This window comes from Odocoileus virginianus, chromosome 1, assembly GCF_023699985.2.
Source record: "Odocoileus virginianus isolate 20LAN1187 ecotype Illinois chromosome 1, Ovbor_1.2, whole genome shotgun sequence".
NCBI lineage: Eukaryota > Metazoa > Chordata > Mammalia > Artiodactyla > Cervidae > Odocoileus > Odocoileus virginianus.
The window spans coordinates 54,206,934-54,324,252 of record NC_069674.1 but is presented as its reverse complement, the minus strand read 5'-3'; the positions used below and the strand labels follow the sequence as shown (position 1 = coordinate 54,324,252).

Below are 117,319 nucleotides of genomic sequence, written 5' to 3'. Positions count from 1 at the left end.
AATGTATAAAGTCAACATGTATAGGTTTTCTTTCCAGTTTCCACAGGTTAAAAGAATCTTCAGAGGCAATACTGTATAACACACTGACCATGATGCATAATGACTAACTTAAGTCCATTCTGTCTGTGGAAATGAGAGCCAATAGAGAAATATTTATAGTGCTGTAGCTCAAGCATGTTTAGTTTTCCTTTGTGTTAGTTTGCTGGAGAAGGAGCTAAGATAATAATGCTAATGCATCCTATTTTGTGGATGAATAGGTGGTAATGACTTCACAAAGTTCTTTCTATAATATTGAAGGGCCAGTACCTGACAAGTTCTTTTTCACAGTCTTGTCTTTCTTCCTAATTCTGTTTCTTGCAATTATTTGCCATTTATGTAGGAAAAATTTTCCATATACAATTGTGAAATAAGAGGCTCTATATGTTACATTGTAAAACTGAGGTTTTCTTTTTCTAGATTGCATTGTAAATATACCGCTTACTTATTCACTGAGGGACACTCTAAAGTCTCTACACCTTGACATGTGAGACCTTCTTTCACTTAACAGCTATAATAAAAAGATGGTTGCCCTATTCTGAAAGGAATTTTTCTGCCATGAGTACTAAAGTCCCCTTCATTTTTACTTCAGCTTTGAGAGACCTTTGTTGTTGTTTAGTCACTAAGTTGTATCCGACTCTTTTGTGACCCCATAGGCTGTACCCTGCCAGGCTCCTCTGTCCATGGGATTTTCCGGGCAAGAATACTGGAGTGGGTTGTCATTTCCTTCTCCAGGGCATCTTCCCAACCCAGGGATCGAACCCGCATCTCCTGCATTGCAGGCAGATTCTTTTCCACTGAGCCACGAGGGAAGCCCCTTGGAAGACCTTATGGATGTTAAAATGCACCAGATAAAATTCTCATTTTCAGTAAATCTGCTTTGTGGTTTGATCAGCCACTGCCACTGAATGACAAGTTTTATGAATGACCATTCTCAATGCCCATATAGCCACTACTTAATCACTTAACCCATGGTCATGAATAGTTATATGTTCATATATCTGATTGGTTCTTTTTTCTCACTGTGTTACATTCAGTGACTCAATCATTCTTCTAGGTCCATAATATGAAATTGCATGCTAACACAATGATACCCTGACTGAAACGTTAAAAGTGCTTATAAGTAAATCTAAAGAATTTATTCACTTTATTTTCAACTCTTGCTATCTTAAGCCTTATTTTGATATTTATAATAGTTTAACTATATCATAGTTATGTTTGTATTATTTTGGAGCCATATATATGTAGGCATTTACAATCAGGGTAGTATATTTGGCATTTTGCAACAGCTCATTTCCCTAATAACAGAGGTTTAATGAAGTTTGTAGTCCTTCAACTGTAGATATAATGCACTCTAGATACAGTATTTAACCTGTCTTCTTCACAAAGCTCCCCAATACTCTTTTTTTAATGTAATATCCATTCTACTTTGTTCTAACTATGAAAGTACTGAATCTGTTCAAAGAGATGGGAAATCTTGCTGCTGAGAGTAGAGGTGTATTTGGAAGTAAAATGTAATATATTTATCATATCAAACTCAAGTGGGGTTTTATTTGGTTGTTTTAATGTTAGGCTTTTCCATATTAAATGCCTTTATTGGGCATTTCCAGCCTATGAAACAAGGTATAATTGGCACAGCCTGTCTAACTGATGCTACTGTTGGACCTTGCAATTGCCTTTCTCCACTGTATCCCAAGGTTTACAAGAAGCTACATTAACTAAACATCTCAAAGCCCTATGGCAGACACTGTAAGCTTGTTTCTAACTTCTTGCATGTTATGCCCTAGTATCCACAGGTAGTTTGCTTTCAAACATAGCTCAGATGTGCATTTCTTTAAAAAGTTAGTTATGCATAATGTTTAAAGTAAATATCCACAGAGCTTAGGATAAGGATTTACTATTTAATAGTTGGCCTGTTTGTCAGTGCTTTTAATATAGAGTACTACTACTTAAAGCAGGAATAACAAAAGTAAATACTATTTTATATGATGCTACTTAATACTCTAATAAATGACTGGTCTACTAAAGTGAACCCATATCTGAATTTTCTTTTCAAGGAGAATGAAAGGATCATTTTAATACTATTTTGAAATTTTTTCCCAATTGGTGTGTCTCAAAGTAGATTTGTATATTTTTGTTAAATATTGTTTTATGATAGTAAGTCCTGAATTCATACTTTATTTTGTAATTAATCAATATAAGACTAAAAATAAGTAGCATACTTACAAAAAAGCAGAGACAAAGACACCAAAGCATGCTCTTGGAAAATCACACCTGAAATTCTAAATCAGATACTTTTTTAAAAAGTACTTAGCATTATTTGAACAAGAAAGTCAAAGCACAAGTGAAATGGAGCTTAACCTGATCAGTCACTAGTCGTGGGAACTAGAGATAGATGTTTGCCCCACAAGGGTCCTTCTGAGCTATTCTGTTTATTATTTAACTCTTTGGGTATTTAACATTTAAAACTCTATAAAGTCTGTTTTATCAAAAGCAATTGCAAGAACTAGATAATTAGTGAGAAAGGCAATTGAATGATAAAAAGCATGATTTACGGTGTATTTGGAATAAATTCAGGGTTCCCCCAGCTATATTACAGTATCAAAAAGCTTGGGTAATGTGTAGCGCTGCTAAAGAGCAGCTCTGCCTGAATGGCTTTATCTAACCCAAAAGAATTAATTCATAACTTAGTAGATTCTACATATGTAATATGTTTTTAAAACATTTATCAATAATTCTGAGTAAGCTCTTTATTTCTTTTACTTAGTAAATCTACACCCCACCCCTTGCCCACCCTTGGCAGTATAAAGGTAAGCCTATCCAGCTTGTGTCTAACATATTGCAAATTATTAGGTAACAAGGTCTACATTAATGAACTTGTATTACACTGCGGATTTATAGGGATGGTATATTGTCTGAAAGGTCAACCATCATTTCTAGTAGGTGGGCACAGAGTAGGAGATGTTAAGTTTCCTGATGATGATGTATCATCTAGTAAATACCCTGTGCAGGAGTCACACTGACTTGTGAGATATTCCAAAACCGTCTCCCTCCACTATTATCCGTATCTTTGTCATTGCACTTCTCAAGTCACAGTGCCTATCCTGGGGGGTAAAATGGAAACCTCAAAAGCCCAACAATAAGTATCCTTAGCAGCAAAGCATCTGCCTATTCATACAGACTAAAAATTTTTCACAGAGATATTAGGATATTTATCCCAGTTCTGAATTTCACATTAGCTTTTCAGGCTGTCCTGCTTATATTTAAGCTGAATAATATTGAGAAAAATGAACTTCAAATAAAATAAACATTGACTTGACCACCCCATTGAAAACATGGTCAAACTCAAACCATGACTTAGTAACTAAAGTTCAAAATGTCAGTTGTATAATGTGCAGAATCAAATATGACAAGAAAAATATTTTTACTCAATTTTGCATTGACTAAGGAAAACTTTTCATTATTAAATGTGTATGGAATTGATATTACTACAAACAAAACAATATCATACTCTACATCTAGACTGGACAGAAATAAAGCACCGGACAGAAAAGAGTTTCAGCTACTTCCCTTAGGGAGCTGGGCTTGGGTGGAGGATGCATTTTTATAAATTTTTAAATTATTTTGGAATAATGATTTTTATGTAAACAAGCAAAGGGAAGGTTAAAACATTTAAAATTTTAGGAAATCATAAGATCCTTTTGTCACTACTATCCCATGTCAGTTATAAAATATTCCAGTACTTAGCTTTCTTCATCATGCTTAAATATGTTCATTTATTAATGTTTGATAGACCATTAAGTATTTTTTGGTCTTTATTTCTCTGTTTCTCCCTTAGATAATTCTAATCCCCCCTCCCCATAATAAGAAAATAAAAACATTTTGGTGAATAGTACATCTGGACAAAAAATACAACTTGTATTTTACTTCTGGTACTTTAAAATACTATATTTAGTTGTTGCTTTTCTTAGTTTAAGAAACCTAAAAGAAAATCTTTCATTTCCTAAAGGATAAAATTTGATCTAGCCTCTTTAGTAGACTCTATCATAGTTTTATTGTTTGCTGTGTTTATTTGCTTAATGAATTGCGTGAGAACAGTCACTGTAATGAAGTGTGTGTGTTGGGGGTGGGGGAAGGGCATGGGAAATGTTTTATGAAAAAAGAAGTTATAAGCCTAATACTATGAAGTAACATCTAATGAAGTTCTTTTTAAGTGCAATATATTTATTTCTGCTAGAAATGTATTATCAACATTATGTAATATTTGAAAGCATTACATGCTATTTGTAAACAGCTTAAAATTATATATTACTCAAAATTGTACAGAAGTACAAATGTGTGAATATTAATTTCTTTCATTAAATATGGTGTGTTTTTGATATATATGCACACACTTACACCTTTCATTATCTCACACACTTTGCTTTGTGACTTTTGGTACCCTTTCCTCACCTGGAATAAAAAGAGGAAGATTAGGTAAGATTAGGGGTCCCCACTAGTCACTCCCAGAACAGACACAACCCACAGCAATACTACACAGGGTTTTTTGATTTTGTCTTTTTGTCCTTGAAAGTCTTCAGAGAAGACACTGCTCTCAAGTTGCCACCAGTTCCCATTTTTCTACACCGTTCTTTTCATTCATTCATTCACTCTACCCGATGAGCCAGTCTTTGCACTTCTCTGTACTGAATGATACTGAAGACTCCATAAAACTCAAAGAACTCCTACCTCTCATTCCAGTCATGAGCTCTTGGATGTGCTATAATGATATTACACAAAGCATACTGACACAAAATAAGATTAGCCAAATTCAAAGTCTTAATACTTTTCCATGTAACAGTCTCACAAAATGCCTGACGTTATCAAACCTTGTGCTTTCAGAAGTCTGTTCTATTAACCTTAATATTCTGTGCCTGTCAAACACCAGCCTTTAAAAACAAAATCTTCTATTTGGAATAATTCCAAACTTGCATAAAAGTTACAAGAATAGTACAAAGAAACTCTGTATCCTCTCTACCCAGATTCACCAATTGTTAACTTTTTGCTCCATTTATCATTTGGATTCATACTGAGTAGTCAGTGCATATACACATACATATAAGTTGGTTTTCTGGACATCTGACGGTAAGCTTCATGTATCATGCCCCATTATCCCTATAGTAAGCTCATATATCATGCCCCGTTATCTCCTAAGTAACTCAAAGTATACTTCCTAAAATTGAGATGATTCCATTAAATATCAATAGCAGAATTAGCAACTTCAGGAGTTTTGACCATGGTATGATACTGTGATCTACCATATTATTCCTGTTTTGTCAAATGACACCAGTGATGTCCTCTGTAGCATATTTTTTCTTTCAGTAAGGATCAGATCTGGTTCAGAATCACATTTTGCACTTAGTTATTATCTTTCTTTAGTCTCCTTTAATCTGGTACTTATAGTTTCTCAGTCTTTCTTTAACAGAAAAATAATTCCTATTTTTCAATGGCTTATAGTTTATTACTACCCTTAGTTATTTTGATGCTCAAAACATCCCAGATTTGGTCATCGGGAGCCCCTTAAGTTGGCTTCTGTGTCCTCTTGACCTGTCCTAATTTGCTTTTTTTTAAAGTACTTCTTCAGTTTCTGGCATAACACATTGTTCCAGGTTCATCTTGTACCTTTCCTGCCTTAGGCTTGGAATTAACAATTCCTACCGGAGCCTAGATTCCTTTGTTAGTTGGGGAACTGTATTAGGAACCAATTATCTGGGTGCCAGATGTACTCACTCTGGTGTGTTTCTAGGCCTTTGCAGCTGACAAAGTTAGGAACACACAAGTGTATGTAAGCATACACATTCAAATATATGTATGTGTGTGAATGTGTGTATTAGAAATGTATTAGAAGTCATGAGTTTATGCTGTTATCTCCAACTCCAATGTACTGCCATAGGGTATTTTTTTCCAGGCTTTGCCCCATTTCATATCTGTATCTGCCTTCTTCCACAGTGAGAATCCTGGCTCTCAACAACATCATCATATTTATTCACTCAATTCTACTATACACTCCAAGTAATTTCATATTACTTATTTCTTACAACTACAATAAATTTCCTAAAAAGTTTAGGATTTGTTTGTAGACATTCCCTCCTCATTCAACTAAGGGTATTCATTCAGTCAAATGACATGTTTAGTAGTTAATTAGACTAGTTTTTCTTCCTATATAGTTATGCTATTTATTTGCAACTGGGTTCATTTTTTCAGTTTGCTTACAGTTTTAAGGATGTTTTTCTCTCTCATTATTACTCAATATATATATAATATTAACATGCTACCAACAAAAAACTTAAAGAACAAAGAATAAGCAATTATAACAAGGTAACAGGATGCAAAGTCAATAAAAATAATCAAATACTTTCTAATCTACCAGCAATGAACAATTGTAATTTGAAATTAAAAATACAACACCGTTTATATCAGCAGCAAAATGTAAGAGAAGAAATACTTAGGTATAAATATAATAAAATATGGACAAGATCTATAAGAAGAAAATGATGAAACTGATGAAAGAAATCAAAGAAAATCTAAATAAGTGGAGATATATTCTATGTGTGCATACAGATACTCAAGAGTGAAAACCAATTGGATTTACAGACTCAGCACAATTCCAGTCAAAATTCCAGCAAGTTTTGTGCCCATCACCAGACTGATTCTAAAGTTTATATGCAAAAGTCCCAGAACAGCCAACCAAAATATTGAAAAAGAACAAAGCTGGAGGACTGACAGTACTCAACTTAAAAATTTACTATAAAGCTACATGAATAAAGACAGTATGGTATTGGTAAAAGAAGGGACAAGTAGATCCACAAAACACAATGGAGAGCCCAGAAAATAAACCCATATGAATACAGTCAACTGATCCCTGACAATGAAGCAAAGGCAATTCAGTGGAGAAACTGTAACTTAAAAAAAAAAAAAATTATGCCAGGACAACTGAATATCCACATGTAAAATAATGAACCTAGACAAAGACTTTTCACCCTTCACAAAAATTAACCACAGATGGATCATGGATCTCAATGTAAAATGCAAAACTATAAAACTCCTAGAACATAACAGGAGAGAATTTAGGTGATTTTGGATTTTTGGATACAACATCAAAAGCATGATCCACTGAAGACAAAGTTAATATGGTGGACTATATTAAAATTAAAAAAAAAATTTTCTGTGAAAGACATTATTAAGAGAATGAAAAGATTGGCCACAACTGGGAGAATATATTTGCAAAACACATATCTGATAATGGGCTTGTATTAATATACAAAGACCTATTCAAACTCATCAATCAGAAAACAAACCATATTTTTAATAGGCAAGAGATCTATCTGAATAGACAACATAACCAAGAAAATATATAAAGGTGGCAAATAAACATTAAAATATGCTCAACATCACATGTCACTTGGGAAATGCAAATTCAAGCAACAATGAGATACCATTACACACCTGTTAGAATGGCTAAAATCCAAAACACCAACAATGCCAAATGCTGACAAGGGCAAATAACAGTTATTGCTGGTGAGAATGCAAAATGGTACAGCCACTGTGTATGACATTCTGGAAAATGCGAAACTATGGGGATAGTGGACTGCCCTAGTGGCTCAGATAGTAAAGAAACCGCCTGCAGAGGGAGGAGCCAAGATGGCGGAGGAATAGGACGGGGAGGCCACTTTCTCTCCTACAAATTCATCGAAAGAACATTTGAATGCTGAGCAAATTTCACAAAACAACTTCTGATCGCTAGCAGAGGACATCAGGCGCCCAGAAAAGCAGCCCATTGTCTTCGAAGGGAGGTAGGACAAAATAGAAAAGATAAAAAGGGAGTCAAAAGAGCTACGGACGGAGACCCGTCCCGGGAAGGGAGTCTTAATAGAGGAAGTTTCCAATCACCAGGAAACCCTCTCACTGGCGGGACTGGGGGAAGTTTTCGGCATTCTAACTGGGAGGAAAAATTAAACAAGGCCCACAGATTACGTGCCTAAAAGCAACTCCCAGCAGAAAAGTACCCCAGACGCCCGTACCCGCCAGCAACAAGCGGGGCGGAACGGAGAGGAGCGGGCGGCATTGCTTAGGGTAAGGACCGGCCCGAAGACCCTGAGAGCAATCGGAGGGAGCTTTTTTAAACTGTGGGATAGCAAGGGACAAAATTAACTGGCCCGAACACACTGCCGGCGATACGCAAAACAAAGGGACTGAGAATCTCCAGAGAAGAGCCAGCCCATCCCCGCTGGAGGTAGGAGGCAGGGGGGAGGGGAAAAGGGCAAACTCAGCCCCTGAGAAGCCACCACCCCCCACACTGCAAACAGGCCTCCAGGTTCTAGCTAAAGATTTCCTGAGACCCGACTGGCGGTGCGTGCTGGGGCCGCGGAGGGAAAAAGCGCGCCGTACCCGGGGAGATTGCGCCCAAGCCTCTCGCTGCCTGAGCCGCTCGCCGCGGAGGGAAAAGGCGTGCTGCACCCGGGAGAGTGCGCCCAAGCCTCTGGCTGCCTGAACCGCTCAGGCCGGGGAAGGCACAAAACGCAGGAGCAACCGAATCTGCGCTTTTGTGGAGTACCCGAAAACTATAACCGCACTCAACGCAGGGCCCGCTCCATATAGAGCAGCCGGGAGCCTGAGCAGTGTAGACGGGGAAAGCACTGACACCCGTGAGCGGGGCAAACCCAGTGTGACCGGAACACGGTGAGTGCTATCCACACAGAGCGGTATCTGTCTGCAGCGCCCCGCCCTCCCCATAGCAGGACTGAACTGAACTAGAGAACCTAAATAAGAGATCACCTCCGCCCGCCTGTGTCAGGGCGGAAATTAGACACCAAAGAGACGGCAAACAGAAGCCAAATAAACAAAGGGAACCACTTCAGAAAGGACCGGTGCAACAGATTAAAATCCCTGAAGGTAACACCGACTACACCGGAAGGGGCCTACAGATATCGAGAAGTGTAAGCTGGAAAGAGGAGCTATCTGAAATTGAACTGAACCTACACTGACCGCAACAACTCCAGAGAAATTCCTAGATATATATGTATATATATTTTTTAATTAAAAAAATTTTTTTCTTTCTTTTTTTTTTTTATTTTTTATTTTTTCTCTTTTATTTTCTTTTAAAATTCCCTATTACTCCCCCATTACTCCTCAACTTTCATTTTCATATATTTTTACGATTTTTTTAATTAGGGAAAAAAAATTTTTTTTTCTTTTTTTTTCTTGTTTTTCTCTCCTATTTCGTTTTAAAGTCCTCTAATACTCCTCTATTATTCCTTAATTTTCATTTCATTTCACTATAAGCTTGCCAAAAAAAAAAAGAGAGAGAAACCCTATTTTTAAACCAAACTTCATATACAGTTCTAAATTTTTTTCGTGTTTTTGTTTTTGTTTTTAAATATTGTATTTCAAAGAGCCTAACCTCTACACTAGATTTTTAATCTTTGTTTTTCAGTAGTATGTGATATAAATTTTGGTCATTTAAGAATCCAGTATTCAGTTCCCATTTCTATTCAGGAGTGTGGTGATACTCTCCCGCTTTTGACTCTCTGTTTTCTACCTCAGAACACCTCTATTTCCTCCTTTCCCCTTCTCTTCCCAATCCAACTCTGTGAATCTTTGTGGGTGTCTGGGCTACGGAGAACACTTTGGGAACAGATAACTGCGTAGATCTGTCTCTCTCCTCTTAAGTCCCCTTTTTCTCCTCCTGCTCACCTCTATCTCCTTCCTCCCTCTCCTATTCTTCATGTAACTCTGTGAACCTCTCTGGTTGTCTCTCACGGTGGAGAATCTTTTCACCATTAACCTAGAAGTTTTATTATCAGTGTTGTATAGTTGGAGAAGTCTTGAGACTATTGGAAGAATAAAACTGAAATCCAGAGGCAGGAGACTTAAGCCCAAATCCTGAGAAAACCAGAAAACTCCTGACTACACGGAACATTAAGGAATAAGAAACCATCCAAAAGCTTCCATACCTACACCAAAACCAACCACTACCCAAGAGCCAATAAGCTCCAGTACAAGATATACCATGCAAATTCTTTAGCAACTCAGGAACATAGACCTGAGTGTCAACATACAGGCTCTCCAAAGTCACACCTAACACAGAGACCCATCGCAAAACTCATTACTGGACACTCCATTGCACTCCAGAGAGAAGAAATCCAATTGCACGCACCAGAACGCTGACACAAGCTTCCCTAACCAGGAAACCTTGACAAACCAATCGTCCAACCCCACCCACTGGGTGAAACCTCCACAATAAAAAGGAACCACAGTCCACAAGAATACAGAAAGCCCACTCCAGACACAGCAATCTAAACAAGATGAAAAGGCAGAGAAATACCCAACAGGTAAAGGAACATGAAAAAAGCCCACCAAGTCAAACAAAAGAGGAGGAAATAGGGAATCTACCTGAAAAAGAATTTAGAATAATGATAATAAAAATGATCCAAAATCTTGAAAACAACATGGAGTTACAAATAAATAGCCTGGAGACAAAGATTGAGAAGATGCAAGAAATGTTTAACAAGGACCTAGAAGAAATAAAAAAAGTCAATTAAAAATGAATAATGAAATAAATGAGATTAAAAACACTCTGGAGGGAACCATGAGTAGAATAACAGAGACAGAAGATAGGATAAGTGAGTTAGAAGATAAAATGGTGGAAAGAAATGAAGCAGAGAGGAAAACAGAAAAAAGAATCAAAAGAAATGAGGACAACCTCAGGGACCTCTGGGACAATGTGAAACACCCCAACATTCGAATCATAGGAGTCCCAGAAGAAGAAGACAAAAAGAAAGGCCATGAGAAGATACTCGAGGAGATAATAGCTGAAAACTTCCCTAAAATGGGGAAGGAAATAGCCACCCATGTCCAAGAAACCCAGAGAGTCCCAAACAGGATAAACCCAAGGCAAAACACCCCAAGACACATAGTAATCAAATTAACAAATATCAAACACAAAGAACAAATATTAAAAGCATCAAGGGAGAAACAACAAATAACACACAAAGGGATTCCCATAAGGATAACAGCTGATCTATCAATAGAAACCCTTCAGGCCAGAAGGGAATGGCAGGACATACTTAAAGTAATGAAAGAGAATAACCTACAACCTAGATTACTCTACCCAGCAAGGATCTCATTCAGATATGAAGGAGAACTCAAAAGCTTTACAGACAAGCAAAAGCTGAGAGAATTCAGCACCACCAAACCAGCTCTTCAACAAATACTAAAGGATCTTCTCTAGACAGGAAACACAGAAAGGTGGTATAAACGTGAACCCCAAACAACAAAATAAATGGCAGCGGGACCATACCTATCAATAATTACCTTAAATGTAAATGGGTTGAATGCCCCAACCAAAAGACAAAGGCTGGCTGAATGGATACAAAAGCAAGACCCCTATATATGCTGTCTACAAGAGACCCACCTCAAAACAAGGGACACATACAGACTAAAAGTGAAGGGCTGGAAAAAAATACTCCATGCAAACGGAGACCAAAAGAAAGCAGGAGTCGCAATAGTCATATCAGATAAAATAGACTTTCAAATAAAGGCTGTGAAAAGAGACAAAGATGGACACTACATAATGATCAAAGGATCAATCCAAGAAGAAGATATAACAATTATAAATATATATGCACCCAACATAGGAGCACCACAATATGTAAGGCAAACGCTAACGAGTATGAAAGAGGAAATTAATAGTAACACAATAATAGTAGGAGACTTTAATACCCCACTCACAACTATGGATAGATCAACTAAACAGAAAATGAACAAGGAAACACAAACTTTAATGGACACAATGGACCAGCTAGACCTAATTGACATCTATAGGACGTTTCACCCCCAATCAATCAACTTCACCTTTTTCTCAAGTGCACACGGAACCTTCTCCAGAATAGATCACATCCTGGGCCATAAATCTAGTCTTGGTAAATTCAAAAAGACTGAAATCATTCCAGTCATCTTTTCTGACCACAGTGCAGTAAGATTAGATCTCAGTTACAGGAAAAAAATTATTAAAAATTCAAACATATGGAGGCTAAACAACACGCTTCTGAATAACCAACAAATCATAGAAGAAATCAAAAAAGAAATCAAAATATGCATAGAAATGAATGAAAATGAAAACACAACAACCCAAAACCTATGGGACACTGTAAAAGCAGTGCTAAGGGGAAGATTCATAGCATTACAGGGCTACGTCAAGAAACAAGAAAAAAGTCAAATAGATAACCTAACTCTACACCTAAAGCAACTAGAGGAGGAAGAAATGAAGAACCCCAGGGTTAGTAGAAGGAAAGAAATCTTAAAAATTAGGGCAGAAATAAATGCAAAAGAAACAAAAGAGATCATAGCAAAAATTAACAAAGCTAAAAGCTGGTTTTTTGAAAAAATAAACAAAATTGACAAACCATTAGCAAGACTCATTAAGAAACGAAGGGAGAAGAACCAAATTAACAAAATTAGAAACGAAAATGGAGAGATCACAACAGACAACACTGAAATACAAAGGATCATAAGAGACTACTACCAGCAGCTCTATGCCAATAAAATGGACAACTTGGAAGAAATGGACAAGTTCTTAGAGAAGTATAACTTTCCAAAACTAAACCAGGAAGAAATAGAAGATCTTAACAAAATGATCACAAGCAAGGAAATCGAAACTGTAATCAGAAATCTTCCAGCAAACAAAAGCCCAGGACCAGATGGCTTCACAGCTGAATTCTACCAAAAATTTAGAGAAGAGCTAACACCTATCTTACTCAAACTCTTCCAGAAAATTGCAGAAGAAGGTAAACTTCCAAACTCATTGTATGAGGCCACCATCACCCTAATTCCAAAACCAGACAAAGATGCCACAAACAAAGAAAACTACAGGCCAATATCACTGATGAACATAGATGCAAAAATCCTTAACAAAATTCTAGCAAACAGAATCCAACAACATATTAAAAAAATCATACATCATGACCAAGTGGGCTTTATCCCAGGAATGCAAGGATTCTTTAATATCTGCAAATCAATCAATGTAATACACCACATTAACAAATTGAAAGATAAAAACCATATGATTATCTCAATAGATGCAGAAAAAGCCTTTGACAAAATTCAACATCCATTTATGATTAAAACTCTCCAGAAAGCAGGAATAGAAGGAACATACCTCAACATAATAAAAGCTATATATGACAAACCCACAGCAAGCATCACCCTCAATGGTGAAAATTTGAAAGCATTTCCCCTGAAATCAGGAACAAGACAAGGGTGCCCACTCTCACCACTACTATTCAACATAGTTTTGGAAGTGTTGGCCACAGCAATCAGGGCAGAAAAAGAAGTAAAAGGAATCCAGATAGGAAAAGAAGAAGTGAAACTCTCTCTGTTTGCAGATGACATGATCCTCTACATAGAAAACCCTAAAGACTCTACCAGAAAATTACTAGAGCTAATCAATGAATATAGTAAAGTTGCAGGATATAAAATTAACACACAGAAATCTCTTGCATTCCTATACACTAACAATGAGAAAACAGAAAGAGAAATTAAGGAAACAATACCATTCACCATTGCAACAAAAAGAATAAAATACTTAGGAGTATATCTACCTAAAGAAACAAAAGACCTATACATAGAAAACTATAAAACACTGATGAAAGAAATCAAAGAGGACACAAACAGATGGAGAAATATACCGTGTTCATGGATTGGAAGAATCAGTATTGTCAAAATGGCTATACTACCCAAAGCAATCTATAGATTCAGTGCAATCCCTATCAAACTAGCAACGGTATTTTTCACAGAACTAGAACAAATAATTTCACAGTTTGTATGGAAATACAAAAAACCTCGAATAGCTAAAGTAATCCTGAGAAAGAAGAATGGAACTGGAGGAATCAATCTGCCTGACTTCAGACTATACTACAAAGCCACAGTCATCAAGACAGTATGGTAGTGGCACAAAGACAGAAATATAGGTCAATGGAACAGAATAGAAAGCCCAGAGATAAATCCACGAACCTATGGTCACCTTATCTTCAACAAAGGAGGCAAGGACATACAATGGAAAAAAGACAACCTCTTTAACAAGTGGTGCTGGGAAAACTGGTCAACCACCTGGAAAAGAATGAAACTAGAACACTTTCTAACACCATACACAAAAATAAACTCAAAATGGATTAAAGATCTAAATGTAAGACCAGAAACTATAAAACTCCTAGAGGAGAACACAGGCAAAACACTCTCTGACATAAATCACAGCAGGATCCTCTATGACCCACATCCCAGAATTTTAGAAACAAAAGCAAAAATAAACAAATGGGACCTAATGAAACTTAAAATCTTTTGCACAACAAAGGAAACTATAAGCAAGGTGAAAAGACAGCCCTCAGATTGGGAGAAAATAATAGCAAACGAACCAACAGACAAAGGATTAATCTCAAAAATATACAAGCAACTCCTCCAGCTCAACTCCAGAAAAATAAATGACCCAATCAAAAAATGGGCCAAAGAACTAAACAGACATTTCTCCAAGGAAGACATACAGATGGCTAACAAACACATGAAAAGATGCTCAACATCACTCATTATCAGAGAAATGCAAATCAAAACCACAATGAGGTACCATTATACGCCAGTCAGGATGGCTGCTATCCAAAAGTCTACAAGCAATAAATGCTGGAGAGGGTGTGGAGAAAAGGGAACCCTCTTACACTGTTGGTAGGAATGCAAACTAGTACAGCCACTATGGAGAACAGTGTGGAGATTTCTTAAAAAGCTGGAAATAGAACTGCCATATGACCCAGCAATCCCACTTCTGGGCATACACACCGAGGAAACCAGATCTGAAAGAGACACGTGCACCCCAATGTTCATCGCAGCACTGTTTATAATAGCCAGGACATGGAAGCAACCTAGATGCCCATCTGCAGACGAATGGATGAGGAAGCTGTGGTACATATACACCATGGAATATTACTCAGCCATTAAAAAGAACTCATTTGAATCAGTTCTAATGAGATGGATGAAACTGGAACCCATTATACAGAGCGAAGTAAGCCAGAAAGATAAAGACCGTTACAGTATACTAACACATATATATGGAATTTAGAAAGATGGTAACGATAACCCTATATGCAAAACAGAAAAAGAGACTCAGATGTATAGAACAGACTTGTGGACTCTGGGAGAAGGCGAGGGTGGGATGTTTCAAGAGAACAGCATCAAAACATGTATATTATCTAGGGTGAAACAGATCACCAGCCCAGGTTGGGTGCATGAGACAAGTGCTCGGGGCTGGTGCACTGGGAAGACCCAGAGGGATCGGGTGGAGAGGGAGGTGGGAGGGGGGACCGGGATGGGGAATACATGTAAATCCATGGCTAATTCATTTCAATGTATGACAAAAACTACTGCAATGATGTAAAGTAATTAGCCTCCAACTAATAAAAATAAATGGAAAAAAAATAACAAAAAAAAAAATAGAGTTAAAAAAAAAAAAAAAAACCGCCTGCAATGTGGGAGACCTGGGTTCGATACCTGGGTTGGGAAGATCCCCTGGAGAAGGTCATGGCAACCCACTCCAGTATTCTTGTCTGGAGAATTCCCCATGGACAAAGGAGCCTGGCAGACTACAGTCCATGGGGTCTCAAACAGTCGGACATGACTGAGTGACTAAGCACATGGAGATAGTAAAAAGATCAGTGGTTTGCAGAGGTTTGAGAAGAGAGAGGGATGAAAAGGTGAAACATATTGACTTTTTAGGGTGATGAAACAATTCTAATGATATTATAATGGTGGATACATGACATGATGCATTTGTCAAAGCCCAAAGAACCATATAGCTCAAAGAGTGAGCCATAATGCAAACTATAATTACATAAGTTAATAAAAATGTATCATTATTAGTTTATCAATTGTAACAAATGTACCAAACTATTGCAAAATGTTACTAACAGGAAAAACTGTGTGCAACAGGAAAAACTGTGTGAAGGGCATATGGGGATATATAGGAATTCCGTACTTTCTGCCCAGTTTTTATGTAATTCTAAAACTATTCTAAGAAATAAAGTATATTAATTTTAAAAAATTAGCCCTTTAACCCAGCTGCCAATGCAAGAGATGCAGGTTCAATCCCTGGGTCAGAAAGATCGCCTAGACAAGGAAATGGCAACCCAAGTACTCTTGCTTGGAAAATCCCACGGACAGGAGGAGCCTGGTAGGCTACAGTTCACAGGGTTGCAAAAGAGTGGAACAGGACTTAATGACTAAACAACAACAATTTAAAAAAGCCAGTGAGCTACCACTTCACACCCACTATGATGGCTATAATCAAAAGATTGAGAGTAACCAGTGTTGGCAAGGATGTAAAGAAACTGGACCCCTTGTACATTGGTGTTGAGAATATAAAACGGTATGGCCACTTTGGAAAACAGCCTGGTTGCTCATTAAAATGTTAAAGGTAAAATTACCACATGACCTAGGAATTCTATGCCCGGTATGTATCTAGGAGAAATGAAAACATATGTTCACATAAAAACTTGTGCATCTATATTCATAGTAGTATTATCCATAATATCCATAAAAGTAGAAACAACCCAAATGTCCATCAACTGGTAAAAAGATAAATTAACTTTGTTATATTTATGTAATTAAATATTATTTAGCTATAAGAAGAAATGAAGTACTGATAATGTGCTACAACATGGAGGAAACTTGAAAACATTATACTAGGTGAATGAAGCCAGACACAAAAGACAACATACTGTGTGATTCCATTTATATGAATGCCCAGTAGAAAGATATTCAGAGAGACAGAAAGCAGACTGCTAGGGGATAGAAGGAAGGAGAAATGGGAATGACAGCTAACTAGTATGATATATTTTGGGGGCGGGGGGTAGTAAAAATGTGGAATTAGCAGTGATTGTTCCACAACACTGTGAATATACTAAAGCCACTGAATCCTACACGTTAAAAGAATATATTTCATGGTATGTGAATTATATATCACTAAAGCTGTTACTTTAACACATAAAAAAAGCTATCCAGAAAATATTTCATTTCCATTTTTTAGGGCCCAACTTGTCAACTTTGAGGACTTCCAGGGGAGTAAATCATGTGTACTTGTGAGTTAGGAGTGAGCAGTCTAAAATCTTCTCCCTGACTCAAAATTCCTTTTTATCTGTAAAAAGAAGATAATTCTGCCTATTAGATAGCATTGTATGGTTTTAGGCTCTCAATTTAAATTGGGTTATTTTTATCTCCTCTTTTTTTTTTTTCCTTAGGAATAACTGTAGCTGTTTCTTTGGACTCCCTGGAAAAGAAAAAGATGATATAAATAATTCCATTTCCATCTTGAGCCTTGATATGGTAATAATTATTTCCTCTTATAAAACATTTACTATATCTATATACTTTATATATATTATCTTACTTAATCTTTACAACAATTCTTTGAGGTATGAGCTATTATTACTCCCCATTTGAGGTATGAGAAAATTGAGGCTTAGAGAAATTAAATGCTCAGAGACCTACAAAGTAAGTGAGATAGCCAGGTTTCAAACCCTGTCTGTATTCATAACTCAGACTCTATGCTAAGCCCTATAACAAATATTTCTAGATTTTAGAAAGAAAAATTAAGGCCTACATTGCCTTTATTTTCTGTTTCTCTGAATATCCTTCTGCTGGGCATTTCATATACAAAGAATTATACAATACATTGTCTTCTGTGTCTCCAGGTACATAATCTTAATTAAGAAATATAAACATATAACTCAACAATTTTTCTCTTACCGAATTTTACGTTGTCACTGATGAGTCTCAAGAAGAGTGTCAGATTGTAGCAATGACAAGGAAATTTTAAACTTCCACATTTACCTTTTAAGGACAGGTCAATATTTATGTGAAAGCAGGATATGTCCAAAGAAAGAGCTTGGTAGTCTTCATAAAAACAATTATTTAGGGATGTTTCCTCTTCCTTTTATACACTAGTTCCCATTTAGGCTTCTAAAGGATGGATGTAATTAGAGAATAGGAACAATGAAGTCAACTGTATTTAAGAGACTGGACAGCATATAGAATCAGGAAAGAACCAGAACAGAGATTAGGTATGCAGTGGAGGCCAGGTTGGGGCTGGGCTGAATAGGTAGAGTGAGATAGGCTTAGTTCATCTGAGTTGGCAGTGAGGTGTAGCAACTGAAGGACAGGATAGGGAACAAACTGTGGGGAAGATTGCAGAGAGTAAGACCATCAAGGTGGAATCTGAACACATAGCTAGAGGCAGGTAAGGAGAGAAGAGAAGCACGGTTGACAAGGGAGTTTGGTACTATGTAACTCACTATAGGGCACTATATAACTCACCATGTATATTTTTCCAGCTACCTAAACATATGCTCAAATACTAACTGGAATCAAGCTTAAAAGACTTAAATAAGGCTGTGTGTGCACGCTAAGTGGCTTCAGTCATGACTGACTCTTTGCAACCCCATGAACTCTAGCCTGCCAGGCTTCTTTGTCCATGGGATTCTCCAGACAAGAATACTGGAGTGGGTTGCCATGCCCTCTTCCAGGGCATCTTCCCAACCCAGGGATTGAACCTGTGTCTCTTAATGTCTCCTGTATTGGCAGGTGGGTTCTTTACCACTAGGGCCAACTAGGAAGTCCTTTAATAAGGCTATGTAGTCCAAAGTCTTTATTTCATAGTTGAAGAAATCAGAGCTGGTGAAGTAAATTGCCAAGACATCCTGGCTAATATCCTACTGTGATATTTCTTTACCACTATGTCATAATCAAAGTTAAATCTTCAGTTCAGTTGCTCAGTCGTATCTGACTCTTTGCGACCCCGTGAATCGCAGCGCGCCAGGCCTCCCTATCCATCACCAAATCCCGGAGTCTACCCAAACCCATGTCTGTTGAGTCGGTGATGCCGTACAGCCATCTCATCCTCTGTCATCCCTTTCTCCTCCTGCCCTCAATCCTTCCCAGCATCAGGGTCTTTTCCAATGAGTCAGCCCTTCGCATGAGGTGGCCAAAGTATTGGACTTTCAGCTTCAGCATCAGTCCTTCCAATGAACACCCAGGACTGATCTCCTTTAGGATGGACTGGTTGGATCTCCTTGCAGTCCAAGGGACTCTCAAGAGTCTTCTGCAACACCACAATTCAAAAGCATCAATTCTTTGGCGCTTAGCTTTCTTCACAGTCCAACTCTCACATCCATACATGACCACTGGAAAAACCATAGCCTTGACTAGACAAACCTTTGTTGGCAAAGTAATGTCTCTGCTTTTTAATATGCTATCTAGGTTGGTCATAACTTTACTTCAGGAGTAAGCATCTTAATTTCATGGCTGCAATCACCATCTGCAGTGATTTTGGAGCTCAAAAAATAGTCTAATGACACTGTTTCCACTGTTTCCTCATCTATTTGCCATGAAATGATGGGACCAGATGCCATGATCTTAGTTTTCTGAATGTTGAGCTTTAAGCCAACTTTTTCACTCTCCTCTTTCACTTTCATCAAGAGACTTTTTAGTTCCCCTTCACTTTCTGCCATAAGGGTGGTGTCATCTGCATATCTGAGGTTATTGATATTTCTCCTGGCAATCTTGATTCCAGCTTGTGCTTCTTCCAGCCCAGCGTTTCTCATGATGTACTCTGCATATAAGTTAAATAAGCAGGATGACAATATACAGCCTTGACGAACTCCTTTTCCTATTTGGAACCAGTCTTGTTCCATGTCCAGTTCTAACTGTTGCTTCCTGACCTGCATATAGGTTTCTCAAGAGGCAGGTCAGGTGGTCTGGTATGCCCATCTCTTTCAGAATTTTCCACAGTTTATTGTGATCCACACAGTCAACTCTTAAGTCAATCTAAAATGAGACATAAAACACAGCACACTTACGTTTCACTTCTCTTTTTGCTGTATTTTGCATCTAACCTGCTCATACATAAACAATAGTCCATTCTTTAACGTGGTCTCAGACTTTCGCTTATTTGTAGTAGTTCCTGTATTAGTCACTTTGATTGTAAATTTTTTTAAATCCATCTGTTGGAAATTATTCAAGGAACTATCACCATTGGGTTCATGGAAAAATGGACTTTGAGGGTATGACATAAATACATGCCCGTGGTTGTGTATGTTATGGTTAAGTCACTTAAAACTGATTACCGAGTATCCTTCTGCTCAAATCAGTGTGCACATATTATGCGGTCAGGTAGTCTCTCTGTGGGGGAGGTGAAGGAATTCTCCCGATTAATTAATGGATTATCTTCCTTCCTCTGAATGAAATATTTCTATATAAGACTGTTTAAGGTCAAGCAGATCTCATTTCATCTAATATAGGCCTGGGGAACTAACCAGTATGGGTGGTTGAAAGAGACAGTTTTAAAAGAATAGGACCCTCATAGACACAGAAGGACTAGAACTTCCAAAAATTTCAACTTATTCCAAGATACCTTTTCTCCTGTGGATGAAAAGGTAGTGTTTACACCAAGTGTCACATACAGATGTATTTATATTCAAGCTGTATGCTTCACTGCAATTTGATGACTTTCCATTTTCTTCTATGAACAAGCACCTGCATAAAACTAGAATTGAGACAGGCTCTATAAAGTAATTCATAGCAGCAAATGAACTATGTAAAAATGAATCAATGTAAGATATGTAACATTTTTAGACTGAAGCAGTTATTTTATAAAACATACATGTGCAAAGACATTTCTTTTAGTGGAAGTAACTTGCTGCAGATGAATTTGAAAGGACCTTTTAACATATATAAAACAGACCAATCAGAAAATAAACAGCCACCAAGAAAACTGAGTCTATGGTTATTCTATTTTTGAAACAAATACAGAGACACATGAATAAACAAATTTTTTCATCTTTGTGAATTTATAGGAAGTCTTGCAAAAATACAGAAAATGAATCCTATTAGTTTATCTTTTAAAAACTTAAATGAATAAAATCACTAAATCAAAATGCTCTGAAAAAATCTTGTGGCTCAATAACAGTTAGCATAATCATGAGAGCCTAAGAATTTTGCTCTCATCTTTGGGACTAGTTAATGATGACAGGCTAGAGGTAAACACTTTGATGCCAATTCCAACTCTTGGTTCCATAAAGAGGAGGAAAAAAGTAATGTATAAGAAACTGTGACATAGTACAAATAAAACCTTATTTTGTATGCATATTATTAAAGTGAAATTAGTATTTTAAATTATCAACTTGTATGTGGAAAATTTAACATTTTCAAAACAATATTCTCTTAATTATCTCAATCTTTCCAGATCCATATAACTAAGCTAGATATAGATGTAACTCATCTATCCACTTAAATTTATATCTATGTATCTGTGCAAAGTTAAAACACTTAAACTTGATTAAAAATATCTGACTCACTGAAAGCAAAATCATTATCATTGTGAAAACTGAACACTGGCCATGATGAATATCTTAATTATTTTGATATATGAAATATACAATGTAATATTTTTATGTTGGATTAATTTGGAATTTCCCTACATTTCCTATTTGGTTAACTGATATATTACAATAACAGTGATTTTTTTCATATTTAAAAAAATGAACTTTGTGCTCGCTGCGGCAGCACATATACTAAAAAAATGAACTTAAAAACTTGTTAATTTTTAAAATCCTGATTTACAAGTCATTACTGCCATCTTCTGGTTTTACAGTTTCACTGCATTTTGGCATAAAGAGAAACAATTGGCTTTTCTAAAAGAAAACTGTGACAAGTTTTAGACATAGATGATGGGAAAATCTCTATGTGAGGGAAACAATTTGCTAAATCACATATTATATTCATTTCAAAGGAAAAAATAATTTAAGAATATATTGCATTATATAAAATTATAATGCACTATCAGTTCAGCAGAAAATAAGTATCAGGAATACTGATTTAAGTCATTGTCATTAACAAGCATGTAGCTAAAATATGACTACAACAACTGTATCCAAAATAACTAGCTCAAAATAAATGAACACTGTTAGAGATGTTATACAAGATGAAAACATGCCAAGATTCTGTTCAACAGAATAAAACTGAGTGTCATGTTTCCCCACACAGACACAATCTATCCCTCCCCTTACTGAAAGAATGCAAAATCATTTAGCCAACTGTTTTCTCAGTTAAGTAGTAAACACAGAACTCTTATTACTGTTTAACAATAGAACTAACATAAAACTAATGACAAAAATATACATGAGCAAAACATTAATTGGAGGTAATATTCATCAGTATTACTCTAAATATGGTCACTCTAGAGCAAGATACAGTAATATCTTTATCTTATTTTTTGGTCACAATGTACAACATGTATGACCTTAGTTCCCTGACCAAGAATCAAAGCCCTGCCCCTTGCAGTGGCAGCTTGGAATCTTAACCACTGGACTACCAGATAAGTCCCCAAGATATAGTAATAATTTTAAAAGTAAGCATGTACTCTTTTAGATGCTTTACTATGTTTTAGGTGCTTCTGCATTTTTCAGATCAAGAGATAAATATTAGAGTGACTAAGTTACTAACTAAAGGTCACACACTGGTAATTTTCCATATATGAGTCTTCTATGTAAAAGATTTAGAGCAGAGTATGGGGAGTCACTCGTGTCTGACTCTGCAACCCCATGGACTGTAGCCTATGGGGTTACTCCTATGTATGGGGTTACTCCTATGTTAAACCTATGTAGGCTCCTCTGTCCATGGGATTTTCCAGGCAAGAGCACTGGAGTGGATTGCCATTTTCTTCTCCAGGGGATCTTCCTCACCCAGGGATCAAAGCCAGATCTCCTGCATTGCAGGCAGACGCCTTACCATCTGAGCCACCAGGGAAGTCCATGCTGCTACTGTTAAGTCGCTTCAGTCGTGTCCAACTCTGTGCGACCCCACAGATGGCAGCCCACTAGGCTCTTCTGTCCCTGGGATTCTGCATGCAAGAGTACTGGAGTGGGCTGTCATTGCCTTCTCTGGGAAGTCCATGGGACACAGTTAATTCTATGTGTTTACTATACACTGAATCATATATACACTGCTTATTTTACCTTTAACACTATAAGCATGCTAAATCACTTCAATCCGTGTCCAACTCTTTATGACGTTATGGACAGTAGTCTGCCAGGCTTCTCTGTCCATGGGATTTTCTAGGTAAGAATACTGGATGCCCTCCTCCAGAGGATCTTTCTGACTCAGGGATCGACCCACATCTCCAGCATCTCCTGCACTGGAAGGCAGGTTCTTTACCATTAGCTCCACCCAGTAAGCCCACCTTTAACACTATAAGTATTTTCCTATACTGTTAAATATTCATTTAAAATTACTTTATTCAATTTAGTAATGCTTCACCATCATCGGTATTCTGTAATTCACTGTTTGACATGGGAGTTCTTCTAATTTTCATTTATGTAAATAATAGTACAATGAACATCATAAAAATTATTTTTTAAATGGAGAACACGACCAGATTTGAACCTTTGAGGGCTAGACCAAGGGGTAAGCGTGTGCTTTATTCTGTTTGCACATGGGGTGATCCAAAAGGCAACAGGAAACTGGAAGAAACAAACTCTCAAAGAGAGAAACATAAGAAACAGACAAAATAGACTGAAGAGAAGACCAAAATCAGAAATTTCAGTTCAGAGTTATACAAGAAAATGTCACTGAAAATGACATGTGGTCAACATCCCAGTAGCAGCCACTCTTTGCTCCCAAAAAACTACCCACTCCTCACAAAAAACAAAGATGTAAAACATAAAATCACTTAAGTAGATAATCTATCAACAGGGACCCTGAATTACCTTTGAAAATATTCAACAAGATATAATTTAAACACATCTAGGAAAAAAATCACAGGGTTGACGAATAAACAGATTAATTGGGAAAACACTGATTTTTAGAAAAGGCACAGATCACCATATTGATTTCAGGTAAAAGTGTATAATTCAGTTGACCTGAAATGTCTGTTGGCAAATATAAATTTCCCAAACTGGTACCAGAAGTAGTAGCCTGTAAATACACCAATAATAATGATAGATCAAAGAGAAATAAAAAGGCTCCAGAACCAGATGCTCTAATACATACATAAAGGTGCAAATACACCCCATTCATGTCTTCAATAATTCTATAATTTCCTTTTCATTAAATGAAAACATAATCTGATTAGAGCACTCCAAAAACAATATTAGAATATTCATATGAAAAAATTAGGTATTTTTTGAGTTTGCATATTTTTTCAATAATGTTTTTATCAACCACCCATAAGTGCCTTGGATTTTAAACTCAGAATTGGACGATTTTTCAGTTGTTAAAACTTGGGTAAATCACTAAATCCTTAGTCCACGGTTTCCTAATTCATACAGTTACTGTGTGAATTAAATTCGAAAACATTTTGTTAATTTTTTTAGCCTCGCGGGGCAGGGGGGGTGGTAGGTGGAGGTCGGGGTGAGGATTGAATCCGAGCCCTCAGCAGTTAAAGAGCGGGGTCCTAACCACTGGATTGTAAGGGAATTCCCTAAATGCGTGAACATTTTAAGCAGCAAACACAGTGCCAGGAATATAGAAAGGTTCCTTGGGGGGAAAAAAATCTTACAAACCAGCAAATTAATAATAACACTTACTGAATTTAAGTGACAAGATGAATAATGCTGTCGGTAACTGGTTTAGACCTGCAAAATAGGGAAATTAACCTGAGCTGGAGAAACCGTATGGGGCTTGGAACGTAACAGAATTTAAAGAGGCAGGCAAAAACGGATGAAAACGCTACAAGAGAGCTTTAGGGTATGAGTAAAGGGGTAGTTACGAGTCACATTGAAGACCTCACTTGGAATGACTGGAGAGGAAGATCTGTGTTGGGGACGTGGGAAATTGAAGTTGAAAAGGTAGACGGGGCAGGCTACTAAAGGTGCCAATAAACAAGCCAAGGAGTTTAACTTTTATTTATGGGCTAATGGGAGTCCTGAGCATTTCTGAGCGGTGTGGTATCCGGGAAATTAACCTAGCCGCAGGGCGTCTAGACCAGATCTGGGGAAAGGGGTTTAGGGAGTTGGATCCGTCGGGAAACAGATGGGACGTGAGGCGGTGTGGGCTCTGGCCTCAGGGCCGGGAGCAGAGGACAAGACAAGCGCCAAGGTCCCTGTGCATCTTTGCCAGTCGCTGTGGCGTCGCGTATGGCTCCGCACAGACTCTGGGTTTCTCCTTTTTAAGTGGCCCCCATGTGGTTTCTGGTTCAGAAAGGTGAGAGTGCTGAGCACAGCTCCGCGCTCACCTGCTGAGGAATTCTGAGCAACCTGATTTGGGACACAATTTCACTTCAGAATAGATGGATAAACTCTGTCCTCAAAGGGGACAACACCGAATTCGCATTCAACCTGAGGCTGTGCCGTTAGACTCACCCGGCTCATGCCAGCTATGCCACCTGTTGCCTGCAGCCTCGGGCCACTGCCTCGGTGTAGGAGATAGACTCTAGGTGTCCCATACCAGCCAAGTGTTCCAAGGAGGCGAGGAGAGACGCTCCTAATAAGTGCCAGGCGCGTCACAGGCTCTGGTTTCCTTCCCTCGCTTTCCACCCCCCCCCCCCCCCCCCCCGCCACGGTTACTTTTTAACATTGAGATCTTCTTTCTTGTTAATAACCTTGAAACAGACAACCTTTTGGCGAAAACAAAGCTAAGGCTAAACTCGAAGAAAGGAATTAAAAGGAAGAAAGTTCTTCAGTCTTGTCCGCTAGCAAGATATGACAGCTGAGCCGCGCACGTGAGAGAATGCGCGGGGAAACGCGCTTGGAGACGTGCGTGGGGCGCTGAGCAGTCCGCTCACTACAGAATGGACACGTGGGGGCGCACGTGGGAGGGCCCGCGAGGGGCGGTGCTAAGGACCTGCGCACGTGGGGCTGCACGCGTGGTAGCGCACGCGGGAGGTTGCGCGTGGTGGTCTGGATAAGCGCACCTAGGGCTGAACGCGTGGGCGGCGCACGTGGCAGGGTGCTCAAGATAAGCGCACGTGGGGCTGCGCGCATGAGCGGCGCACGAGCGGCGCCAGGCAGCCTGGGTTTTGTTTCGCGGTCGCCTTGACGACCGGGCAGCCTGCAACGGCGCTGCGGCGAGTCGTTGAGGCTGTGAGCCGAGCCAGGCCCTCTTGCGGACCTCCCTGACTTGGCCGGGCCTGCGCCGGAGAGAGTACCAGCCCCATCCGAACGGGGACTATGAGAAAATGGTCGGGCAAACGAGGAATAAGCTCAGAGGTGCGGCTTCAGAGCCGTCGCACTCTCTCCGCTCCACGCAGTCTAGGCGGCGGCGCAGCGCCACAGGAGCTGGGGAGCCGGAGTTGGAGGAGGAGCCGAAGGAGGAGGTGAAAAGGCCGGAGCTGCCTTTGCCCACACGCAGGGGGAACCTGCCAGGGGGCGCCCGGGAGTATTCGCCGCGGAGGATCCGAAACCTGAAAACGCAGAATTGCGTGCCAGTGGAGATGGTCACAAGGACCGATCTTCTGAATGGCCGCTTTCAGTTTCTCCGCGCTTTTCTGGAACAGCTCTGGGACAAGGCGCAACTATTGCAAAGACGTCAGGTCTCGGGCAAGGGGGCCTTCGGCATAGGTGAGCGGAAATGACCGAGGAAAACCCCTTGCAGGAGCCCTGACAGCTCCGGGACTAGCACTCCCGTGCGGCTAGGCTCACACTGGAGAGACCCGTGGACCCTCTTGAGCCTAGGGTTGGAAGTTGTTTCCGTGAATCTTGAATATCAGTTTAACAAACAAGCAAGTCTGACAGCAATAATGGCGAGTTCCAATATCCGGAAAATCGCTGACAAGAATTCCGAGCCCCCTTAGTTCTTATTTTATTTTTCTTAGTTCTTATTTTAAAACATTTTCAAGGGTTTGCAGGCACAGTGATAACTTCATGTGTCACCAACAAAATGTCATCTTAAGGTAGCCATTTATCCCTAGTGAAAATGATAGGGTAGCTTAAGGGGAGGGGGATGTCAGACTTTATATTTTTCTGCACCTTGAATGAAGCAAAATAATGTGTTGATTTTAATGAGTTGAGAATCTTTCACAGGAGAAATAGGATCAGATTAGGCAATACATTTCCCCATGTTGGTATCTATTTACTTTCATATTGCTGAGGAGCTTGGTGCCTAAATTGCCTTCTTATTTAAGCTCTTGAAAGATTTTTCTTTATTTGCATTTCTAATTTTTGAAGATGTAAATTTTGCTGTTTCATTAAGATCAGTTTTGAGCCTAGTCCTTGCTCAGACTGGCTGCTGTTATACATTGAAATATAGATAGATGTCTCCTAATGTAAGCTGTGATTTCTTTTCCATCATAAGTTGATTGCTGATATTAAAGTAGAATGGATCTCCACATTTGGAGCATGTAGACAGTACTTGAGAAATAATAGATAGGGGTTCATATTTAGATTTTGTCAGATGTGTAGTTACGGGAAATGTAGGATTTTAATTGTGACCAAAAAAGGGTAATATTTGGATGTGTGGAGCAGAGAACAAGTATTAGAGGCCTATAGAACAGCATAATCAGAGCTATGGAAGTAAGAAAATATGAAATAAAAGTAAGGTTACAAAAAGAGAACGTAGAGTGTTCAAAAGATTGGTTGGGAAGTCTAATTCAAGTCTACATTTAAGGCATTTGAACTTCATTCAGTAGGGTGGCACTGATGAATTTTTTTTTAGGAATATAATTTTGTTTTTTAACAAGGTGAAATGCACATAACATAAAATTAACCATTTTTAAAGTGAACAGTTTTGTGACATTTAGTACGTTCTTGATGTTGACATTGAATGACATAAATAGAGTGACATGATCAGAAGTGTGCTTCAGAGAGATTAATTTGACAGCAGTGTGTAAAATGGACTGGATGTGGACTGAGGTAGAAAAAAACAGTTGAATGCTAAAATCCAGACAATAGCAGTCTTTTAATATTTATTATTTTATTTTTTGGTGGTAATAAGTGTTGCTGCATGTGGACTTTCTCTAGTTGGGGTGCACTGGCTTCTCTTGTTGGGGATCACAGGCTTTAGGCACCAGGGCTTCGGTAGTTGCTACCTGTGTGGGCTCAGTACTTGCAGCTTCCAAGCTCTAGAGCACAGGCTCAATAGTTATGGTGCTCAGGCTTAGTTGCTGTGCAGTGGCATGTGGGATCCTCTGGGACCAAGGATCAAACCGGTGTCCCTGCATCGCAGAGTGGACTCTTAACCATTGGACCAGGGAAGCCCCAGACAGTAGTGGTCTTCATGAAGGGAAGCGAAAGTAGGAATGGAGAAGAGAAGTCAGAGGTGAAAGTTGATGGAAACATATTGAGAGCAACTGGGTAGGAGATGAGGTAGAAGAGGAAAGGAATGTAATGAGAGGAAGAGAGAACATTTGGTCAGGCATGAAGATTGTAGATTTGGGAATTATTCATGTAGAAGTGAGTCGAAACATGAATATTGAGTGAGATTTCCAAGATAGAAAAGAGAGCAAAGTAAAGATACTTGGGAAAACCCCTGCATACTTTAGGAGAGAAAAGAGAAAAACCAGATAGAGAAGCATATAAAAACAAAATGGTCAGGAAATGGAAGAACTGGCAGAGTTGATATGATGGGACTTGATAGAGAAAGAAATCTAAGGATCTGGTGAAATGCTACAGAGAGATTGAAAAGCAGGAGAATTGAAAGAGACTGTTGATGTTGATAACTGAAGGCTCATTAGTCATTTAAAAGAGTTATAGGAACTTTAAAGATGTTGGCTGATCATCTTGTCAGACATGGCAGGGGATGGAGAAGAGAATATTTCGTAGTTGGAAGGTCTACTATATCAAGAGAAGTATTTTAAGGCCTGGGAATATTAAAGGCTAAAGGGGAAGGACCAAGGAGAGAGGGTGAGATTGAGGTTCGAAGAGAGTGAATACTTGATGGTTCAGTCTTGGAATATTGGGAAGGATGGAGCTAAAGGCATGAATTTGAGAAGCTATCAGTAGAAAAGAGAGGAGATGCTTCCTCTTCTGAGATGGTAGAGAACAGAGAAGCAAAGATCACTATATAGAGAAATGTTGAAATGGATATAAGAGATGTTGAGAGTGCTTGTGTCAAATGGTCTTTGTGTCAGTAAGGTATAAGGTTGGGTCACTTTCAGAGGTGAAATTGACAGAGGCAGGATACAGGACACAAGCTTTTAATCACAACTTTAGAAGGAGCTGTGATAAGCCCTCCTTTGCATTTACAGTATTGACAAATTACACCTTACAGTTTTGTTGGGTATGGAATGTGGGTTAAGGGGAGGGAGTGGGAGACACTAATATTTTGAAGATTTTTGAAAGCTAGATGGACTTAGTAGGATATTTGATTTTTTTCTTAAATATTATTTTTAAGAGTAATTGCCTTGAGAATAAGAAAGAGGATACAAATGTAGTTGAGTAGGACATTGTCTGTCTTAAAGTTAATGAAACCTTATCTGAGTTGAGAGGAAAGGTATAGGTTTAATTTTAAAGTGGTTCATAGTATTACATATGTATTAGATGAAAAGTTAACATATGTAGTGAGTATATACTTTTTCTGTAAAGACCCAAGTAGTAAAAATTCTAAACTTCAGGCCACATATAGTCTATGTTATTTATTCTTCCTTCCTATTTTTTACAACCCTTAAAAACATTAATAACCATTTTTAGCTTGCAGGCAAAACAGACCAGGCAGACCATAGACCATAGTTTGCTGATTGTGACATAAATCTAGACATCTGAGAAATATTGAAGAGTGCTAGGACTGAGCTCAGGATGGTGAGAATATGGAAAAAGAGCTGGAGAAGAATGATTGGGAGCTTCCAACATTGCAGTGTTTGTTTTAAAAGTTATTAAGTAATCATTTTAAAGGCATATTATAATAAAGCAACGTTTAATGACTTTTTCCTTTTTTTCTTTTTCCAGCTGTCTTTGTGGCAGTGTTGCACTGGTAAGATTAGTTTCAATTTGATATAAATAAAAACATTTGGATAATAAAAATTAGTATTACTGTTTGTATATGTAAAATAATAACTGCTTGCTATGTGTATAGAATATCTATATGTTTACCAGTTAACATATATGTGTGTGTGTGTATAAAACTTTAAAAACCTCATGTGTGAAACATTTATAAGTGAGTGCATTATGGGAATAATAATTTATGAATTAAAATATTTTTGCTTTACCAAAAAGTTCACCACTGTATTTCCTAAATATTTAGCTTTTGTAGTGTAGTTTTCATGTTTATTTCATGTGAAAAATGTCCTCATTTTATAGTAATTGAGAGTTGTTAGTGACATAACGGAGAAGGAAATGGCAGCCCACTCCAGTATTCTTGTCTGGAGAATCCCGTGGACAGAGGAGCCTGGTGGGCTGCTGTCCATGGGGTCGAACAGAGTCGGACATGACTGAAGCGACTTAGCATGTATGCATGCATTGGAGAAGGAAATGGCAGCCCACTCCAGTGTTCCTGCCTGGAGAATCCCAGGGACGGGGGAGCCTGGTGGGCTGCCATCTCTGGGGTCGCACAGGGTCGGACACAACTGAAGCGACTTAGCAGCAGCAGCAGTGGCAGTGACAGAAACTGAGGGTTTCTGTAAAGTTTTAGTAGCACCTGTCAGTTGTAAATCAGGTAGAAATGAAGATAAACACCCTGAAATGGTAATACAGAATGAAATGAGCCTTTGAGTGTGCATACACATACACATTATTTTACATAACTGATATATTTTTTGTAAAAAAACATATATAAAATAATTTTCCTCTGACGTATCTTCATCCTACCTGAGCTCAAGGATTTCTGCTCTTGGAAAGAATGGGATCTGCCCCGAGTCCTGTTGGGATAGTGCTTTTCTGACCATTATTCTGCAGGGAGATCTTATGTTGTTAATAGGACTAAGACTGTAATGGTAAGAAACATTTTCTACAGCTTGTGATACCCTGGTATATGTCCTAAGTGTAAATGAAGGTGAGTGGAAGACAGGGTTGCTATATGGAATTTTGTTTTATTTTCTACTTCATTGGAAAGCATCTACTGTATAATTTTTTTTTTTCAGATATCCAAGCTGGGTTTATTTTTTTTATTTTTTATTTTTTTATTAGTTGGAGGCTAATTACTTCACAATATTGTAGTGGTTCTTGTCATACATTGACATGAATCAGCCATGGATATACATGTATTCCCCATCCCGGTCCCCCCTCCCACCTCCCTCTCCACCCGATCCCTCTGGGTCTTCCCAGTGCGCCAGCCCCGAGCGCTTGTCTCATGCATCCAACCTGGGCTGGTAATCTGTTTCACCCTAGATAATATACATGTTTCGATGCTGTTCTCTTGAAACATCCCACCCTCGCCTTCTCCCACAGAGTCCAAAAGTCTGTTCTATACATCTGAGTCTCTTTTTCTGTTTTGCATATAGGGTTATCGTTACCATCTTTCTAAATTCCATATATATGTGTTAGTATACTGTAATGGTCTTTATCTTTCTGGCTCACTTCGCTCTGTATAATGGGCTCCAGTTTCATCCATCTCATTAGAACTGATTCAAATGAATTCTTTTTAATGGCTGAGTAATATTCCATGGTGTATATGTACCACAGCTTCCTCATCCATTCGTCTGCAGATGGGCATCTAGGTTGCTTCCATGTCCTGGCTATTATAAACAGTGCTGCGATGAACAATCCCACTTCTGGGCATACACACTGAGGAAGCCAGATCTGAAAGAGACACATGCACCCCAATGTTCATCTACTGTATAATTTAAGGATAGTGAATTGCTGACTACAATTTTATTTGTCACATAAGTTCCTATTTCAGTACCTACAGCTGGGTTTTTTTTTTTTTAAGTTGTACTGATGAAACATTTTTAAGTACAATCCTGTTTTCTTTGGCACTTTATATAGTATTCTACTTATTTAAAAACTGATTTAACCTAAAATAATTTTATTTAAAATTACATTCTAAATCTTTTCAGCAGTTAGAGACATTTCCCAAACCTGGTACATTAGAAACACTTGTAAAACATAACAGATAAACAAAAGCATGCCTCAGTTTTGATTTAGATGCCTGGAATGGGAAGAATGATGGAGAAATCTACAAGAGTTTTAGATCTACAATTGTTGTTCAGTCTCCCAGTCATGTCTGACTCTTTGCGACCCCATGGACTGCAACTTGCCAGGCCTCCCTGCTCCAGTGGATCATGTTTTGTCAGAACTCTCCACTATGATCCATCCATCTTGGATGACCGTACACCACATGGCTTATAGCTTCATTGAGTTATGCAAGCCCCTTCACCATGACAAGGCAGTGATCCATGAAGGGGAGATATACAATTATCTGTGTTATAGTGCCGGATTATAAATGCCTAAAAATATACAAATTGGCAAATTATAAAGTTATCTCAATATTTATTGTGAAAATTTATTCTTTGTTCTTCTTATGGTTTTTATACTTTGTTTATAATAGTTAGTTTAGCCCTGTTTTTGAAACATGTTGTTTTTCTTCTAGGGTACATTTGATAACACTTTTTGAAAATGATCGTCATTTTTCTCACCTCTCAGCCTTAGAACGGGAGATGACTTTTCGCACTGAAATGGTTAGGTTCTTTCTTCTAATGAATTCATTTGTAGTTTAAAAATAGTAAGGTGCAAATTTATTAGGATCTGAAAATGAATTTTGGTGAATTGCACTATTTCTCACACTATTGTAGGTTTATTTTATTTTTGCTGTTTTTAAAAAGAATTTTATTGGGATATAGTTGACTTACAATGTTGTGTTAGTTTCAGGTGTATAGCAGACTGATTCAGTTATACATATACATATTTTCATTCTTTTTCAGATTCTTTGCTTCTGTAGATTATTATAGAATATTGAATAGAGTTCTCTGTGCTGTATAATAGGTCCTTGTTGGTTATCTATTTTATATACAGTAATGTGTGTATGTTAATCCCAAGCTCCTAATTTATCTCTCCCTGTCCTTCACCCACATTTCCCCTTTGGTAACCATAGGTTTGTTTTTGAAATCTGGCCTATAGGTGTATTATTTAAATAAAAAGTGTTTTAGTCCTCACTTTGTAAGCAAGAGTACAGTCAAAATGGATTAAAGACCTAAATGTAAGACCTGAAACCATAAATCTCCCAGAAGAGAACACAGGCAGAATATGGTTTGACATAAATTGTAGCAGTGTTTTTTTTTTGGATCTGTCTCCTAAGGCAAAATGAATAAAAGCAGAAATAAATAAATAGAGCCTAGTTAAACCTGAAAGCTTTTGGGGAGCTGAAGAAACCATTCTCAAAACTAAAGACAACCTACTGAGTGGGAGAAAATATTTGTAAATTCTATGACTGATAAGTGGTTAATATCCAAAATACATAAACAGCTCATACAACTCAATATAAAAAAATTTTGAAAAATTGACAGAAGATGTGAATAAACTTTTTCCAAAGAAGACATACAGATGGCAAACAGGCACAGGAAAAGATGCTCAACATCACAAATTGTTAGAGAAGTGCAAGTCAAAACCTCAATGAGATATCGCCTCACACTGGTCAGAATGGCTACCATTGCAATGTCTACAAATAACAAATGTTGATGAAATTTTGGAAGAAAGGAAACTCTCCTACCCGGTTGATGGGAATGTAAATCGGTACAGCTACTATGGAAAACAGTGTACAGGGTTCTCTAAAAACTAAAAATAGAACTACCATATGATCCAACAATTCCCTTCTATTTTACTACTTATTTTGATATATGGAATCTAAAAAATATATACAACAGAAAAGTGTTTCAGGATTCTATTGTCACATTCTCTTCCTTTTCTAAAGGCAGACTTCTTTATAAGATAGTAAAGATCAATTATAATAGCAGAGAAAAGGAAAACAAAGACAGAGTTTAAGAAGTGTTACAGACCTATCAGAATTATTGGAAATTGCTTTCTTCTCGGGTAGAGTTGGCCAGTTTTAGCTGGCTCTTTAAATTTTTTTTTAAGCTCTCTTGATTTCCAGATAATCTCTTTTAGAGAACTTTTGATATCATTTCTTTAATACTTTTTCTGTTCTTTTGACACCGAATCTGTAAAATGGATAATGTAATCTATATTTTACATAATTGTTGTGGGGATTAACTGGAATAAAGAATGCCTGAATTGCAGAAATTTACAATTAAGAGAATCCAGGACTGTCCAGATGAGCTAGTTAGGGGCCAAGAAAAGAGCTGAAATTGGCTCTTTTATTTGCCTTTAATTGTGACTAAATTAAAAATTTTAATTAAAGAATAAAAATTAGAAAAATTTACCATTTCAATTATTTCTAAGTATATAGTTCTGTGGCATTAAACACACTTATGTTGTGCAACCATTAACCCTCATCCATCTCCAGAGCATTATTATCCCAAATAGACTGTACCTGTTAAGCAGGTAAGTCCCTGCTCCCACTGCTTTCTCACCACATCCGTAGTGACCTCTATTCTACTCCTGTCTATAAATGTGCCTCGCCTAGGTATCTTAGCCATTGCTTTATAAATCTCTCACCATATAGCCACTTAAAGGCTTTGAAGAGTTGGACATGTTAGCATTTGTATGGCATTTGAATTTTTAATATATAGGTGTTATTTCCAAAGAGAGGGTATAAAATATTATTTGATAAAGAGTTGGTGATGGACAGGGAGGCCTGGCATGCTGCGGTTCATGGGGTCGCAAAGAGTCGGACATTACTGAGCGACTGAACTGAACTGAACTGTAGCTTTGTCGGCGTCTGGGCTTCAATGACAGATCACTAGATTCAGATAGCAGTTCTGTGCTTTGTTGTATAATGATGAGTAAGTCATCTGATTCTCAGTCTCATCTGTTAATTAGAAGTAATGCCAGCCTTACAGGATTTTATTGAAAATGAAGAAAGAGGAAGTGAATGAAGCACACAGCACAGTACCATACATAAAAATAATAAGTTAATAATAAAAATGTGTATGTTTTCTCTTTCTGCTAGTACAGACATGCATATTAAATATCTTTTTGTTGTATTGCCTTGTTTCTCATAAGCAAAAAGGAAAGATCCTTATATGAACTTGCTCTATTGATACTAATTAAAATTATGAAGAAGTGCCATTTCAGATATTAGCTAAAACAAGTCTTTAATTTTAATAGTTGCTACTGTTGCTTAATCTGTAAAAAAATAAAGTAATTTATAGTTGTATGAAGCCAGAATGAGTATAGAGTTGAAGGTTACTTTTAATGATTTTGAGAGGAACGTATATTACAAACTATGTGGCCCTTTACTTTTTAGGAAAGAAAGCAGGAAATTGATGAGTAAGTAATATGAAACAGCATACTTTTGTTAATCTTTGAATTTTAGATAGCAATTTTACTAGCCTAATAAAATAATCATTTCACATGCTGTAGTAATGCACTAGAATAACCCCTCTTTGAGGACACATTTCTGTCATGAACAGTAGCTCACATTTAGTTAGCTTTCACTTTGTTCAGAGCCAGTCAGTGGAACTGGAAAGGAAGGGGAAAGCATGAAGTGCCATCTGATGCTCTTGTGACCATCATACATTATTTCTAAAGAGTTGGAGAAATATAAGTAATTATGCAAAGTTATACAATGACACAAAGTCATACCTATGCCAGAATTATCAGATCTCAGCCTCTAGGTGTCTCACAATACGGGGGTAAAATCAGGCTTGGTAGAATTAAAAATGTATTGATTGCTTATTATAAGGTGCTATTAGAAAAATTCCTTAAAACGTTGTATCATCCCTTTAACTCTTTTTCAAATCTATGGAAAATATGAAAGAATAGTATAGTGATGACCTGAAAAGGTATGCATTTGTTTGCATTCAAGAATGCAATAGTAAGTAGAAATTAGGAAGTCTTATTATCAATCTTTTTTCCTTTTTAGAATCAATTGTCTAAAAAGAGTTAGAAAAATAAGTATTTTAAAAATTAACTTACGTTGACAATTTGTACTTTTTAAAAGGGACTTTATTATTCCTACTTCAAGACCATTGTTGAAGCACCTTCATTTTTGCAAGGACTATGGATGATTATGAATGACAGGCTCACTGAATATCCCCTTGTAATTAATACAGTGAAACGCTTCCATCTTTATCCAGAGGTAAGCAATGTTTTGGGTCAAATGTTTGTAGTGGGATTTCTTCTTTTATCAGATAGAAGTTATAAGCACAATGATGATGTTATAGGAAGGAAGGGATCTATAAAGTTTACTGATTGTTGTATGTGTCCTTATAGTTGAGCACTGCATCAAAAGTTCCTTTCCTCAATCAAAAAGCCCAGAAATTATTCTCACATGAACTTAAAGAATAGAACCTTCAGTTAAGTTCAGTTCAGTCGCTCAGTCGTGTCAGACTCTTTGCGACCCCATGAATTGCAGCATACCAGGCCTTCCTGTCCATCACAAACTCCCCGAGTTTACTCAAACACATGTCCATCGAGTTGGTGATGCCATCCAGCCATCTCATCCTCTGTCGTCCCCTTCTCCTCTTGCCCCCAATCCCTCCCAGCATCAGGGTCTTTTCCAATGAGTCAGCCCTTCGCATGAGATGGCCAAAGTATTGGAGTTTCAGCTTCAGCATCAGTCCTTCCAATGAACACCCAGGACTGATCTCCTTTAGGATGGACTGGTTGGATCTGCTTGCAGTCCAAGGGACTCAAGAGTCTTCTCCACCACCATAATTCAAAAGCATCAATTCTTTGGTGCTCAGCTTTCTTCACAGTCCAACTCTCACATCCATACATGACCACTGGAAAAACCATAGCCTTGACTAGATGAACTTTTGTTTGCAAAGTAATGTCTCTGCTTTTTAATATGCTATCTAGGTTGGTCATAACTTTCCTTCCAAGGAGTGAGCGTCTTTTGGTTTCATGGTTGCAATCACCATCTGCAGTGATTTTGGAGTTCAAAAAAATAAAGTCTGACACTGTTTCCACTGTTTCCCCGTCTATTTGCCATGAAATGATGGGACCAGATGCCATGATCTTAGTTTTCTGAATGTTGAGCTTTAAGCCAACTTTTTCGCTCTCTTCTTTCACTTTCATCAAGAGGCTTTTTAGTTCCCCTTTACTTTCTGCCATAAGGGTGGTGTCATCTGCCTACCTGAGATTATTGATATTTCTCCCAGCAATCTTGATTCCAGCTTGTGCTTCATCTAGCCCAGCGTATCTCATTATGTACTCTGCATATAAGTTAAATAAGCAGTGTGACAATATACAGCCTTGACGTACTCCTTTCCCTATTTGGAACCAGTCTGTTGTTCCATGTCCAGTTCTAACTGTAGCTTCCTGACCTGCATATAGGTTTCTCAAGAGGCAGGTCAGATGGTCTGGTATTCCCATCTCTTTCAGAATTTTGCAGTTTATTAGTATGGCAATAATGGCCAGTGTAATAGACAAGCGAGATGGGAAGGAGCCACAGATTCACAGATGGAGATGGTTCATAGGTTATCACATTTGTGGGCATAGGGTTGTTCATTATTCCTTTTGTTGTGTTGGTTGTTTAGTTGCTCAGTCAGGTCCAACTCTTTTGAAACCCCATGGACTATAGCCCGCCAGACTCCTCTGTCCATGAGATTTTCCAAGCCAGAATACCTAAATGGATTGGCATTTCCTTCTCCAGGGAATCTTCCTGACCCAGGGGTCAAACCCATGTTTTCTGCATTGGCAGGTGGATTCTTTACCACTGAGCTACCAGGGAAGCCCCATTATTCCTTTACTATCCTTTTTAATGTTATGAGATCTATAAGGATGACCCCTCTTCCATTTCTGATATTAGTAATTTGTGTTCTTTCTCTTTTTTCTTAGCCTGGCTGTAGGCCTATTGATTTTATTAATGCCCTGTTTTTAGACACAGGCACATTGAGGATTACCATGTCTCCTTTTAGAACTGACCCCTTTATCATTATGTGATACACTTTTTAAGCCCTGGTAACTTTTCATGAAGTTTTGCTCTGTCTGAAATTAGTACAGCTACTCTGACTTTCTTTTAATTAGTTTTTGCATAGTATATCTTACTTTATTCATTTGCTCTTTTTAAAACATATTTATTTTTGGCTGCACTGGATCTTTTTTGCTGTGCAAGGGCTTTCTCCAGTTGGGGCAAGTGGGGCTACTCTTGTTTGTGGTACACAGGCTTCTCATTGCGGTGGCTTCTCTTGTTGCAAAGGATGGGCTCTAGGGTGCATGGGCTTTGGTAGTTTTAGCTCACAGGCTTAGTTGCTCCGTAGCACATGGAATCTTACCCAACCAGGGATGGAACCCGTGTCCCCTCCATTGGCAGGTGGATTCTTAACTACTGGACCACCAGGGAAGTCCTCTTCATTTACTCTTAATCTATATGTGTCTTTATATTTAAAGTTAGTTTAGACAAAGTATGTTTGAGTCTTGATTTTCTGATTTACTCTGATAATCTGTCTTTTGATTGGTGCATTTAGATCATTGATGTTCTAAGTAATTATTGACATAGATTGATATCAACTATGTTTGTTGCTACAATATTTTATATTTGTTGCCCTTGTTTTTTGTTTCTATTTTGAGTCCACTCGGTTCATGCCTTTTGTGGTTCTAACTGAGCATTTTATATTATTTCATTTTCTCTTTCTTACTGTATTAGTTATAATTCTGTTTTTTAAACTTTTCTTGGTGGTTGACCTAGAGATTGCAGTATACATTTAAAATGAATCCAAGATCACTTTCAGGTAATACTAAACCACTTTCAGGGCAGTGTGTGTGTGTGTGTGTGTATGTGTGTGTATATGTATGTGTGAGGACCTTATAATAACAAAATAATTCTAATTCCTCCCTTCCAACCCTGAATCATTGCTGTCATTTATGTTTATTATGCATAAGTTTAAGTACATGCACAACCATGCATAAATTAATACACTGTTGCTGTTATAATTTTGAACAAAGTTATTATACTTTAGATCAATTAAGAGTAAGTAAAAGTTTTTTTTATCTTCACTTATTCTTTCTTTGATGCTTTTTCTGTGGATCCAAGTTTTCTAATCCGTATCTTTCTTATCTCTCTAAAAAATATACAGAGTCTTTCAATTTTTGTTTGTTTGAGAAAGTATTTCTCCTGCACTTTTAAAGGATAATTTCACATGATACAAAATTCTAAGTTGGTTTTTATCCTCTCAACTCTTTAAATATTTCATTTTCTTCTTAAATTGAATAGTTTCTGAGAAGTCAGATGTACTTCTTAACCTTTATTCCTTCTTAAGTAAGGCATGTTTTTCTTCTGACTTCTGTAAGAATTTTTCTTTATCTTTAATTTTTTATAGTTCGAATGTTATATGCATATTCAATATATATGATTTATGAATAGGTATAGATTTTTGGCATTTATCATGGTTGATGTTCTCTAAGCTTTCTGTACCTGTAGTTTGATGTGAGGAAATTCCCAGTCATTGTTTCTATTCATAATATATCTTCTGTTTCTTTATCTTTTCTCCTATGGCATTCCCATTACATGTATGGTGTACCTTCTGTGGTTGTCCCAGTTCTTGGATATTCTGTTCTCTTATTTTTGTCTTTTATATTTTTGATTTTCAGTTTTGGAGGTTTCTTATTGAAGTATGCTGAAACTCAGAGATTCTTTCCTCAGCCAGGTCCAGCATACTAATAAGCACATCAAAGGCATTCTTGATTTCTGTTGTGTATTCTGTTAACAGTGTATAGATAATGTCTCTGCTAACATTGCCAGTCTGTTCTTGCATGCTTTTTTCTTTATCTGTTAGAGCCTTTAGCACATTAATTATTGTTGTTCTGAATTCCTAGTCTTACAATTTCAACATACCTGCCATATATCTAAGTCTAGTTCTGATGCTTGCTGTTTCTTCAAACTGTGTTTTGGTTTTTAGTATACCTTATGATGCCTTTCTTAATAGCTAGCTTGAGGTAGTAGGTACAAAGAGCTGGCATGAATAGGCCTTTACTAGTGTAAGGGAAGCATTCTGTAATTCTGTAATTAGGTCTCAATGTTTTGTGAACCTGTACCTCTGGACTGTGAGCTTTGCAGGTGCTTCTCGGTTTTTTCTTTCCCATTTAGGCACAGCAGGATGACTAGAGTGGGCTGGAGTTGGGTATTTCCCTTCTCTCACATAGAGGGATGGAGTTGGGTATTACTCTGCCACCCTGTAGTTTAAAACCCTAGCTGGTTAGGCCTACTGGTAGAATAGTCTCCTTCAAGGGCAGGCCTTGTTAAGAACAGAGTACTCTGGTGTATTTCAAAATGCTCCTCTTTCCACTTCCCCCTCAGAAACAGATTTTTTTCTGATATCACTGTAAGAAACTAGTGATCTCCTAGAGATAAAATTCATAAATATGTGGGCATTGTCCCTATTACTGGGTCTCCCTGGAGTTTTTGATTCTCAGAATTGTTTACACTGTGCCTCTAGCAAGTCATCACTTACAATTTAGGTTTTCCGTTTCTCCATCTGGTTCCCATGGAGGTTTCTACCCCTGGATTTTTGCTCCAATAAGTTGTGATTCTCTGTACTTGCCTGTCAACCTTTACAGTCTGAGAGCAGCACTTTGCCTAGTGACCTCACTTCTCTTTTGGATCTAAGAAGAGTTGACTTTTCAGCTTGTTTAATTTTTTTCTTATTAGAATGGAGTGGCAAATTATAAGCTTCTTACATGGACTTGGAAACCTTGTACTTTTTAAAAAATTTGATTTAATATATTTTATTTCCCTTGAGGTTTCTTACTTCGTCCATGGACTTTTTCTAGTGGGTTTCTTTTACTTTTCAAGTGTTTGAAGATTTATCTTTGTTATTAATTTGTAGCTTAAATTCATTATGTTTAGAGAATTTAAAAACCTTGATAAAATTTTTATCTACATACTCCATTTGATCTCTGTTGAAGAGAATGGAACTATATGTGTGTGTGTATGTTTTGTTTTTTTGAGTGTTTGGTTGTTTTTATTGTCTAAAAGTTATCTATTTGTAGGCTGCTGCTTTCCTAGTCCGTTGGCTAGAAAGAGTAGGTCTTTTCTGAATGCCGTGTAAGCCCCCAGTGGTGTTTCTGGTTGCCAGACTCTGACTTCAAATCTGAGAAAATAAGGTAAAAGGAAAGGCCAGGGAACTTACCACCATGTCATTCCTTGGGTCCTGAGATTCCTAGCTAGTGTGCCTTTTTTTTTCTACCTTTCTTCTTATGTTTGATTTATATGATTCGCAGAAGTTCTAGTTACACTTGTAGGAACAGAGAAAAATACATCCACTCCATTTCCCAAAAGTGGACATTTACATTATTTAAATATTGCCTTTTAAAAAATCTTCAGTTTAAGTGCTTTTCTAATTTTCCATGTGGTTTCTTCTTTGATCCACTGGATATTTAAATATTGTGTTATTGAATTTCAAAGAACTTAGGGGTTTCTCAGATTTCTTTCTTTCTTTGATTTCTATAAGTGCTTTTCAATATAATTTGTGGTAGTAACAATTGTATAGACCTACATAAGATTTAAGATGAAAGAAGCAGTTTTCTGCATCAGCTTTCTCTATATCCCATCTTACTTTTCAGAAGCACTTTGACCTTATTTCCTCTAATGATTATCTGGATAATTCTAGTGAAAATAGAAAAATCAAAGAGAAAAAAAACTATTTGTTGAATCTTCAACTTTAGTTAATGTTGACTTACTCTATGTAAATAAGATAAAGATTTAGCTTATTGGACTAGGCCAAGTTCTTCCAGTGTTTGATAATTAATATTTTTAGTTTTGAGTTACTTTTGGAATTTTATATCATTAAATCTCTGTTTTTTGTTCTACTAATTTCCATCAGTATGGTCTTTAAAAGATTAGCTAGTTTTTTCTTTTTACTTATCAAAAAATTTATTGAATAATTTGCACAATTTTCAGTTACTTTGATGTTATGAAGAAGTAATCATGATAATGTAGTTGAGTCATTTTTAAAACTTGAAAGCATGTAAATGACAGCCAACAAGGGCTCGTCCAGTCTTATTTTCATATTGCATAGATACAATATGGAGAAGATTTAGCTTTGCTTGCAGCCTTATGTGGTACTTTAGTGTTGAAGTAAATGTCCATACTTTGTGTTCACAAGGAGATTAATTTCTCATCTTAAAATGTGAATTTGAAACAATGTGTTTTAAAAAGGCAAAGGCATTTAATGCTTACTCTATACCAGCACTTATATATGTAAGCTCCAGTCCCCCATCACTCTTGTGAGGGGGTCATTAATGTCATTTTAGAGACGAGGTGGCTGAGGTTCAGAGGCCGAAGGATTGCTTCACACCATAGAAACCGTAACTTGTAGAGTCAGAATTTTTTGTTTATTTTGACTTCAAAGTCATGCTTTCTTCCTGTATTAAATGACATCTCATAAAGGAGTATAATTCTAGATTTTGCACATACATTTAATGTGACAAATTTTTGTACATTTATGAAAAATACACTAGAAGTTAGAAATTTTAGCAGAATGTCAGTTTTACAAAATTAAGTGATACAGTAAATCTATATTATACATGAAAAGTTTTTTATGATATTTACTGATGTGTATTACATTAACTACTTGTATAATATTGTACAATGAAAAACTGCATGTGTGCATGCTAAGTCGCTTCAGTCATGTCCAACCCTGTGTGACCCTATGGATTGCAGCCTGTCAGGCTCCTCTGTCCATGGGATTCTCCAGGCAAGATTATTGGAATGGGTTGCTGTGCCCTCTTCCAGGGGATCTTCCCGACCCAGAGATCGAACCTAGGTCTCTTAGATCTAACCTCCATTGGCAGGCAGGTTCTTTGTCACTAGCGCCACAAGGGAGGCCTCAGTGACACTAGCTACCTGTCTTTTGTGCCTAGGGAGAAACTGGAAGGATGGTCACCAAAATAGTAAAAGTAGTTAGTTCTAGATGATTTTTACTTTCCCTTTGAAGTCTTTATTTTTTAACTTGTCCCCGCCCCTCCCCTGCACAGTGATCTGCATTAGTTTTCTCAAATCTATAAAATTATTTTTAAAAAACAATATCCCAGGAATCAGCATTTTTTTTTGTAATTTTTTGTTGCTAATTTCCTTTGTCTTTAAAATTTTTAAAGCAGATTTCAGATTGGGAAGGATTGGTTAATTAAATCTGCTTAATCAAATGTTAATGCTTAATGGGCATAGGAGCTATTATTCCACGTGCAGTTGTTTTTATAGACTATGAGTTGGTTTTTAGACTATGAAGAGAGTAAGTTCAAGGGCCTAAGAGAAATGTTATAAAATACTCCTGTAAAGCTTTGTATGTTTTCTATTAATTATCTTCATATTTTAATTATATACTTAATGCTTGATTTTATAGCTACTATTCTGTTTCAGTTGTTTAAAAGAGTATATTACAGAGATGTCAGTCACAACATAAACTGTGTAGCTATGCATTACTCAGTAATACACAACTTGTGTGTGTATATAAAATTTTTAAGTGACTGTTTTCCACATGAAATGATTTAAATTCATCAAAGTTTATAATGTTAAAGGCAGCCATCATAAAATGATATTTTGGAAAAATTATAATTATGAAGATAATGTATATCTATTATCTTTTTTATCTTTTTTAGGTGATTATAGCCTTCTGCTATCGCACAGTTGTGGGAATAATGAATTTATTTGGGTTAGAAACTAAGACCTGCTGGAACGTGACCAGAATTGAACCTCTAAATGAAGTTCAAAGCTGTGAAGGTATGTTTCTTCCTAAAATGCTGCTGTATATTGTCATTAAGGTTTACATAAACATTTTATAATATTATGACTCTCTAAGAATTATTATTAACTATTATGATTGATTTTTTTTCTTTAAAAACACTATAGAACTGATTCACCTAAATATTTACCTTTACCCTTTAAAGTAATTTTTTGAGAAGGCAGTGTACTTACTAACATGAGTATTAATTTGGAATTTAATTTGAATATTAATATATATCTGTGTAAGGTCATACTGATTATAAGACATTCCTTCATTTCAGAAGGTACAAGAAAGGTTCTGAGGTGGCTTGAATATGTAAATTTGGGGGACGTAGATCAAATAGTCACAGTTCTACCTGTAATAGTTAACATAGTTAATGTAAAAATTTAGTCATGCATAAATATTTAAAAATCAGACATATATAATAAAGATTACTTTAGAAGTTCTACTTTTTTGTGCTCTCACAGTCCATGAATAGTTCTAATCAAACTCTTCATATACATCTTCTACATCAGTATCTTTGTCAGAGAACCACTTTTAGAATCATTTAACAGTTTTACAGAATCTGTAATTGTCATTCTTATTTAAGATATTTGTAATTTAGCATTATTACAATGTAAGTATGATGCTGTACCTTGAAACCTTTATTTGCAATCACATGTATCTACTTGTATAACACTTACATAGTTGTTTTTTTTTCTTTTTCATATTCTCTACATTGTTTTATATATATAATTTTTTTCTGTTAACTTGTGTGCAATAACATTCTGTTCTCAGAATATATCCTAAATCTGTATTTCCATCTTTCCCTTACATTTTTACTGATTCCCTCAGATGGTCTTTGTAATATCTAAAATAGTGGTGGTAGAGGATATTTGAGGACAGTTAAACTATTTTACACAAAGGAATTGAGAGAATGCCTCTAAAATGAGAGATTCAGCCAGCATAGAACCTTTTCTGAGGGTTGGAAAAAAATCACCTTATATATGAATATATATATGGTATTTATTAAGTTACCACTAAGTGACAGGTTAGTATTGGCACTTGAGATCCTAAGATAAACCTGGTAAACATGGCGCCTTACCATCATAGATTTTACAGCATAAGAGGGATGTTAGCAGGTACAACTGTGGTGGATATTACAAACAAGAAAATAAGATTGCTGAGGATAAATGAAGTGTTTCAAGAATAGGGACCAGCGTATTCCAAAGTTCTGAAGCAAGAGAGAATTGAAAGAAAGCTAGACTTCCTTGAACAGTTAGAGAAGAAAACACGGTGTGAAATGATGTTTGGAATGTAAGCAAGAGTCAGATAATGAAGAACCATTTACTGGCTATGGATATTATATGTATTCATTGAAGAATTTTGACAGATTTTTATTTTTAAAGCATGATTTTGGCAATTACATGGAAAAGATAATTAGTAAAGGACAAAAGTGAATTCAGTGAGTCCAGGTAGGAAACTATTTTGCTCTCAGCAAGTGATTGCAGGGAAGGTAACTGGAAAATGAATGGATTTGAGAGAGAGTCAGAAGCAGAAATGAAAGGATTTGATGATTGATGGGAAAGAGGAAAGAGAATGAATTTATGTAATATTGTTGGGTTTCTGGTTTAAGTAATTGAGTCCCTCCATTCAGAGTGGTAAGAAACATTATAAAAGTAGCAGATTTGAATTGGTTCATTAATTTGAGGTATCTGAGAGATTCCAAAGTAAAGATGTCAAGTGGCTACCTATGTACATACATACAGGAATAAAGTTCTCATTTGAATGTAGACTTGGCATCATCTGTATGTAGATGGTAATTGGAACCACGGAAGTGAAAGAATTTCCTTGAGGAGAATATGCAGATTTAAAAAAGAAGAGGGCATATGACTGATCCTTAAGTAGTTCAGTGTTGAAGGAGGGCGTGTATAGGAAGAGGAATTATTAGGTCAGACTGAAAAAGAGTGATTGGAGAAGTAGAAGAAATCAGAAAGGCTAGCCCTCAAATCCTGGCTCCACCAGTTACAGCTAAATAACTTTTGGCAGGTTAAGTTTTCTGTGTTGTTTTCTCAACCATTGAAAAATGTATTTTCATACCAGGTATTTTCAAAGATTTGTTCTGAGTATTATGTGAAATGATAATGGAAAAGCACCTAGTAGATTATGTCTGTGTCAATATATCCCATGTACATGGTGTTTATACATGGAATATATTAAATATTATGGTCCTGGCTATACGTAGTAATGGATCAGTTTATCTCCTATAGACTAAAGCTGCGCCTAAAGATCAGGGGCCATGTATAAGTCATCCAGGATAAAATTAATGTAATGGATTTTCTCTCGTGATTTATCAAGTAATTCTACAGACAGTTCTAGATACTGAACAATAGGAGCATCACCTAAATAAAATGAAGCACCAACTAATCATGACAGTATGATAATACTTCAGTGGGGAAAAATATAAATGTAACCAATAACACCTCATGTATGGGGAAAGTACTAATGTAACTATTAAATAGAGCAGCAGTCTGAGCCTCAAAGCTTTCATCTAATTCATGAGCTCTTGATTACAAAGCACTGAGATAGTTATGCTCAATTGCTATATAGTCATTTCCTCATTAAATACTTAATCATCTGTGTCTTTTTAAAGGATTGGGAGACCCTGCTTGCTTTTATGTTGGTGTGATTTTTATTTTAAATGGAATAATGATGGGATTGTTCTTCATGTATGGTGCTTACCTGAGGTAAGACTACTCTATTAAAAGACATTTCGGTGGGGTGATAAGAACTTTCTGACATTGGTTGATTAAATTAAAAGAATAATTAACAAGATTAATTGACTAACAGCTGGAAACTTTTAGATTTTATTTTTTTCAAAAGCTTAGCCAAATATTCAGCCTCAAAGTAGAGCTAGTCACTAAAATAACATCTTTAAGATATTAAAAGCCCTCCTTTTTATCCTTATGGGGTAATCCAAAGTTATGGATGTGGTATCCAAACTTATGCTCATTAATTTGAGAATTATTAGATGCCTACTGTGACTGGGAGCAGTATTCTATAGGAGCTAGGAATACAAAAACAAATAATCCCTGTCCTTTTGGAATTTATATTCTAGGAAGTAGACAAAATAAGACCACCCAATTGAAATCTGGAAAAAATATGAAAAGACATTTTCCAGGAGAGTTCCAAATTGCCAAAAACATATTTAAAATTGATCACCATATTAATTCTGAAAATATTCATTTTAACCACAGTGAGATACTATCTCACATCTACTAGACTGACAAAGGGCTTCTCTGCTAGCTCAGATGGTAAAGAATCTGCCTGCAATGAAGGAGACCTGGGTTCGATCCCTGGGGTGGGGAGATTGACAACAGGAACTTTTATCCCCAGTTGGTAGACATATAAATTAGTACAACTATTTTGGAAAAACATTGTGTATTATCTAGTAATTTGAATATGTAGATACCTTATAATTCAGCAATTCCAGTTTGAAATAAATATGCCTAAGAAACTCTTCTACATGTACACCAGAAAATATGAACAATAATATAACATCATTGTCTGTAGTAACTCCAAACTAGAAACAAATGTCCCTCCCCAGAGAAATGTACACATTGTAAGTTTATTAGTATAGGGAAATATTATACAACAATAAGAGTGAATGAACTATAGCTCCAAACATAAACATGGAAAAAAATGTTACAAATACAATGTTGAATGAGTCAAAGCAGGTACAGAATTTGAAAATACTGCAAAATTATATTTGTATAAAGTTTGAACACAGCTAAAAGTAAATGATAGTATGATGCGTATAGAAGCAGTTATGTTGATAATTACAGAACTCGGATAGTGGCTGTCTCAAGGGATGGCATGTGAGGTGTCAGGATGTGATCTCTGTTTTCTATTTCAGCAACATACGGTGGTTAAAAGAATATTCAATTTATAAGTGTTTTGTAAACTATCTGAAAACCTTAATGCACTTTTCCATATGTATGCTATATAGAAAAATATATAAACTCATCAGTTTTTTGACGGAAAAGAATTACTTTTAGATTATGCTAAGAGGCTTTAAGATGTTCTATTTTAAGTTTGTATTTATTATGCTTTTTTTCAAATATGGAAAATTTTACACTAGACCAAGACATTTAAAAAAGTAGTATTTTTCATTAGGAAAACTACCCATGAGGTGACAGTCTTCTTTAAATTGGTTACACAGTTCCAGGATATCAATGCTTTATTATGCTCCAGTCTTTAAGAAGGATATGTAGATATAACATATGTTGACTATAAAAGTGTCACCAAAAGTGTGAGGAGACTAGAAACTATGGCATATGAGGAACAAAAGAAATAGGGGTTTGGGGGGAAATTTTCTGTTGCTTAACCTTGGCTACTCTCCCCTGCGGACACTAACTTGGGACACAGGTATTGTGTTTCTGTTCTTTTGGTGGCTAATGATAAAACTTTAACATGCATACTTAACTTCTGATATCTTTCCTCTTCTTTTTGATCAATACATGGAATTTAGAACATTGTACCTGAAATCAGTTCCTAGCATGTTGTAGCTGTTCTAAGTCTAATAATTAGAAATTTAGAGCTCCTAGTACCCCTCCACAGTAGTGACCGCTGGGTTTTTTCATGTTGTCAAGTCTTCTTTAGATTTCTCTACATGTTCCTAGTTTCTATATGCAGCATTTATTCTTGCTTCTCGTACCTTCTTCCTCTCAATTTTTTCTCCAAAGTGTGTCCTTTGTAGTTCCCTTAGTGAAAATCTCAAAGTAAATCACTTGCAACTAGCTTCCCTCTGCTTGTGTGTTGAACTCATTCTTCCCTTTTTTCAGTCATTAAACCAGTATTTGTCTTCTGAGTGTGAAGCTGTGTGTATAATGATGAACAGTACTTTAAAGAAAGGCAACCTTAAGAAATGGTTCTTAATCTTTGATAATTATCAGGCATCTTTGATCTGAGTTTTATATTCTACAATGTTGCTCGTTGGGACTCAGCAAAACAATATTTGCTGCAGTTTAGATGGTTCAGCTACTGCTACATGAAACTGTTAGACTCTTCATCTCTCAGCCACTGATATCCAATTTGATGACCAAAATTTGCCTCCACTCAGAATATTCAAAGAATGGAGTATATACACTCTAAAGTGCTGGCCTGTGTTAAAAAATATTTTGTGTTCACATCTAATATTATACTTAGAAAATATTATTAATACAATAAATTGTAAGATTCAGACTACTTTATACTTTGGATCTTTATACATTCAGTAGTAAAACATTAACTACATGAGTTTAGTTTGAAATTTTTGAAATTTTTGTTGTTATTTTATATGGTTTAGTACTGTGGCATTTTAAAATCTAAAATAATTTTGTGAAAAAGTCACTATATTTTATGTGAATTTTGATTGTATATATATATTTTTTTTTTACAGTGGGACTCAACTTGGAGGTATAATTACAGTTTTATGCTACTTTTTCAACCATGGAGAGGTTTGTTTTCTAGAAAATAATTTTTAGAAATAGAAAGGGCAGTATATTAAAGCAGTATTTAATTGTATCTTACTTAGGACTTTGCAATATTTTAAAGAATCTTGTATAATTAGTTATTTTAATCATATTGATCCACATTTTTACACAGTAATTAGAATTTATGATATAAAATATCCTTCTTGGTTTTTAGCATGTATATGTGTTACATATATTTTGTGGAAAAAGGAAATATTATACTTGATGAGTTCAGACACCTTATATACATTATCTCATATACTTCCATCAGACTTTTTAGAGAGGTGGTTGATATCTTCACAGTAGAAGATATGAAATTGAAATTTGGAGAGGTTAAATTACATAGTCAAGATTCCACCTTGACTCCATGATGAAGCTGGGTTTCCTCTTATCCTTCTCTCTGATTCTAAAACCTCACTTCTATTACATCATGATCCCTTTAATAACACAAATTGCTGAATTCAAAACAGAAATTAACTTAGTAACTCAGTCCACCAAAACAGGATTCACCTAAAAAGAGCTCATGAAAACTTATTTCGAATATGATAGATTCATTCAACAAAAGAAGTACAAAATGTGTGCCAGGCCCTGTGTTAGATGCTGAGGTTTTGGCAGTGAAAAGTGGAAGAATCTTGACTGCTAGTTTTTATAATCAAAATATGTAATATCTTATGGCACAGATTATATAGGGTAGAAGTCTCTACTCATTACTGTTGGGAAAGGTAGATACTTGGTTATTTAAAAAAAAATCAATTAGACAAGTGCGTGCTAAGTCTCTTCAGTCATGTCCGACTCTGTGTGACCCTATGGACTATAGTCTGCCAGGCTCCTCTGTCCATGGGATTCTCCAGGCAAGAATACTGGAGTGGGTTGCTGTGCCTTCCTCCAGGGGATCTTCTCGACTCAAGGATGGAACCGTGTCTCACATCTCCTGCACTGACAGGCAGGTTGTTTCCCACTAGCACCACCTGGGAAGGGAATCATAAAATTATACATAAATATCTTAAATATATTAACTTAAATATATTGTCAGTCAACAATGTGTTATACAAAAGAATGTGTCTTGTCTTTATGCAAAAAAACAAGGCTTTTCTTTTGAGTATGCCAGACAACTGGCATTATGTTTTAATCTTCTTATACATATTGTATGTAATTCATCTTCCAAGGTTTACAATTTGGTTTCCTGTAGGAAGAACAATGAATTTTAAGACCCTTGCAAGGTTATAAGAGTTTAGATTCTTTTCTAGAATTTCAGAATTCTTGATATAATAGTTTGTAATATTTCCATCCATTTATCTGGGTTTACCTGGTGGCTCAGATGGTAATGAATCTGCCTGCTGTGCAGGAGACCCCAGTTCAATCCCTGTGTTGGGAAGATTTTCTGGAGAAGAGAATGGCTCCCCATTCCAGTATTCTTGCCTGCAGAGTTCCATGGACAGAGGAGCCTGACTGGCTACAGTCCATGAGATCACAGTCCCATTTGTCTTGAATATAGTTTTAAAGACTGTATGAAATTTACTGATAATTAATACTTACATTATAAACATCATATCGGTGATTCCCGAATACTCCTCGTTTTTAGAAGTTTGCAATTAACTCTTCCAAAGGTACATTTCACAAATTCAAAGACAGTCTTAATTATTTATAATATATGTTTGTACTCACTATACTTGTCATGTACAAACTCTTGGTGTTTGTGAAGGCCCTAGGTGACATTTGTTTATTTTTTTCTGATCATGCACAAATCATGCATAAATCCCAAAGCCCTGGGGTGCCACAGTTATCACTACAGAGCTGGAATGTGGATCTGGTTTGTTGTTCCCAGAATCCTCACTGCTCCTAACCCTATCATCTTCTTTGTCCTTTGGATGTCCTTAGATTTGGCCTGACCTATCTTTTACTTGTTTCTGGACTTGGTAGTTAATGGCTCTCTACCTAATGACTATGTCCTATAAGAGAACTCCAAAAACTGAGAAGCTATACCAGGTATTCAGAAATAAATAAGCCTAATATGAAAATTACTAAGACCAGCCAGGGCCAACCTACCCATGATTATTAAATTAATGATGTTTATTGCAATGGAACATAGAGTAAAATAAGCAATTTAATGATTTCAGGCTACTCGGGTGATGTGGACACCACCTCTCCGGGAAAGTTTTTCATATCCATTTCTTGTACTTCAGATGTACATCTTAACTGTGATACTCAGGTAATTTTAATTTATAAAACAAATCTAGATAAATTATGAGTTTCTCGAAATTATTTCAACCTATTGTTATAGTTACTAAATTTAGGCTCAATTTTTAAATATTATTCAAAATTAAATTGTATCCAGTTTAAACAAGATCTAAAATCACTATGTAAAAAAAAATTGCTTTCCACTTAAAATAGTTTAGGCTACAGATTTTAGATAATTACATTGTTTTAATAAACTAATATGTGTGTGATGATATATATTTGGTAAAGTTTCAAGTATCACAGTAATCGATTCAGCATCACAGTAATCTGAGTCTGTGTCCCAACCACTGATGCTGAAGAAGCTGAAGTTGACCAATTCTATGAAGACCTACAGGGCCTTCTAGAACTAACAACATAAAAGATGTCCTTTTCATCATAGGGGATTGGAATGCAAAAGTAGGAAGTCAAGAGATACCTAGGATAACAGGCAAGTTTGGCCTTGCAATACAAAATGAAGCAGCAGGGCAAAGCCTAACTGAATTCTGCCAAGAGAATGCACTGGTGATAGCAAACATCCTTTTCCAACAACACAAGAGATGACTCCACACATGGACATCACTAAATGGTCAATACTGAAATCAGATTGATTATATTCTTTGCAGCTGAAGATCGAGAAGTTCTATACAGTCAGCAAAAACAAGACCTGGAGCTGACTATGGCTCAGATCATCAGCTGCTTATAGGAAAATTCAGGCTTTAGCTAAAGAAAATTGGCAAAACTACTAGGCTCTTAAGGTATGACCTAACTCCAGTCCCTCATGATTATACGGTGGAGATGACAAATAGATTCAAGGGATTAGATCTACTGAACAGAGCGCCTGAAGGACTATGGACAGAGGTTCATAACACTGTACGGGAGGCAGTGACCAAAACCATCCCAAAGAAAAATGCAAGAAGGCAAAGTGGTGATCTGAAGAGGCTTTCTAAATAGCTGAAGGAAGAAGAGAAGCAAAAAGCACAGGAGATAAGGAAGTTTTCCCCAACTGAATGCAGAGTTCCAGAGAATAGCCGGGAGAGACAAGAAGGCTTCTTCAATGAACAATGCAAAGAAATAGAAGAAAATAATAGAATGGGAAAGACTGGCGATCTCTTCAAGAAAATTGAAGATATCAAAGGAACATTTCATCCAAAGATGGGCATGATAAAGGACAGAAATGGTAAAGACCTAACAGAGTCAGAAGAGGTTAAGAAGAGGTGGTGGCCAGAATACATAAAGAACTGTACAAAAAAAGGTCTTAATGACCCAGATACCCATGATGGTGTGGTCATTCTCCTAGAGTCAGACATCCTAGACTGTTGAAGTCAAGTGGGCTTTAGGAAGCATTGCTACCAATAAGGGGTTCCATGATAGTTCAATTGGTAAAGAATCCACCTGCAGTGCAGGAGACCCCAGTTCTATTACTGGGTCAGGAAAATCCCCTGGAGAAGGGAAAGGCTATCCACTCTAGTATTCCAGCCTAGAGAATTCCGGACTATACAGTCGCCAAGAGTTGGACATGACTGAGTAGTCGGACACTACCAATAAAGCTAGTGGAGGTAATGGAATTCCAGCTGAACTATTTCAAATCCTAAAAGATGAGGCTGTTGAACTACTGCACTCAATATGTCAGCAAATTTGGAAAACCCAGTAGTGGCCACCAGACTGGAAAAGGTAAGTCTTCATCCCAATTCCCAATAAGGTCTGTGCTGAAAAATGTTTGAACTACCAGACAACTGTGCTCACTTTCCATGTTAGTAAGGTTATGATCAAAATCCTTCAAGGTAGGCTTCAGCAGTACATGAATTGAGAACTTCCAGATGTACAGGCTGGGTCTAGAAAAGGCAGAGGAACCAGAGATCAAATTGCCAACATTTATTGGATCATGGAGAAAGCAAGGGAATTCCAAAAAATGTGTACTTCTGTTGCATTGACTACACTAAAATTTTTGATTGGATCTAAACAAACTGTGGAAAATTCTTAAACAGATGGAAATACCAGACTGTCTTACTTGTCTGTTGAGAAACCTGTATGCATGTCAAGAAGCAACAGTTAGAACCTTACATAGAACAACTGACTGGTTCAAAATTAGTAAAGGAGTACGACAAGGGTGCATATTGTCACCCTGCTTATTTAACTTATGTGCAGAGTACATCATGCAAAATGCTGAGTTGGATGAGTTACAAGCTGGAATCAAGATTGCCGGGAGAAATACTCACAACCTCATATAAGCAGTTGATACCACTCTAATGGCAGAAAGTGAAGAGGAACTAAAGAGCCTCTTGATGATGGTGAAAGAGGAGAGCAAAAAAACTGGCTTAACACTCAGCATTAAAAAAAAAAAAAAAGGTCATGGCATCTGGTCCCATCACTTCATGACAAGAAGGGGAAAAAGTGGAAGCAGAGGTAAATTTTCCTCTTCTTGGGCTCTAAAATCACTGCAGATGATGACTGCAGCCTTGAAATTAGAAGAAGCCTACTTCTTGGAAGGAAAGTTATGACAAACCTAGACAGTGTATTAAGAAGCAAAGACATCACTGTGCTAAAATAGGTCCGTATAGTCAAAGCTATGTTCTTTCCAATAGTCATGTACAGATATGAGAGGTGGACCATAAGGAAGGCAGAGCACCAAAGATATGATGCTTTCGAACCGTGGTACTAGAGAAGACTCCCAAGAGTCCCTTGGACAGTAAGGAGATCAAGCCAGTCAATCCTAAAGGAAATCAATCCTGAATATTCATTGGTGGGACTGATGCTGAAGTTGAAGCTCCAGTACTTTGGCCACCTGGTGAAAAGAGCAGACTCATTGGAAAAGACCCTGATGCTGGGAACGATTGAAGGCAAAAGGAGAAGAGGGCAACAGAGAATGAAATGGATGGCAGAACTGATTCATTCAGTGGACTTGAACTTCGGCAAACTCCAGGAGATAGTGAGGGTCAGGGAGGCCTGCCGTGCTGCAATCCATGGGGTCACAAAGAGTCGGACATCACTTAGCTGCTGAACAACAAGATTCAAAGGGTTTTCAGAAGCTAGTACTTTTTCCCCTCAATCCTCTTGTACTCTGACTGACTGTTTTCCAATCTGTGGCTCTGATGAAGCATGAAATAAGTTTTTGATGCACAAATGAATTTGGGAAATGCTGAGTTAGATAAGGAGTATCTATGTTCATATGTTTATTAATATTTCTGAACTCCAGATATTTCTAGAGGTTTAACTGAAATTTCATCTCAACTTTTTTTTCCTGGACATATGTTTTGGTTGGGATTAACTTTATAAGCATTTCAGAAAATTTGAAATTCTGAGCAACAACATCAAAAACATAAATAGTATAATGCTATATAAATAACTACCATGTAGATAGGTTTCATAGAATGTTATTGAGATCTATCACTGAATGAAATAGTGATCACTATCCCCTGCAAACTCCCAGGGAAATGGGATAGTGATCATTATTAATGATCACTTATTAGTACCCATCAAATTTTGCCTATATTAAGATCATTTATGTACATCTTATTTCTTAAAACCATAGATTTGTTAATGCAGCACACACACACACACACACCACACACACACACACACACACACACACACACAAATGTCTAAATATACACTTAGTTTAGTAAAATGCCACTGAAAACAGAAACCATGCTACATTTATCTCTTTAACCGTGGAGCACTTAGCACACTGTCTTGTAGCCTTTTAAAGCCCTTTATGTGTTTACTTGAAGATACATAAAGGGAAACTGGGGTAGTACCAACCTCTAAAAAGGTGCAGACTACCTTACCTTCATGAAAGGTTTTTTTTTTTGGATTGAATTTGGATTTGGGAATCTAATTTTTATCCATTTATTTTTCCATTTGTTTAAATTTTTTGAAGTGATATTAGTCTGACCAGGCAAAGATTTCATGGAAGGAAATACATTAATTAGAACACTTAGAATTGTATGCTTGAATGCATGTGTTATACTCCACACTTTCAGTTCAGTTCAGTTTAGTCACTAAGTTGTGTCCGACTCTGTGACTTTATGGACTACAGCTTGCCAGGCCTCCCTGTCCATCACCAGCTCCCAGAGTTTACTCAAACTCATGTCCGTTGAGTCAGTGATACCATCCAACCATCTCATCCTTTGTTGTCCCCTTCTCCTCCCACCTTCAATCTTTCCCAGCATTCAGGGTCTTTTCAAATGAGTCAGATCTTCACATGAGGTGGCTCAAGTATTGGAGTTTCAGCTTCAGCATTAGTCCTTCCAATGAATATTCAGGACTGATTTCCTTTAAGATGGACTTTAGTCAAAAGTAATTTTTATTTTATAACCATAGCTGAGTACTTAATATATTTTGTGATATATTACTAAACAGTATGATCATTAAAATTTTTACTTTTGAAAATTTATGTACCATATTATAACAATGTATCACCTTTAGAAAAATAACAGAATTTTATAATTTACACAAAATGTTTGCATTTTTTCATATTCTAAAAGATACTAAAGTCTTATGTGGTAAAAGGTATTGGTTACTGATATATCTCATAATTGAGAAATGGACAGTTTAAATTTCAATATGATTAGTTTAACTGTATTCCAGAATCATTCCTTTGAAGTCATTGTTGAAAATGTCCTTTAAATTTCTCTCTTGGTCGCTAGCTTATAATTTCACCAGCACTTAACATTTTTCAAAACTTAAAAGTGGTGGTATATGAAAGCTACTGCTGCTTGTACAATGTAAATATCTCAAGGTATGCAAAGTCAGTTCACAGTCTATTTTCTGACCTTCTCGCTGGAGTATTAAATGTCTAATGTCATGCATCGTTAAAGGAAAATAAAGTTTTAGTTGAATATAGTTGTTTTACAGTATTCTATTAGTTTTAGATATACAGAAGTGTGATTCATTATTTTTATGGATTATACTCCGTTAAAAGTTAATTGCAAAATAATGACTAATTATTGTGCTATATGTTTAAAATACTGATAAACTAGATACAATATCTTATTTAAAGCTCTAATTTTGATTGTTTTATTATAAGAATTTTTATAATTCAAATATTTTGTTCTTTTTAATGTGCTTTTAAAAGTTAACTGTATTTTGTTATCTTACATCAAAGGTAAGGGGATCATTAGATTTTAACATTTTGCAACCAGTCTTTCAGTTCAATGATAGGCTACTTTTATATATAGTAAAACTTATTGGTGTCAATTCTCTTCATTAAGGACCACGAACAATAGTAGAAGGCGCTTTATTGCTCTCTGCCTTTCCAATGTTGCTTTTATGCTTCCCTGGCAATTTGCTCAGTTTATACTTTTTACACAGGTAAGATGATTTTAAACTAATTTAAGTCGAATGCAAGATGTACTTGGGTGTTTCCATATAAAAAATTTTTTTGTTGAAGTATAGTTGATTTACAATGCTGTGCCAATGTCTGCTATACAGCGAAGTGACTCAGTTATACACATATATACATTCTTTTTTAAATGTTCTTTTTCATTTTGGAGAAATTTTAAATGTGGTTATATTTGTGTCCTAATAGATTTTCAAAATATTGAATGATTATAAAGTTTACATAAGTGTTTGATTTTTAAAAAATTACATAATCCTACCTTCTGTTAATGTGTTGGTTAGGCAGATATTAAAGGTCAACCTGTAAAAGAGAACTTTTGCTCTTATTTTAATCCATAATATTTCCTATTGATATTTGAGGTGATCTCTGTAAATCTACCTGTAGATTCTCCTTTTGCCTGAGTAATCATTTTAGGTGCCAAGCTGCATAACATGATAAGGGCCACTTTAACTCTTCATGCTAGGGGATTTCTGCTTCTAATCCAGCTAAATGTTGGTTGTTTTGTCTGAAGAGCAGAACCTTACTGGACACCATTTCTCAGAGCTTTAATCTTGATATCATGGAGTAAACTGAGACCATATCTTGTTACCCCAAACAACTAAGTAACTAATGGCAAGAAACCGAGCTGGGGAAGCAGAAAGTGAAAGTGTTCATCACTCAGTTCAGTTCAGTTCAGTCTCTCAGTCGTGTCTGACTCTTTGTGACCCCATGGACCGCGGCACACCAGGCCTCCCTGTCCATCACCAACTCCCAGAGTTTACCTAAACTCATGTCCATTGAGTTGGTGATGCCATCCAGCCACCTCATCCTCTGTTGTCCCCTTCTCCTCCTATCCCCAATCTTTCCCAGCATCAGGGTCTTTTCAAATGAGTCAGCTCTTCACATCAGGTGGTCAGTTGACAACTATTTCCAGCCCCATGGACTATAGCCCACCATGGTCCTCTGTCAATGGAATTCTCCAGCCAAGCCTACTGGAGTGGGTTGCTATACTGGGGTATCTTCCTGACCCACGGATCAAACCTGGTTCTTCTGCACTGCAGTCAGATTCTTTACCATCCGAGCCATCAGGAAAGCAGAGTAAAAGTCAATTTTGATGAAATTTCCTACTATGAATTTTTCTTAGAACTCCTTTCCACTTAACAAACACTGATAATGTGTAATGGTATTCTTTATTGGCAGTGAGAAATTCTGCCAAGAATCTTTTGTATGTGGAATTATCTATAAAAAATGGAGTTACAATCTCAACCTAGTTTATGCCACATGTCTAAAGCATATTTAGAATATTCACTCTGCCTTACTTCCTTATATTTGATCTATAACTATTAGTAACACAGAATGTCTGTGGTTTTCATTATTTGCATACACCAACATAGTAGATTTCCAATGTACATCATTGCCTTGCAAGCAAATGTATTAATTTAGTGGTGCTGATAAAACTATTTAGTTCCTTGGGTAATTTTGATATTGCCTTAATGATTTTTTATCCATTCAAAAGATATACTAAACTTTTAGTTTTTTTAATTTTTATTGAGATATAATTAACATTTATAAAGTTTAAGTGTACAGTGTTTATTTAATATGTTATTACATTACAATATGATTATCACCTGATTAGTATCATAGTGTTAGTTAACACCTCTATCAAGTCACATAATTATTATTTCATTTTTTCGTGAGAACATTTAAGATCTAGTCTCTTAGCAACTGTGAATTATATAGTATAGTATTGACTGTAATAACTATGCGATACAGTAGATCTCCAGCACTTAGTCATCTTCTCAGTCTCGCTCAGTTGTGTCCGATTCTTTGCGATTCATCTTCTAGTTGCAAATTTATATCCTTTGTCCAACATCTCCCTCATCCCCCTGTCCCCAAGCCCCCAACCAACATTCTGCTCTCTGTTTTGACTCTGAGGTTCTGTGGTCTTGCTTGAGCTTGCTCCATGAGGCACTTGATAATGTGTTGAAAAGAGGTTTGCTGAAACATTTGTGCCCTTGCCTTTTTTTCCACACCACCAGCAAGTAAGTTTCTTTAGGGTGAAGATAGCATTGGCCCTCTGGTACCCATTGAATAGATTTGAATTTATAGACTCATTTCCAGAAAATTGTACTTTAAGCTCTAAGCAGTTAAGTTATAAGCAAAATTTAGGGAAACTATATTCAGGTAATTTGGTTATTACTTGAAAGTCATCAACCGTCTTCAACTGGTACCTCTTGAAGTAAAAATCTCTTTGGAATTCTTAAATGAGTTGTCCATCATTGTATTATTTCTACAACAAATCCATAATCTGGTCACTGCTGAATGTTAAATTGCATGGGACTTTTCAAAGACCCAAACAAAAGAATTCCTGGGCCCAGTCATAATTGTTATTGTGAGTGCAGCCATCTAAAATACAAGAAATGTTAATACTGTAATTCACGGTTGAGCTCTGCAATTTTTAATGAAATAAAATACAACCAGAATAAAATGTCATATGGTTAGAATCATATATCATGTTACTTTTTTAGACTGTCTTCTTTCACTTAGCCATATGTATTTTAGGTTCCTCCATGTCTTTTCATGAGTGATAGCTTTTTTCTTTTTACTGATGAATAATATTTTGTTGTCTGAATGTACCACAGTTTGTTTATCCATTCATCTCTTGAAAAAATCATGACTAGTCACCAAATAACATGATTTGAGATGCTATAAAAATTCATGTGAAGGTTTTGAGTGGGCCAAAGATTTCAGCTCAGTTGGGTAAGTGCCCAGGATTATGATTGATGGAGTGTATCGTAAGACTGATCTTTTAAGAAATTACCAGTTGTGTCAAGTTTTTGAATTTCAGCCACTCTAATAGGTGTGTAGCAGTGTCTTGTTTTTCTGATTTACAGTTCCCTAATATAGTATTGCCTTTCAATCTTTATGTGTGCTTATTTGCCTTCTGCGTATCTTCTTTGGTCAGGTATTTGTTCTGATATTTTGCCCATTTTTTTTCCATTTATTTTTATTAGTTGGAGGCTAATTACTTCACAACATTGCAGTGGGTTTTGTCATACATTGACATGAATCAGCCATGGATTTACATGTATTCCCCATCCCGATCCCCCCTCCCACCTCCCTCTCCACCTGATTACTCTGGGTCTTCCCAGTGCACCAGGCCCGAGCAGTTGTCTCATGCATCCCACCTGGGCTGGTGATCTGTTTCACTATAGATAATATACATGCTGTTCTTTGAAAACATCCCACCCTCGCCTTCTCCCAGTCTGTTCTGTACATCTGTGTCTCTTTTTCTGTTTTGCATATAGGGTTATCGTTACCATCTTTCTAAATTCCATATATGTGCGTTAGTATACTGTATTGGTCTTTATCTTTCTGGCTTACTTCAGTCTGTATGATGGGCTCCAGTTTCATCCATCTCATTAGAACTGATTCAAATGAATTCTTTTTAATGGCTGAGTAATATTCCATGGTGTATATGTACCACAGCTTCCTCATCCATTCGTCTGGTGATGTATTTTGCCCATTTTTAAATTGGGTTATTTGTTTTCTTATTTCTGAGTTTTGATAGTTCTTAGTATTTACATGCTTTATTTATTTACAGACCTTTATTAGATATGAGTTATGTAATGATTTTCTCATAATACCTTGCTTGTCTTTTAGCTTTTTTATAGTGTCCTTTGTGGAGCTGGAATTTTTAATTTTAAGGAAGCTCAGTTTATCAGTTTTTTCCCCGTGTATGATGCTTATGCTTATCTGTCGAAAAACTCATCCTTAATTAAGATCACCTTGATTTTCTCCTATATTATCTTTTATAAGTTTTTTAGTCTGGGTTCTACATTTAAATCTAAAATAAATTTGAGTTAGTTTTTTGAAAGACCTTTTTTGAAAGGTCTAGATTTTTTTTTTTAATACATGCATGTCCAAGTCTTCCAGCACGTTACACTGAAAAGACTGTCATTTCCTCATTGAATTACCTTTGCTCTGCTGTCAAAGCTCAGTTGCCTGTGATTGTGTGGATCTATCTTGGGACCCTCTGTTTTATTCCTTTGGTCAGTTTGTTTATTTTTTCTCCAGTACCATGATGTCTTGATTACAGAAGCTTAAGTCTTAAAGTCAGTTAGTTTCAGACTGTATTTAAGGATTTACTCTTTGCCTTTGGTTATAAGCAGTTTTTACTACAACATGCCTAAGTGCGGTTGGGTTTTATTTGTTTTAATTTATCCTTTGCTGGGGGCTAGTAAGGAAATGGCAACCCACTCCAGTATTCTTGCCTGGAGAATACCAGGGGCAGAGGAGCTTGGTGGGCTACTGTCTGTGGGATCACACAAGAGTTGGACACGACTGAAGCAACTTAGCAGCAGCAGCAGTAATACTTTATGCGTCATGGCTTGATTTTTTTTTTCTGTAGAGTTTGGGAACTTCTCGGGTAAAATGTCTTTTAAGTATAAATCCCTCAACCTTTTCTGAGATGTAAAGTATGATCTTTACACTGTATGTTTTACATCTTTTACGTTCTTTCATATGTTGTTCATCCCTTTGTCACTTTATACTTTCTTCTGATCTCTCTTTCAATTTATCACTTTTTTGTTTGCCTGTGTTTCACCTGCTTTTAAATCCATCTTTGACTTCTCATTATTGATTATTGTAATACTAGTTGTATATCTTTATTTTATTTTTTATGGCTTTGAGTACCTTTCTGAAATTTTCATTCTTAGGTATTATTTCTGTGCATATGTGAAACATAAAGTCTGTGTCTGATGATGCCAGACATGTTTTTGAGTGATTTGTGAGCTAAGAGTAGTTTTAATATTTTTATAATGTTGTTTAAAAACATAGAAGAATATACATAGAAAAACATAGAAGAAGTTGAGTCTGTGTGTGGCCTATAAATCATAATACATTTACTATCTGGCTTTTTCCATAAAAAGTTTGCTTACCCCTGAACTAGATTTAGATTCTTTTTAGATCTGTTTCTGTTGTCTTAGTGATAATGCCATATTTCCTCCTATATCTGATTAGTTTTGATATGGTATTAGACATTAATGAACAATTGTAGAGTTAATTTGAGACTAAGATGATATTCATTTCTTCCAGAAAAAATTAAATTTTCATCCAGCAGGCAAATACAGGGACTAACAATCTTTAATCATACTCCTGCAATCAGAGAATGAGATAATTCAAAGATGGGCTTCAGTATTTTGGAGGGATGCTTTGATTTCTGGTTGCCTCTCATATAAGGGCTTCCCAGGTAGCTCAGTGGTAAAGAATCTACCTGCCAATACAGAGACACAGGAGACATGGGTTCAATCCCTGTGTCGGGAAGATCCCCTGGAAGAGGAAATGGCAACCTGCTCCAGTATCCTTGCCTGGAGACTCTCTGGACAGAGGAACCTGGTGGAATGCAGGCCATGGGGTTGCAAAAAGTCAGACACGACTGAGCGACTGAGCACTCACGCTTATAGTATAACTCGTGGAAGTCCCAAACCAAATCTTGGGGACTTAGCAGAAATCTCACTCTTGGGAGTACCTGGCTGCTGAGTATGTAGAAATTGCCTCTCAGCTGGCAGGCATCTGCTGCTGGTGGAACTGGCAGATGCCTCTGGAAGAGAAGTGATCCAAAATGTCATGCGCATCGGGGTAGATTTCTATCTGCTCTGGTCTTAGCTTACTAATTCTTTTTCACCTTATTAGTAGTCTGTGGCTTTCATACAGGTTGTTGTTGTTTAGTTGCTAAGTCGTGTCTGTCTCTTTTGCAACCCAATGGACTGTAGCCCGCCAAGGCTCCTCTGCTTGGCAAGTGGATTCTTTACCACTGAGTCACACGGAAGTCCTTTCATACAGGTAGTTTTAGTATTTTTTCGAGCTGTTCTAGTCACTAGTGAGGAGGTTGGCTCACATTATTCTGACTTTAATTATTAGAAATATGACTGTCCTCTTACAATTACTTTGCTTCACTTCTGCTTTTTTATGTTTTTATTTCAGATAGCCTCATTATTTCCTATGTATGTTGTGGGGTACATTGAGCCAAACAAGTTTCAGAAGATAATTCATGCGAACATGGTAATGTTTTAAATACTTATAAGTCATATATTAAAATAAGATTTCAGAGTTTATAAAATAAAACTGTTTTATATACCTCCTCTCAGGTAGTATTTAATACATATGATGTTGATAATATTAGAAGGATAACTGAATGACATAGCGACTTTACTTTCAACTGGACTGCAGATGTTTTGTACCCAATGAAACTTTAAAATTTTTTTGTTTTATTATTATTGTCACTACTTTTGAAACTTCCTTTTCTGTCTGAGACCTGAGATTTTTTAATACTTTGCATGACTATGATACTCTGTAAATGTTTTTCCATTACTCTTTTTATATTAGTTTCCAAACACATCTCCTTTAAGAAAATAAGAAGTGAAAATTAAAGAATGTAAAATAAAACTTCCTTATTGAGAGAAGTCCTCAAGTAGTTTAACTAAACTCAGAGTAGAAAACTAATACTTATAACTAAGTCTTTCTTTTTATAGCATTCCATTATTAAATTGGTAGAAATAATAGCTTTTTTTTGGTGCCAAGTTGCAAATGAGAAAAAAATTAAATTCTGTCATATAGTATTTATGGTGTTGAAGATACTTAGAACCTGTTAGTGTGTTGAAATTCTTGGTCAAGATCTATTTATTAATATTCTATGCAAGTAAATTTTATATTAGAAATGACTATATCCTTGTAGACAAAGTATGCATTATGATATTTATCTAATAACTATAAAATGTATTTATTTTCTTCAATTTTCAGATTTCAGTTTTCCTTTGTTTTGTATTCATGTTTGGAAATCCAATGTATTTATCTTCTTATTATTCTTCATCTCTGTTAATAACACTGGTGAGTATTTGTTAAGCTCATAAAGATCTTTTTTTACCTTCAAATAGCAATTTTAACCATTTAATATAGGTTAGGAAGAATAAATGGGTTTCCCAAGTGGCACTAGTGATAAAGAATCTGTCTGTCAATGCAGGAGATGCAAAAAATGTGGGTTCAGTCCCTGGGTCGGGAAGATCCCCTGGAGTAGGAAATGGCAACCCACTCCAGTATTCTTGCCTGGAAAATTCTATAGACAGAGGAGCCTAATGGGCTATACCATGAAGTCACCAAGAGTCAGACAAGACTGAGCACAACAACAATTAACAAGAAAAAATAGGGCCCTTTCTGGATTATTACTCACTTGCAAACTTGCACCCATAAGGAAATAATCTCTGAATTATGAAGTTTAGAAAGAGGAGTTCCAAACTGTTTTGAGCAATGGCAACATAATTAGAATAAGCGTATAGTCTCCTCATGTAACTTACTTTCATGGACTAACTCTCGTTTGAAGTTGTATTTGGAATGGTGGTTCAGTAAATCAGTTTTATTACCTTATAGTCACACTTTTGATGTTCATATGCCAGAACCTGGAATGGTCTCCTTCACTGGAATGTTCCTGGGATATTCCCTTTCCACAATGATCAGAAAATGATAACTTAATACAGAAATACCAAAATATAGCACTTTTCCATGTATGGTGCATTGATTGAATCTTTTCGAGATTTAGGGTTCCCCCCCACTTTTCAGAGTTGAAGTATGGTTGTTTTACAGCATTGTGCCAATTTTTGTTGTAGAGTAAAGTGACTCAGTTTTACACACACACACACTATATATATATATATATATATATATATATATATATATATATTCTTGAAATTTAGGTTTTAACTTTTTTATCGCCCCATACTTTTTTTTTTTGCCTCACAGTGAGTAAGCTCTCCTCTTTCTATCTCCAAAAGACACAGGCTCTTTTCAGCATTTTGTCAAACTTTTTCAGCATTACAGAGTAGAGAACTTGTTATATTCTGCTCATCTGCCTTTTTATGAAAACCTTTATTTTGAAATATAGCAGATATATAAAACTTTATAAAACCAATTTTTATATGCTGACTAGTACTGATAAGAGTTAATAATACTGTTATTAAGGACTGTTATACATCCTTAAAATACCATCACATCAAAACCAAAAACCAGAACTTGTTTAACCGTTAGAGAAGCCCTCCATGTGACCTAGAGGTGCTCTAAAACAGTAGCGCCTCCTTGGCTATAGTCAAGATCACTTGATCACTCCAAGCTTTTCCTTATAATTTTATCAAGTTTCTGTTTTTAATCTACAGGTTTCTAATATGTCTCCATGTTTTCTTCCTGGAATACCTATTTGTTGGAAAACTTGGGTCACTGAACATGTGAAGGGTTCTGTGATCTAGATTTAACTCTCTGAATCCTTATGAGGCAGCTTTACATCTTCTTTTGTCTTCTGTATTAATACTTGAATCTAAAGCTTAGACATGTTCAAGTTTAATACCTTTGGCAAATCTATAGTATTGTTCTTTAAGCAGAAAGCACTTGTTATCTGGTACCTCTCTTTTTATGATCACAGCCTCCAGTGCTTAATACCAGATTCATTAATTCAATAAGGATTGCAAAAATGGTGATCTTCTAATCCCCCAGTTACAGTTTATGTATGAAAAGTACATGTCTAAATCAGTGGAGTTGGGGAGAGGTAGAAAAATATTTGAAGAAATCATGACCAAAAATTTTCCAAATTTGATCTCAGAGATGAAGGATTTCAATGAATCTCAAGTACAAGAAACATAAAGTTCAGTTGAGTCTCTCAGTCGTGTCCAACTCTTTTCGAACCCATGAATCGCAGCACGCCAGGCCTCCCTGTCCATCACCAACTCCCGGAGTTCACCCCAACCCATGTTCATTGAGTCGGTGATGCCATCCAACCATCTCATCCTCTGTCATCCCCTTCTCCTCCTGCCCCCAGTCCCCCCCAGCATCAGGGTCTTTTTCAGTGTGTCAATTCTTCGCATGAGGTGGCCAAAGTATTGGAGTTTCTGCTTCAGCATCAGTCCTTCCAATGAATATTCAGGACTGATCTCATTTAGGATGGACTGGTTGGATCTCCTTGCAGTCCAAGGGACTCTCAAGTGTCTTCTCCAACACCACAGTTCAAAAGCATCGATTCTGCGCTCAGCTTTCTTTATAATCCATCTCTCACATCCATACATGACCACTGGAAAAACCATAGCCTTGACTAGATGGACCTTTAAGGCATATTATCAGTTTGTTCAAGGTCAGTGATAAAATCTTGAGAGCAGCAAGAGAAGTAGTACATTTTAAATATAGAAGAACAAAGAATAAGGATGTCAGAAGATTTTTCTTAAGAAAAAAATATAAGCAAGAACAGTCAAGCAACATCTTTAAAATACTTAAAAATGCTATCTATGATTCTATATTCAGCAAACATGTCTTTCAAGAATGAAGGCAAAATAAAGAGTTTATGACCAGCAGTTTTACACTAAAAGAAACGTTAAAGAAGGTCTTTCATGAAAAGAATATATTATAATATTAGATATCAGTCTGGCTCTATGAAAGGCACTGGAAATGGTAGCTAAAGCTTTTCCTACCATTTGTGACAACATGGGTAGACCTTGACATAATACTATCTGAAATAAGTCAGACAGAAAAACAGATACTGTCTTTCCATTTGTGTCTTCTTTAATTATTTTCAAAAGTGTTTTCAGTGTATAAACCTTTCACCTCTTTGGTTATGTTTATCCTTACTATCTTATACACTTTTAGGCTATTGTGAATAGCATTATTTTCTTAATTTCCTTTTCAGATAGTTCATTGTTAATGTATAGAAATGCAGCATAGTTTCTTTGTTGTGTTTGTACCCTGATGCTTTGCAGAACTTATTAATTCTAACACTGTGTGTGTATGTGTAAAATCTTTAGTGTCTTCTACATTTAAGTTGATGCCATCTGTGAACAGAGATAATTTTACATTTTCCTTGTTCCTGATCTTAAAGGAAAGCTTTTAGTTTTTTACTATTGAGTATGATGTTAGCAATGGGATTTTCCAATATGATCTTAATTATGTTGAGATAATTTCCCTTTAGTTTGTTGAGAGTTTTTATTATGAAAGGGTGTCAGATTTTATCAAATGTTTTTCTGCACTGATTGAAATGATTATGTGATTTTTATGCCTTGTTATATTAAACCATCCTAACATTGCAAAGATAATTATCACTTGACCATCGTGTGTGATCTTTTAATGTGATGTTAAATTTGGTTTGATAATATTTTGATAAGAACTTTTGCATTTGTGTTCATCTGGGATATTTGTCTATAGTTTAGTTTTCTTGTAGTGTCCTTGTCTAACTTTGGTATCTGAAACACGCTGGCCTTATGAAATATGTTTGGAATTATTCCTTTCTCTTCCATTTTTTGGAAGAGTTTTGAGAAGGATTGATGTTAGTTCTTGAAATATTTGGTAGAATTCACCCGTAAAGTCAACTGGTCCCGCTTTTCTTTTTTGAGAGATTTGTGAATATGATTCAGTATCCTTACTAGTTACAGGTGTGATCAGAGTTTTTGTTTCTTCATGATTCTGTCTTGGCAGATTATGTGCTTCTAGGAATGGATCCATTTTTTATAATATAATACATTGACATTTAATTGTTCATAGTAGTCTCTTACCTATTTTGCTTGTGTTTAGTTGTTAAAGATGGGAAAGTAAATTTGTTTCTTGTTGTACCAACTTTGACCACAAGCAAAAGTTCCCTCTTGCTTGATTTTAATTATTTTTGTGGTGAAAAGTACTATGTTTCTAGGAATAAGAAATATACATCTTATACTCAGAAAATACCACTCTCTCTCATCCCTTCCACCTTATTCTTTGCACTTTTGGTCCTGCCTATTTCTTTTTTAAAAAGTATTTATTTATTTGACTGTGTTGGGTCCTAGGATCTTCATTGCATCATGTGGGATCTTTCATTGTGGTGCATGGACTTTCCGTTTGTGGCGAAGGAACCAGTTACTTTGAGGCACATGTGATCTTAGTTCCCCAACCAGGGATTGAACCTGCATCCCCTGCATTGCAGTGTGGATTCTTAATCACAGGGGCTTCACCAGGGAAGTCCCCTCCCTATTTCTTATAAGTGAGATAGCTCATTGGTTTTCTAGTTTAGCCATTTAGTTTTTTCTTTTTTTGCACTAATAAATATTACATATATATTTTATCATAACCCTTCTTACTTACATGAAATGTAGCATACTACAGTCTTTTGCATTTTTGATTTATCAACCTATCCTGGGTATCACTTAGTAACCTTTCTTGGATAGAGATCTTCAACCTTTCATATAATTTCATAGTAAGTATTCCCTTCTGCATATTTTATAGATAATTTAACCACTGTCCTGTGTCTGGGCACTTGGTTTATTTCTTGTATTTTGCATTTATAAGCAATTTTGCATTGTATAATGTGGTACATTTATATTTTTCTCTTGTTGGAAGTTCAGGAAATCTGGCTCATCTTGGGTCAATTAGATGATACAAAATTCTCCAGATCTAAATAATACACAGGCCTAAGATTTGTTTCTCATTGGAGCCTTTATTTTTCAATACAAACTTGAGAATAAACAAATACCTTACCAACTTACAGAGATAGTAGTAGAAGTATTCCTAGTCCCTGTACATCTTTGTCAGTTTAGACTGCTATAATAAAAATACCAGACTGGGTAGCTTTTGTAGAAATCTGTTTTTTACAATTCTAAATGCTGGAATGTGTAAGATCAAGATGTCACCTGATTTAATTCTTGATAAGAGCTTTCTTTTTGATTTATAGACAGATATCTGCTTTGTCCTCCCATGATGGATAAAGGAATTTTCTTTGTTATGTGTCTTCTTAGAAAGGCATTAAGCCCATCTATGAAATTCCCACTTTCAAAATGTTATATAATTACCTCACAAAGTTTCCACATCTAAATATGTTGCATTTGAGATTATCATTTCAACATATGGATTTGTTCAGGGACATAAATATTTAGTTGATAGCACCAAGGATCCCAGGGATTTTGAGGATCCCAGCTGTATGCACGAGTTTTAATTAACCTTACATAGCCTCAAGTCACTTCTGCTGCCCTCCCTTTTAATATAAGCTCACATTTGTACTGTAACTCTGTTCTACAGACCTCCTTAAAAACTGTCATAGGTTCTCTCCTAATAAATGGTTTAGTTTTTAAAAATCACCTTCTTTCCTTGGCACCCGATAAGTATCTTTTCTTTCATATAAATTCAGTTAGACATATTTTTTAACATTTTAAAATTTGTGGGAGTTTGGAGAGGAAGAATTTTCCTTTTGCTGGGTAACTTATATGTACACTTGCATGGAATATACCTTCCCCACACCATCTGCCTCCTCAGAGGAATTTTCCTACATAAAACATCCCAAGTAACTCAGTGAGGAATTAACTTGATTCTAGAGTCAACATTTTGGCACAGAAAGCATTTGGCTCTCACACCCCCCCAAATTTTCCATTTCCAAATTCAGGAAAATCCAAAATGAAGGAAAATGTCTGGTGATAACCAAGGTAGAAGGGGTTGCATGATTTTTGAAATGTATCATTCATATAAGATATAAATGTTAATTTTATTTAATTATTTTATATCATATGCATTTTAGGTGATAATTCTAAAGAGAAATGAAATTCAAAGATTTGGAGTATCTGAACTCCATTTTTGGGTAAGATTCAACATTTTTACCACAATTTCTTCAAATCCTTCTTTATTTCTATAAACTGAATACAAGTAATATACTTTAATAATTCAATGATTTATAGTTAATAAGTATTATAGCTACTTTCATAAGGTGGGAAATAGTCCTTAGCAACATTTACAAGTCATTTTCAAGAAGTTTGTTCATTTATTTCAGCAGTATTCTCAGGCCTTTCTTCTTTACTTTTCATTCTGCTATACCCCTACTACCTTGCTTTTAATTTTTTTTTCCATTTGCTTTGAGGTTTTTTTTTTCTTTTTCTTTAGACTTAGTAACCTTTTCTTCAACATAACTCAATCTGTAGTTCTGTCCTTGCTGTCCCTTTTTGTTTTTTTCTGCATTTATTCATCATCAGTCTTCATCTTCCATCTTTAGATTCTTATTATCTTTGTCTTTTTAACATTTTCCTTACAATCTCACAGTCCCTTTTTAATTTCGAAGCTCAGCCACTACCTGATCTTTGTTTCACATGGGCCACACATGAATGGCCCATATCACCTTTATACTTGTGTGTTATGTTACAAAGTAAAGTAACTGTTTTATTAGGTAGGTGTTGCGATGACTTAATTCTCATATCAGACAGATGACATTCTTTTTCTCTGGGTCTTTAATGTACTCTTTCTAAAAAATAAAATCTGCCATATAGAAGAACTGTGTGATTACATATTACATATTGTTATGGTAAAACTGGAAAATATAAGGTAAATATGTACTCTGAACACAAATGAACAAAATGGAATGAGTTGCCAGTTTCTCACTACTGGAGGCATTCTCCCATCCTCATGATGGAAATGCATGTAAGTTATTGAATCCCATTACCCTTCTAATGTGTGATATATGAGTTTATTTTATTTCAGAAAAATTGGCAATGACTGTTTTTTAAAAGATTAAACCAAGAAATCTAAGAAAATTTAAAGATTTTTATTTAATAATTGAATTCAAAAGAAAAGCAAAGTATTAATTACAAATTATTGTAAAATGATAGCAAATCAGCAGTGCCTGTGGATATTTAGGGAATTCTGCCAATATTGTGCTCAGAGGAAAGTTTATTGTCTTGTATATTTTCAGTTTTAGATCAGAAACAATAAAAAGCTTTCAACTCAAGAATTTCAAAGAAAAATATCTGAATGAGAGAAAAGTTAAGACATTATGAATATTCGATTTATATGTATGTTTTAAAATTGATATAGTTAATACCACCAATCTCTTGCGAAAGGGAGAAATGAACCATCATGGTCATCTAAACAGCATAAAAGATATTCTCACTTTATATGGCTTTTTTTTTTTTTTTAAAAAGAGTAAAAAAGAAAAGGCAAAACTGTTTTTGAACTGACACTTTTTTTTTTTTTACAAAAACACCTATTTTATTACTCCAAGTAATTCTTACATGCCTATGGAATAAAGATTATGTTGCATATCTTACTCTGTCATAATTGGGAAATTTGAAAACAAGGAAATCTTTGTGTTTTGCATTGAATGACAGTAAAATAATGTATAGGAGAATTGTCACTTATGAGTGATCAAATCCTAATTTTAATATTCTTTACCATCATGTGGTAAGTTGGAAGAAAGATTCTTTTTCCCCTTGCTAGGTATTAGGTATTCTCTATTTTCAGCTTCTGTGTATCTTTAGCAGAGATAAGTATTTATGACGTAAAGCCTAAACAAGTGCTTTTAGGCCTAAGTGATTCACTTACAGTTTTCCTCAATAAGAGCAAATTCAGTGCTTAATGGAAGACCTCAGTTTTTAGTTGCAAGGTAAATATTGAACTGAGCTTATGCTGAAATTTACTCAAAGCCCAAGGGGAACTCTGTGTGTATCATAAGGAATATAAATCCTTACAAGAAGGAAAACAAAACCATGTTGGTAATCTAAAGCTCAGGACTAAGGTCAGGCATGAACAGTATGGTTAAGCCTAGGTTTACTCATGAACATAGATTTTTAAATTCCATCTGTACTAAAAAATACTCCATGGATCTAAAATAGAAAAGATTAGCAGCTCAAAAGTATCCATATGCATATGTGTGTGTATGATTGTGTGTGTGTGTGTGTGTGTGTGTATGTATGTATGTATGTCATGAAACTGAGTGAATCCAAAGTAGGATAAAGCTAACAAAATCCATGTCAAGGCACAATCATAAACTGCTGCAAACTAAAGGCAAAGAAAAAGTTTTGAAAGGAGATAGGAAGAAATGGGACATTACCTTTAGGCCCAAACAGGTTTGAATTGTATCAGACTTCTTGTATAACTATGGGAGCCAGAAGGATATGGCACAGCATTTGAAAAATGCTGGAAAGAATTGTGAATGATAATTTATATATACAGTAAAAGTGTCTTTTTGAAATGAAGAGGAAAGTAAAACATAGATGAGGGAAAACTAAGAATTTGTTTTTAGCAGAGCAACCCTTAAACGGAAGTCCTCAAAGCAGGAAGTAAATGATGAGAGAAAGAATCTTAGAACATTCAGAAGAAATAAAGGACAACAAAATGGATATACATAAGTGTAAATATAATTGACTATTTTTCTCTTGAGTATTTCCTTTCATGTGTTTTCTTTTTATTTTGTTGTTTTTTTATCTAGATATTTGAGTCAGGCTTTTCATTTATTTTTACTCTTAATTTTTACAAACTTTTTATTTTGTACTGGGATATAGCTGATTAACAATGTGATAGATTCAGTTGAACAGCAAAGGGACTCAGCCATACATATCCATGGATCCATTCTCCCCCATTTTTTTATTGATAAAAGTTTTATGAGGCCATGAATTTTCTTCTGATCACTGTGTTACATACATTCCTTAGTTTCTAGTATGTAGTTTTCATTACCTTATTTTTTAAAAAATTCTTCAAGTTTGTGTTTCCCTTTCACTTAAGACTTGTTATTAGAATGTTTGTTATTAATAATTTCCAAGAGAAAGGGCTTTTTAGTCTTCTGACTTCTATCTATTTTGTTTATTTTCTAGGTAATTCAAGGTAGTTGTTGGTTTTGTGGAACAATCGTTTTGAAATTTCTGACATCTAAAATTTTAGGTGTTTCAGACCATGTAAGTACTTTCTAGACCATTCACTAGATCATTCAGGTATGACCTAAATCAAATCCTTACGACTATACAGAAATAGATTTAAGGGACTAGATCTGATAGACAGAGAGCCTGATGAACTATGGATGGAGGTTCGTTACATTGTTTAGGAGACAGGGATCAAGACCATCCCCATGGAAAAGAAATGCAAAAAGGCAAAATGGTTGTCTGAGGAGGCCTTACAAATAGCTGTGAAACGAAGAGAAGCGAAAAGCAAAGGAGAAAAGGAAGGATACTCCAATTTGAATGCAGAGTTCCAAAGAATAGCCAGGAGAGATAAGAAAGCCTTCCTCCGCGATCAATGCAAAGAAATAGAGGAAAACAATAGAATGGGAAAGACTAGAGATCTCTTCAGGAAAATTAGAGATACCAAGGGAACATTTCATGCAAAAATGGGCTCAATAAAGGACAGAAATGGTATGGACCTAACAGAAGCAGAAGATATTAAGAAGAGGTGGCAAGAATACACAGAAGAACTTTACAAAAAAGATCTTCAAGACCCAGATAATCACAATGGTGTGATCACTCACCTAGAGCCAGACATCCTGGAATGTGAAGTCGAGTGGGCCTTAGAAATCATCACTATGAACAAAGCTACTGGATGTGATGGAAATCCAGTTGAGCTATATAAAATCCTAGAAGATTATACTGTGAAAGTGCTGCACTCAATATGCCAGGAAATTTGGAAAACTCAGCAGTGGCCACAGGACTGGAAGAGGTCAGTTTTCATTCCAGTCCCAAAGAAAAGCAATCCCAAAGAATGCTCAAACTGCTGCACAAATGCACTTATCTCACACGCTATTAAAGTAATGCTCAAAATTCTCCAAGCCAGGTTTCAGCAATACGTGAACCGAGAACTTCCAGATGTTCAAACTCATTTTAGAAAAGGCAGAGGAACCAGAGATCAAATTGCCAATATCCACTGGATCATCGAAAAAGCTAGAGAGTTCCAGAAAAAACATCTATTTCTGCTTTATTGACTACGCCAAAGCCTTTGACTGTGTGGATCACAATAAACTGTGGAAAATTCTGAAAGAGATGGGAATACCAGACCACCTGACCTGCCTCTTGAGAAACCTGTATGCAGGTCAGGAAGCTACAGTTAGAACTGGACATGGAACAACAGACTGGTTCCAAATAGGGAAAGGAGTACGTCAAGGCTGTATATTGTCACCCTGCTTATTTAACTTATATGCACAGTACATCATGAGAAACGCTGGGCTGGAAGAAGCACAAGCTGGAATCAAGATTGCCAGGAGAAATATCAATAACCTCAGATATGCAGATGACACCACCCTTATGGCAGAAAGTGAGGAGGAATTAAAAAGCCTCTTGATGAAAGTGAAAGAGGAGAGTGAAAAAGTTGGCTTAAAGCTTAACATTCAGAAAACTAAGATCATGGCGTCTGGTCCCATTACCTCATGGGAAATAGATGGGGAGATGGTGGAAACAGTGTCAGACTTTATTTTGGGGGGCTCTAAAATCACTGCAGATGGTGATTGCAACCATGAAATTAAAAGACGCTTACTCCTTGGAAGGAAAGTTATGACCAACCTAGATAGCATATTAAAAAGCAGAGACATTATTTTGCCAACAAAAGTCCGTCTAGTCAAGGCTATGGTTTTTCCAGTGGTCATGTATGGATGTGAGAGTTGGACTGTGAAGAAAGCTGAGCGCCAAAGAATTGATGCTTTTGAATTGTGGTGTTGGAGAAGACTCTTGAGAGTTCCTTGGACTGCAAGGAGATCCAACCAGTAGTCCATCCTAAAGGAGATCAGTCCTGGGTGTTCATTGGAAGGACTGATGCTGAAGCTGAAACTCCAATACTTTGACCACCTCATGTGAAGAGTTGACTCATTGGAAAGACCCTGATGCTGGGAAGGATTGGGGGCAGGAGAAGAAGGGGACGACAGAGGATGAGATGTCTGGATGGCATCACCGACTCGATGGGCATGAGTTTGAGTAAACTCCAGGAGTTTGTGATGGACAGGGAAACCTGGAGTGCTGCAGTTCATGGGGTTGCAAAGAGTCGGACACGACTGAGCGACTGAACTAACTAACTACTTTCTAGTTAGAATATTAAAAGTTCTGTAATTGCATAGTTGGAGAAGACTTTGAAATTATCTATTTTAAAATGAAACCTCTATATCTTATGGAGGCTGAGTACCTTCTTCAAAGTCCCAAGCTAGCTATTGGCAGAGTCAGTACTAAAATCTTGTAGATTTTTTTCAGCCCACTAAGAAAAAAGTACATTAATGAATGGTGACTAAACCTTCTAGGAAAAAGTTATGTTAAATAGTTGTTTATATTTTGGTTAAAATACAAATAATTTGTTTAGCAAATTACTGATTCATTATAAATGTAAATATGAACAGTCTGTCCTCAATTTTGAAATATAGAACTTAGTTTTATTTTTAATTAGACACTAAAATTAAGGTGTGATTTGATATCTTTAAAGTTTTTCTTATATAAAGAATATGATAATTCTCTATCTTTTCATCTTCTAGAACATATGTGGACCACATCCCTAATGCACAATGTTTCTGTCTGTTTTAAGGCTAATGCCTCCAATGATGGCTCTTTTCAAAGATAAATTCCTATCAGCTAATTTGTTTAGGGAATAGAAAGCAGTGCATGAATTTAACTTTTGATTTTTAGCACTTTCTGTTTGGGTAGAAGATAGATGAGTGTATCATGCAATAATCTACTCTGAAATTTACCATATCTAGTACTCTCCAGTTAGAACCCTGTCTGCTGATGAAATTGCTTCAAACTTAACAAGGGATTATAGTAGATAACTCTCTTAAAATGACAAGTGCTATCACTATCCAGTACAATTGACCCTATATACATATTCATGGTAAATGAAATTTCAAAATATAAGGATTTGTCATTTACGGTTAGCTCTGCATTGTGCTTTATTAGGTTTATTTGTTGTTCTTAAATTTTTATTCTTTAGGGGATGTATATTTTATGGTAAACTGTATTTAGGCAATTTAAGTTATTATTAACTTGATCTGTGATTTTCTTTCTTGACTTGCCTACATTGTCACCCAACTCTTTACAAATCCTAAAACACACACATACACCTTGGTATTCTTAAGTGACTTCTGTGTGACAACTGTGAGAAAGATTGAAACTAAAGTGGCCTGGTTAAATTATCATTAGTCACCAGCCCTACTCTAAATTAGAAAAATAAAGTTAACTGTAAATTATGCTTTGTACTGATAGATAAGGGCAATGGTGAGTAATTGAAAACTATAATCATCGGAGTTGATATAAAATAATTTATGTTCTTGTAAAGTAATTTGAATTACTACTTTGCATACTAGATATTTTTCTTACCTTCTAAGGATGCAGTGTAAAAATAATTATCTCTCCAAAGTAAATAATAAATGATCAAAACAGGCCTTCCAGACCAAGTAACTAAATCAGAGTGGTATGCATAGTTGTTGTAATTCTCTTGAAGAATAACTTCATTGTCAATGGCTTCAATGTATGTCTGAAAAATTCAGTTCAGTTCAGTTCAGTCGCTCATTCATGTCCAACTCTTTGCGACCCCATGAACCGCAGCACGCCAGGTTTCCCTGTCCATCACAAACTCTTTTTCAGCATCAGAGTCTTTTCAAATGAGTCAGCTCTTCCCATCAGGTGGCCAGAGTATTGGAGTTTCAGCTTCAACATCAGTCCTTCCAATGAACACCCAGGACTGATCTCCTTTAGGATGGACTGGTTGGATCTCCTTGCAGTCCAAGGGACTCTCAAGAGTCTTCTTCAACACCATAGTTCAAAAGCATCAATTCTTCAGCACACAGCTTTCTTTGTAGTCCAACTCTCATATCCAAACATGACCACTGGAAAAACCATTAAGAAGCACCAAAAAATTGTGCTTAATGTATGAGGCTTTGTGAATGACAAAACATGGAAAATTTGTTAATGATTTACAATATGTGGTAAAAGGAGTTAACATGAAATGTTTTGTTCTTGATAAATGATCTGATCATGAAATTTCATGGTCAACTGCATGGTGGTTTGTGCCCAGCAAATGTTGATTTTAGCTCATTCTTTGTATTATCATCTTATCTACTTATTTTTCCTGACTTCTTTTTCCTTTTCATTTCTCTTGATATTTTTATTTGTTTTCAATTTTTTTCATAACTCAGCACATAATGGGGTTCACTGTATTTTTTGTTTTCTTGAAGGGGCATCCATGTACCATGGATATATCTTCTCTGTAGACGTTATTACTGCTGCAGCAAACCAATTATTAACTATAATTATTTTTGTAATTATAATTTTTCTTCCAGATTCGCCTGAGTGACCTTATTGCCGCCAGAATCTTAAGATATACAGATTTTGATACCTTAATTTATACCTGTGCTCCTGAATTTGACTTCATGGAAAAAGCGGTATGAGTGATTCTTTTATTGTTTTTCCTCTACAGGTATGAAGAGTTCTTGCTCTTAAGTTTCTCTTTAATCTGAAACTCAAAAATTTTATTTGGAAACACCCAATTTATTTATTCTTATCATTTTTTATGATGATTTTTGCTAATAATATGGGCATTCTCATCTAGTTTCTTACATGTAATATCAGTAAACAATGGCCCCTACCAGAGCAAGTGCACGGGATGTGACCTAATGTCAATTACTATTATTGCAGTTCAGTTACTTTTAATAATATAGGCCAGTTGGAGGTATGAGAGCATTCAGGAAAAATAAGCCCAAATTATTGTTTTGTTTTTTAAAAATTCAGTTTTATTTTATTTAATATCTCAAATATTACAAAATTTTATAATAAAATGTTGCCAAGTAAATGTGCTAGTAATCATATATTATTCTCTTATTGTCAAATCAGTCATACATTCATTCAAAAGCAATTATTGACCATTAATTATCTATGAGGCAGTTTGTAATAGGACTACAAAGAGTTAAATAACTTGGTTCCTGCCTTTAAGAAATATATAGTTAAATGGTAAATCACTCCCTATCACAACTCATGAGAATTATTTAGCTGCTGCCCTTATTTCAGTATTTATACTTACAGTAATTACCTAGTCTTTCTCAGTTGTTAGTCCTATAGTTTCACAAATGAAAATAATAGAAAGTTAAAACCCAGGAGATGATAATCTAGGACCCAGGGGTCAATAAACACACATTTTAAAGCTTACTATTATATAAATAAAGGAAAGATAAAACCCAAGAAAGGAAAAAAATAATATCCATAGCTAAGTTTGCTTTAATAGTTTTTATCATTATAATTTTTTATATATTTGTGTAACTCATTATAATTTTGATTCTTATGTTAGAACATGAAACTTGATGATATATTTTCTGTTAATGACAAAGGATATCTTTTACCTTTAAGAAATCTCATTGTGACAATTTGACATAGATTTTTATTGTATAAAATTTAATAAAAAATATTTTGAATAATTTGCTACATTTCAGACACCAGTGCGATACTCAAAGACATTATTGCTTCCAACTGTTGTGGTGATTACTTATTTTATCTTTAAAAAGGTATTTAAAAATTTTTTTTTTACTTGCTTTTGGGTTTAAGGACTTAGATTAGTGCTAATAGCTCAGAATTCTGTCTTACTTTTAGGAAGACTCTTCCCCTCCCTAAAGCCTTTTTTTATTCAGATTTTTCTTTATATCACTTTATATGGAGTTTTTAATCTGCCACATTAGAAAAGATATTTTCATTTATTCTTTCAAAAGGAATGTGTCAGTTACCCACTATATGGTAAGAGCTTTGTTAACACTGTAGGTACACTGGGATAAATAAGACAAGTCCACCCTATCTTGAAACTCACATTCTGATCCAGTGGGGACATTAAACAAATAATTTCCCAAATGATTAAATAATTGCAGTTGTTATTGGTACTAAAAAAGAAAATTAGAATGACCATTTCGGTATCTTTCAAAATAAGACACATTCGAAAAAGTCTTGATCCATTTTGAAACATGAGTAGAAATTTGTATAGCCATTAAAATATCATTCTCTACTGTTCACTGTTTTCACACACACAAAAAAGAAAGTATTATCACCATAGAAGAGCTAATGTTTAAAATATTACTGGAAGATTTTCTTGGTCTGGGAGTAGTTTATCTGAAAGCCTGGTTAAAGACAATGGGTCCTCAGTTTTTAGCAATTTTGAACCATCTTTATTTATATTATTGAAAAATTGTCCTGCCTTTAGTCAGTAGGTGTTTTATGCTTTTAAGCAGATAGCAGTAACGTTCTTTCTTTACTGTCACAGCAAGTTGTCTCTACTTCAGCTGGTTCTTTTGAAGTCAGTATTCTATATTTAAAGTCAAATTGCCTATCTCTCGATGTAGTTCCAGTTCCCACATTTCTTATTCTTTTGTTTTCACATTGAAGATGAATAATTGATGAGTGAGGAAGGCATTCCCTCTACATCTGTGCTGCTTCACCCCTGGTCTAGTTCCCCAGGCACCACTTGGAAAGAGTCAGGATAGACAGAGGTGATGCGAGAGAGGGAGCAAACTGCACACAAGCTTGCTACCCTCCCTCGCTTCGCCTCTGCCTGCCTCAAGTTGCCGGAGACGGCACTGGCACCCCACTCCAGTACTCTGGCCTGGAAAATCTCACGGGCGGAGGAGCCTGGTAGGCTGCAGCCCGGGGGTCGCACAGAGTCGGACACGACTGAAGCGACTCAGCAGCAGCAGCTCAAGTTGCAGGTTCTCTCTATTAGCCAGTTTCTCTATGCCATCACGTCAGCTTGTGTTACTCTTACGAGGTCCCACTTGGAAGTACTAAGGCAAGAATTATCTATTCATTGGGGAGATATCCAGCACAGGAGAAAATGATAGCTAGATCTACTATTAACTATTTTAAAAATAAAGATACAAAGCCTCATAAACATAATATTAGCCCCCAAACATTCCACAGCTCAAGCCATGTTTGTGCAGTAGCCGACATGCACACACACGCATCCCCCTCACACACATGCACATACGCAGACATAACCATCCCTGCAGCCATTAAAGCTTAACCACACTTTTGCATCCACATAAATGCCTCAGTCTTTACTTGTCCTGTTATGGCTCATTTTCCATATCAGGGATACTTCTGATGTTCATTTAACTTTTCACTTGTGTGAAATCACTTCTGGGAAGGAAAGGAGCAAGGAATGTGTAGTATGATTTTACCATGACACTACTGAATCTTAGACTCCTATAAATGTGTGCGTTCTGTTGTCTATACCTTTGAATAGGCTTTTGCTTGTCAAAAGTAGTGTAATCTCATTTTTGTTAATTTGAAACATTCTTCCATGTAGGATGCTCTTGGATCAATGAGAGAAGTTAAAAATTCTAAACTTAGATTTAACATTTGAGTTCAAATTTTATTATGTATCTTTCCAATGTTTATCTGTGAGTTATAAGCCACATTTCATGCAGAGTACAAAATTTTAAGTTCTTGTAAATTTCTTGTCTATAAATGCTGTTTAAACCTCTTTGGCCAACATTAGCTTCATACTCATCTTCATTCCTTCCTTTCTCCCTCTCTCATCATTAGCTGATACATCTTAATAAGTGCTCTTAGGCCTTCTGTAGTAGTCACTTCAGGCTGAGGTAGACCAGGGAAGCAGGTATGCCACAGCTAATTTTATAATACTCAAGAGTTTGAGGTAGGAATATAGTCTTTGTAGACAGAGATAGAGAAAGTCCTAATTTCTTGGAAGTTCGAGATAAAATAGCCTCTGAAATACCTAGAGGAACCTGCCTCCTTTGTGGAAACCAATTCCCCAACTACAGCTCACTTGCATCTAGTAAAATATAAACTTAAATTCCAGTCAGAAATTCAGTTCAGTTCAGTAGTTCAGTCGTGTCCAACTCTTTGCGACCCCATGAACTGCAGCACGCCAGGCCTCCCTGTCCATCACAAACTCCTGGAGTTTACTCAAACTCATGCCCATTGAGTTCATGATGCCATCCAGCCATCTCATCCTCTGTCGTCCCCTTCTTCTCCTGCCCCCAATCCTTCCCAGCCTCAGGGTCTTTCCAATGAGTCAACTCTTCGAATAAGGTGGCCAAAGTATTGGAGTTTCAGCTACAGCATCAGTCCTTCCAGTAAACACCCAGGACTGATCTCCTTTAGGATGGACTGGTTGGATCTCCTTGCAGTCCAAGGGACTCTCAAGAGTCTTCTCCAACACCACAGTTCAAAAGCATCAATTCTTCGGTGCTCAGCTTTCTTCACAGTCCAACTCTCACATCCATACATGACCACTGTAAAAACCATAGCCTTGACTAAATGGACTTTTGTTGGCAAAGTAATGTCTCTGCTTTTTAATATGCTATCTAGGTTGGTCATAACTTTCGTTCCAAGGAGTAAGCGTCTTTTAATTTCATGGCTGCAATCACCATCTGCAGAGATTTTAGAGCCCCCCAAAATAAAGTCTGACACTGTTTCCACTGTTTCCTCATCTATTTACCCATATATAAACCTTAGAATTTTAGACCTGAAAGATTTACTCTAGTACCTTTTATTTTCATAGAAAAGGAGGTTACAACTTCAAAATACTGCTTTCCTAAGGCAGAGCTGGAACTAAATTGTTCCCAAGGACTTGTTTTAATAGTAAAAATACTTCTTTCTAGTAGGGATGTCTTTGTTAATGAATCAGGGAATTTTAAATATCACTTAATTCCTTAGATGTTTCATCAATTTGTTTCTGTTCATAGGCTTTTCGTGATATTCTGTGTGTCTTATGTGCAAACACTTATCTAAGGTAATTATATCATAGTTGTTTTTAATATTTGGTTATTAAATAACTTAGTATAATATCAGTTTTCCAAATGAATGTACATTAAACTTCAGCATTATGATTATGAAAGGAAACATGAACCAAATTTAGATTTCTTCTTTTTGGAAAAAAAAAAAGACTGTATGATGGCTGTGTCTCTTTTATGTATTTGGACTTGTTTTGAAGGATTTATATTTGTGAGTTAACTCAAAGTTTAAATTGGTTTAATTTAATATACCACTACAATTTAAAGTCAGTGACAGAAGTAAGCCAAAGTGTTTTTTTTTTTTTTTTTGGTGATTTTTTTAACTTTCAGAGAAAGCAACTTGCTTTTCTGAGTATTCATGAAATAGTTTTTCCTACATTTATTGTTAAACTGTTTTATTACATTTATTTGTGGTTTTAGCAGTCACTAGAATTACGGTATAAACAAATATAAGCAAAATATAACTAAATCACACACTGTTAAAGGACATGAGAAGTAAATTGTGAGGAAAACTTCCTCTGAGAAAAAAATTTAACTCAAATTGCATTATATTTGTAGATATAGCCATTAGATTTATTGTTTTTTAATAAAGTTTATTTTTAGGACAATTTAGATTTACAGAAAAATTATAAAATTAGTGCACATTGTTTCCATGAACCCTGTGCCCCCTGCTTATATTTTTAGTAAACAACTTTGTATGGTAGCCAGAAGAGCTAATTAGAATCTTATAGTTGAAATGGTAAAGTCTTATTTGTTGAAATTGTTTCCAAATCAAGAGAGTTAATAGATCCACTCTACCTTGTTCTGATCAGGTGGAAGCCAGAGAATGTGTCTTGACAATCTAAAAGCAATGTTTTTAGAGCTCTGAAAACTATTCACATAAGGAGTGCATTAAGAGACTTGAGATATTTAACTGAATAATAGAAGAAGCAGGGGTACATGGCATGTGTGCTAAGCTACTTCAGTCTTGAATGACTCTCTGTGACCCTGTGGACTGTAGCCCGCCAGGCTCCTCTGTCCGTTGGATTCTCCAGACGAGAATATTGGAGTGGGTTTCCACACCCTCCTCCAGGGTATCTTCCCCGCTCAGGTATCAAAACCATGCCTCTTATGTCTCCTGCATTGGCTGGTGAGCTCTTTACCACTAGTGCCACCTGGGAAGCCCAGGATACATGGCTGCTGTCTCAAAAAAATGGAGAGGGTCTGGTGGCTCAGTCAGTGGTCAAGAGTCCACTTGTCAATGCAGGATATGCGGATTCCATCCCTGGGTCAGGAGGAACCCCCGGAGAAGTAAATGTCTCACTCTAATATTCTTGCCTGGAAATCCCATGAACAAGAAGAGTAGCCTGGCAGACTATAGTCCATGGGTTCGCAAAAGAGTTGGACATGACTTAGTGACTGAAACAACAACAACAATGTAGAGGACAGACTTGAGGGGGCAAATTGGTGGAAATAAGGAGGTCTTTCTTGGTGATTACATTCCTGAAAGTTTTGGCTCTCTATGAGTATCTGGCAGAAGGGTCCTTTAAACCACAAAATAATACAGTTGACTGTTGAACAACATGGATTTGAACTGCATGGTTCCACTTATTCGCAGACTTTTTTCAGTAATAAACATTACACTATTACTAGATCTGTGGTTGATCGAATTTCAGGATATAGAGGGACCAAGTATATGGAGAGCTGACTGTAATTTATACTCAGACTTTCAACTGCACCCCTCACTGTTGTGTAGTTCAAGGGTCAACTATATGCTTATGGTGATACAATCAGAAAAAATAGTATATCAGGAAAAGAAGAAATATTCCCCTCTCTTAGATGTATTCCTCAATTAGTGCTGTTTATAAACGGCTTAGTATGTATCATTTCAGAAAATACTTCTGAAAGCACAATGTATTTTTTTTTACTGGTATTATTCTGTAACTTTACTTTTATTTAACAGTTTCTCTTGGGCATCTTGCTCATACTTTATAGTAGTCCCCATGTTTTATTTATTCATTATCACGAGTGACTATCACATACTTAGCCATTCTCACATTAGTGAAGGTTTAGATTATGTTTCTCTTTTTGTCATAACAACCAATGCTATGAGTAATTATCAACTTTATACACATTCATATGGACACTTATTTCAGTATTTAGAATCTTTAACATATTTGAAATGGGACTATGAATATTTTATAATTTGGTGGATACTGAGAGCTTATAATGGTGAGGGTATCCATTTCTCTGCATCTCTATGAACACCAATGTTATTAAGTTTTCTTAATCACACTTTGTTACTGGTAGTTTTTTAAGAAGTAACTCATTTTAGAAAGTGAAGTGAAGTTTTACATCTTTACCAGTGAAGTACATCTTTCCATATGTCTGTTGGCTATTTGTATTTCTTTTTGTCCATTTGAAAATTTATTTATGGTGTCTTTTTATATTATAGACAGTAATCTTTTGTCTATTATGTGTATAACATTATTTATTCTAGAATGTCAGTTTATAACTTATTAATGATCATTGCTCTATAGAAGATTAAAATTTCTATACAATCACAACTGTATGCTCTCTGTTTTCTGTTAATTTCTGTGCTTAGATACACTTCCCCACATCATTATCATTAAAATAGTTTCCCATATTCTCTTTCATAGTTTTCATTTTTTGCAAAATAAATATGTGTAAAGTATATAATGCAATGATCTGATATTCATAAATGTTGTGAAGTGATCACAACCAAGTTAATTAACACATTCAACACATCTGTCACCTCACAGAGTTACTCTGAGTGTTTGTATGTGTGTAGATACTTAAGGCCTACCTTATGAGCAAATGTCAAGTATACAATGCAGTATTGTCAACTATAGTCAGTATGGTGTATATTGCTTCATCAGAATTTCTTCATCTTATAACTAAATGTTTGTACCCTTTAAGGAACATCATGTCATTATGCCCAGTCCCCAGAGCCTGGCAACTACCATTCTGCTGTTTCTGAGTTTTACGTTTTGGGCGGTCATTTTTAGATTCCACATATGAGTGATATCATAAAATATTTGTCTTTCCCTGTCTGCCCTATTTCACATAGCATAATGCCTTCCAGGTTTATCCATGTAGTTGAGAATGACAGGATTTCCTTGTTTTTCTTTTTTTTTTTATGGTGGAATAATACTCTATTGTATTAGAGTATTATTGTTTTAGAGTATACACACATACCACATTTCCTTTATTCATTGTTGACCTAAAACAATTGGACTGCCAGATAATTTCTTCAGCAAAGTTGGGTTTATTGGGGATCAGCAAAGGATTGCACTTTGAGGTTTACCACCGTGGTCAGCCACATGCAAGTCCCTGCACAGCAAGGAGAAGAGAACACTTCTATGGAAGGGAAAACAAAGTTGTGAGAGCTATAGTAAAGAAAAAATTCATGGCTTTTCATTGGCTGAATACTTGCCAGGAAAGGAGAGGAATCCTTGTTCTTCTTATTGGACTCTGCTATTGTTTCAGGGCACGAAAGTTCCCCCTTCTTGTCTCCTGACTCCTATTTAATTGAGATTTCTATTTTTTTCTTCTTTCTCCCTTTTGATCAAGACCTTTCTCTGAAAGCAGCATTGATCGAGAGTCAGGTTTTCGAGTTTCAGTAGCTTCCTATCGCTTAATGCTAGGAAGGACTTTTCCTGGGTATAGTGTCTGCAGAGGATAAGTATGCTGATCAGAAGCCTATTGAGGACACATGCAAGTAACAGAGAGAGAGGGGAAGGGCACCTCTCAGGGACTTTTTATCTAAAGTTTATCTAGGTCTTTGTGATCATCTAAAGTGGTCTGTCATCCTCAAAGATTTGATGATAAATTTCCAACAGGCCTGATCTGAATATCCTGGGATATCCTGTATCTCTTGTTACATTTTTCAACTTAGGCTGTTTCTCCTGATTTTATATATAATACATATATACACACCCTTGCTTTCTTTTCATTTCCATTTTAGTGGAATACTTTTTGCCATCCGTTCACTTTTACTTCATGTGTATCCTTAAAACTAAAATGAGACTCTCATAGGCAGCATGATTGGGTCTTGTTTTTTATCCGTTTACCTACTATCTTTAGAGAATTTAATCAATTTATACTTAAAGTAATTGTTGGTAGATGGGGATGGCTTATTTTTGCCAGCTTGTTTCTGTTTTGTAGTGTCTGTCTTCCTTTCATGCTATCTTTCTTCATCATGTGATGATTTTCATAGTGGTATACTTTGATTCCTTTATCTTTTGTATATCTGTTGTACGTTTTTGTTGTACTTTTTGCTGTATGCTTATCATAATACATCTTATAGTTATGAGTCTGTTTTAAGCTGATAACAGCTTAACTTCATTTATATATAAAAATTCTGCTTTTTTACTTCCCTTGTCCCTATTTTATGCTTTTGATGTCACAATCTGTATCTTCTTATATTGTGTATCTGTTAGCAAATTATTGTAGCTATATTTATTTTTTAATGCTTTGGTCTTTTTATACTAGAGTTAAGTGATTTACACACCACTATTACAGTATTACAGTATTCTGAGGTTGACTATATAGTTACTTTTACTAGCAAATTTTATACTTTCATGTATGTTTATGTTACTAATTAGCATGCTTTCATTTCAGCTTGAAGGACTCTATTTAGCATTTCTTATAAGGCAGGTCTAGTGATGATGACTCCTTCAACTCTATTTGTCTGGGAAAGTCTGTCTCACCTTCATCTGAAAGACAGCTTTGCTAAGTGAAGTATTCTTAGATGGTGGATTCTTTTATTTGAGCACTTTTAAGTATCTCAGTCTCTCCTGGCTTGCAAGGTTTCTGTTGAGAAATCTGCTGATAGCCTTAAAGGGGTTCCCTTATATGAGATGATTTTTTGTTTTCAAAGTTCATTTTTTGCTTTTGATGGATTTATTATATCTAGTGAATTTGCAGTGTGTGTGTGGAGTTACCTATGAGCTTCATGTACTTGAATGTCCATATCTCTCTCCAGAGTTTGCAGGTTTTCAGCTGTTATTTCTTAAATAAAATTTCTGCCCTATTTATATAATTATTCATGAAAATTTTAATCTGAACACTCAGATTTTTCTTTAGCTCAAGGGATATTCTCTCTCCCTCTCTTTTGCTTTAGCCTCTCTTTTTTGAACATCTATTACATTTATCATATTTTAATTTCTTTTTTCTCTTCTCAGAATTTCATGAATGCATCTTCAACACAACTTTCAGTTGTGTACACTACTATTTGACCTTCTTTTGAGGTTTTAAATTTGGCAAATACATTTTTTTCATTATCTCTGAAAGCTCTATTTTATTACAGATTGTTTTATTTGTATGGATGCAGTGTTCTCTTAAGCATCTGTGAAAATAATTGGAACTTTCATTTAATACTCTTATTACTTATATTAACACTTTCTTGAGAGTTCAGTTCATTTGCTCATTTATCTTGGTGTTTTTCTTTCATCCTATTTGTTTCTCATGATTTGGTTGTATACTGATATTCTAAGTTAGTTACTAGATTTATTTGTATCCATAGTTATTGTTGGGATCTTTGGTGATTATAATACTTACCTACCAGGCCTCTCCCTTACCTGCAATTGCTCACTACAGGATTCTGTTGTGACTGACAGGTTTCTGGACATATGGGAACCCATCCATACACCCCCACTTCCACCCTTGACTGTGGAAGTCAGGAAGAAGCTGCAGTGGTGGAAAAATAATTTCGTGATTTCATTACTCTCCTAAGAGGCCTTCCCCTCACTACTCTTTTTTTTTTAATCTCTGGATCTGTGTGTGCCCCTGAACTTCCTTATACTTCATACTTTCATATTTATACTGTCTTACTTCTCTTGCCAAACCCAAAATCCATATGAGAAGGCCTTTTATACTACAAAGCTTTGTTAAGAAGTGAAATATTGTCTTTACAATGGGCAATAAAATAAGCAGTCTTGTACCTCTTGCCAATCTAACATAAACTGGAGAATAAGAACAGGATCTATTCTGTTCACACTGTGTTCACTGCACAGTGTCTGGAACACAGTAGGTGTGCCATAAAAATTTAGTAAATTTTTAGGCATAAATATTTATAAAATTTGTAAAACAACTTTTGTGGAACTAAAAATATTTATATGCTTTACCCAAAAATTTTTATTCTAGAAATTTCCTAAGGAACTACTCAGAAATGCTTACAGAGTTTTAAGTACAAGGATGTTCATGTTATTTATAATTGTGAAAAATAAAAATAACTCAAAAGTTACAGTCATGCTTATCTAAAGCATAATATATGTATGTGATTGAATATTTAGTAAATATTCTTTTTATTATTTATTTTTCCAGAGGTCGTATTTAGCAATCAGTAAAACCCATTTTATCTTAACCAAAGAAGGGCATTTTGATATACTTTAAATAGAATGACTATAAATCATACCTTTTAAATTTCCATCATTTTTAGTAATTTTTATCTAATTTAGTAATTTTTTGGTAGAACTTAGTAATTTTTATCTAATGGCTTTATTTATATATTAATTTATTTAAAATATAAGAGCAAATAAGTGGAGGTTCATTCTGATATAATCATAGTATAATGGACAATCAGTTAATAGAGAATATTTTTGTTTTATTCCAGAAAACAGCTTCTTGAACATGGTGAGGTAAAGCTTTCATTTTAATCTCTGCTAGTTTTGTGTATTATATTTAAGTTCAAGGATATTCACAAAGGTATAACCTTGTTGCAGGTACACCATCAGCAGTGCTAAAATAGTTCAGTACTGGTAGTAAATTTCTGATGATCCTTCCCACTTTTTATACTGCTTTCAATTTTGAAGAGTGGTAAGGACTTGACAACCAGAAAGTTGATTTATGACCACTGAGTATGATTACATTACTTTCATTCATTCATTCATTCAACAATAATAAACATTAATTTCTAGCCTGCTGAGCCAATCAGCTGTGGACTATCAGGGTAGGTACTGTGGCTGGTGACTTTTACACATACAGACTTGATGGTCAATCAGTTATAATCTTAGCAGTGTTATAGGATACAACAGATGGTATAGCAGTGTTCCTGCTCTCAGATACATCTAATTTTTCAATGGAGAACAAAACAGGATAGTCTTTTTTTATGGTGCCAAATTGTTTTGTGATAAGAGAAAGATCAGCATGGGCTATAAATATGATTTCCTAAGTAATAGAACTTTGAGTCTTAAGGGACAGGTCAAATTTACATGAAAGGACAACTGATTGTGAACTTAATAGGAATAGCTTATGATGATAAACAATATGTTTTGAATAGTTACTATGTGCCATGTACCGTGCTGTTTGAATCTCATAATATTATTCCTACTTTGCGAATAAGAAAATTATGTTAATTATATGATATTAGCTTTTAAAGATAAATGATAACATCAAAATGACTTAACTCAGTGGAAGTTTAATTCTTTGCTCACATAAAGTTAAAACCAGAGTTTCGGATTAGCAGGTGGTTCTCCAGCAAGCAGTGTTTCAGGGACCCAGATTCCTTCTCCCTATGGTTCTGCCATCTTTAACATGTGGTTTTCAGGCTTGATTTGTACAAGACAGCAAAGAAAAAAGAACACTGCACACTGGAGGCTTTGTAAGAGCTAGCCCTGGAAAAGATCGGTAAATATCGCTTCCTGCTCATAGCCAGAACTCAGACATGTGGCCACACCTGACTGCCAGTGAGGCTGGGAAGTGGAATCTTGCTCTGTTTCTAGGAATAAAAGCAAAGAGTCTCTGCTAAGAACTGGGGACCTAAGGTCTCACAGTGAATTGCAGTAAATCTTGAATTTATCCACTACCAGTCCATTTCCAGTGCTCTCAGAGGAGTAGTCAGTACTTTACTGCTTCCTGAGTGCCAGGTATTTTGGTTGGGGTGGGTAGTTAATTACATACTTTAATACTTTCATTCTCACAACAACCCACTGATGTAAATACTATTACTTTTTATTTCACAGGTTAAAAAATGTGGCAAAGAGATGGTCAGTAACTTGCCTAAAGTCAGAAAGCTAGAGTGACCTGAGCTTTGTAGAGTCAAGTACTATGAATCCAGAGAGTGTAGCAACAAAAATCTATGCTGTTTGTCATTCACTCTGCAACCACCTAATTCCATACAGTATTCCTTAAGTTTCTGCCTCCCTTTTTCACGTTAGTTTGCTACCTTCTCATTGTCTTTCATTTATCCATTTATTCTTATTTTGCCCACTTTTCTCTTTTGTGTTAATTCTGTATATTTATCCATTCAATCTTTATTATGTGCCTACTATACACCAGGTTTCTATTTCTATGGAAATGAAGGTATATGGTAGAAGGAAAAAATGAGAACATGTAAGTATATGTGCAATGACAAAGGGAGATATAAAAGTAGTACAGAAGAAGTGATTAAATCTGTGTGGAGGGGATGTGGTAGTTGGAGAAAGGTTTTTAAAATGTATATAGAGGAACACCTAGCTGAAGACAAAGGATGCACGTGTGCAAGAAAGACAGAAAATAATAAATTTATCTGGTTTAGCTCAGTTCAGTCACTCAGTTGTGTCTGACTCTGTGACTCCATGGACTGCAGCAGCCCAGCCTTCCCTGTCCATCACCAACTCCCAGAGCTTGCTCAAACTCATGTCCATCGAGTCAGTGATGTCATCCAACCATCCCATCCTCTGTTGTTCCCTTCTCCTCCTGCCTTCAATCTTTCCCAGCATCAGGGCCTTTTCCAGTGAGTCAGTTCTTCACATCAGGTGGCAAAAGTATTGAAGCTTAAACTTCAGCATCAGTCCTTCCAATGAATATTCAGGATTGATTTCCTTTAGGATTGTCTGGTTTGATCTCCTGGCCAACTCTCAAGAGTCTTCTCCAACATCACAGTTTAAAAGTATCAGTTCTTCGGCACTCAGCTTTCTTTATGGTCTAGCTCTCACATCCAAATATGACTACTGGAAAAATCATAGCTTTGACTAGACAGACCTTTGTCCGCTAAGTAATGTCTCTGCTTTTTAATATGCTGTCTATGTTTGTCATAGCTTTTCTTCCAAGGACCAAATGTCCTTTAATTTCATGGCTGCAGTCACCATCTACAGTGATTTTAGAGCCCAAGAAAATAAAGTCTCTCATTGTTTCCATTTTTTCCTCATCTAGTTGCCATGAAGTGATGGGACTGCATGCCCTGATCTTAGTTTTCTGAATGTTGAGTTTTAAACCAGCTTTTTCACTCTCCTCTTTCACTTTCATCAAGAGGCTCTTTAGTTCTTCTTTGTTTTCTGCCCTAAGGGTGGTGTCATCTGCATATCTGAGGTTATTGATATTTCTCCCTGCAGTCTTGATTCCAGCTTGTGCTTCATCCAGCATGGCATTTTGCATGATGTACTCTGCATATAAGTTAAATAAACAGGGTGACAATATACAGCCTTGACGTACTCCTTTTCCTATTTGGAACCAGTCTGTTGTTCCATGTCCTATTCTAACTGTTGCTTCTTGACTTGCATGCATGTTTCTCAGGAGGCAGGTTAGGTGGTCTGGTATTCCCATCTCCTTCAGAATTTTCTACAGCTTATTGTGATCCACACAGTCAAAGGCTTTGGCATAGTCAATAAAGCAGAAATAGATGTTTTTCTGGACTTCTGTTTTTTCAGTGATCCAACAGATACTGGCAATTTGATCTCTTGTTCCTCTGCCTTTGGTAAATCCAGCTTGAACATCTGGAAGTTCTCATTCACATACTGTTGAGGCCTAGCTTGGAGAATTTTGAGTATTACTTTGCTAGTGTGTGAGATGAATGCAATTGTGCAGTAGTTTGAACATTTGTTGGCATTGCCTTTCTCTGGGACTGAAATGAAAACTGACCTTTTCCAATCCTGTGGCTACTGTTGAGTTTTCCAAATTTACCTATAGATATAACGCAAATCAGGTTTGCTGATGGATAAAAAGACAAGAGGGTTGGAAACGTAAGCAGCATTAGACTGTGGGAGCTTTGTATGCACAGAAGCTGGACTTTATTAGGACCTTGTTGTTAAAGTTGGAGATGGTATGGTCAGTTCTGAGTTTTAAATACTTTAGTCTTTTGGCAGTGAAGAAGATGTATATATATATTTTTTGAAAGGCAATTAGAAATCAAGCTGACCAAAAAGAGTTCAGTGATAGAAAATCTCTAATTTTTTAAACCGAAGTCGGTATGTTAAACTCCTGATACATAAGCAGATTAGAGATGTAAATTTCTAAAAATAGTAGATCTCATAGAAGGAGATGATAGCTTTCTGGGCAGTACCAATGTGAAGTCTTGTGTCTTCCTGGAACCTAATCCTACTTCCACTTGTAATCCACACTTGATAAATCTCTTTGGTTTGGGATGGAACTGTTTTCACCTTAGGGATGACAGGGTATGAGAGGCACAAACCTTGACAAACTCTGAATGTGATATGATAACAAAAGGTTGTACATTCCAGCTTGTTTCAAAATTAGGTGAGAATTCCTTAGGATAATTTTTTCACCAGGGAGTAAGTTCTAAGTTCCTTGCTTTGTGCCAACCCTCTGAAACAGGGACAGTCTGCAAATTTCAACTCACTAAATGAACCCCTGGGTTACCTCCCTACTGTCATGATATTATTAAAGTTTGTTAGATTAATGGAGTCTATTGTGATTTTTTTACTCATAATTTAATGTACTTGTGTTTTATTTATTCCATCAAATTAGTTTCTTTTAGCCAACTTTTCTATGTTACGAGCTTAGAAATTAGTGAAGGAATACATAGTAATTCACAGGAAAGAAAAAGAAAGAGATTTAGAAACTATTTAGTTCCAGAATATCATAATACTGTGAAGAACTTGTGAAAAGATAGTCTAGGGAGAGATAACATTTAGAATTAACTCCTGAATATTCTTTTAACATACTCATACCTCATTTTGAGCATGACAGTCAGTATTGCATCAGCCTTCATTTTTGTCTAGTCCCTAGTTTATTATATTATGTGATTACTTTATATTAGATCCTTCATATTTAAGTCCATTTTATTTTGTGTTTTATATTATAAACAAAGTTTTTCTGTTATAACCAAAGGGCTTTATATGACATACAGCCAAAGGCATATGTCATAACATACAACTTATTTGGAGCTATTCAGTTAAAAAAGTGAAGTGATACAGAATTTGGAGGAGGGATTACTTCTTTTGAGAAACTGGTATTAAGTAATATATTTTGGGAATCTGTACACTTCTGTATTCACAGATTATTAGAACTATATTGTTGAATAGTTTGGAGAGAAAGTATAAGTTAATAATGCAAAATCATAATTACAATTTTTAGATAATCGAGAACTGAGATGCACCAATAGGTGTGGAAGTTACAGGAAAACATCAGTTCAGTTTTAGAAAAGATTTTCTCACATATATACAGCATCTATCTTTGTAATAGGTACTCCTATGGCATATTCCTATTCTGGAAATGGTGAATATTCTGTTCATAGATTTATAGAAGTGATCCCTGTTTTGGGTAGTTGATTAAAGTAGACTAGCTCACATAATCTACCAATCTGTGATTTAGTGGCCCTCCAAAAAAGGACCTATTTGGGTGTGAAATGTGTAGGTTTCTTTTCTTTCTCCAAAACATGATTCAGATTTTGTCCAAGGGTGATTCTGACTAAAGGAAAATGAAGGGTTGATTTTGAAATAAATGTTCCATATTCCAAACTTGGGTTCAAGAATTATTTTTAAAAATTAAAGATTGCATTTTAAACATCATTTTAAAAATGAAAAAAAATAGCTTTAGGTACAATTTTTGTGATTCTGTTTATTTTTATTTTAATTGGAGGCTAATTACTTTACAACATTGTGGTGGTTTCTGCCATACATTCACATGAATCAGCCATGGGTGTACATGTGTTCCCCATCCTGACCCTCCTCCCCCGCCCCCCCATCTCATCCCTCATGGTTGTCCCAGTGCACCAGCCCTGAGCACCCTGCCTCATGCATCGAACCTCGACTAGTGATCTGTTTCACATATGACATGTTTCAATGCTATTCTCTCAAATTGTACCACCCTCGCCTTCTCCCACAGAGTCCAACAGTCTGTTCTTTACACCTATGTCTCTTTTGCTGTCTCGCATATAGGGTCATCATTACCATCTTTCTAAATTCCATATATATGCATTAATATACTATATTGGTGTTTTTCTTTCTGCCTTACTTTGCTCTGTATAATAGGCTCCAGTTTCATCCACCTCATTAGAACTGATTCAAATGTATTCTTTTTAATAGCTGAGTAATATTCCATTGTTATATATACCACAGTTTTCTTATCCATTCATCTGCTGATGGACATCTCAGTTCAGTTCTGTCGCTCAGTCTGTCAGACTCTTTTTAACCCCATGAACCGCAGCATGGCAGGCCTCCCTGTCCATCACCAACTGCCAGAGTCTACCCAAACCCATGTCCATTGAGTCGATAATGCCATTCAACCATCTCATCCTCTGTCATCCCCTTCTCCCCCTGCCCTCAATCTTTCCCAGCATCAGGGTCTTTTCCAATGAGTCAGCTCTTTGCACCAGGTGGCCAAAGTACTGGAGTTTCAGCTTCAACATCAGTCCTTCCAATGAACACCCAGGACTGATCTGCTTTAGGATGGACTTGTTGAATCTCCTTGCAGTCCAAGGGACTCTCAAGAGTCTTCTGCAACACCATAGTTCAAAAACAATTCTTTGGCACTCAGCTTTCTTTATAGTCCAACTCTCACATCCATGCATGACTACTGGAAAAACCATAGCCTTGACTAGATATGTCTCTGCTTTTTAATATGCTATCTAAGTTGGTCATAACTTTCCTTCCAAGGAGTAAACGTCTTAATTTCATGGCTACAATCACCATCTGCAGTGATTTTAGAGCCCAGAAAAATAGTCAGCCACTGTTGGCACTGTTTCCCCATCTATTTGCCATGAAGTGATGGGACCAGATGCCATGATCATAGTTTTCTGAATGTTAAGCTTTAAGCCAACTTTTTCACTCTCCTCTTTCACTTTCATCAAGAGGCTTTTTAGTTCCCCTTCACTTTCTGCCATAAGGGTAGTGTCATCTGCATATCTGAGGTTATTGATATTTTTCCTGGCAATCTTGATTCCAGCTTGTGCTTCCTCCAGCCCAGCATTTCTCATGATGTACTCTGCATATAAGTTAAATAAGCAGGGTGACAATATACAGCCTTGACGTACTCCTTTTCCTGTTTGGAACCAGTCTGTTGTTCCATGTCCAGTTCTAACTGTTGCTTCCTGACCTGCATATAGATTTCTTAAGAGGCAGGTCAGGTGGTCTGGTATTCCCATCTCCTTCAGAATTGTCCACAGTTTATTGTGATCCACACAGTCAAAGGCTTTGGCATAGTCAATAAAGCAGAAATAAATGTTTTTCTGGAACTCTCTTGCTTTTTCAGTGACCCAGTGGATGTTGGCAATTTGATCTCTGGTTCCTCTGCCTTTTCCAAAACCAACTTGAGCATTTGGAAGTTAACGGTTCACGTATTGCTGAAGCCTGGCTTGGGGAATTTTGAACATTACTTTACTAGCATATGAGATGAGTGCAATTGTGCAGTGCTTTGAGCATTCTTTGACATTGCCTCTCTTTGGGATTGGAATGAAAACTGACCTTTTCCAGTGCTGTGGCCACTGCTGAGTTTTCCAAATTTGCTGACATATTGCGTGCAGCATTTTCTTTTAGGATTTCAAATAGCTCAACTGGAATTCCACCTCCTCCACTAGCTTTGTTCGTAGTGATGCTTCCTAAGGCCCACTTGACTTCACATTCCAGGATGTCTGGCTCTGGGTGAGTGTGAGTGATCACACCATCATGTTTATCTTGGTCGTGAAGATCTTTTTTGTATAGTTCTTCTGTGTATTCTTGCCACCTCTTCTTAATAGCTTCTGTTAGGTCCATACCATTTCTGTCCTTTATTGAGCCCGTCTTTGCATGAAATGTTCCCTTGGTATCTCTAATTTTCTCGAAGAGATCTTCAGTCTTTCCCATTCTATCGTTTTCCTCTATTTCTTTGCACTGATCATTGAGGAAGGCTTTCTCATCTCTCCTTGCTAGTCTCTTGAACTCTACATTTAAATGGGAATATCTTTCCTTTTCTCCTTTGCTTTTCGCTTGTCTTCGTTTCACAACTATTTGTAAGGCCTCCTCAGACAGCTGTTTTACTTTTTTGCATTTCTTTTTCTGGGGATGGTCTTGATTGCTGTCTCCTGTACAATGTCACAAACCTCTGTCCATGGACATCTAGGTTGCTTCCATTTCCTGGCTATTGTAAACAGGCTGCGATGAACGTTGAGGTACATGTGTCTCTTTCATTTCTGTGTATGCCAAGCAGTGGGATTGCTGGGTCATATGCCATTCTGTTTGAAATATCAATTATATGTTTCTGATTATAAGAATAGCACGTTTTTAAAATTTGAAAAATCAGAAAAATTACCATTCAGAAATAATCTCTGTAAACTTTTTAGGTATACTCTCTTATAGCCTTTCCCCCTGTGCATATATACTATATACACACATAAATGGTTTTCACACAATTAATATTATTTTGTAAATATAGAATTTTATATTCTGAAAACTTTGGTTCAGTTGCTAAATCGTGTCAGACTCTGCAGTCCCGTGGACTGCAGTATGCCAGACTTCCCTATCCTTCACCATCTTCCAGAGTTTGCTCAACTCATGTCCATCATGTTGGTGATGCCATCCAACCATCTCATACTCTTGTTATCCTCTTGTCCTCCTGCCTTCAATTTTTCCTAGTATCGGTGTCTTTTCCAGTGAGTCGGCTCTTCGTGTCAGGTGGTCACTGAAGCTTCAGCATCAGTCCTTCCAATGAATATTCAGGATTGATTTCCTTTAGGATTGACTGGTTTGATCTTGCTGTCCAAGGGACTCTCAAGCATCTTCTTCAGCACCACAGTTGAAAAACATCAATTCTTCAGCATTTGACCTTCTTTATGGTCCAGCTGTCACATCTGTACATGATTACTGGAAAAACCATAGCTTTAACTATATGGACCTTTGTTGGCAAAGTGATGGCTATGATTTTGAATATGTTGTCTAGGTTTGCCATGGTTTTTTTTGCAAGGAGCAAGCGTCTTTTAATTTCATGGCTGCAGTCACCATCTGCAGTGATTTTTGGAGCCCCCCAAAATAAAGTCTGTCACTGTTTCCATTTTTCCCCCATATATTTGCTATGAAGTAATGGGACCATATGACATGATCTTTGTTTTTGAAAACTATTCCACACCATTAAATAGTCTTCCAGTATATTAATGTCTATATACATATGATAATGGAGCTTCTCTGGTAGCTCAGATGATAAAGAATCCGCCTACAATGCAGGAAATGCAGGAGACCTGGCTTTGATTACTGCCTTGGAAGATCCCCTGAAGAAGAGAATGGAAACCCACTGCGGTTTTCTTGCCTGGAGAATCTCATGGACAGAGGAGCCTGGGGGGCTACAGTACATGGGGTCACAAAGAGTCAGACACAGCTGAGGAACTAACACTTTACTTTTCACATGTGAAAATGCTATAATTAATCTTCTACATTGTTCATTTAGTTTGTTTCTATTTCTGGTGTGAAAAATTCACTTCAGTTACCATCTTTGTAGAAGTATTTTTATGTTTTGATTATTCCCTTAAATACCTAGAACCGAAATTTAGGTTGGTTTGGTTCTAGGATCATGGCTAGACCCTATCCAAGTTTGGCTCTTTTCTAGAATCTTGATAAATATTTCTAAATTACAGAAATATACTGATTTGTTACAGTGTGTGGTTTCATGGCATACTCTCCAATACTCAAGTCAATTTTATAGATGAAAACATTATTTTTACTATTTACCTTGTTTTAATATTAGTGGTTTAGAATATGAATATTTGGTTACTTTTACTTGTATTAATTCCTTGTCTATTTATGTACTGAGGAGTTTGTTGATATTTTATGAATATGTCTATTAGAAAAGTTTTGTTTGAAAACTTAGCTCAGTGAAACTCCATCTTAATCAAAATGGGGTGTCCTACTGATTAGTACAAATATTTATACAATTCCACTACTTCTAAAATAATCTAAATTGTGTTATGATTTTTGTTGCTGACTGAATATCACAAATTTGTGAAGCATCCCATATTTTTAAGTCTCTGTGACTCTCTTTCTCACCTGGTATAGGTCCTTGCTCAAATACCACCTTTTTGAGGAGTTCCACCCTGATGATCCTAAGCACACTTGCAGCTTCTGCCTGTGACCTGACACCGCACCTGCACTTCAGTCTCCTTTTCAGCTCTACTTCCTTTTCCATTGTACTTACCACTTTCTGAAAGACTGTTTAATAAGTTTTGTTATTTGATATGTCTATTCAATTTTCTGTCTCTCCTTACTAAATGTACTAAAATGTGAGTCTCATGAGGACAGGAATTGCTCAGTGTTGTTTTAGCACCCTACTGTATCCAAAGCACTCAGAACAGTACCTGGCATATAGCAGGCATTTGATAAATCTTTGTTGAATGAATGAATGAATATTAATAGATGTATTACTGAGGTAAAAGATCCTTGTCCTAGTGAATAACAATAGTTTTAACATACTTTATTGTACATATACTAATTTTAAAATATAAAGTGAAAATTAATTTTATTTTGTGTTTTTATAGATAATTTTTCACACATTGCAGTTGCTTGCATTTACTTTCCTTGCCATTTTAATTATGAGGCTGAAACTCTTTTTGACACCTCACATGTGTGTTATGGCTTCCCTGATATGTTCTCGGCGGGTAAGGTTTCATTCTTTTATAACTACTCTATAATACTATAGCAACTATAATGTAGTTAATCATGGTTTTGCTCACTAATTTAAAACATAAAAGCACTCGGTGTTTTTTTATCTTAAGTGATTTAAAGTACTAGTTTGTGATTCATTATAGCATAGTGAAAGTGAAGTCGCTCAGTCATGTCCGACTCTTCACGACCCCATGGATAGGCTCCTCCGTCCATGGGATTTTCCAGGCAAGAGTACTGGAGTGGGGTGCCTTTATAGGATAAGAAAAGCAAATTCAAGTAGCTTTGAAATTTATTCCTAGATTTTAGCTGATAATTCTGTGACTTTCCCCTCTATTAGTATTCTCACTAATATAGTTTTTGAAATTCAGGTCAGTAGAACAGCTTCACAGCCCATCAAAACTATCCTCAAGTGCTCTTGTGATACTAGAGAAGATGCAGTGCAATTGCTGTAGTATTGTCCTGTTGGGCTTGGATAATCGGTGGAAAAATTGTCAATTTCTAGGGTTCTGTTACTGTAGCTCATATGCAAGACAGCTAGATAAAGTAGCTAGAATTTTGGGACCAAGTTACTTCTGGAGACCCCTTACTTGGTTTTGATTAAAAATGTTTTGCCTTAGAATATCATAATACTTAAATTCCTGAGAGGATAAAAATTGTCAGTATTAATGGTATTTCCCTAGATATTCAAGATGTCCATAAAAGACATCCAGATATTACAGAATTTTAGTTCGGGGATATGTCAAAATTATGATTTGCTAACCTTAATTCCTGATGCTGAAGCTGAAACTACAGTACTTTGGCCATCTTATGCAAAGAGTTGACTCATTGGAAAAGACCCTGATGCTGGGAGGGTTTGGGGGCAGGAGGAAAAGGGGACGACAGAGGATGAGATGGCTGGATGGCATCACTGACTCAATGGACATGGGTTTGAGTAGACTCTGGGAGTTGGTGATGGACTGGGAGGCCTGGCATGCTGCGATTCATGGGGTTGCAGAGTCAGACGTGACTGAGCGACTAAACTGAACTGAACTGAACTGAACCTTAACTCCTGGTTGTAAATCTGTACTGGAAGGATCAGGTATTTCTTGTTTAATTCTTTCAAGAGGAAAGTAAACTCCATTTTAACTGGATTATATAATTCTAAAATATTTGCTGATTTTAAACAATAGATAATTATTATATTCTGTATATTATTAGTATCAAATGGTAATCCATCTTGGTTTTGGTAGAAAGGTGAGAATATATTATTGACCCAATAGCACTGTTCATATAAGAATTATAAATAAATGGTTTCTTTCATTTCAGCTCTTTGGCTGGCTTTTTTGCAGAGTTCGTTTTATGACTTTTATCCTCAGTCTTGTAACAGTAATGTCAATACAAGGTTATGTAAACCTCCATAATCAATGGAGCATAATAGGAGAATTTAATAATTTGCCCCAGGAAGAACTGATACAGTGGATCAAATACAATACCAGGCCAGGTATGTAGCTATTTTGATTATATGTATAGCTAGCACACACACATACACTCACACACATTATATGTTGTTATACGTTTGTATATGTTGTATAGTTGTCATTTCACATATATATGTATGTATATATACAATTATGACTATGCCAAAGCCTTCAACTGTGTGGATCACAATAAACTGTGATAAATCACAATAAACTGAAAATTCTGAAAGAGATGGGAATACCACACCACCTGACCTGCCTCTTGAGAAACTTGTATGCAGGTCAGGAAGCAACAATTAGAACTGGATATGGAACAACAGACTGGTTCCAAACAGGAAAAGGAGTACTTCAAGGCGCTGTATATTGTCACCCTGCTTATTTATATGCAGAGTACATCATGACAAACGCTGGGCTGGAAGAAACACAAGCTGGAATCAAGATTGCCAGGAAAAATATCAATAACCTCAGATATGCAGATGACACTACCCTTATGGCAGAAAGTGAAGGGGAACTAAAAAGCCTCTTGATGAAAGTGAAAGAGGAGAGTGAAAAAGTTGGCTTAAAGCTTAACATTCAGAAAACTATGATCATGGCATCTGGTCCCATCACTTCATGGCAAATAGATGGGGAAACAGTGCCAACAGTGGCTGACTATTTTTCTGAGCTCTAAAATCACTGCAGATGGTGATTGTAGCCATGAAATTAAGACATTTACTCCTTGGAAGGAAAGTTATGACCAACTTAGATAGCATATTAAAAAGCAGAGACATATCTAGTCAAGGCTATGGTTTTTCCAGTAGTCATGCATGGATGTGAGAGTTGGACTATAAAGAAAGCTGAGTGCCAAAGAATTGTTTTTGAACTATGGTGTTGCAGAAGACTCTTGAGAGTCCCTTGGACTGCAAGGAGATCCAACAAGTCCATCCTAAAGCAGATCAGTCCTGGGTGTTCATTGGAAGGACTGATGTTGAAGCTGAAACTCCAGTACTTTGGCCACCTCATGTAAAGGGTTGACTTGTTGGAAAAGACCCTGATGCTGGGAGGGATTGGGAGCAGGAGGAGAAGGGGACGACAGAGGATGAGATGGCTGGATGGCATCACCGACTGGATGGTCATGGGTTTGGGTAGACTCCAGGAATTTGTGATGGACAGGGAGGCCTGGTGTGCTGCAGTTCATTGGGTCGCAAAGAGTTGGACACGACTAAGCGACTGAACTGAACTGATATATACAATTTAAAAAAACATGCATTCATACCTTCACACATTTTTAGTGTGTTAACTGCAGTGTTCACCAAGTCAAATTTCCAAAAAGAAATGTTGTGTCCTCTTTAAACCCCTCCTGGATACCTGTCAAAAAGAATGTTAATTGATATATAGAGTTAATGATTGTTCACAAGTTATATGCTATAACTCTGAGATTATTATTGTATTTTAATCATAACAGTGACAGCTCAAAGTAAAAAGCCTTTAATGACAAACTTTCACAGCATGTAACAGGCCACTGGAGAAACCAGCGTTGACTGTGGGGAGGTTAACAACACCCTTCCTGTTACTTCCGTCAGTGCTTACCCTCTGCTCCATGTCTATAAAACCAGTCACATACAGAAGGGTTAAAATCTTGGACTTCCGGGTTTTTTCACTAACTCATGTCAAAAAGATGATTATACATGCTACTTTTAAATAGTTTAAAATGTTCTTTAGTTTTTCTTTTCTTACAGTCTTTTGTCTAAGACCACCTCAAGCAGATTGATATTTACTCCATTTTTAATACCTTTGCAGAGAATGAATATATTCTATGCTGTTTTCTGCAACTACTCTATAGTCCTGTTCAAGACAGTTTTTTCTGGCTTAATTTCTTCACTATGATTTATTTAAATTTATCCTGTGACTCTTTGAGCCACTTTCCTCTTCTCTTATTTGGTAGTCATCATTTTACTAATTAGCTATCATTCAGGTAAACTCTTATAAACTTCAACTCAGATATTTGGTCTGTGGCTTTCAAAGGGTGTAGATGACAATGCCTCATCACTTAGACACTGAATCTTAGAGCTTCCAGTCTAATTTAATCAGAATTTTTGAATTAATATTTTACTTTTCCCTATAAGGTACAAGGTAGTTACTGCCTTTACTCTCTCTCACCCCTCACCACTTACACCTGTTTTTCCAAAGCTTTAAAAGGTATCTGTTCTTTTCATGTTTGCTTGCATCTTTTATCCAGTGTTTGTCTTGGGTTTTTGGCAAAAAAAAAGCCTATGTTTAGCAACTTATCCTTCTAAGACAATTCCCACAAACTCCTACCTCATTTTTGCCTCTTCTTTGATCCTACCAGTTTTTCTCGTCTCTGTATTATGAGTTCTTTCATGGTTACCACCTGTTTTATTAAAAGAAGCTTGAGATGCTGTAGAAGGTGAGACTAAAGCTTACATTCAGGTCTACCATGTGGCTTTGCATAGATTGTACACAGCACGGAGGTGCTCAGTTGAGAGGACAAGTGGGGACTGTAATCCAGCTTGTGGTCCACTCACAAGTCATGTATTAGTGAGGTTCTGTCAGATCAGAAGGGATACTTTTTTCTAATACATGCAGTAGGCTAATTGGAGATTTAAATATATTATAGAAAAGATTCTGTGGTTTCCCTGTCATGCTCAAATTTGATGCCCTACTCCCAAGAGGAAAGAAGCAGCTACGGAGTATTTCTCCCTTTCCCTCTGTTTCATAGACAGTTTCTTCTTCATGATTCCAGTTCTTGCTGGACAGGCTTCCCTAGTTTCTTCTGGATGACCCTGGTCCTGAGCTTGGGTCGCTCTAGCCCAGAGTTTCTCAACTTTGATATTCGGGGCTACCCTTTACACTGGCAGGACAATATTTAGCAACATTAGCAGCATTCCTTTCTTCTACCAATCAGATATCAGTATTACCTCTCCCTTAACAGTGTGGTAAACAAAAATGTCTCCAGAAGTTGCCAGGAACAAAATTACTCCTGACTGAGAACTACTACTCTTGTCTAAGAGCTTTTCATCATTAATTATTGAATCTTACAGTAATAAAAATGTTTACTTCAGTTTATTTATATATTTTTTTAATTTAAGGCATATGAAGAGAAATAAATCCCTTAGAAGAAATGTAATAGCCCTCATAGTCAACAAAAGAGTCCAAAATGCAATACTTGGTTGTAGTCTCAAAAACAACAGAATGATCTCTGTTTGTTTCCAAAGCAAACCATTCAGTATCACAGTAATCTAAGTCTATGCACCAACCACTAATGCCAAGGAAGCTGAAGTTGAATGATCTGTGAAGACCTACAAGACCTTCTAGAACTAAAAGCAAAAAAGATATCCTTTTCATCACAGGAGACTGGAATGCAAAAGTAGAAAGTCAAGAGATACCTAGAATAACAGGCAAATTTGGCCTTGGAGTACAAAATAAAGCAGGGCAAAGGCTAATAGAGCTTTGCCAACAGAATGCATACACCATCTTCCAACATAGCAAACACCCTCTTGCAACACAAAAGAGACAACTCTACACAAGGACATCACCAGATGGCCAGTACTGAAATCAGATTGATTATAGTCTTTGCAGCTGAAGATGGAGAAGCTCTGTACACTCAGAAAAACAAGACCAAGAGCTGACTGTGGCTCAGATCATGAACTCCTCCTTATTGCCAAATTCAGACTTAAATTGAAGAAAGTAGGGAAAACCACAAGGCCATTCAGGTATGACCAAAATCAAATCCCTACAATTATACAGTGGATGTGACAAATGGATTCAAGGGATTAGATCTGATAGAGTGCCTGAAGCACTATGGACAGAGTTTCATAACATTGTACAGGAGGTGGTGATCAAAACCATGCCCAAGAAAAAGAAATGCAAAAAGACAAAATGGTTGGCTGAGGAGGCCTTACAAATAGATGAGAAAAAAAGAGAAGTGAAAGGCAAAGGAAAAAAGAAAAGATACACCCATTTGAATGCAGAGTTACAAAGAATAGCAAGGAGAGATAAGAAAGCCTTCCTAAGTGAACAATTCAAAGAAACAGAGGAAAACAATAGAATGGGAAAGACTAGAGATCTCTTAAAGAAAATTAGAGATACCAAGGGAACATTTCATGCAAAGATGGGCTCAATAAAGGACAGAAATGGTATGGACCAAACAGAAACAGAAGATATTGAGAGGAGGTGGCAAGAATACACAGAAGAACTGTACAAAAAAGATCTAATGACCCAGATAACCACGATGGTGCAATCACTTGCCTAGAGCCAGACATCCTGGAATGCAAAGTCAAGTAGGTCTTAGGAAGCATGACTATAAACAAAGCTTGTGGAGGTGATGGAATTCCAGTTGAGCTATTTCAAATCCTAAAAGATGATGCTGTGAAAGTGCTGCACTCAGTATTCCAGCAAATTTGAAAAACTCAGCAGTGGCCACAGCACTGGAAAAAGTCAGTTTTCATTCCAGTCCCAAAGAAAGCCAATGCCATAGAATGCTCAAAGTACTGCACAATTGCACTCATCTCACCTGCTAGCAAAGTAATGTTCAAAATTCTCCAGACTAGGCTTCACGAACCAAGAACTTCCAGATGTTCAAGCTGGATTTAGAAAAGACAGAGGAACCAGAGATCAAATTGCCAACATCCGTTGGATCATAGAAAAAGCAGAAGTCCAAAAAGGCATCTACTTCTGCTTCATTTGATCATGCTAAATAAAGCCTTTGACTGTGTGGGCCACAACAAAATATGGAAAATTCTTCAATAGATGAGAATACTAAACCGTCTAACCTGCCTCCTGAGAAACCTGTATGCAGGTCAAGAAGCAACAGTTAGAACTGGACATGGAACAACAGACTGGTTCGAAATTGGGAAAGGAGTATGTCAAAGCTGTATATTGTCACCTTGCTTATTTAACTTATGTGTAGAGCACATCATGCAAAATGCCGGGCTGGATGAAGTGCAAGCTGGAATCAAGATTGCTGGAAGAAATATCAATAGCCTCAGATATGCAGATGACACCACCCTTGTGGCAGAAAGCAAAGAGGAACTAACAAGCCTCTTGATGAAGGTGAAAGAGGAGAGTGAAAAAGTTGGCTTAAAACTCAGCGTTGAACAAATGAAGATCATGGTATCCAGTCATGTCAAATAGATGGGGAAAAAATGGAAACAATGAGAGACTTTATTTTCTTGGGCTTCAAAATCACTACAGATAGTGACTGCAGCCATAAAATTAAAAGACACTTGCTCCTTGGAAGAAAAGCTATGACAGACCTAGACAGCATATTAAAAAGCAGAGACATTACTTAGCGGACAAAGGTCTGTCTAGTCAAAGCTATGGTTTTTCCAGTAGTCATATTTGGATGTGAGAGCTAGACCATAAAGAAAGCTGAGTGCCGAAGAACTGATACTTTTTTTGAACTGTGATGTTGGAGAAGACTCTTGAGAGTTGGCCAGGAGATCAAACCAGTCAATCCTGAAGGAAATCAATCCTGAATATTCATTGGAAGGACTGATGCTAAAGCTGAAGCTTCAATACTTTTGCCACCTGATGCGAGAACTGACTCATTGGAAAAGACCCTGATGCTGGGAAAGATTGAGGGCAGGAGGAGGAGGGGATGACAGAGGATGAGATGGTTTGATGGCATCACTGACTCAATGGACATGAGTTTGAGCAAGTTCCAGGAGATGGTGAAGGACAGGGAAGCCAGTGTGCTGCAGCCCATGGGTTTGCAAAGAGTTGGACATGACTAAGCAACTGAACAGCAACAACAAATTCATTCAAAGTTACATTTAGAATGATTGATTATATTTGAAAATAAATATTCAATTATTTCCAGTAGATCTGAGTAATATGCCTAGTTCTTATTGGTGGTTTTACTTTGCTGATTAAAAGTGATAATGATCTTCCTAATTATATAATAATTTATTATATGATTATAATAAATCATATTTATTTCTTTCCATTTGGTCTTTTTGTCTCTCAAGAAATACAACTAAAACTGAAGCCACACAGTAGATTTTGGTGTATCACTAGTTATAACCAGAAAGCAACGGATTTGTACATGGTATTACTCCAGAAACTACTACTAACACGTAATGAAATGGTTTGATGAAATGTATATATTTATAAAGTCAAACAAAAACTAAGAAGACTTAGTTATGAATATTTAAGAGTGATCTGAGGGAAGAAAACAATGCCTTCATCTGGCAAGTTCTCAGGATTACAGTTCATAACCCACGAAACTCACTTTAAAATATGTACCGTGAGACTTGCCCTTTATAAGTCTTCTAGTTCCTAGAACTTTAGACTATTGAACAAGATATGAAATTTTACAGTTCTTCCCAGTCCTGTCTTTGTAGTGCTGTTAGTATAGCGCTTGAACAGGGCAGTGTGCTCTAGTGAAGTGGCTAAGAGGGTGGGCCCTGATAGTTCCTAGCTGTGCTATCTTGGGCTAATTGCTTTGCTGTCTCTTAGCTTCCTAATCTACAAAACAGGAATAACATAGAACCCACCCCCAAAGCTGTGCAACTTAAATTGTATAATCACCAAGTGTGTGGCACCAAGATAACATTTAACAAAAGTTGGCTATTATTTTGTAGACCATCAGTAAATATTAAGTGAAAAAAAAGAATGCTGTCAATGATTATTATTTTAACTGTACTTCATCTTTCTTGGGCTTCCCTGGTAGCTCTTCTGGTAAAGAATCCGCCTGCAATCGGGAGAGCCTGGTTTGATTCCTGGGTTGGGAAGATCCCCTGGAGAAGGGATAGGCTACCCACTCCAGTATTCCTGGGCTTCCCTGGCGGCTCAGACGGTGAAGAATCTCCCTGCGATGTAGGTTTGATTCCTGGGTTGGGAAGATCCCTTGGAGGAGGAAATGGCAATCTACTCTGGTATTCTTGCCAGAAAAATCCCAAATGGACAGAAGAGCCTAGTATCGACAGTCCATGGGGTCAGAAGGAGCTGGACATGACTGAGCAACAGTACATCTTTCTTAATTGGGTTCAAATATTACAGATGATTAACCTTTGATCTTCTTTAAAACATGTTGTTAAGAAATATAATCTTGTTTTCCAGATGCTGTTTTTGCTGGTGCCATGCCTACAATGGCAAGTGTCAAGCTTTCCACTCTTCACCCCATTGTGAATCACCCACATTATGAGGATGCAGACTTGAGGTGGGCAACTGACAGAATACGACAACCAGACACACCAGTGACTTCTACTGACTTATAGGAATAGGGAAAGTTTTTATACACACACATACACGTTCTTTCATCCTCATGTTCATTCTAGAAGTTAAAAAGTAATAACAATTCAGAAATTACAACATGCACCTGTTAAAGCAACCTTAATAAATTGCTGAAAACTGAAAAAAGCAAAACTAAATTTTGCTCAAAGTAAAAAATAGATCACATTTATGACTAGCCTCTGTGTGTTTCTGTGGGTGTGTGTGTTCCAGTGACACTCCTAAGTAGTAGTAACAAGAAGGGAATAGACTTGGCTCATGGCCATCATTTGCCAACCCCCGTTCTAGATTCCACAGCCCCTCTGCCTGAAAGAAACCACTCTTGATCTTACTGGTGGCCAATGATTAGCCTTTTTTCACAGGTAAAAAGAGTTTATGAAGTCCACTATGTTAAATGCTTTTATGAAAATTTGGGTTGCTCTTTTGCTAGTTGATTATGGGAACTCTAGTTTCCACTGAAATCTGAAAGTTTTGTTTCTTTAAGTGACTTTTAAAAATTATTTTAATCATCCTAGTAATTGGATAATCTTTTCCTTTTAATGTGACTTTGGTTTATTGTTAAAGGTAATATTTTAAATTATTTAAAGTTTTATGTTTGGTTTCGAAGATTGGGCATTCTGTATGCTTGAGCTCCTAAGAAAAGTCTAATGTATAATTGATCATTTATTTAGGATTTTATAAAAATTCCCATTTAGAGCTAAATCATCTGTCTACCATATTTTGCTAAGCTTTCTGTCTCTCAAGTTTCTGTTAGGGTACTTTCTCTACCTGACCACTACTGTAGGTGCCCACTGTCTGATTATTCTATTTACTATATTCAGCTTCAACTCATATGTCTTTCAGACCTTCTCTAAATGAAATTATCTACTGAAATCTGTATTTTCACAATATTTAGCCTCTATCTGAATTTCTCCCAGATTAGTTATTTTATGAATTATGCAAAGCTAATTTTATATTCTGAACTATTATACTGCTACCTGTCTCTAGACTCTAAACTGGCTTATACACTGATAATCACTACCTGCAAAATTCAAATTTCTGTAAGTTTTAGAACATGTAAAATGTAAGTAAAATGTGGAAATTTCTATCCCCAAATAATTCATGCTGTTTGGGGTCATGTTAATCAGTGCTCCATTCAGTAAGCATTGGGGTTTTAATATGGTAACAAAATTTCTTTAGTCAACTCTATTATCACTTATTTAGAAACTTTTTTTTAACTTGTTTGAATTTAAAGAGCTCGGACAAAAATAGTTTACTCCGCATATAGTCGAAAATCTGCAAAAGAAGTGAGAGATAAGTTGGTGGAGTTACATGTAAATTACTACATTTTAGAAGAGGCATGGTGTGTTGTGAGAACTAAGTGAGTATGACCCCTATGCTCTATGATATATTGTATATTTTAAAGCAGTGAATGTTTTACTTCATTACAGCAGTCTTGATGCTTTAAAATTTTTTATTTTAAATTAATTCCATTAAATTGTTATCTTGGCATTTTATTTAAAATTCTTGCATGGAAATATACTATTTAAGCATAATGTAATTTCAGAAATGATAGTATATTTTGCTATCCTAATTCTTTCATTTTAACATCTGAATGTAGCTTTTTTCCATAATTTTCAAGTTTTTTAAACTTTTATTAGATATCTAAAATACAGATCTGAATTTATAGCAAAGTGAGATACTAGCATTCTGCTACTACAGCTGATTTACATTGGATTTATAAGACACATAAGAAAAGTTTCACATAACTCAGAAAGACATAATAAGAAAATGTTTCTAATTAACAGTTTTAAATTTCTGAATTTTGAATACCTAAAAATACATCAAAATTCTGAGATGTGTAATGAATATCTTCAGGCCTTTGTTTAGTCTCCTCGATTTAAAAAGTCCTTAGTTGTATTAATCTTAACATTAAGAATTTTCATTTCTCCTATGAATAATTAGGAATTGGCTATATGAGACTTTTGAAGAGCTAATTTTAGAGATTTTAATAGCTGATTTTTGTATCTAATTTTAAAATCTAATAAATAATGTATAGGAAGAAGTATATCAGTACTTGCAAATGTGAGTGGGGACTAAACACTCCAATCAAATGCCAGAGATTGAGACTGAATACAAAAGCAAAACCCATTTATGTCCTTCCTTACAGGAAGATGCATTTTAAGTACAAATGCATGAAAGAAAGGTTGAAGTAGAAAGGATAAAAATGTTACCACTTGAGTAACCATGTGTGTAGCATATGCCCAATATGTATTTTCTAGCATATTCTAAAAAGGCAACACTATAGTGTGGAAGGAAGATAAGTACTTACCCAGGCTGATGTTTCAGGGAGAGGGTTGACTATAAAAGGGTACCAGGGAACTTGTTGAGGTGATGGAAATTTCCCGTGTTATGATTATGATGGTGCTCACACACCTATACACATTTCCCCATGCTTATGAAAATTTACACATAAACTGAGTGAACTTTATTGTACATAAATTTTGCCTCAATATAGACTGATATTGTCTGACTTCTTCCCTGTAATGATTCCCGTGCAGGGTTATTCTCTAGTGAGAAGTATCTCATTCAGTCCACTCAGAAAGGGAAGAGCTGAGGAGAGTAACACTGCAGAAGAGCTTCTCTCTCCTGCTTTGGACTTTATATGTTTTCATGCTAGTTTATTTCAAAATTTAAGTTCAAGAATATGAAGTAGGCAATTCATCAGGAATTAGACTAACTATTAACTTTGCTTTAATTTGTCTCATTCTACTGTAAATGGGTATTATGTTTGGATGGCAGTACTGCTTAGAACGTATATTCATTTATATTTCACTTTGAAGGTGGATTTTTAAATATATGTTTCTGAATTACATTGAGCTCTTATTATTTGATTCAATAATACATTGGTTATTTGGTTAACTAGAATATAAAATATAGCATAATTTCATTTTATTATTAATATCTCTAAATTTTAAACATGTTTTTTGAAATGCACTAAGATCTTTAATTTATTAAATGTTAGTCTCTAAAAATCTGAGATATTTTATAATTATAGTTCTTCTAGATATGAATGCATTTTTAATATATATATATGTGCCTATTTTTTCAGGCCTGGTTGCAGTATGCTTGAAATTTGGGATGTGGAAGACCCTTCTAACTCAGCTAACCCTCCCTTATGTAGCGTCTTGCTCAAGGATGCGAGGCCATACTTCACCACAGTGTTTCAGAATAGCATGTACAGAGTGTTAAAGGTTAATTGAGAAAAGACTGCCCTTACACTATGGTGCAAAGAGGTGTACAAAAACAATCAATTTAGTTTATTTACATTAATAAAAATCATAAGCTTTAATAAGGGACCCTTAAAAACAAGATAGGAAAAATGATTTAAAGTTTTTCTAATTTCTAAAAGGTAAATTATTTCTTTGTTTTCCATTGAATGTGTCAGCCTTATTAAACTTGTCATATAAATGAATAAATCATTTCATGTTCCATAAATAAATGTTCATCTTAAAGTTTTAAAGAAGAAAAGTATATGTAAAAGAACAATGAAATTGAATAAATCAAGAATATATAAGTCCTTTTGTATCCAGCTAGGCAAATTGCTTTGAATTTTCGCTAGTTCTAGGATGTACCAACTCAAACTCTTTAAAACACTTAGAAGAGACTAATGCAGTTTCTGAAATGACACTTCCCTAAGATCCTGCTACTGATCACAACCTCTACTTTTGTGAGGAAATTTGTTTGTAACCATGTGTCTATTAAGGTTATTTTTGCCTTTAGTAGCCCTCAGGAAAGATCTTTTAATAGCTTTTAACAACTTTTTTTTATCATTTCAAGTTAAGTATTTTTCAAAACAGCTTATTTTGCAATGTTTTCAGTCTTTTAAAATTTATTTATCCAGCCAGATATTTTCCACTGATCAGTTCTCAATTTAAGTTCAACAGATTATTAATCTGTCTTTTAGAATCCAGTGGGTTTTTTTTTTCTTTTACTAGCCAAGTAAATTAAAATTGTTATAGTACACAGCCAAATTTAGGGCTTAAGCATAATCAGAAAAGAAAACCCAGTTAAATTTATCAAATAAAATTTGAAGAAGCAAAGACATTTTTATCTTGAAGTCCCATAGCTCATTGGTCATAGTCATTTTTACCCCAGTCACCATCTTTTTTAATAATATGTTTTAAGTCCTTGTTTAGTTTTGGTTTTGGATGAGGACAGTAATGTTTGATAGATCTCTTCCAGTGTAAAACCTACCCAACAGTAATGCTTTGAAAAGTGGTAGTTATCTGGAAAATATGGTTGCCAAGTGGAAAGTTAAACACTCTCTCTGATTGACAGATGTAGCCTATGCCATATCTGTAGTATTTTAACTTTAATAATCTTGGAATGTTTGTAATTCCCTTGTTTTTGGCCTTCTCTGTGTTTGAGATAGCAAAATGACTTAATTCCATAGATTAGTTCACTTATAGTAGGTAGAAAATTACATATACAGGAAAACCAATAAATTATTTTTCAACTTTTATTATAGTTGTAAAATATTTTAATACAAGATACAGAACAGCTAAGAATACAACATTGTATTTATATTCACATTTTCAGATACTTTGTTTTGATCTAAGTATGGGGCAAAGAAGTAAATGAGATAGAACACCTAACACAAAAATTGAAATATATTTTGGATGATGCTTTCATAAGAACTATTCTAAAGAAGTTGGTAGAATTTTTAAAGAACTTTATCAGTTAATAAAATATGCAGTACAAGTATATATTTACATGGATTTATATATAGGGAATCAATAAAATTATTTTCACCTTTTATAGTTATAAAATATTTTAATACAGGATGCAAACCCACTAAGAAAGCATTATTTTAGCATTTTCAAATATTTCATTTGGTGTAAATGTGGGATTAAGAAAAGAGCTACAACACCTAAGATTAATGAAATTAAAGCAGCACATTTTTTATGGTATTTTCATAAGCAACATTGAAAAGAAATTGCTAGAATTTAGCAACAAAAATGGATGAGTTGGATTAACTAAAACATATTTCATATAAATATAATGTATTAATATGAATTTATGTTATTTTCACATGCTATATATGTTTTAAATTAAAAAAGCCCTTGAAGATCCTGGCATGTGTTTTCTGTCTTTCTTCATTCTTTACTAAAACACATTTGGAAATTGAATCACTCTGATATGAAGGTAGAAATCATGGTTTCCTGACCATGTTTACACTGATAGTTAACCATTTTAAAACAATTCTGTGTAGTCTCACACAAAAGGCAATGTACTATGGAGGAAATAGTGTGGCTTTGTAACCAGGTGAATCTCAGTGTAAATCCTGATAACTTTCATTTACTAGGTATATTACCTGCCATCCATCGAAAAGGTATTTACTGAACACTTACTGTATGTTAGGCACTATTCTTGGCCATGTGGCTTGACTCTGAAAACTTCAGTTTCTTAACACATAAAGGAGACTCACACTACCTACTTGGCAGAGTCATTTTGAGGATTAGTGAGATGATGTGTTACGGCACATACAGGCCCTCAACAATTGTTAGCCCGTGTACTCTTTCTCCCTTACCCACCAATAACCAGTTCTGTAATACCGTGTTACCTGGTGTGTTGTCTCATTTCAGAATTCAAAATAGTCCTACTTTTTAAAAAAGATTTATTCTTTAATTGGAGGGAAATAACTTTACAGCATTATGATAGTTTCTGCCATACAGCTGTTCAAATCAGCCACAGTTGTACATGTATCACCTCCCTCCTGAGCCTCCCTCCCATCCCCAACTGTCACCCCTCTAGGTCATTACCGAGTGCCTGGCTGGGCTTCCTGTATTATAGAGGAACTTAGCACCAGCTATCCATGTTACACATGGCTGTGCATATATGTTGATGCTACTTTCTCCATTCATCCCACTCCCTCCTCCCCCCACTGTGGCCACAAGTCTGTTCTTTACATCTGTGTCTCCATTCCTTCCCAGTAAATAGGTTCATATACTAGTGCAAATAGTCCTACTTTTCTTTAGTGTAAATAAGTAAGAATACTGGACTACTGCTTACTTTTTTAATATAAATTAGGTTATTAGATTCTTGTCTGTGTACATTTTATTATTTATTCTTTGGAAATCTGAAAAAAAATATGCATGAATGCTGTTTGTTGAGTAATGGGTAGATTTTTCCTCGTGCAAGGAAGCATTTTCCTTAGTTTTCTATGGTCGTATTTTTGCACACTTATTTGAAACCATGATAAAAGTGAGTTGTGCACAAGCTCAGCAATTCCCTCCACCATCAAGTTGTCAGAAGCTGATATACAGCTTCAGTGAATAATGCGTGTGTTATATGCTAGTCTTGCTGCTAATAACACTACATCAAAAATCATTGAATATGGGGAGGGAGGTAGGAGGGCGGTTCAGGATGGGGAACACATGTAAATCCATGGCTGATTCATGTCAATGTATGGCAAAAACCACTGCAATATTATAAAGTAATTAGCCTCCAACTAATAAAAATAAATGGAAAAAGGAGGATCGAAAGGCAAGCACAAGTTTGTTAGAAATAGAACAGTCTATGTTGGGGCTGATTTTCGTCTAAGAGGAATACAGAATGGCAGGGAAACTTTAAGCTCACTTTTTTTTTTAAAATAGATACTGATTATTGTTGACAAAAAGCTATGTTCCTGAAGGAGAAATCTTTATAGCATAGAAAATGTCAAACAGATTTGACAGTTAAATCAGTCTTGAAAGTTTTGTTACAGATGGAATTCTGTTAGAAAGTAGAACTAAGACCAGCAGAAACCAAGACAACATTGTAAAGCGATTATCCTCCAATTAACAATAAATTTTAAAAAATTGACCACTGAGGAGAAAAACTTGGAAAGACACATATTCTCAATTGACCAGAGACCTTTTTATATTTATGGACTTGGCTATCAAGAGCCTAAAACAGCAATGGAACTAGACATCGTGTCACTGTCCTTCACTCTGTACTTATGTCATCTCATAAACAAGCAGATAAAATTGGATAGAGTGTATTATAAGGTCTTATTAAACCTTGCATGCATAGAAAAAAAAATCATTGAATACTTTTCATGGCGGATTCCCTGGTAGCTCAGCTGATAAAGAATCCACCTGCAATGCAGGAGACCTGGGTTCAATCCCTGGGTTGGGAAGATCTCCTGGAGAAGGGAATGGCTATCCACTCCAGTATTCTGGCCTGGGAAATTCCATGGACTATATATCAAAAAGAGTTGGACATGACTGAGTGACTTTCACTTCACTTTTCATGTTAATTTTAATAATAAAACTATGCTTATATTTTATGTGTTTGTATTATACAAGCCATACAAACTCATTATGGAAAATTTGTTTTGAAAAAAAAAGAAAATTTAAAAGGCGAAAATGTTCATCAAGACATTATTAATATCTCATTGTTTTCTTCCAACCTTTAGGCATAAGTTTTTGTTGTTTTAATGCAGTTTTATGTTTTGTTCTTCATGTAATAAACATGAAAGTATTACATACCAACTATTTTTAATGGCTCCATAATACCCTATTTTGTATATAAATATATGCAGATATTTGCATCTTAACCATTGTTTAGCTGTTTCCACTTTTGCAACTATGTGGATATCATAGTATGATATATAAGATATGTATATAACACTGCCATGAATTCCTTTTTAAATTTTCAAATTATTTCTTTAGGGTACATTCCCATAAATTCCTTTCAATAAAACACTATGGATACTGTCAATGCAGTTTGCCTCAAATTACCTCTGCAAATGTATGCATCACCAAAAATCAGCTAATGATAATGCTCATCTCACAACACTCATTAGCATTGGGTTTTTAATTAATGTTTTTTGCTAATTTGTGACACTCAAAATGGTATTATCATTTTAATTTGCATTTATCCCATGGTTTGTGTGATTGGGCCACCTATTCATGTTTGTAAATGGTGCATTTCCTTCTGTACATTGTCTGTTTACATTTGTCTGCATATATTTTATGAAAGCCCAGCCTGGCACTGAGACCAGCTGTGTTACAGATCCTCACTGTTGGTGAGTCTGTCTTGTCATTAACTACTCCGTAAAGTTGATAAAAATGCCATATTAGTTTACCTACTCCTCAATAAGCTGGGCATGATGCTTCAGGCTGTCTAAAATAGTTTATAATTTATACCATATACTTTATACTATATAATATACTTTGTAGTATATCCAGTATGTCGTATTTAATATTAAATGCCCCATTAAAAAATCTCAGTGCTTCCACTGCTTTTAAATAAGGATTCAATGATCGTAATTTCATGCTTGGACACCATTAACTTTGTAAATTGTGTTTTATGTATGAAATTTCTTATACCATTATTATTGATCTCATCTGGGCTGCTTTTTATAGGTTATAGAAGGCAGAATTATTAAATTTTCAAACCCAAGAATGTTCATGGAAGCATTATTTGTACCTGGTGGAGGGAGCTGGAAACAACATAAAGGCACCAATAGAGTAAGTGAGTAAAGCAAAATAGTTCCATATAATGCAATATTATACAGGGGTAAACCATCTATTCACATGTCAATAGGAATGAATCTCAAATATAAAGTTAAGAATACAAAACTTGGAATTTTCCCGGTGGCCCAGTGATTAAGAATCTGCCTGCCAGTGCAGGGAACATGGGTTTAACGCCTGGTCTGGAAAGATCCCACATGCCACAACTACTGAAACCTGCCTGGAGCCTGTGCTCTGTAGCTAGAGAAACCACCACAGTAAGAAGCCTGCTCACCACACAGAGCAGCCCCTGCTCACAGCAACTAGAGAAAGCCCACACTGCAATGAACACACACAGCAGCCAAAACCAGATACATACATTTTTGAAAAAAGAATAAAAAAGTTATCAATGGTTGTATGTGTATACATCTGTAAGTATATATGGTATTTGTATATAGCCTAAAAGCAAAACAAGAATATTAGGAGATTCATGTGTAGCAGAACAATAAAAGCATAGGCATAATTCATACAAGAGTTAGGCTGGCAGCCACTTCTAAGAGAGTGCAATCCAGAGGAACCCTGGGTGCTTTAAGGTCCCTGTTCTTAACTGAGTGTGAAGTATATAAGTTTTCATATTGTAATTAAGATGTGTTTATACTTGATAATGTTTGATATATTTTATACCCTTCAAAGTAAGGCCTTGATACCACATCAGTGGTTCTTAAAGCTCAGATTCTCTTTTAGTGGTTCTAGGGTGCTTAAACAAGTGTCATCAGACTGGAGTACAACTTGTCAAATTCTCACATTGTAGATGAGCATACATTTGTGCAGTGTATTACTTAGGTTCTTTAAGTGGCAGATGATATGACAGTGCCTGTACTGAACAACCAAACTGGGTAGAAAGTTATTATTATTTTTTATTCTTATTTAAAAATTTTTTTCTATAAAAGTAATTCATGTTCATAAAGGGAAAGTTGGAAAATCCATAATAGTAGTGGAGAGAAAGTACATGATATATGGTACTTTATATGGTGGTATAGCTTTTTAAAAATTATAGACTGAAGAAAGACATCATTCATAGAAATTTTGTTACAATTCAGAATATTTTTTAAAAATGTGCAATATAATGTGGCTTCTTCATGTCCTTAACATAGCCTCCATGTGATGAGAATTCTGTTTTTTCAACCCATCAGAGTATTTGACAGCCTCTGCATATCAAATATTCATGTTGTTTAATAGTTAAGATAAATGCAAATTTGTTTTTATTTTTTCAAAGGTCAAGATTTTATTACTCAGCAGTACCTTGTTTAGAACTTCAAATTAGCCTCCCTGTTTCTCTTGTATCATGCTAAATACAAAGATTAGAAAAAATACAAAATGTACACAGTTAATAGAATACTGTATATATCCATTAGATGTTTTTTCAAAAGCAAAATTTCTAATACATTTCCCTAATATTAATAGGGTACACTGCTTTTCTTTAAAATAAGATCTAATCAAGTATTAATATTTACTATCTAATACTCTTCATATGCTCTGTAGCTCTTAGAGGTCTGTCTTTGATCTTTTCAAAGTACATTGTTTTCCAACTGTATAGATACAATATACAAGAGTCTGTTCAGATAGCAAGTGATAAATCATCGCACTGTGATCAGTGCTGGAGCACAATGGAAGGAAAGACGACTGGGTCCTTTCATAAAAGATATCCTAGCGGAGGTGCTGCTTGATCTGATCTTATAGGGAAAACAGCAAGTAACCAAGTAAAGGGGGCCACAGTGGTGGTGGGGGTCTTTCCAGGTAAAGGAGGCAGCATGGGATCATCAGGGGACATGGCTCAATCCAGGAACTGCAGTTTGGTTCAGTGAGAGCACCTGGCTGTGGAGGTATTTACCGTAAGTTGGAGAGACGGGCAGATCCTGAAAGCAGCAGGGTTTAAAGGAAAGCTAGGCCTCTGGAGTGTAAAGACACGCAAGCCTTACTCTTAAATCTGTTACCTCTCAGGCTCTGTTCCTTCATCTGTAAATTGAGTATAACACCTTTCTCACCTTGAATACCTTGAATCATGTGCATAAATAAGATGTTCCATGTGGAAG

The 117,319-nt window shown here is 36.1% G+C and overlaps 1 protein-coding gene across 1 annotated transcript; it reads left to right on the top strand.

Annotated features, from left to right (window-relative positions):
- The first annotated feature begins 26,129 nt into the window (after positions 1–26,129).
- Positions 26,130–111,860, top strand: DPY19L2 (dpy-19 like 2). Its single transcript, XM_020889336.2, has 22 exons — positions 26,130–26,660; positions 29,982–30,006; positions 32,560–32,647; positions 36,028–36,165; positions 43,626–43,746; positions 46,383–46,476; positions 49,170–49,227; positions 51,360–51,451; positions 56,670–56,769; positions 62,762–62,839; positions 63,578–63,664; positions 69,339–69,398; positions 72,397–72,477; positions 76,821–76,922; positions 77,964–78,035; positions 81,225–81,271; positions 87,889–87,913; positions 97,930–98,049; positions 99,362–99,536; positions 106,576–106,675; positions 107,981–108,106; positions 109,838–111,860. The coding sequence occupies exons 1-22, from the start codon at positions 26,279–26,281 to the stop codon at positions 109,986–109,988; spliced, it is 2,322 nt and encodes a 773-aa protein (XP_020744995.2). The 5' UTR covers positions 26,130–26,278; the 3' UTR covers positions 109,989–111,860.
- Positions 111,861–117,319: the final 5,459 nt, after the last annotated feature.

Coding starts and splice junctions, on each gene's coding strand:
- DPY19L2 (XM_020889336.2), top strand. CDS start 26,279: ATGGTCGGGCAAACGAGGAATAAGCTCAGAGGTGCGGCTTCAGAGCCG. Junction 62,840..63,577: donor AGATAATTCATGCGAACATG/GTAATGTTTTAA, acceptor TTCAATTTTCAG/ATTTCAGTTTTCCTTTGTTT. Junction 87,914..97,929: donor AGCTTCTTGAACATGGTGAG/GTAAAGCTTTCA, acceptor GTGTTTTTATAG/ATAATTTTTCACACATTGCA.